We start from the raw sequence: 114675 nt of genomic DNA on the forward strand, positions 1-114675 counted from the left end.
ACTGACTGTTACTTTTGATTATGAACTTGCCTTTGTTCAGGGACACATTATTCCATTTCTGTTAGTCACAGGTCTGTGGAACTTGTTCAGTTTGTCTCAGTTGTCTCTTATGTTCATACACATATTTACACATTAAGTTTGCTGAAAACAAAACGCAGTTGACCGTGAGAGGACGTATATTTTTTTGCTGAGTTTAGTATGCTAATGTTAACTAGATGGCTGGCGCATCGTTGTCTATGAAAGTAAGTTACACTCGCAAGCAAACATTTTAGACAGGTAGTCTAGGACAATAAAAACGAAGTGTGTACTGTATGACAGTACACACTGCCTTGTTCAGGGGCAGAACGACAGATTTTTACCTTGTCAGCTCGTGGATTCGATCTTGCAACCTAGTCCAATAAGAACTAGGCTACCTGCCACACTGTTTTTATCTCTGTTGTTCTAAGTCAATAGCTGTTTAGTAGTCTGAAAATGTTGGGAAAACCGTGAGGACTAGAAAACAGCAACTATGGAAACTCAAAAATTGGGAAAAAACGTTGGTAAGACTTGACAGGACAAGACGAATTGGCAACAGACAAACAGAAAATGCAGGTCTACAGTAAATACACAGGAGATTTTAGGGACAAATGGGATACACCTGGTGAGAGGGGTGGAGACAGGTGAAGTGGATTACAAGATAGATTACAAGAGAATTGAACACTTTTAAGTTTTGACAGGCGTTCACAGTGACTCTGCATTCTACCGTACTTCACCACAGTATGACCTCCCATGACCCCCTGAGGGTTTAAATGTACCGTGATGAGTACACACGGGGGTTAGAAGGCAGGAGATCAAAAGCAAATTGACTCCATGAACCCTGAAGGTGATGAAGAATACAACCAAATCTGGGGTCAGTCTTACAGCACATACTGGTAATTCACAAAATGGATGGATGGATCAATTCAATCAAGTTAGTTACACAATATTGATATCTGTGCTAGAATGCATGTACAGTTAGTGGATGGAGTAGGAGATATGGGATGAGGGCTATCTGATGGACTGAGACTTGGGGGAGTCCGTGTTGTGTTGAGATTTTCCACATGAACTTCACTCTCCGTGTCAACTGACATTCCTTGGATTTTTTGATTTTTTGATTTTTTTGGGGGGAGTTTCATGACTTGGCATCGTCTATGGTGGATTCTGTCTCGGCCTGTTTGGGGTGTGGCTGTGGCAGACAGATTTAGGGGGGTGGTAGAAGTGGGTAATATTCTAGATAAGGGGGGAAAGGAAGCAGACCAGATGACCCAAAGATCTGATAAAACAGTGAGGGATTAAGAGCTCAGAGGAGAAGAACAGGCAGATACGGCTGTCTCTCTGGCTCTGTCTCTTTAGTGATAGCAATGTTTACCCTGCTAATAATACCTAGACCCCTACACAGAGCCATACTAGACACCATAACAGAGAGACAAGGGGTGGGCAGAGAAAATGATAGAGAGAGAGAGAAATGGAGAGAAAGACCGAAAGAAAGGGAAGTGGGGAAAAATGAACAATCCCAGTTGGAGATACTGTGAGTTGGAAGGAAAAAGTAAACATGAAGGGACAGGGGAGAGAAAGTAGTAGAGGTTACAGTATGTGGGTCGAGACTGGAGCAATGTGTCCTGGGCAGAGAGCCGATGGAGATATTAGCCTACTGGGGGAAAAGCAATAAACAGAGAAATACAAATCAAATCAAATTTTATTTGTCACATACACATGGTTAGCAGATGTTAATGCGAGTGTAGCGAAATGCTTGTGCTTCTAGTTCCGACAATGCAGTAATAACCAACGAGTAATCTAACTAACAATTCCAAAACTACTACCTTATACACACAAGTGTAAAGGGATAAAGAATATGTACATAAAGATATATGAATGAGTGATGGTACAGAGCGGCATAGGCAAGATGCAATAGATGGTATCGAGTACAGTATATACATATGAGATGAGTATGTAAACAAAGTGGCATAGTTTAAAGTGGCTAGTGATACATGTATTACATAAAGATGCAGTAGATGATATAGAGTACAGTATACATATGAGATAAATAATGTAGTGTATGTAAACATTATATTAAGTAGCATTGTTTAAAGTGGCTAGTGATATATTTTACATCAATTCCCATCAATTCCCATTATTAAAGTGGCTGGAGTTGAGTCAGTGTGTTGGCAGCAGCCACTCAATGTTAGTGGTGGCTGTTTAACAGTCTGATGGCCGTGAGATAGAAGCTGTATTTCAGTCTCTCGGTCCCAGCTTTGATGCACCTGTACTGACCTCGCCTTCTGGATGATAGAGGGGTGAACAGGCAGTGGCTCGGGTGGTTGTTGTCCTTGATGATCTTTATGGCCTTCCTGTGACATCGGGTGGTGTAGGTGTCCTGGAGGGCAGGTAGTTTGCCCCCGGTGATGCGTTGTGCAGACCTCACTACCCTTGGAGAGCCTTTACAGTTGTGGGCGGAGCAGTTGCCGTACCAGGCGGTGATACAGCCCGACAGGATGCTCTCGATTGTGCATCTGTAGAAGTTTGTGAGTGCTTTAGGTGACAAGCCGAATTTCTTCAGCCTCCTGAGGTTGAAGAGGCGCTGCTGCGCCTTCTTCACGGTGCTGTCTGTGTGGGTGGACCAATTCAGTTTGTCTGTGATGTGTACGCCGAGGAACTTAAAACTTACTACCCTCTCCACTACTGTTCCATCGATGTGGATAGGGGGGTGTTCCCTCTGCTGTTTCCTGAAGTCCACAATCATCTCCTTAGTTTTGTTGACGTTGAGTGTGAGGTTATTTTCCTGACGCCACACTCCGAGGGCCCTCACCTCCTCCCTGTAGGCCGTCTCGTCGTTGTTGGTAATCAAGCCTACCACTGTTGTGTCGTCCGCAAACTTGATGATTAAGTTGGAGGCGTTCACCCACGACTGCGTGGCCACGCACAAGGAGTACAGAAGAGGGCTCAGAACGCACCCTTGTGGGGCCCCAGTGTTGAGGATCAGCGGGGTGGAGATGTTGTTACCTACCCTCACCACCTGGGGGCGGCCCATCAGGAAGTCCAGTACCCAGTTATACAGGGCGGGGTCGAGACCCAGGGTCTCGAGCTTGATGACGAGTTTGGAGGGTACTATGGTGTTAAATGCTGAGCTGTAGTCGATGAACAGCATTCTCACATAGGTATTCCTCTTGTCCAGATGGGTTAGGGCAGTGTGCAGTGTGGTTGAGATTGCATCGTCTGTGGACCTATTTGGGTGGTAAGCAAATTGGAGTGGGTCTAGGGTGTCAGGTAGGGTGGAGGTGATATGGTCCTTGACTAGTCTCTCAAAGCACTTCATGATGACGGAAGTGAGTGCTACGGGGCGGTAGTCGTTTAGCTCAGTTACCTTAGCTTTCTTGGGAACAGGAACAATGGTGGCCCTCTTGAAGCATGTGGGAACAGCAGACTGGGATAGGGATTGATTGAATATGTCCGTAAACACACCAACCAGCTGGTCTGCGCATGCTCTGAGGACGCGGCTGGAGATGCCGTCTGGGCCTGCAGCCCTGCGAGGGCTAACACATTTAAATGTTTTACTCACCTCGGCTGCAGTGAAGGAGAGTCCGCATGTTTTGGTTGCGGGCCATGTCAGTGCACTGTATTGTCCTCAAAGCGGGCAAAAAAGTTAGTTAGTCTGCCTGGGAGCAAGACATCCTGATCCGTGACTGGGCTGGTTTTCTCTTTGTAATCCGTGATTGACTGTAGACCCTGCCACATACCTCTTGTGTCTGAGCCGTTTAATTGCGATTCTACTTTGTCTCTATACTGACGCTTAGCTTGTTTGATTGCCTTGCGGAGGGAATAGCTACACTGTTGGTATTCGGTCATGTTTCTGGTCACCTTGCCCTGATTAAAAGCAGTGGTTCGCGCTTTCAGTGTCACGCGAATGCTGCCATCAATCCACGGTTTCTGGTTTGGGAATGTTTTAATCGTTGCTATGGGAACGACATCTTCAACGCACGTTCTAATGAACTCGCTCACCGAATCAGCGTATTCGTCAATGTTGTTGTTTGACGCAATACGAAACATATCCCAGTCCACGTGATGGAAGCAGTCTTGGAGTGTGGAATCAGATTGGTCGGACCAGCGTTGAACAGACCTCAGCGCGGGAGCTTCTTGTTTTAGCTTCTGGCTGTAGGCAGGGAGCAACAAAATGGAGTCGTGGTCAGCTTTTCCGAAAGGAGAGCGGGGGAGGGCCTTATATGCGTCGCGGAAGTTAGAATATCAACGATCCAAGGTTTTGCCAGCCCTGGTTGCGCAATCGATATGCTGATACAATTTAGGGTTAGGGTTGTTTTCAGATTAGCCTTGTTAAAATCCCCAGATTACAATGAATGATGCCTCAGGATATGTGGATTCCAGTTTGCAAAGAGTCAAATAAAGTTTGTTCAGAGCCATCGATGTCTGCTTGGGGGGGAATATATACGGCTGTGATTATAATCGAAGAGAATTCCCTTGGTAGATAATGCGGTCAACATTTGATTGTGAGGAATTCTATATCAGGTGAACAGAAGGACTGGAGTTCCTGTATGTTGTTGTGACCACACCACGTCTCGTTAACCATAAAGCATACGCCCCCGCCCCTCTTCTTACCAGAAAGATGTTTGTTTCTGTCGGCGCGATGCGTGGAAAAACCAGCTGGCTGCACCGACTGACAGCGTCTCTCGAGTGAGCCATGTTTCAGTGAAGCAAAGAACGTTACAGTCTCTGATGTCCCTCTGGAATGCTACCCTTGCTCGGATTTCATCAACCTTGTTGTCAAGAGACTGGACATTGGCGAGAAGTATGCTAGGGAGTGGTGCACGATGTGCCTGTCTCCGGAGTCTGACCAGAAGACCGCTTCGTTTCCCTCTTTTACGAAGTCGTTTTTTTGGGTCGCCGGCTGGGATCCATTCCGTTGTCCTGGGTGGAAGGCAGAACACAGGATCCGCTTCGCGAAAGTCATATTCTTGGTCGTACTGATGGTGAGTTGACGCTGCTCTTATATTCAGTAGTTCTTCTCGACTGTATGTAATGAAACCTAAGATGACCTGAAATACCTTATATAGATAAGTATTCAAACCCATTTCTATGAGACTCGAAAAAATTGAGCTCAGGTGCATCCTGTTTCCATTGATCATCCTTGAGATGTTTCTACAACTTGATTGGAGTCCACCTGTAGTAAATTCCATTGATTGGACATTATTTGGAAAGGCATACACCTGTCCATATAACGTCCCACGGTTGCCAGTGCATGTCAGAAAAACCAAGCCGAGAGGTTGAAGGAATTGTCCGTAAAGCTCAGAGACAGGATTATGTCGGCATAGATCTGTGGAATGGTAGCAATAAGTTTCTGCAGCATTAAAGGTCCCAGTGGCCTCCATCAGTGGCTTCCATCATTCTTTAATGGAAGATGTTTAGAGCTGGCCACCTGGCCAAACTCAGCAATCAGGGGAGAAGGGCCTTGGGCAGGTGGGGTGACCAAGAACCTCTGACAGAGCTTCAGAGTTCCTTTGTGGAGATGGGAGAACCTTCCAAAAGGAGAACCATCTCTGCAGCACTCCACCAATCAGGCCTTTATGGTAGAGTGGCCAGACGGAAGCCATTCCTCAGTAAAAGGCACATGACATCCCGCTTGGAGTTTGCCAAAAGGTATCTAAAGGACTCTCAGACCATGAGAAACAAGATTTTCCAGTCTGATGAAGCCAAGATTGAACTCTTTGGCCTGAATGCCAAGCATCACGTCTGGAGGAAACCCAGCACCATCCCCATGGTGAAGCATGGTGGAGGCAGCATCATGCTGTGGGGATGTTTTTTAGAGGCAGGGACTGGGAGACTAGTCAGGATCGAGGGAAAGATGAACGGAGCAAAGTACTGAGAGATTCTTGATGAAACCTGCTCCAGAGCTCTCAGGACCTCAGTCTGCGGCGAAGGTTCACCTTCCAACATTAGAATGACTCTAAGCACACAGCCAAGACAATGCAGGAATGACTTCGGGACAAGTTTCTGAATGCATGTGTGCTAAGCTTGTAACATCATACCCAAGAAGACTTGAAGGATGTAATCGCTGCCAAAGGTGTTTCAACAAAGTACTGAGTAAAAGGTCTTAATACTTATGTAAATGTCATATTTCTGTTTTCATTTTTTTTTTTTTGCTTTTTCATTATGGGGTATTGTGTGTAGATTGATAAGGGGGTGGGAAACAATTTAATACATATCATTTTAAGGCTGTAACGTAACCAAATGTGGAAAAATCAAGAGGTCTGAATACATTCCAAATGCACTGTATAAACAAGAATTCTGTAGAGATGTCCAGCTCAGTCAGTTTACAAGTTTTACGTTTCCATCCTTATGGTAAGATGTTAGGCACTAATTGTATCACCCTGTTGCAGGGGAACCTTCAGGAAATGTAAAACTTGTAGTGTATTTGAAGTTTGACAAATCTTCTGAAGTTTGTAATTTCCACTTTGAAATTTCAGACTTGATTTTCAATACAAAAAAGATATACAAGCCCCCAGTTCAGCTGTTGCTGCCTGAACAAAGCCTGTAGGTGCAAAGGTCAGGAGTTAGCCTTGTTGTTTACAGCTGATAATCAGTCAGGCGTTGATTCATCTATCATCACCACTCCCCATTTAGTGTGTGTGTGTGTGTGTGTGTGTGTGTGTGTGTGTGTGTGTGTGTGTGTGTGTGTGTGTGTGTGTGTGTGTGTGTGTGTGTGGTCTTTGTGATGGTTGTATTAAACAGGTTAACACAGGAAAAAAAGTGAAAAGCACTTCAGATTTTATTATACAAAAATATAAACCCCACACATGAAAACAGATAGTGGAGAGTGGGATAAGTTGAGCCAAACGGGTTAGTTGTATCTAGGAAGCCAGACACAAAATTAATCATTTGACAAAATATTTAGGAAGAGGTCATAATTTCATGGAGTCTGTGAAAAATTGTTCTATACATCATTTTGGGTCTCTATAAGCTTCAATATGAGGTCCTAAACCTAGCATGAAAGTGCATCCTTGTAGCTGTGTGGGCTGATTTAGTCAAAATGTTTGCCTTGGGGTAAATTGAGCCAATGACAAGTGTTAAAAGATGCTTCAAATTATTACAAGACAAAAAAAGTGATTGTGGTGGTGTTGAATTGTGTTTGGGAAACAGTTAGTGGTAATATTTCATTCAGTACAGAAATTTGTAGACGGCTTAACTTTCCCGGCCCCCCCGGCTCAAATGAGTTGTGCCAAGAGACCCCTTGTTTTGGACAAACTATGCTTCCAAAATTACAATGTTTACATGAATTCGGTTTATTTCCAGGGATACACAACATCCTGAAATACATATAGACATCTTTGTTAGAAATAATACTATATTTCCCTTGACAGAGTGATGCTGAATGTAAGAAATGGCTCAACTTACCCCACTTTCCTCTACAACAGTAGAGACTCACATCATTCTGTATGATCTGTTTACTAACTCTACCAGATACATCAGATGTCAACATTAACACACAGCTAGGTGGGCCGATCAGCTCAAATGACACGTTGTTTTAAATATATACGATAAGTCTTGATCATACAAGTAGTCAGTCTATATCAATGACTTGAGTCCTGACCCGGGACCATCCAGACATGTCAGCACACACAAACCTCCCACTGGGCACACACTGGTTGAATCAACGTTGTTTCCACATCATTTCAATGAAATGACATTGAACCAACGTGGAATCGATGTTGAATTGACGTCTGTGCTCAGGTGGCTCCTTTGTCTGGGTTCCCAGTGTGGGATCATGTTGTACCGTTCTGTCCTCTCACCCAGGATTAGAGTGTGTCAAGGACTTCTGAAGGTCTGGAGGCTCACCAGCTCTCCATTCTTACAAAAGAAGAGGGATGGATGCCAAGGTATGTTGAGCCCACCCCTCCCTCCGTGCCCACTTTCTTGTTCCTCTCTACAGTTCCAATTCTCTTCTGCTCTCTCCCACTCTGTCCCTTTTGAAGCGTCTTTGATATCTTCATATTTCCCTTCCCTCACCTCCCTCATCTGTGCATCATTCCACATGAATATATCAAAAAATACATCCTCATAAGCCCATTGGTTGAGCATATTAAATGTCCTGCTGTCTCAATACTGTGAGGTGTCATTGCCATAATATGACAATGCTGTCAGAATGTACCACTGCACACAATGCGGTCAGAATGCCATACTATGCTGTGTGGCTTATCCACAGCTGGCTTTAGCCAGGCAGGGGGGCAGGGGCAGTTCATTCAGTGTGTAGACGTGACAAGGACAGTCTGGTCTTTTCCAGTCAACAGGGAGATTAGTTGATGGCACAGCTGAAACACACCTTTCTGTCAATCAAAAGATGCCATCAGATCTCTAAGCAAATAATACCTTGTATAACAAACAGTATGGCATTGGATATGTCCCTAGTATACATGTAATACTTAATGAAACAGGAAAGGTATACACTGTGTGACGGCACTTCTAGGGAATAGGGATGGAATAAATGTCACTAGGAATAAATCTATATACATCCCTCCATGCTGTTATCTGATGGGCTGAGCCCCAAAGTTAACCTTTCACTCTAACGTCCATTGTTCCTCTCCTCTTCCTTCACCCTCTCTGGGCCTCCTGTGACACGGAGCGGCCCAGTGCTTTGGGCGCCTTGGCGAACTCCATCCTGAGTGGCTTGGCGGGAGGCAGGTCCTGTGTGATCTCAACCATGGCCCTCTTGCCAGGGCAGACACCGTCGGAGATGGGGAAGGGACGGAGGTCCTCCTGGGTGTGTGGTGCTCCGCGACCCAGCCGGATGCCTAGCTGTGCAGGGGTGAAGATGGGCAGCGGCAGGGTGTTCCTCTTGGGCAGAAGCTGGTGCTCTCTCACACCCCTCTCCACGGTGCCCACTCTGTACACCCCCGAGGGACAGGCCTGGGCCAGAGAGCGAGCCTCCCACTGACGAGTGTAGGTCTCCCTACGAGAGTCATCGTTCATGTTCATTGTCTGCCTGTGGAGAGATGAGACCCTCACAGTTAGGAATGAACAGTTGGACATTGCTCAGTGATTTTCATACTCTAATCTCTTACAGTATCAAGCAGAGAGTCCTACCAGCGAAATGAAAATCATTACATTTTACAGTCAGCTGATAGATTAGCCTGACAGTTATTATAACTAAGATACATTATACAGTAGGCTAGTCTTGAGTATGATGACTCACAGGGTAATATAGGAGAACGTCTTGCTTTATTGTTATTGGATATTTTATATGAGAAGAAATTACTTAATGTTGTTCAATATGTTCTATCTACCAGAAGTAACTTGTTATGTTTGTCAAAAGGCTGTGTCTCACCTGTCCATGGCCCGGGTCTTCATGTTAACACTGTTCCAGTCGGCTTTGTAGCTCTCCCTCTGAGCCTGGTTCTCTTCATGTACGCTGCAGGCCAGCTCAGCCCCCACCACGGCCCCAGCACGCTTCTCAACAACGGTACACACCTGCATTATCACGGTTCTGTGTGGGTGAAGCTCTGTCCTTATATCGGTTTTTATCACCTCCGTTAGCTTCTAGGACTCCTCTATCTATCTGTCTGTCTTGGTATCTCTGTGTTCGGTGTTCTTCTCTCTGGATTATCTGTCTGTCTGTAGTTGCTAGCCAAGGTAATCTGTGATGGTTCAGGCAGCTCTCTCCTCTCTCTTGCCTCTGTGGTGATGGTGATGGTCTGGTGGTCTCTGCTGTCTGTGTCTAGGAACATGCCCGTCTATCTCCTTTATAGAAGCCCTGCTGCTATTTCTAAGCCATGTTGTCACTCCACAGCTAGTGTGTGCTGACACCTGACACCAAGAGCGGCCCGTCCCTGACTTTGTCCCGGGAGTTAGAACTGACTGACTCAGGGCAGCTGTTGAGAAAGAGAGAGGGAGGTGGCTGGGGGAGAGAGGAAGAGAGAGGGAGGTGGCTGGGGGAGAGGGGAAGAGAGAGGGAGGTGGCTGGGGGAGAGAGGAAGAGAGGAAGAGAGAGGGAGGTGGCTGGGGGAGAGAGGAAGAGAGGGAGGTGGCTGGGGTAGAGAGGAAGAGAGAGGGGGTGGCTTGGGGAGAGAGGAAGAGAGAGAGAGGGAGGTGGCTGGGGGAGAGAGAAAGAGAGTGCGGTAAAGAAATGGGAGTGGGTGTGTTACCGGTAATTGTACTCAGAATTCCCTGATACCCAAATTATACCCCCAATCCCCTCTATAATCACCCTGACCTAACATGCTAAATTGAGGGACATCCAGTTATCAAATGAAGTGGAAAGTTTCCCTCTTAAGAGCACTATCAGACCCAGTGTTCAGAGACACGTAAACACACACGAGCACACAGGGGGAGGCTTCTGAGAGCTGGCATCTGAATAGAGCTTAGGTCTTGATGTACATATAGCAACCGGTGGCAGAACACTAATGTGGAAAGAGATCAGCCCATGCTAATAATGCTGGGTGCTGAGGGGAAACTCTATTTCCTCAAAAGAGAATACATAGATTGAGCATAGAAAACATTAATAACTCTTTCCATGACATAGGTAAAGCCAGATGAAAGCTATGATCCCTTATTGTTATCACCTGTTAAATCACTTCGATCAGTGTAGATGAAGGGGAGGAGGCAGGTTAAAGAAGGATGTTTAAACCTTGATACAATTGAGACATGGATTGTGTATGTGCCATTCGAAAGGTGAATGGGCAAGACAAAAAATGAAATGTAAGTACCTTTGAACAGGGTATGGTAGCAGGTGCCAGGCGCACTAGTTTGTGTCAAGAACTGCAACACTGCTTAGTTTTTCAAACTCAACAGTTTACCGTGTGTATCAAGAATGGTCCACCACCCAAAGGACATCCAGCCAACTTGACACAACTGTGGGAAGCATTGGAGTCAACATGGACCAGCATCCCTGTGGAATGCTTTCGACACCTTGTAGAGTCATGCCCGGATGAATTGAGGCCGTTCTGAAGGCATAAGGCATGTTTGGTATACTCAGTGTACATGTACATATACTGTACATAAACATACAAACAGATTTTGAAACGGACAGTTATCTTGATAGCTAGCAGTGTGAAACTAACAGTTATCTTTGTAGTTAGCAGTGTGAAACTAACAGTGACCTTGGTAGCTAGCAGTGTGAAACTGACAGTTATTTTGGTAGCTAGCAGTGTGAAACTGACAGTTGTCTTGATAGCTAGCAGTGTGAAACTAACACTTATCTTGGTAGCTAGCAGTGTGAAACTAACAGTTACCTTGGTAGCTAGCAGTGTGAAACTGACAGTTATCTTGGTAGCTAGCAGTGTGAAACTGACAGTTATCTTGGTAGTTAGCTGTGTGAAACTGACAGTTATCTTGGAAGCTAGCAGTGTGAAACTGACAGTTATCTTGGTAGCTAGCAGTGTGAAACTGCAGGGCTTAGGGTTGTCTCTTCCTGTAACCCTGGAGAGCCCTGGCATGTACGGCCTGGCTATATTTGGGGTAAAAGTTCCTTTTAGAGACTCAAGATCAAAGGTGATGTTCTGTAGGCAGGTGGTCAGTCTGTTTTGGATAAAGCAAGGCTATACGTGCTACAGAACGGATACCAGGCTAAGGCATTGACCAAGGGACCAACTCTTGTTTTGTATAAACTACGGTAAGTAGAACACAAGTCATTTTTATTTGACTGGAGTACAGTACCTTGTGAATCTGTTATCTACCTTATTAGCTGTGTTGTAACAGTGTTTCTTCAGTCATGGACTGTGACTTGTATCTCTGATTTATTAGCCTGATGACAGAGACCCACTCCAGCCAAGAGTCTCTCAGGTTACAGCCTTAAAGCTTTCTCTCTCACGCACACACACAAAACGCACACAAACAAAACACGTACACACATACACACACACACACGCACACATGAAATGTTGCCTCGGTGTCACTACCAGCCACTCTTTCAATGACTAACTCTTCCGCATCAGGCACTGATGTCATCCCATATATAACACCTGCATAGCAAGAATACATGTATCTTTTGCTTTCAAATTAATATTGAAACTAGATATTAATATATTCTTCAATGTACAATATTTTACACAGCTGCACAGTTATCGGATAATACAAACAATTATTAAGTATTGGATTCGTTCCTCTCCCTCAACTTGATCTAATACATTAGTTATGAGTTATTTGTTTCAATTAATATATTCATGTACATCATTTAGTTTAAATGTCCTCAAATAAAACCTTGTAAAAATGTCCCATAAGTACAGCAATATATTCCTATTCTCATGTCTAAGACATGTACCGTAATGACACAATGTATGTAAGATATCACATTGCAGACGCACACACGCACTCACACACTATGTGTTATGCAGCCATGACAACCATAAAATGTCACTTCATTTCAGGATTCCAATTGCAGAAACCTAGTACGTCTCGAGGCATACTTATGCAATGAGATCATTCTCCTTTTCAAAAAACAGAACTAAACACATTTTGACATTTAATAAGATAATCACTCAGTATCTGTTTAGACATTTGATACGATAATCACTCAGTATCTGTTTAGACATTTGATAAGATAATCCCTCAGTATCTGTTTAGACATTTGATAAGATAATCACTCAGTTTCTGTTTAGACATTTGATAAGATAATCACTCAGTTTCTGTTTAGACATTTGATAAGATAATCATTATTTTTTTTACACTCATTCACCTAGCACATACAGTACATTAGTGACTGTCATATGAGTCAGTGTTACAGCTTTTTTTTTTATCACTATGGTGCTATATTCACTAATATATGGTGAATTTGAAAAACTGTTATTACAAAACACCAAACTGGTAACATTTGTAATGCAAGTAAAGAACAAGAAGGCCCGCACACTGTTAAAGCTCCCAATTCACCGCTTTTCTTGACAACGTTTCGATCCGAAACGGATCTTCGTCAGGACAAACAAACAAACCGAACGCTCACATCCCAAAATATACAAATTTCACCTCACATGACCACTAAGCACATGATGCACAGTGGGTGCAAAAACTATTTGTGTATCTCTAATAATTCATTTTTACGTTAGCTTTTTAATGTATTTTACCTCAGACGATCTGGTAATAAGGTTGCTAACTAGCACTCCTAGCAGCTTATGCTAACATTTACCGTGGTAAGTAGATTATTTTTTAAGTTGAAATTTTGAAAAAGTTGTAGATGAAGTTAGATCAATAATTGATTTTTAAATATAAAAGTAGGAAAGCCTTAAGATACATAATTAGTAATATGTTGGATGAGTGTGTTGGGGGCAACTCGCCACCCCTACTTGGGGGTAACTGGCCCCTGGGGGCTAGTTACCCCTTTATGGTTATGAATGTGTTTCTACCTGTCATTTAGACAATGACTGGCACAGTTAGCACTAGTTTATGGTAATTTGCTAGCTAGCAACTTCACTAGCAGTATATTGGACACTGTGCTATCTAACCTCCAAACGAGCTTCAATGCCATACAACACTCCTTCCGTGGCCTCCAACTGCTCTTAAACGCTAGTAAAACCAAATGCATGCTTTTCAACCGATCGCTGCCTGCACCCGCATGCCCGACTAGCATCACCACCCTGGATGGTTCCGACCTTGAATATGTGGACATCTATAAGTACCTAGGTGTCTGGCTAGACTGCAAACTCTCCTTCCAGACTCATGTCAAACATCTCCAATCGAAAATCAAATCAAGAGTCGGCTTTCTATTCCGCAACAAAGCCTCCTTCACTCACGCCGCCAAGCTTACCCTAGTAAAACGGACTATCCTACCGATCCTCGACTTCGGCGATGTCATCTACAAAATGGCTTCCAACACTCTACTCAGCAAACTGGATGCAGTCTATCACAGTGCCATCCGTTTTGTCACTAAAGCACCTTATACCACCCACCACTGCGACTTGTATGCTCTAGTCGGCTGGCCCTCGCTACATATTCGTCGCCAGACCTGGCTCCAGGTCATCTAGGTCACTGGCTCCAGGTCATCTATAAGTCCATGCTAGGTAAAGCTCCGCCTTATCTCAGTTCACTGGTCACGATGGCAACACCCATCCGTAGCACGCGCTCCAGCAGGTGTATCTCACTGATCATCCCTAAAGCCAACACCTCATTCGGCCGCCTTTCGTTCCAGTACTCTGCTGCCTGTGACTGGAACGAATTGCAAAAATCGCTGAAGTTGGAGACTTTTATCTCCCTCACCAACTTCAAACATCAGCTATCTGAGCAGCTAACCGATCGCTGCAGCTGTACATAGTCTATTGGTAAATAGCCCACCCATTTTCACCTACCCACACTGTTTTTATTTATTTACTCTTCTGCTCTTTTGCACACCAATATCTCTACCTGTACATGACCATCTGATCATTTATCACTCCAGTGTTAATCTGCAAAATTGTAATTATTCGCCTACCTCATGCCTTTTGCACACATTGTATATAGACTCCCCCCCCCTCCTTTTTTTTCTTCTCTACTGTGTTATTGACTTGTTAATTGTTTACTCCATGTGTAACTCTGTGTTGTCTGTTCACACTGCTATGCTTTATCTTGGCCAGGTCGCAGTTGCAAATGAGAACTTGTTCTCAACTAGCCTACCTGGTTAAATAAAGGTGAAATATATATATATATATTTTTTTTTAAATATGCTAGTAGCATAAGCTGCTTGGAGTGCTAGCTTGCAACCTTATTACCAGATGGCCTGAGGTAAAATACATTGAATAGATTAAGTAACTTAATTGCAGTTGTAAATGTTTCCACTAGTGACGGATAGCTTTACAGTTAATGTTACAATATAGCCTTTTAGCTATTTTACACCGCATTTTATGTCATATAGCTAGATAGCTACTTATGTTTTTAAGAGAGAGTTTTCCAATGGGCATCTCTCTCCCTGTTTTCAGTCACAGGTGGGGACTGGATTAGGTGTGAGCAATGCAGGATGTGGATCATGAGTTGTGCTCCAATTTGAATTGAGATCGTTTTTTTTGTGACCTACATTGAATTCGGAAAGTATTCAGACCCCTTGACTTTTTCCACATTTTGTTATGTTACAGGCTTATTCTAAAATTGACTAACTGCTTTTTCCCCTCAACAATCTACACACAATACTTTTATTTATTTATTTATTTAACCTTTATTTAACCAGGTAGGCCAGTTGAGAACAAGTTCTCATTTACAACTGCAACTTGGCCAAGATAAAGCCAAGCAGTGTGACAAAAACAACAACACAGAGTTACACATGGGATAAACAAACGTACAGCCACTTAACACAATAGAAAAAAAAGTATATGTACAGTGTGTGCAAATGCTATTTACAGATGGGCTGTGTACAGGTACAGTGATTGGTAAGCTGCTCTGACAGCTGATGCTTAAATACTTAAATACCCCATAATGAACAAAGAAAACAGGTTTTTAGATATTTGAGCAAATGTTTATCACATTTACATAAGTATTCAGACCCGTTACTTAGTACTTTGTTGAAGCACCTTTGGCAGGGATTACAGCCTCGAGTCTTCTTGGATATGACACTTCGTGCTTGGCGCACCTAGTTTCTCCCATTCTTCTCTGCAGATCCTTTCAAGCTCTGTCAGGTTGGATTGGGAGTGTTGCTTCACATCTATTTTCAGGTATCAACAAAGATGTTTATTTGGGTTCAAGTCCGGGCTCTGACTGGGCCACTCAAAGACATTCAGAGACTTGTCCCGAAGCCACTCCTGCTTGGTCTTGGCTGTGTGCTTAGGGTCGTTGTCCTGTTGGAAGGTGATTCTTCACCCTAGTATGAGGGCCTGAGCACTTTGGATTAGGTTTTTATCAAGGATCTCTCTGTACTTTGCTCCGTTCATCTTTCCCTCGATCCTGACTTGTCTCCCTGCCACTGAGAGACATCCCCACAGCATGATGCTGCCACCACCATGCATCACCGTAGGGATGGTGCCAGGTTTCTTCGTGACACTTGGCATTCAGGCCAAAGAGCTCAATCTTCGTTTCATCAGACCAGAGAATCTTGTTTCTCATGGTCTGAGAGTGCTTTAGGTCATTTTGGCAAACTCCAAGTGGGCTGTCATGTGCCTTTTTACCGAGGAATGGCTTCGGTCTGGCCACTCTACGATAAAGGCTTGATTGGTGGATTGCTGCAGAGATGATTGTCCTTCTGGAAGGTTCTCCCATCTCCACAGAGGAACTCTGGAGCTCTGTTAGAGTGACCATCGGGTTCTTGGTAGCCTCCCTTACCACCTCCCTTGGTCAACTTCCTTCTCCCCGGATTGCTCAGTTTGGCCGGGCGGCCAGCTCTAGGAAGAGTCTTGGTGGTTCCAAACTTGTTCCATTTAAGAATGATGGAGGCCATTGTGTTCTTGGGGACCTTCAATGCTACAGAAATGTTTTTCCCCAGATCTGTGCCTCGACACAATCCTGTCTCGGAGCTCTACGTACAATTCCTTCGACCTCATGGCTTGTTTTTTGCTTTGACATACACTGTGGAATGTTATGTAGACCAGTGTGTGCCTTTCCAAATCATGACCAATCAATAAAATTTACCACAGATGAACTCCAATCAAGTGTTAGAAACATCTCAAGGATGTCAATGGAAACAGTGTCACGGCCGTCGTTGAAGGAAGACCAAAGCGCAGTGTGGTGAGTGTGGTGAGCGTGGTGAGTGTACATTACATTATTTTATTTGGATAATGTCGCCAACAAAAACAATAAACAATACAAAATGACGAGAAGCTTAAGAGGGCTATAGTGCCCCTTACAAAGATAACTACCCACAACGAAAGGAGGAAAAAAGGGCTACCAAAGTATGGTTCCCAATCAGAGACAATGATAGACAGCTGTCCCTGATTGAGAACCATACCCAGCCAAAACATAGAAACACAAAATCATAGAAAACAAAACATAGAATGCCCACCCCAAATCACACCCTGACCAAACCAAATAGAGACATTAAAAGGCTCTCTATGGTCAGGGCGTGACAAACAGGATGCAACTGAGCTTAATTTTGTGTCTCATAGCAAAGGGTCTGAATATTTATGTTAAGGTATTTTGTTTTTTTATTTGTAATAAACTTAGAAATTAGACATTGTGGGGTACTGTGTGTAGGCTGAATTTGTTTTCTCCCAAACGTTGCTTTCTTGTGTCAGCAATTAGACATTGTTCTTAGGGGGTCAAGTACCCTAATGACGCCCTTATTCTTAATGGCCTTGCCCGTTATATGGTGATTGAACATTGTGCAGTTGTTCGTAAAGTTACACTGGGTACATCGGCCACATCTATAATTACCGTCCGGCACGTTGTCTAAGAATGTACTACGTGGCACTGGTGGAAGATCCGACCTCACCACCATTTGACTGATGTTGGGGGCGCGTCTGAAGACTGCCCGCGGGGGTTCTTTAAACGTCTTTTCCCGTTGTGGATCAATCATGTAGTCGAACTGTTTACCAAGTGAGGAGCACTGAAGGAGGCATTGAACAGGGTGGTTTGGGCATGAGGCTGTCATCTTGGGTCATATTTTTATAACGATCTTTGCGTCATGCAGCCAATCCTCTGGGTAACCCCGTTGTCTGATACGCTCATCCAGACAGTCGGCTTGTTTGTCATAGTCACCCTGTGTACTTCAAATCCTGCGTATGCAACTGTATTGGCTGAAGGGGTATGGGGGCTCTTTTTTAGGCATGTAGGGTGAAAGCTGTCTCCGCGTAACAGGGAATTCCTCTCCGTCATCTTCCTGTATAGGTCCGTGCTAAAGCCACCCCCCTCTTAACTAAAAGGATCCACCCTTTTTCCCCCAATTTTCGCCTAAAATGACATACCCAAATCGAACTGCCTGTAGCTCAGGACCTGAAGCTAGGATATGCATTTGAAGTTTTTGGAAATGTGAAATTAATGTAGGAGAATATAATACATTAGATCTGGTAAAAGATAACACCATCGTCTTTGAAATGCAAGAGAATGGCCATAATGTATTATTCCAGCCCAGGCACAATTTAGATTTTGGGCTCTAGATGACAGCAGTGTATGTGCAAAGTTTTAGACTGATCCAATGAACCATTGCAATACTGTTCAAAATGTTGTATCAAGACTGCCCAAATGTGCCTAATTGGTTCATTAATAACTTTTCAAGTTCATAACTGTGCACTCTCCTCAAACAATAGCATGGTATTATTTCACTGTAATAGCTACTGTATATTTGACAGTGCAGTTAGATTTATAAGAATTTAAGCTTTTTGACAATATCAGATATGTCTATGTCCTGGGAAATGTTCTTGTTACTTACAACCTAATGCTAATCGCATTAGCCTACGTTAGCTCAACCATCCTGTGGGGGGACCCACCGATCCTGTAGAGGTTAATCAGAATGTTAAGAAAACTTGTTTCATGTGCATCAAAGGTGAGGGCGAATTTCAAATGTTCACTGCTTGTATTGATGAAAGAGCGTAATCGATCCAGGAATGTAAGGAATACGTCATCAATGAAGCATTTCCAGAGCCTGATGTGGTGCAAGATTGAATTGTTAGGGCTGAAAAAATTACATTCGTCATACAGCCCCACATACAGATTGGCATAATTTGGTGTCATTTTTACTACCCATAGCTCTTCCCTTCTGTTGAATGAACATGTCATTTTCAAACATGAAAAGGTTCTTAGTCAGAACAATCTCAGCCAGTTCAACAATATAGTTAGTGTGAGGGAGTGTACCAGTGGGTTGTTGACTAAGAAAGTGTGCCAGTGGGTTGTTGACTAAGACAGTGTGCCAGTGGGTCGTTGGCTAAAACAGTGTGCCAGTGGGTCGTTGACTAAGACAGTGTGCCAGTGGGTCGTTGACTAAGACAGTGTGCCAGTGGGTCGTTGGCTGAGACAGTGTGCCAGTGGGTCGTTGGCTAAGACAGTGTGCCAGTGGGTCGTTGACTAAGACAGTGTGCCAGTGGGTTGTTGGCTAAGACAGTGTGCCAGTGGGTTGTTGACTAAGACAGTGTGCCAGTGGGTCGTTGACTAAGACAGTGTGCCAGTGGGTCGTTGGCTAAGACAGTGTGCCAGTGGGTTGTTGGCTAAGACAGTGTGCCAGTGGGTCGTTGACTAAGACAGTGTGCCAGTGGGTCGTTGGCTAAGACAGTGTGCCAGTGGGTCGTTGACTAAGACAGTGTGCCAGTGGGTCGTTGGCTAAGACAGTGTGCCAGTGGGCCAGTGGGTGCCAGTGGGTTGGCTAAGACAGTGTGCCAGTGGGTCGTTGGCTAAGACAGTGTGCCAGTGGGTCGTTGGCTAAGACAGTGTGCCAGTGGGTCGTTGACTAAGACAGTGTGCCAGTGGGTCGTTGACTAAGACAGTGTGCCAGTGGGTCGTTGACTAAGACAGTGTGCCAGTGTTGACTAAGACAGTGTGCCGTTGACTAAGACAGTGTGCCAGTGGGTCGTTGACTAAGACAGTGTGCCAGTGGGTCGTTGGCTAAGACAGTGTGCCAGTGGGTCGTTGACTAAGACAGTGTGCCAGTGGGTCGTTGACTAAGACAGTGTGCCAGTGGGTCGTTGGCTAAGACAGTGGATATCTTCTCAGTATAGTTATTTTAACTACCAGTGAATCCAATAGAAAAAAAATGTATGATACATGTTTCAAAATTGCCCTTTGAATGTAGTATGTCACAGCAGTGTACATTACAGTATATTGTTTTCACATGAGGCAATACAGTTGTACTACCCATAGAAATTGACTGAACATCACATTTTCTTAATTTCTATCCCATGTGTGATCAAAGGTGTGATCATTGAAGACATATTTCACAATGTAATCAAATGAAAGAAATGAAATAAACATCATGTTTAGCAGGCAGTAGTTGGCATCAAGCCTGCCTGGAACATTTGGGCATAGGTTTTCATCAAAATCGCAGTAAATATCCTCATTCTTTATGAACCTGAGGGAAACCATTTTGGCATGGTGAATCCAAGGCTGACATAAGGTCTAGATTGAAATAATTGTATGCCTCATCCATGCCCTGAAGGAGTGTGGTACGCTCGTGGGGATGGCAATCATACATCTTCCACCTGTATTGCAATTGTGTATTGTATTTTACAGTATTGTATTGAACTTATGTATTGTAGTGGTCCTGTATGTGGCTCAGTTCATAAGAGCATGGCGTTGCGTCGTGCATAAGAACAGCCCTTAGCTGTGGACTATTGGCCATATATCACACCCCCTCTGACCTTAATGCTTAAATATATCACACTTTTTATGTTTCTACTTTACAGCCATACGTTTTCATGATGTAGCTCTCAAAATCTGTAGACAGACCAATTGACATGTAAAATGTAAAGAATCATATCAAAAGTAGTGTGAGCATTGCATTGTGAAGGGCAATTACTATATACGAACATGTATTGCAATGGGAAACAATTCAGTTCGGTGAAAAAGTGACCGTGTGATTTTATGTGTTGTACTTAGTCAATTGAAAATTGAGTTTTGTACTAAGAATTGTGAAAATGTACAACATACTTGTGAAAATTCCACCAAAGCGAGAGAAACAAAACCCTACGACAGTAACATTGACCCCTGGCCTGTGAGCGCCTGACATCACCAGACGCTAAATTAGTTGATAGACCAAAAAGAAAGTTCCAAACCTGTATGCCAATAACAGCTAGTTTTCAGATTTCCTTTCCTCACTCCCATACAGTCTTGCTTGAGAAATTGCTCTTTGCTAAGAAGCTTCTTTTGTTTATTGTTTTACCATTTGAATTGAAAACAATCACAGCAAGTTACTTAATTGTATCCCAGAAATGCTTAGATATTGAAATAAAAATGGCTGCATTGGGCCTTTAAGCACACAACAACAACACAAGTCACATGTCTGGCGGGGACGCAGCTGCCTGACAGTAAGTGTGATAGGCACCCGCATGGGTACTCAAAGTTCCTCTGTTCACGGATTTATCGTCGCATCACTATTCTAATGAGGCCTTCGGTGTAGAAGTTTCCGAAGGGAGAGACGTGATAAGGTGATCCTGCCAGGATGATCATTCCTTCCCCTGGCAGCCGCCTACAGAGTGCCAAGGTGATATCTCTCTGTTACATAACTATACAGTCAGCCTCAGCTGCTGGAGGGAGGGAGGGAGGGAGGGAACAGCTTTTAAATATATCTATACCGCTTTACCGGTTCAATTGTCATTTAAATGAACGATGGACATTGATTCTTTAAGAACTTTTATGCCTTAGGAGTTAAGTACAACTGGCACACTGGTATATAGTGTCATAAGCCAAGAATTAAATACATTTTAGTCAATTGTGTATCTATGTATTGTCATTAGATTTTTTAAAGAACAATCTAAATGTCTGTCAATCTTTGCATGTATAGCTCTGTCTATCTATAGCTCTGTCTATGTATAGCTCTGTCTATGAATTTCCAACTTCATCAAATTGATAAGTGGCTACGGAGGTAGGATCTTAATTTGAACCAGTTTGCTACAGCAGGAATATATTCCTGAGCAACATGAAATGTAAATTATTATGTGGATTAGGGGTTGAATCGTTTTTCATTAGGGCAAGTCAAGTCTGAAATTTCAAAGTGGAAATTACGAACTTTAGAAGCCTTTCCTGCTGTGCAGGAAAATGATCAACATCGAAAGAGTAAATCAAATGAAGTATTACAGAGAAACAACAAAACGTTTTGGTTTTATTTATTCATCAAAAAAGAATCAATAGGCTACATAGCTTTATTAAATTCATTTGCAAACATACCTCCTGCCCATTACTGGCAGCTAAAATCCAGTGTCACTCTACGCTCTCTCTCCTCCACTGACAATACTGCAACTATTAGACTCTAGAATATCTAGCATCTTGTCTAGGCATCTCTTTGCTCTGTGCAACTTGGAAGGAACCACTTACTTGGGGGAATAGAGGGGGGTACTCTTTGCCTGGTCCAGTCAGTGTGTCCCCTCCACAATATGCTGATTTTGTACGTTTGCCCACTGACAAAGAAAGGATCAGTCTATAATGGTAGGTTTATTTGAACAGTGAGAGACAGAATAACAACAGCAAAAATCCAGAAAAACGCATGTCAAAAATGGATTTGCATTTTAATGAGGGAAATAAGTATTTGACCCCTCTGCAAACTATGACTTAGTACTTGGTGGCAAAACCCTACATTTCTTGTAGTTGGCCACCAGGTTTGCACACATCTCAGGAGGGATTTTGTCCCACTCCTCTTTGCAGATCTTCTCCAAGTCATTAAGATTTCGGGGCTGACGTTTGGCAACTCGAACCTTCAGCTCCCTCCACAGATTTTCTATGAGATTAAAGGTCTGGAGACTGGCTAGGCCACTCCAGGACCTTAATGTGCTTCTTCTTGAGCCACTCCTTTGTTGCCTTGGCCGTGTGTTTTGGGTCATTGTCATGCTGGAATACCCATCCACGACCCATTTTCAATGCCCTGGCTGAGGGAAGGAGGTTCTCACCCAAGATTTGACGGTACATGGCCCCGTCCATCGTCCCTTTGATGCGGTGAAGTTGTCCTGTCCCCTTAGCAGAAAAACACCCCCAAAGCATAATGTTTCCACCTCCATGTTTGACGGTGGGGATGGTGTTCTTGGGGTCATAGAGAGAATTCCTCCTCCTCCAAACACAGCGAGTTCAGTTGATGCCAAAGAGCTCCATTTTGGTCTCATCTGACCACAACACTTTCACCCAGTTGTCCTCTGAATCATTCAGATGTTCATTGGCAAACTTCAGACGGGAATGTATATGTTCTTTCTTGAGCAGGGGGACCTTGCGGGCGCTGCAGGATTTCAGTCCTTCACGGCGTAGTGTGTTACCAATTGTTGTCCCAGCTGCCTTGAGATCATTGACAAGATCCTCCTGTGTAGTTCTGAGCTGATTCCTCACCGTTCTCATGATCATTGCAACTCCACGAGGTGAGATCTTGCATGGAGCCCCAGGCCGAGGGAGTGTGACAGTTATTTTGTGTTTCTTCCATTTGCGTATAATCGCACCAACTGTTGTCACCTTCTCACCAAGCTGCTTGGCGATGGTCTTGTAGCCCATTCCAGCCTTGTGTAGGTCTACAATCTTGTCCCTGACATCTTTGGAGAGCTCTTTGGTCTTGGCCATGGTGGAGAGTTTGGAATCTGATTGATTGATTTCTTCTGTGGACAGGTGCTTTTATACAGGTAACAAACTGAGATTAGGAGCACTCCCTTTAAGAGCGTGCTCCTAATCTCAGCTCGTTACCTGTATAAAAGACACCTGGGAGCCAGATATCTTTCTGGTTGAGAGGGGGTCAAATACTTATTTCCCTCATTAAAATGCAAATAAATGTATAACATTTTTTACATGCGTTTTTCTGGATTTTATTGTTGTTATTCTGTCTCTCACTGTTCAAATAAATACTTTTAAAATGTGGGCTTAAAAATGAAGTTGAGTAATTCATTTAACATCTGAAATTTTTTAAAACAGGACAAATCTGAGGGAGTGTTCCTCTGTTTCCCCTATGGGAATGATGCCACTGTCTATTTTCTAAAAAACATTCTGCTGCCCTGTTGTGAGATGTACCCTCACCAGTGTCCTTCTCACGTAACATTATAGACAGCTGACCATCAAACCATCAACATCCTCATCCACACACCCCCTGTGGACCCAAAGGGACGAGCACGCCCAGGACAGGCCAGATTGGGCCAGGTCAGAGGCTATCTCTGTGGGGCGTGGCTCACAGCAGGCAGGGGTGAGCCACAGTGTTGGAGCTGTGACCACACCATGCCGACATGTGACAGGGAGTTTAAAGCTCCCCGTGGACACATTAACCCTGCCAAACACACACACACACACACATAACTTGGTCTGCAGTATCAGGTTGCCACTTTATTTTCCATATCAACTTTACAATAGAACATAAGACACATGCTGCATCCCCTTCAACTCACTAAAACATCCCAAACACTCTCACAATCTTGACATGTACTTAAAGTGACCATTAGATACCCACATACTGCAACCTCCACTGTTCACACAGACACACACACTCATTCAAAGTTGTCATTTTGTTACTAAACTCATCTCCGTAAACTTCATGAATAAAAAATACACTAGTACCTCTTGATAAGCATGGTCCGTTAAATAAATGGACAACTCCAAATTATTTAATTGGTTTAACACACATTTATTCCAAGGTAATCTTAACTACTGGTTTTAAAAGACTGTCTTGTGACTCGATAAAACAAGTGCTGATAATCATGAGACAAAGTGCTGATGTGGAACAGGACAGCTGTGCCCTACGGGTTTCAGTGCTGTGTTTAACTGTGTCCACTGTGTTCCCTGGCGGAGACCAATAATGAACAGACCCAGGGAGTTGGGTAACTAACACTGTCTGGATGGATTTTAAAAAATGGCAGGATGATAACCTCCAAAACTCTCCCTAATATACCTGAGACCCAGCTAAGTCTGCCTAAACAGAAAAACAGAATCATATTGGATCACGGTTCTGATGAGGTGAAAGGAAAGCTGTATATTTTTGTTCAAACCTCGGGCTCTATTCAGTTTGTATGCCGGAAGTTCAGCGTTACAGCGTGATTGAAATGTGAAGGCAATGTTCCCGTGTTAGCAGAGACTGCATACACGGTAAACACGGCATATGTCTGTTCAGTCGGAAATTACCTTAACATTTCTATCGCACAATCTGTAACACTTCAGCAACACAGATTGAATAGAGCCCCTAGTGTTAGTACAAATTGGGAGAGCATTTCCAATAGAGTATATTCCGAATCAGACATCCTAGTCCTTGTATACTCCCAACTCTGCAACATAAACAACTAACTATTGCCCCCTGTCTACTGTCTGAGGTCATTGCAGCTCCTGTTCCGTCTAGAAGTTGTCCTCTCTTCCGCTCCCATCTTCCTCATCCAGCCTCTTGTCCTCATCATCGCTCCCTTCTCTGTTCATGGTGCGGTTCACTCTGGCCAGTAGCAACGGCAGGTTGACTGCTAATGGGTTGTCCTCATCTTCATCATCAGTATCACGCTTGGGGTAGAAGCGTCTAGCCTTCGCCAAGAAGTCCTCAGCAGCATCCAGGTATATGAGACGATCCTATATGAAAAGGAGAGAGGAGGGGAAGACAGAGGAAGATGGAGAGAGGAGGGAAAGCGAGAGGAAGATGGAGAGGGTGAAAAACAAAGAGTGAAGGAAGAAGAGAAAAGACCCAAAGAGGGAAGGAAGAAAGAATAAACAGAGGAAGAGGGGAGGTATAAGAGTCATCATCATCATCAAACAGGAAGTGATTTGGAGAAGGAAGTGAAAGACATAACCATAATACAAAATGTCCCTCTGTTAGTTTCTGTTCTCACCAGGATGAAGAGGTATCTCTCAGGTGGGGCCTCCCGGGTGTTAAAGATGGATGTCTCAGAGTGGAGCGTGTGCAGTAGTGTGCGTGACGCCGAGGCGTTCTTCATACGGTCATACGACGCACTGGCAGACACCGTCAGCAGAGACTCCGCCTCCGCCATGAATCCTGAGCCAATGAGAGTTCATGGTTGCTGAGATTAGATTCTATCAATTTTGTCTTCCTCTCCTTTTCCCCTTTCATTTGTTCTCTATCACCCTCATTTTACCCTTCCATTTGTTTTCTATCACCCTCATGTTACCCTTCCATTTGTTTTCTATCACCCTCATGTTACCCTTCCATTTGTTTTCTATCACCCTCATTTTACCCTTCCATTTGTTTTCTATCACCCTCATTTTATCCTTCCATTTGTTCTCTCACCTAAATTCTCCAGGATCATCTTCCACTTGTCTCTGACCTCCCGACGCAGATCTCTCATACCCTCAATGTCCACACTCAGACGCCGGTGCGCCTACAGAGAGAAAGGGTGCAGGGTTACATACAGACAATATTAACCTAGTACACAACTATCACCACAAACACAAGTCAATCAACTAGAGTAATCCTACTGTGAGATAGCAGCACATTCCCCCAACAAACAGAAGACAACAACGTTGTTGTTGGAAAATTGCCCTCGCTAGAAGCATGTGTTTCAGACATAAGGAAGTGGATGGCTGTAAACTTTCTACTTTTAAACTCGGACAAAACAGAGATGCTTTTTCTAGGTCCCAAGAAACAAAGAGATCTTCTGTTGAATCTGACAATTAATCTTAATGGTTGTACAATCGTCTCAAATAAAACTGTGAAGGACCTCGGCGTTACTCTGGACCCTGATCTCTCTTTTGAAGAACATATCAATACTGTTTCAAGGACAGCTTTTTTCCATCTACGTAACATTGCAAAAATCAGAAACTTTCTGTCCAAAAATGATGCAGAAAAATTAATCCATGCTTTTGTCACTTCTAGGTTAGACTACCGCAATGCTATCCTTTCAGGCTACCCGGATAAAGCACTAAATAAACTTCAGTTAGTGCTAAATACGGCTGGTAGAATCCTGACTAGAACCCAAAAATGTGATCATATTACTCCAGTGCTAGCCTCCCTACACTGGCTTCCTGTCAAGGCAAGGGCTGATTTCAAGGTTTTACTGCTAAACTACAAAGCATTACATGGGCTTGCTCCTACCTATCTCTCTGATTTGGTCCTGCCGTACATACCTACACGTACGCTACGGTCACAAGACGCAGGCCTCCTAATTGTCCCTAGAATTTCTAAGCAAACAGCTGGAGGCAGGGCTTTCTCCTATAGAGCTCCATTTTTATGGAATGGTCTGCCTACCCATGTGAGACGCAAACTCAGTCTCAACCTTTAAGTCTTTACTGAAGACTCATCTCTTCAGTGGGTCATATGATTGAGTGTAGTCTGGCCCAGGAGTGTGAAGGTGAACGGAAAGGCTCTGGAGCAACGAGCCGCCCTTGCTGTCTCTGCCTGGCCGGTTCCCCTCTTTCCACTGGGATTCTCTGCCTCTAACCCTATTACAGGAGCTGAGTCACTGGCTTACTAGGGCTCTTTCATACCGTCCCTAGGAGGGGTGTGTCACTTGAGTGGGTTGAGTCACTGATGTGATCTTCCTGTCTGGGTTGGCACCCCCCCCTTGGGTTGTGCTGTGGCGGAGATCTTTGTGGGCTATACTCGGCCTTGTCTCAGGATGGTAAGTTGGTGGTTGAAGATATCCTTCTAGTGGTGTGGGGGCTGTGCTTTGGCAAAGTGGGTGGGGTTATATCCTTCCTGTTTGGCCCTGTCCGGGGGTGTCCTCTGATGGGGCCACAGTGTCTCCTGACCCCTCCTGTCTCAGCCTCCAGTATTTATGCTGCAGTCGTTTATGTGTCGGGGGGCTAGGGTCAGTTTGTTATATCTGGAGTACTTCTCCTGTCCTATTCGGTGTCCTGTGTGAATTTAAGTATGCTCTCTCTAATTCTCTCTAATTCTCTCTTTCTTTCTCTCTCTCTCTGAGGACCTGATCCCTAGGACCATGCCTCAGGACTACCTGACATGATGACTCCTTGCTGTCCCCAGTCCACCTGGCTGTGCTGCTGCTCCAGTTTCAACTGTTCTGCCTGTGATTATTATTATTTGACCATGCCGGTCATTTATGAACATTTGAACATCTTGGCCATGTTCTGTTATAATCTCCACCCGGCACAGCCAGAAGAGGGCTGGCCACCCCACATAGCCTGGTTCCTCTCTAGGTTTCTTCCTAGGTTTTGGCCTTTCTAGGGAGTTTTCCTAGCCACCGTGCTTCTACACCTGCATTGCTTGCTGTTTGGGGTTTTAGGCTGAGTTTCTGTACAGCACTTTGAGATATCAGCTGATGTACGAAGGGCTATATAAATACATTTGATTTGATTTGACAGGCATGGTACCTAGTTGGATAATGTAGGCCTACATTATATCAGAGCGCATAAAATCCATTGAAATTACGTGGAGACAACATTGATTCAACCATTGTGTGCCCAGTGCCCAGTGGGTCCCTCTTAGAAACCCAAACTCTCTGTTGTCATATAGTAAGTGTCCCCTGTTCAACCTTCCCCCCCCCCCCCCTTCTGGTACCAGCGAGCCCCTGCGTGTCTGGTTCCTGTTCTGGATGAGGTTGTACAGAATCCGGTCATCGTCTCTCTCGGAGTGGCTCGGGTCGCCTGGCTCACTCCATAGGTTCTGCTCCTGCTCCCTTCGCTTCTTCGCTTCGCGGTCAAAGTACTCCAAAGTGTCAGGACTGAAACAAATAGACCAAAATAACAAATAGACACTCTCTCACACACACACACACACACAAACGAACACAGGCGCGCGTGGTCTATCAGGGGAACATCGGGATGACTGTGAAGCTGTTATCAATTCAATAGATATAGAGAGGATCATTGTTGGTTGGTTCCACACCTGTGTATTACACTAGTGTGACTAAATCTGAGGGCTGTGGATGGAGAGCATGACATACAGTTGAAGTCAGACGTTTACATACACTTAGGTTGGAGTCATTAAAACTGGTTTTTCAACCACTCCACAAATTTCTTGTTAACAAACTATAGTTTTGGCAAGTCGGTTAGGACATCTACTGTGTGCATGACACAAGTATTTTTTTCAAATAATTGTTTACAGACAGATTATTTAACTTATAAATCAGAAGTTTACATACACTAAATTGACTGTGCCTTTTAAACAGCTTGGAAAATTCCAGAAAATGATGTCATGGCTTTAGAAGCTTCTGATAGGCTAATTGACATCATTTGAGTTTTTTGGAGGTGGACCTGTGGATGTATTTCAAGGCCTACCTTCAAACTCAGTGCAGGACATCATGGGAAAATCAAAAGAGGTCAGCCAAAATCTCTGACAAAAATGGAGGTGTAGACCTCCACAAGTCTGGTTCATCCTTGGGAGCAATTTCTACACGCCTGAAGGTACCACGTTCACCTGTACAAACAATAGTATGCAACTATAAACACCATGGGACCATGCAACCGTGATACCCGCTCAAGAAGCAGACGCGTTCTGTCTCCTAGAGATGAATGTACTTTGGTGCGAAAAGTGCAAATCAATCCCAGAACAACAGCAACGGACCCTGTGAAAATGCTGGATGAAACGGGTACAAAACGAGTAAAATGAGTCCTATATCGACATAACCTGAAAGGCTGCTCAGCAAGGAAGAAGCCACTGCTCCAAAACCGCCATAAAAAGTCCAGACTACAGTTTGCAACTGCACATGGGGACAAAGATGGTACTTTTTGGAGAAATGTCCCCTGGTCTGATGAAACAAAAATAGAACTGTTTGGCCATAATGACCATTGTTATGTTTGGAGGAAAAAGGGGGAGGCTTGCAAGCCGAAGAACACCATCCCAACCGTGAAGCACTGGGGTGGCAGCATCATGTTGTGGGGGTGCTTTGTTGCAGGAGGGTCTGGTGCACTTCACAAAATAGATGGCATCATGAGGGAGGAAAATTAAGTGGATATATTGAAGCAAAATCTCAAGACATCAGTCAGGAAGTTAAAGCTTAGTCGCAAATGGGTCTTCCAAATGGACAATGACCCCAAGCATACTTCCAAAGTTGTGGCAAAATGGCTTAAGGACAACAAAGTCTAATTATTGAAGTGGCCGTCACAAAGCCCTGACCTCAATCCTATCGACAATTTGTGGGCAGAACTGAAAAAAGCGTGTGCGAGCAAGGAGGCCTACAAACCTGACTCAGTTACACCAGCTCTGTCAGGAGGAATGGGCCAAAATTCACCCAAATTATTGTGGGAAGCTTGTGGAAGACTACCTGAAACGTTTGACCCAAGTTAAACCATTTAAAGGCAACTCTACCAAATACTTAGAGTGTATGTAAACTTCTGACCCACTGGGAATGTGATGAAATAAATAAAAATCTGAAATAAATCATTCTCTCTACTATTATTCTGACATTTCACATTCTTAAAATAAAGTGGTGATCCTAACTGACCTTAGACAGGGAATTTTTACTAGAATTAAATGTCAGGAATTGTGAAGAGCTGAGTTTAAATGTATTTGGCTAAGGTGTATGTAAACTTCCGACTTCAACTGTAACTCTTAATGCTATGGATTGGTGTGGAGAGACATGAGGGTGAGAAATCACATGAGGAATTGTGACATTGTTTGTTTATTAAGCATTATGTTGTGTGCCGTGATAAGTGTGTGCAAGTCACAGGAGGTTGGTGGCACCTTAATTGGGGAGGACAGGCTCGTGGTTACGGCTGGAATGGACTAAGTTCAATGGTATCAAATACATCAAACACATGGTTTGATGCCATTCCATTCGCTCCGTTCCAGCCTTTATTATGAGCCGTCCACCCCTCAGCAGCCTCCTGTGGTGTAAGTGTGTTTGGATGTCATGGGTTGTCATGGTGATAAGTGTGTATGTCAGGATGTCATGGGTTGTCAGGGTGATAAGTATGTATGTCAGTGTGTCATGGGTTGTCATGTTGATAAGTCTATATGTCAGTGTGTCATGTGTATGTCACTGTGTCATGGGTTGTCATGATAAGTGTGTATGTCGGTTTGTCATGGTGATAAGTGTGTATGTCAGGGTTTCATGGGTTGTCAGGATGATACTGTGTCATGGTTTGTCATGGTGATAAGTGTTCATGTCCGTATGTTGGGTTGTCATGGTGATAAGTCTGTATGTCAGTGTGTCGGGGTGTCATGGTGATAAGTGTGTATGTCAGTGTGTTGGGGTGTCATGGTTTGTCATGGTGATAAGTGTGTATGTCAGTTTGTCATGGTGATAAGTGTGTATGTCAGTGGGTCGGGGTGTCATGGTGATAAGTGTGTATGTCAGTGTGTCGTGGTGATAAGTGTGTATGTCAGTGGGTCGGGGTGTCATGGTGATAAGTGTGTATGTCAGTATGTCATGGTGATAAGTGTGTATGTCAGTGTGTCGGGGTGTCATGGGTCGTCATGTTGATAAGTCTATATGTCAGTGTATCGCGGTGTCACAGATTGCATACCTGATTAAAGGCTCCTTCTCCTCCTCACTTTCATCATCGCTAAAGCAGCAGCAGCAACAGAACCGAGCACAGAACCTCTTGAAGGCAGCCCCCATCTCTGATAGAGAGAGAGAGAGAGGGAAGTAGAGCGGTAGAAGAGAGCGTGAGAGCAGTTAGAGGTCCAGATAAGGTCTGGTGTCCAGATATGGTTCAACTCTTCAAACAAGAGAGGGTATACGGTACCGTTTCTCAAGTCCTATCCAGGTACAGGACAGGTAAGAAGGAAAAAATGTCCTCTCCAACCGGTGAAGTTGGTCCAATGCACTATATCCACCTCTTTCTGTCTACCAGTTCCCTGCTGAGGATAGGTGACCCAGTGGTGTAGGATGAGGGTTCGGACCTGGAACCCTGGTCACTCCCTCAGAGTTTGATTCCAAAACAATATCCACAGGAGTAAAGAGAAAAAGTTTGTCAAGCACTCACAGAGCTGGTGAACACCCACGATTCTCACTCTGTTGATACCCTGCCTCCACGCTGTCAAAAATGAGTTTCAAGAAAAAGATCCCGTTCAGACAGAAACCATTCTAAAGAGAGTTGAGTTCATTTCCAACAACTAGTTTCCAGATACAAAAGTTACAGATCTATGGGTTCCAATCTCCATCCGACATCCACACTGTATATATGGAATCCTCTTCTCATTCCAGGTCCCGATGACTGAGGTCCAGAAGAGGTAGCCAGCTAAGGTCTCCAAATCCTGGCCCAGAGACTTTCCTCCTGGATCAGAGAAAGCTGGAAGAGAGGATGACCCAGGGAATGTCTCGCCACAAAGAGAGCACTGAGTAGTCACTCCCCTCTCACTCATCACCACAGATCCAGATGCACACACAAGACCCAACTCAGTCACAGCCCAGTCATGTGAGCTGAACGATCCTCTGCCCCCCAGCAGCAATAGCAAGGCCCTAGCTACTGTACCCCCCACCTTGCGACCCACATACTTATCTCCTTCACCCATCCAAACCACACACTCTACAGACGGAAAAAGGCTACATATTGCATTTAAACAAAACAAGCTTCTTCAAAGTAAAATATTTTTTGCTAGATGTCATCGCCCCTAGGCCAATAACCTGGATGTATTCTACACGTAGTGGAAATGGTAAAATAGCAAATATATCAGAGAACCGTTTCATCAGTAAACAAGATAATCAGTGCTCCTATTATAAAAAGACTAGATTCTATCCACGCAGAATGGACCTATTTTTAAAAAAATCCTAGACTAAAGGTACGCTTGGTTCACGAAATTATCTCTACTACCCAAATTCTGTATCTTATATACCACACTCATCCAAAAGGCAAAAAAAGGACAACATAGTAGATTGTAGTGTAAATGTTAATGGAGAGCTCCCATGAGATGCCAACTTTAGTCAGTGTTATAATCATGATATAAACACAGCCTCAAGCACAGAGAGCCATGCAAATGGTAGACAGGGTGAGAAAGAGGGAGACCGAGAAATGGAGCGTGACCATGTTCATCAGGGAATGCAATAGGAAACGTTTTAAAACAATACGTGTTTCTTATTGGACAGCCTGGTCTCATAGACTAGGCGTAACATAGTAAACGTAAATCCGGGATACTCATATTAGTATGACGTGTTACGTTTGGTATGGTTACATAACACCCAAGGTTACTTAAGGCAACAAAAAAAAAAAAAAAGTAGTGTGGTTGTCCCGGCCGTATAACGTGAACAGCTAGCAACCCAAAGGTTGCTGTGGACAAGTCCAGGTAGTCCATGTTCCAGTCCATTTTGTTCAGTTTGGCACCTAATGGACAAAACCCTGTGTGTTGCCTGTATCTACTCAGTTAAACACTCAGTGGTTTGTGTCATGTTCCCTGTGAAATCTTCCTTATCAGAGGAGTCCCTCCTAATATCACAAGTGTACATTTTGTAAATCAGGCTTTTCTATGTAGGCCTACAGGATAACCTACTCAACCAGGCATCTTGGACAGTTTGTGTTACAGGGTTGAGGGGTTGGTTTTACTGGAAAGGCTGAGAAATGGGAGTCAGGATGTTTCATCAATAACTATTTTCAACATTTTATTAGAGATTCAAGGCGGGCTAATCTTCTGTTAAAAAAAAATACAATTCAGTATCCTGGTAAAATATTTGAAGACTATCGTAAATTGACACATTTTTTGTAAACGATCAGCAGTTTGTATGATTTCAAAACATTAGAACAAATCATAGAAATTAAAACTTACCAAACTGAAAATAAAGCAACCTTTGCAACACATACCTTTAGCAAACAAGTGATATTCTAGTAATAGATAAGTCCTAACAGTTAAAGTGTGGTCACAGTGACACTGTATGCCCATTTCTGTCACTGTGACAAAGGCACCAAACCAACCAACAGCTTTCTCAGCCCAATTATTAGTTAAGAGATTTACAGAACTGGTTTATGTGTGAAACTCCCACTCACACAGATGGCAAACTGTTCAAATTATCTTCAGACTTTTTTTTCCTTCATCATGGAAATCAAAGACCATATTTTCACTTTCAGACAGCCCATACATTAAAAAAACAAAAACATTTTGTTTCTTTGTTCAACATGTTTTGTTTCTGTTCCGATACAATAATGATGTAGCTAAGCCTGTTAATAACTAGGGCCCTAAAATAGAGTGGAGCCCAAAACAGAACAAGTCCGACTTGTATTTTTACAGGACTGCAAGGCATTAGAGGGGAACATGAGTTCTCACAAGCATAATGTTCAATGACCTGACACACCAGACATTCAGTACTGCATCGCCATGCACACAGCAGGCTGATAGCTGAAGGTTGTGATATGCAAAGCAGCGTGCTTTGCCATTGAGGAACTGTCATACGTTTATTAGATACAGAGAATCAGAACTCCGATTACAGCCAATTTCAATATTGCATCCACCACAATGATAAATGTTTAACATAAAGAATCACATAATTCTTCCTGCCACTTCTCCATCTACAGTATGAGTGCAGTAAAGGCTTATCTCAGAAGGCTGCGATACACTTACCAATACAGTTACAATTGAGATCAACCATCATTAAGGGCAGTTGGATTCCCTCTAGCTACAAAGGCCACTAAAGGCTTGGCACAGAAGAGTATCTGAAACTCTTTATGAACCCATGAGTGACTGATAAGTCATCACAACCACCCATCTTGAGCTCCATTAAGTAGGTTGCCTCCCGTTGTTAGTAGATCCGTGGTGTCGCCCCCTAGTGGCTGGAGGACTACAGCACTCCTACAGTCAGCTTCAATGGATCACAGTGGGTCAACGAGGACAAAAGGGACACCCTGTGGGTTCATTGTGTTCCAACAGTTACATTTTTGTTTATGATGTGGTCATGTGTAGCGGTTTCCCCGGTTACCAGAGAATGACAGTGAAGACAGTGGAAAAACAACAAGAAAAAAGCACAACAGCCAGTCAATGACTAACATAAATGTGCGGAAGAAGAGTTAGCGGTCTTCATCAAGTCTCATCAAGCGTAGTCCTAGTCTAACCTCCTTTACACATTCAATACTGTTAGACTTCTTGGCTGGAGGGAGATGCAGCCAGCACTGGCATCAGTGAGAGAAACAGCCGAAAAGTTACATAAAAACGTGTGTAACTATGTTTAAAAACAACATGGAGTCCATGGGAGAGGAGGAACATCTCCTCTTGACAGTCCCAGACCTCCTCACGTCTAAAAGACAGGTGAAAGTACAGACACACCAGTCTCCCATTCTCTATGCTGTTGACCTTCCTCTAGTCTAAGTAAGTTTGATATCCACCATAATCTCAAGTGCACTTCCAACTATAGGTGTTCCCATAAATCTGCAGTGACACCACCAAACCTGCGGTGGCGCTGTGGGTTGAAAGCATCTAGCTTCCCGACAGGAAGTAAGTGAGAGGGCATCTAGCGAGTGGACCGTAGGTCACGGATGCGCTGGCGTAGATGGGCCATAAACTCAAACATGGTGGCAGCCAGACTCTGGTGGATAAGGTAGCGGGGCAGTCGACCCTGAGACAAAACAAGATCAGACATGAAAGTTATACTGCTTCTCCAGCCCACTGACTATACATCAAAGCAACATGCACACACAAACCATCCTCAACAGGCTGTTCTTACCTTGAGGTCTGTGTTGAGCACCCAGATAAAGGAACAGACCGAGGGGTTACTGCTGGACTTCAGGACCACAAACCCTCCTGGACCATTCTCACCTCTAGGGAAGAGAAGAGAGAGAGGGATGGATGGTAGGGAGGAGAGGAGAAGAGAGAGTTAGAGGAGAGGGAGGGTAGTACCACACGTCGGCTAATTAACTAGCATGAATGGTCTGGTTGACATGATCTGCTTTCAGTGTTGTTCCCAGTGAAATGAGGCTGTCTAGAGGCAAAGCCAGACCTGACATAGCGACTGTGCGGAGGCTTGGCGTTGTGGTCGGTTGCCATGCCAGCGGAGACGTAGCAGTCTCGTTTGCGTTCCACCCGCCTCACATTCACAAAGTCCCTGAGGGATACAAGGACATTAATTACTTTTACATTCAAAACATGGACAAAACGAGGGCTGGCACCCTATATAAAATGGCACCCTATAGAATGTACTACTTTTGACCAGAGTCCTATGCGGTCCAAATTAGTGCACTACATAGGGAACAGGATGACTCCATATTCGAGGTAGTCCATGTTGTGTTGCGTTACCTGGCAGACACTACCCCCCCTGCTGCCCCGGAAGAGATATCGTACGACACCAGGGTGTTGTCATCCACCCTCTGGAGGATCTAAAGGAACAAATGGAGAGCAATGTCAGCCTTTGGCATCGTATGGGCCACAACAACTGACCTGAATCAAAACAAAACAGTTTACACAGTAGGTTCACTGTACTAGGTTAAGCCTGTTTGTCTGATGACTGGTCATGAGAAAAAGAGGAGAGGATAGTGCAGGTTACCTGGCAACCAGAAACGGTTTTGTTCCACTGGGCCATCTTCTCTGGCTGTAAGATCACCTCCTGGTACACCAGCTCTGCAGGACACTGCATGAACGCCTGGGACATACAGCACACAAACACATAGCTATAAATACAAAACCTATCAAATAGTCTAGGAAGACCTTGAATATACGATATACAGTGTTTTCAGAAAGTATTCAAACCCCCTGACTTGTTCCACATTGTTACAGCCTTGTTCTAAAGTTGATTAAATAGTTTTTTCCCCCTCATCAATCTACACACATTACCCCACAATGACAAAACAATGTATTGATTTTGACTGAAATATCACATTTACATAAGTATTCAGACCCTTTACTCAGTACTTTGTTAAAGCACCTTTAGTAGTGATTACAGCCTCAAGTCTTATTGGGTATGACGCTACAAGCTTGGAACATCTGTATTTGGGGAGTTTCTCCCATTCTTCTCTGGAGATCCTCTCAAGCTCTGTCGGGTTGGATGGGGGGCGTTGCTGCAAAGACATTTTCTGGTCTCTCCAGAGAGGTTTGATCAGGTTCCAGTCTGAGCTCTGGCTGGGCCACTTAAGGACATTCAGAGACTTGTCCCGAAGCTACTCCTGTTTGTCCTGGCTGTGTGCTTAGGGCCGATTTCCTGTTGGAAGGTGAACCTTCGCCCCAGTCTGAGGTCCTCAACATAATTTTGTCTCGGAGCTCTACGGTCAATTCCTTTGACCTCATGGCTTGGTTTTTGCTCTGACATACACTGTCAACTGTGGGACCTTATACAGACAGGCGTGTGCCTTTCCAAATCATGTCCAATCAATTGAATTGACCACAGGTGGACTCCAATCAAGTTGTAGAAACATCTCAAGGATGATCAATGGAAACAGGATGCACCGGAGCTCAGTTTCAAGTCTCATATTTCTTTATTTTTCCTTTTTTTCCCTTATACATTTGCAAAAATGTCTAACAACCTGTTTTCGCTTTGTCATTATGGGGTATTGTGTGTAGATTGCTGATATGTATTTAATCCATTTTAGAATAAGGCTGTAACGTAACAAAATGTGGAAAAGGTCAAGGGGTCTGAATACTTTCCAAAGGCATATAACCCAATATACTAAATACTTACACCAGACAAGCCACACGTTATGGAAGAAAAATACATACACAAAAATAAACAGTGATGACAGTGTACCTTGAGAATGAAGGCCTTTCCATGGAAGGGGATCTCCAGTGTGTACACAGAATCCCCCGCGTCCTGACAAAAGGAGAAACAACGACATATTAGCAACATCCAGTCAATCTGTCACTATCAAACCATCTTGTGTGTCCAACCCAGAAACTAACAGCGTACAACAACAGGTAGCTAACTAGAAGCAACTGGAACACAGGTGTCACTCATTCCATGGAGGGCCAAGTGTCTGCAGGTTTTTTGCTCCTCCCTTGTACTTGATTGACCAATGATGGTCACTGATTAGTTAGGAACTCCCCTCACCCAGTTGTCTAGGTCTTAACTGAATACAAATTGAAAGGAAAAAACAAACCTGCAGACACTCGGCCCTTCAGTGCAGCAGGTAGCCTAGTGGCATTGGGCCAGTAACCGAAAGGTTGCTGGATCGAACCGCCCCTGAACAAGACAGTTAACCCACCGTTCCTAGGCCGTCATTGTAAACAAGAATTTGTTGTCTAGTTAAATAAAGGTTCAAATAAATGTACAAAAATCATGGAATGAGTTTGACGCCCCTGAACTTGAGCCCCTCACATTGTTCTTCTCAAACTTCCAGTTCTCCTCCTGGGCCAGGATCTGTTCCACCACAGCCATGGCCTCTTTACCCTGCCTCACCAGCGCCTTCTCCTGGGGGGAGACTGCCCTGCGACCCAGCCCCTCCTCATCCAGGTCCTCCTCAGACCCTGGCCATCATAATACAACAACACACACAGACAGGTAGAATGGATATTACAGTTAGGTAAGAGACAGCGTAAAGGTGAAACAAAGAGAAAGAGAGATATGGCAGACAAGGAAGATTGAGAAAGACATTGAGAATTAGAAGGGAGATGTCGTGTGGTACCTGCGAGGGATTCAGGTGGAGAGTAGAACTGTCCTTCAGACACAGCGCGAGGGTAGATCATGGGAGCTCGCTCCGACGCTGCGTTCACTGCTGCTAGGTAGGCTGAGGGAGACAGAGACCATAAAGGGAGAAGTAAAAGACCACACATCTTCCTCTTCTCTTTGTTCATTCCATTATTGCAAATGTAACCATCTCATCATTCCATCCTACTTGTCTGTCCAATACAACCCACGTCCCGCTTCTGAGGGGATTTCCTGAGGGCCCAGACCTTATTTAGCATATTCATGTGCTATCTGGCAAAATGACAGAACAAACATGGTCAATGGAAGGTCCTGAACCATTCAAATGTATCCATGTCTCTGTGACTCACCTCTCTCATCACCAGCCTCTATGGAGAGCACCTTGAAGTCCAGGAACCACGTCTCCAGCCACGCCACCACAAAGGATGTGATGGGCAACACGTAGCCAAAGGCATTCTGGGATAGCAGCTGTGTGAGGAATGACATGTCAGTCTGAGACAAGTGGTGTATATATAGGCTACATCCCAAATGGCACCCTATTCCCTATTTAGTACACTACATTTGACCAGGGCCCATAAAGGGTCTGGTCAAAAGTAGTGCACTATGGAGGAAAGGGTAGCATTTGGTACTCTAACATACACGTGTAGAAAGCCATATTGCATTTGAATAAACACTACTGCTTCTGCCATTTTCGAGACGTGACGCTGAGCAGGTATCTTGACAAAAGCAACACTTTGTCTCGTTCCCCTTCGTTATGAATAAATAGTGAAGAGATGGTAGGGGGTGTGGCTTCAGGCTGTCGACACGTCGCGTCGACACAGAGGGCAGAAGAAAGGCTTAACTCTGATCATAACAGATTTGAATGTATAATCCCCACCATGCTGAGTACACAGTAAAGGTCAACTGCAGACAAACTGACAATATACTCATGTTCTTATTGAATAGAGAAGTGAAAATGTGAAGTGGCTCAGAACAGAGACAAGTGTGGAGCTCAGTCCAAACGGTTTCTGGTAAGAGGAGAGGGGGAGGCACTCACATTGGAGAGAATGACTTTGACTACAAGGAAGGAGCTGGTCACTAGAGTGGTGATCTAAAAGAATGAAACACTGTTAAAAACAACAGCTGGTATTGGGTGAGAGCAGTCAGCACACCACATATGACCATCAGTCCATCTTAGGTACCAGTCTGTCGGGTCTGTCTCAAGGAGCGCTCTTACCGCAATGACCCACCAGTGCCTCAGACGCAGAGCAGCATAGCCCAACTGGAGACACAGGAAACGAAACAAGGCAAGGAGCTGTGGTGGAGAAAAAAAAGACAAATTAAGATAAGAGTAAAACTTCCAAGTTTTGTGATCATGAGAGCTGGCCATGTTGACTTAGCTTTCAATAAAGGCAAGGGTCGGCATGCGAGTAACCTTGACAGTACGTTCAGTCAAACGTATGACTTTCGGACCGATTATTATAGCTTGATCGTTTACACTCACAAAGATGTCAAAGAAGGAGGACTGGAAGCTGTACTTGACAACCTCCAGCTCAAGGCTCTGCCAAATGGAGTTCCGGATCTGCAGCGGGACAAAGCAAGAGTAGAACCATTCGTAAAACATGTAGCCAGAGGCAAGCTCTTCCTATAACATACATACATCATCATTAGGGAACGCTGTCATAATGAGACAACATAACTGACACACACTGAGAGAAAATAACCGAAAGTAGACTGTTAACAGCTCTGCTGGGAATCTAACAATCTTGTTCACATTTTTAAGGAAGTGGTAAAGTGATAAGAGTAATACACTGGATGTACAAAACATTAACACCACCTGCTCTTTCCATGACCGACTGACCAGATGAATGCTACGATCCCTTATTGAGGTCACTTCAGATCAGTGTAGATGAATGGGAGGCGGCAGGTTAAAGAAGGATTTTTAAGCATTGAGACATATATATGTGTATATATGCCATTCAGATGGTGAATTGGCAAGACAAAAGATTTAAGTGCCTTTGAACTAGGGCTGGGCGATATGGACAAAATATCATATGGTATTTTTCACTTCTTTTTTTACAGTATTTTATGTTTTTGATGAACTAAAGTTCTAAATTTGCTTTATGGGTAGTACGTGACCCTAGGGTGGCAACACATATATTCTAAATGATTTCAAATTAGTCTTTCTACCTTCGGAATGTTTTATATTGTTCAATTCAACTTCAACCTAAAATAATTTCCTGCACTCATTTGAGAATTTCCACACTGCCACGATATGGGCAAAAATACTAGGCCGTATTTTTTAACCAAATGTTGCAATAGCGATTTAGATCAAAAAACACGGGTGAACTTTTGGAATCATGGAAATAGAATGTTTATTATAATTCTGTAGTTAGAATATAAGTAAGAGTGGGCACTTTGAATACAGTGTTGTTTGACATGACAACGAATGAAAATGCCATGGACGAGTTATTGTGACAGTGTAGGAACCAAAGTGATATTCAGTGTTTCCTAGGGGACCCTAATCATCTTTAGCTACATTAAATATTTTTTCATATAGCCAACATATTCATGCTTCGCCTATTTCTTTTGATTTAGAAGATACTGTTGCACAAACAACATGCTGATTTAAGCCTCCACCAGTACTGGTATCAGGCTGTATTAGCTAGCTACGTTTGCTCCGACTCAGTACTTTTATTAGCTAGTTAGCCAGCTAACAAGTTATTAGCATTAGTGGCTAACACGATTTAGCTTAACTTGCTAAGAAAATACAAACTAATTGTTTGCAGATGTAAGAAACACAAACTGATATTGTAATTATAGAACGCTTGTGGACTTATATTAAGATCAAAGTCGAAACAACATCGTTGTCCTCAACATTGTTGCATGTGCTGCATTGACCATGCAGACTGAACGAAAAAGGGTCTCATTGTCAAGCAACAACAAATGCGCTCCTTGAGTGACGGGGTGGGACTAGGGCTGTGTTGAAAGCCGCAATGAGAGAGAGAGAGCGGAGAAGGGTGACTCAAGTAGCAGAGTAAACTATAAAAATGGACGTTACACACGGCGTATCACACTTAACAAACCAAACATTCAAATAACTTTATAGAAGGTAAAGTAAAAACCCAAACGTCCGTGCATAAATACTGGTATATAGTAAAATACAGTATACTGCCCAGCCCTACTTTGAACAGGCGTACCTGTTTGTGTTAAGAACTACAACACTGCTGGGATTTTCACAATCAGTTTAACGCTTTCGCACCTGTAGAGGAATGGGTTCTTAATGTGTGGTATACTCAGTGGTACACACACAATATACACAATTGGCATAATGTAGAACAGTGAAAATAAGTATGGAGAGTGACACTGAGAAAAATGGTTAAAAACAAGGGGCAGAGACCAACAGGTGAAACACATAAGAGAAAGCAACAATACATGTGCCCCCGAGCGGTCTAAGATACTGCATCTCAGTGCTAGACGCGTCACTACAAACCCTGGTTCCATTCCAGGCTGTATCACAGCGGTCTAAGAGGGAGTAGGCTGTCATTGTAAATAAGAATTTGTTCTTAACTGATTTGCCTAGATAAATAAAAGTTATATATAATTAATTAAATGAGTAGAAATAGATTGACAATGAGTGAACTCACATTGAGCTCGATGATCCACAGCAGTGAGATGAAGAGGAGGTCAAAGGTGACAAAGAGGCAAAATGTGCGACGGACGTCCGAGATGACCTTCTTCTCCCCAGGGGGCACCATCAGGTAGTGGGGGGAGGGGAGGGATACAGTGGTGGAGTAGGACGCATTCAGAGAGGCGATGGCAGGAAGGCTCCCCCCAAACTGCCCATAGTCCACTCCGCCCGGCATTCCTACTAAGAGAGGGGCCGATCCACCTGCGACAGAGAGAGAGGGAGTAATGGTGAGGTGTGGCCAGTGAAAGTGCAAGGATAAGGGGGAACTCATGTTGGGCTGGTCTGCCAGAAGCGGTGGATTTTGCTATAATTTAAAAGCTTACAGAGTTGAACTATTTGAACATTTCTTGAAAAAATGTTAAATAAAAAGTTATTTTTTTAAACCTTTAACATACATTCTAAAACCACAAATGCCGATTTTTTTTCATATTCACACTACATGGTCAAGAGTATGTGGACAACTGCTCGTCGAACATCTCATTCCAAAATTATGGGCATTAATACAGAGTTGGTCCCCCCCATTGCTGCTATAACAGAATATCTGGGAAAGCTTTCCACCAGATGTTGAATCATTGCTGATGGGACTTGCTTCCATTAAGCCACAAGAGCGTTAGAGAGGCCTAATCGTTTGACCTGGCTCGCAGTCAGCTTTCCAATTCATCACAAAGGTGTTCGATAGGGTTGAGATCAGGGCTCTGTGCAGGCCAGTCAAGTTCTTCCACACCGATCTCAACAAACCATTTCTGTATGGACCTCGCTTTGTGTGCGGGGGGCATAACAGGAAAGGGCCTTCCCCAGACTGTTGCAAGCACAGAATCGTCTACAATATCATTGTATGCAGTAGCGTTAAGATTTACCTTCACTGGAACTAAGGGCCCTAGCCCGAACCATGAAAAACTTCCTCAGACCATTATTCCTCATCCACCAAACTTTACAGTTGGCACTATGCATTGGGGCAGGTAGTGTTAAACCCAGATTCTTCCGTCAGACGGTGAAGCACAATTCATCACTCAAGAGAACGCGTTTCCACTTCTCCAGAGTCCAATGGCGAGCATTACACCACTCCAGCTGAAGCTTGGCATTGCGCATGGTGTGTTGCAACCAAGGACAGACGATTTTACGCGCTTCAGCACTCGGCAGTCCCGTTCTGTGAGCTTGTGTGGCCTACCACTTTGCGGCTGAGCCGTTGTTGCTCCTAGACGTTTACACTTCACAATAACAGCACTTATAGTTGACTGGGGCAGCTCTAGCGGGGCAGAAATTTTACAAACTGACTTGTTGGAAAGGTGGCATCCTATGACGGTGTCATGTTGAAAGTCACCGAGCTCTTCAATAAGGCCATTCTATTGTCAATGTTTGTCTATTGAGATTGTGTGGCTTTGTGCTCAATTTTATACACCTGTCAGCAACGGGTATGGCTGAACTAGCTGAATCCACTCATTTTAAAGGGTGTCCGGTGGACTCCAAGTTGTAGAAACATCTCAAGGATGATCAATGTAAACAGGATGCACATGAGCTTAATCTCAAGTCTCATAGCAAATGGTTTGAATACTTATGTAAATAAGGTATTTCTGTTTTAATACATTTGCAAACATTTCTAAAAATCTTTTTGCTTTGTCATTGTGGGGTATTGTGTGTAGATTGATGAGGTACATTTTTTTATTTAATCCATTTTAGAGCAAGGCTGTAACGTAACAAAATGTGGAAATAGTCAAGGGGTCTGAATACTTTGCAAATGCACAGTACTGTATTCTAGTCAAGGCCATCCTATTAAACTATTGCTGTACATATACTATTGTATCCTATGTATTCTTCAGATATACTACATTTTCTATCCATATACTGCCTATACATCACACACATGCACAATATTTTACTCCGGACTCAGACATGGCTTGTTCTAATATGTCTATATTTCTTAATTCCATTATTTTACTTTTAGATTTGCTTGTTGTGTGTATTGTTAGACATTACAGCACTGTTGGAGCTAGGAACACAAGCATTGCGCTACACCCGCAATAACATAGCTTTCTTGGGAACAGGAACAATGGTGGCCCTCTTGAAGCATGTGGGAACATCAGACTGGGATAAGGATTGATTGAATATGTCCGTAAACACACCAGCCAGCTGGTCTGCGCATGCTCCTGTTCCCAAGAAAGCTAAGGTAACTGAGCTAAACGACTACCGCCCCGTAGCACTCACTTCCGTCATCATGAAGTGCTTTGAGAGACAAGTCAAGGACCATATCACCTCCACCCTACCTGACACCCTAGACCCACTCCAATTTGCTTACCGCCCAAATAGGTCCACAGATGATGCAATCGCAACCACACTGCATACTGCCCTAACCCATCTGGACAAGAGGAATACCTATGTGAGAATGCTGTTCATCGACTACAGCTCAGCATTTAACACCATAGTACCCTCCAAACTCGTCACCAAGCTCGAGACCCTGGGTCTCGACCCCGCCCTGTGCAACTGGGTACTGGACTTCCTGACGGGCCGACCCCAGGTGGTGAGGGTAGGTAACAACATCCCCACCCCGCTGATCCTCAACACAGGGGCCCGACAAGGGTGCGTTCTGAGCCCTCTCCTGTACTCCCTGTACACCCATGACTGCATGGCCATGCACGCCTCCAACTCAATCATCAAGTTTGTGGACGACACTACAGTGGTAGGCTTGATTACCAACAACGACGAGACGGCCTACAGGGAGGAGGTGAGGGCCCTCAGAGTGTGGTGTCAGGAAAATAACCTCACACTCAACGTCAACAAAACAAAGGAGATGATTGTGGACTTCAGGAAACAGCCGAGGGAGCACCCCCCTATCCACATCGACGGTCAGTAGTGGAGAGGGTAGTAAGTTAAGTTCCTCAGTGTACACATCACGGACAAACTGAATTGGTCCACCCACAGACAGCGCAGCAGCGCCTCTTCAACCTCAGGAGGCTGAAGAAATTTGGCTTGTCACCAAAAGCACTCACAAACTTCTACAGATGCACAATCGAGAGCATCCTGTCGGGCTGTATCACCGCCTGGTACGGCAACTGCTCCGCCCACAACCGTAAGACTCTCCAGAGGGTAGTGAGGTCTGCACAGCGCATCACCCGGGGCAAACTACCTGCCCTTCAGGACACCTACACCACCCGATGTCACAGGAAGGCCATAAAGATCATCAAGGACAACAACCACCCGAGCCACTGCCTGTTCACCCCGCTATCATCCAGAAGACGAGGTCAGTACAGGTGCATCAAAGCAGGGACCGATAGACTGAAAAACAGCGTCTATCTCAAGGCCATCAGATGGTTAAACAGCCACCACTAACATTGAGTGGCTGCTGCCAACCCAACTCCAGCCACTTAATAATAATAATGGAAATGTATGTAAAAATATATCACTAGCTACTTTAAAGAATGCTACTTAATATAATGTTTACATACTCTGCATTACTCATCTCATATGTATATACTGTACTCTATACCATCTACTCCATCTTGCCTATGCCGTTCTGTACCATCACTCATTCATATATCTTTATGTACATATTCTTTATCCCTTTACACTCACATTAACATCTGCTAACCATGTGTATGTGACAAATACATTTGATTTGTTTATTTCACCTGTATTTAACCAGGTAGGCCAGTTGAGAACAAGTTCTCATTTACAGCTGCGACCTGGCCAAGATAAAGCAAAGCAGTGCGACAAAAACAACAACACAGAGTTACACATAAACAAACGTACAGTCAATAACACAATAGAAAAATCTATGTACCGTGCGTGCAAATGTAGAAGATTAGGGAAGTAAGGCAATAAATAGGCCATAGAGGCGAAATAATTACAATATGCAAGTAGAGATACTGGGATGCAAAAGAGCAAGAAGATAAATAACAATATGGGGATGAGGTATGAGGTAAAATGATTGCCTGGTGATCTTCTGAATTTCCCAATACCCTGTTTGTAAGCTTTTAAATGATATCAATCTCAACTGTTTATCTTTTCCAGTGATGAAGATATGGATGTCTAATGGTATGGTGGGGTATGCAAAAATGGGTCAACTTTGAGCACCTTTGGATGTTGGATGTTTTGGCATTCAGGTCCAAAAAGGCATGTCCTGACCACTTCTACCATGGGCAAATATGTGTCGGTTTTGTTCAAATCAAAAGGGGTCCGGTCAAAAGTGATTGAATTAAAATGTAAATACCTCACAAGGAAAACTTAACACAACAGTGTTTTCAGTAAAATGGCATACATGTACGGAAAGGGCAAATATGATAGATGTCAATCAACAAGACTTGATCTTCACTGTGATGGCCGGCCCACCCTCTAATAAAGTAAACACAAGTTACTTTGAACATTGGACTGTTAGAGATAACAATAAATGCTGTTGATTTATCTGATTCTGAGAAGGCGTATTTAGAGTATTGATTAGCTTAGAATGCATCAATTAGCATTGGGGTTGAAGACTGAACACATTAGGCTAAATTACCCTCCTACAGACAAACAACTTAACCCTGAGATCTGGCCTGTGTACCGCAAGCCACATTACATAAGTGACCAACTTGACCAACCAGTCGACACAAATCACTGCCTTAGAAATGGTACGAAAACGGTACAATAACTAGGTAACTTATATAACTAACTAGCTATAATAGATAGCTAACCAGCTAGTTAGCTGACAGCTAAACTGAAACTGGCAAGCTACAACTGGTTTAGCAATACATGCATGTTCCGTTTACGTACACACATGTACAATTAGTATATAATACTGGGGGTGATATTTAATTGATTTAGGCTTGCATTACAAGTGGAGAAAACAACAGTGCTAGCGCTGGCTTTAGCATTACCATTAGCGAGCTAACAACATAGCCACAGTATACACCCCATTCTCATGAATATATTACAATGACACATAAATAAATAGGACACAAATGTCACATCTGAACAATGATCACGCGAAATTGGTTAGAATTTTATAAGGAAAACTGTAGTCCTGAGCCTTTAACTCACCTATTTAGTACTTCATCATCGAAGAAACGTATCTTCCGGGAATACCTTTTACATGAAAGGGGTCACTATCTCACTTCCGGTTTAGATTTGTGGGAATCTGGTTTTAATGTCTATGGTGGTACGATGTTAGCTATTTGTTTTTAATCCGACAACAGTAGCATTAGGCTACTTAATATACAAATGCAATATTAAAGGACCTACCATTATATTTCTCTGTTGTTGCAATAACTTATCAGTCCAAATAAATAAATTAGCATATTTTCTAGGAAGCCTATTTTTATTTTGTCAGCTGACTTTGCCAGTTTTGTTTTCCATGCGGGTGTTTTCTGACATACTCCACTTGACGGACACACTCCACTTCACGAACATACCATATGAGAAGCAACCAGACAGCATTCCAGGTATCAGAATTCCTTCTGGAATGTGGGTAATGTTCATTCATTCCTTCATAGGCTGTGAAATACGGACCACTTGTTTTAATCATTTTGTGCGGTGTAGTAGTACCTATAATTAAGGTCATATGTTATTTTAAAAAGCATATTTTAAAAGTTTTAGGATTAGTTTCAGACACCAGAACAAATCGAATTCCTTCATCCAAGCTGTGTCCGTCATCACAGACACACATACACACAAGGAATGCAGGCATGAACACACACACACACACACACACACAAAGTCATTTCAAATCAGGAAAATGTGTTTATTTAGATATTGTTATTGTGGCTCACATTGAAATGTCTACATCTTTAACAAGAACAGAAAAAAAAGAATGAAATAAAGAAGAATATTATCGATTCGAGTTCATTCTTGCCATGGCACTCGCCTATTGACCGTGGAGGATAGAGAGACTTGGAGAAGGAGAGGATGCTCACTCCAGCCAGACAGTGAGAGAATGGAGGGAGTAGGTGCCATATGTCACAACACTTTAAAGGGCTGCCCAGCCCACACACCCAGGCAAGAGAGAAGAGCATACAAATGTTCAATTGTCCAACAAAAAGAGAATCAAAACAATTACAATATATTAGCAGTTTGGTACAGATTGAGACATTCAGCTGTGCCACTATCAAAATATATTCCGCTGACTCAAGCAATCCTGCAGTTGGAGAACAGATGCGATGGAAATAAAGGAAACTGTTCATTAGACTGACATTATCAATGAGTATATGATGGTACTGACATTCTGAGGGTGAATATTTTAATATTCAAATGTGTCATTCCATTTCAGCGGGAAGAGAAAGAGAGTCACTATGTATTGTATTGTCGGCGTTGTTTTCCACGAGAATATGAAAAACACAGTTATCCAAGTCATGACTAAAAGGTTACTAAATGTTGTGACAATTGTTCAACAGAAAGAGACCATATACAGCTAAGTTGATTAATGCACCTTTACACAGGAAATTATTTAATCAAACAAACAAAACGAATCTGATTCTGCATACAAAATGAATACATTTTTTTTCCTCACAAAAAAAACTAAATTGGACTACTTTTACAAAAGCATGGCATCCTCACATACACCCAGAGTACATCATTGACACACATAGCTTTGATGGACACCAAAAATAACTTCAAAAGCATCACAAATAAATGTTTCAAATACATTGCAAATCTAGATCATTTCAATTATATAGATGCATATTATCTGAAGGCCTATGCAGTGCACAGTTTATTGTATGTAAATCCATGTCAATACACATGCTCTGGTTATTCTACATCTCCTATCTTGCCACAAGATGGCAGCAGCTGCTCACTTCTTCCAAGAACAAGATCTCAATATGATCATGCTGCAGATATCCAATCTAGGCCAGAGTGAAATTTGGTACACATTATACAGGTCTTTGTGATTTTGAAAGGGAGTCTGTATTATCATATCTGCACAGTAACGGAGCAGCTTTAGAATATAGTCTGAACTGACAGTGAGAAGATATCTCCTCTGTGTGTGTGTGTGTGTGTGTGTGTGTGTGTGTGTGTGTGTGTGTGTGTGTTCTATACTGAAGCTGTTCATCAAGCTGTTTGTCTGTTTGCAGTTATTTTGAGTGCCGTGTAATTATTTCTAGCCATTATTCCATTGCTTTGTAACATCAAAGAGCAAAGTAAGAAAGTGAGAAGTGAATGACTGGTTCCCCTGACATGGAAGAGAAGACTAGCTTTGCAGTGAGGGGGACCTATCCACTCGTCTCATTAGTTCTAAGGAGCCACTCCTCACCTCTTCACAAGGGCCATATCTATTATACATTCTCTCTCCTCCCTCTCGCTTTCCAGATTTTTTTGCTCACAGATTTGCCGACAGTACCTACATTCATTCATTCATTCATTCATTCGTTCATTTAATTTGAATACTTACCATTCAAACTTAGAAGCTCTCTTTCTCACTCACACGTTCACACATTAAAGTCACTCATTCATTCACTCAGTCGTTCACACATCTGCCACCATCTCTCTCTCCCTTCATTTGTTCCCTTCAAAGTAGTGTTAAAACTTGACACTTTTGCGCACTTTCTTTGCCTTCTCCTCTGTCTTTTCTTCTGTCGTTTCTTCCTCTTTCTCTTTCTCTTCCCCCTCTTCCTCTTCATCCGGCTTCTCTGATTGGTCTGTGGTGCTGGTCGCTTGGGGGTCTAATGGAGACAAAGAGGTGACGTCAAAGAACAGCAGCACACACTGGTCTCCTTCCAAGCAAACCACGTACCTTCTACACAAGTAAGCTTGAAGACCGCTTAGATTTGTGGATTTCGACGTTGCAGAAAATACATGCAGGGAAGGTAAACAAACAACAACAGGGAAAGAGGTTATTCTATTCACAGGACATCATAATAACTCTACTCCCAAACTAGTCTACGGTCATCTGGTTCTACTTGTCATTTCCTGGTCAGGCATGTGCCTCCTGTGAGTGTGTGTGTAGAAATACATGTGTGTGAAACATGGTATTTACAAGTCTGAATCATACCAGTACATATGAAAGTGACTGCTGCATGGCATAATTAGGCAATTGCTCTAGTGAGGATAATCACAGTCTACTTCAATGTATCTTTAAGAGTCCCTGTCTCGCGATGTGTGACACTACAGCCACCCTGCAGCCGTGTTGCGTTCAAACGACAGATTTATAGAAAAATGATGACAGTAGTAGCCAAGGAAACAGCGTTTAACGATGCCACAGGAGGGATTTCATTAGGAAGCTCTGCCATCTGGGCTGGCAGCCCAGCATCACTACTGATGCTACAGAGAGAGCAGACTGTTAGCCTGTTAGCTGTGGCTAGGCATCTCTGGCCCACTGACTGGCACAGGGCAGGATGGCAGCACAGGGAGGTCTGCTGTGCTCTCTGATAGATTTGTTGGAGTGATGCTAATATGTGCTAATATAATATCACAGCTACTTGTCTGCAGAGAGGAGTTTATCTGAGGCCCTGCTGTTTTGAACACGGCATAGTGCAACATTCAGCCCATCTGACTGAAAAGTGGGCACTGAATAACAATGGCTATACACACAGCTAAATATGTAAGCTGGTTACACCATTGGTCAAAGCATCAATGCGATTACATGAGTGAGTGTATATGTTACTGCTTGGCAGTGTATGGAATCCCTATCTCACCAGCAGCTTTGGTGGGGAATCTCTCCTCCCTCTCCTCATGACAGGGGTAGTCGTCGTACTCCTCCCCCTCAAAGGGGTCTTCCAAGGGGGGGTAGACACCCAGGTTCTGCATGTGTGCCTCAGCCATCTTCTGGACGGCTGGACGCACACATACACATACACAGGATACACAGGAACACACACAGGGACAAACACAGAGACAACGGGAGAGAGGGATAGGTTGTTTTGGGTTTACCAGGCTTCAACACTGTCAACGTTATCATGCTTCATACGGGCTTTCAGATGCATGCCAGACAGACAGATAAGCAGCCAGCCAACCAGACAGACAGACAGATGGACAAATTGAGGGGCAGAATAGCCAGCTCTTCCATGTCTTGTAGTTTGTAATGGAATGGGATTATACATTTGTGTCCTTTTCTCTTTCCTGCATTTGTTTTTATCCTTTCATTTCTCCTGTTTGGTCCCCTGTTCTTTTGCTCTCTAAACAATGCTGACTCGCCCCGTTCTCTCTCTCTCTCTCTCTCTCTCTCTCTCTCTCTCTCTCTCTCTCTCTCTCTCTCTCTCTCTCTCTCTCTCTCTCTCTCTCTCTCTCTCTCTCTCTCTCTCTCTCTGTCTCTCTCTCTCTCTCTCTCTGAGCCTGGCTGAACTAATGAAGGCTGGTATACAGGACCACAGAGTGGGTTATTTAAATAACACTCTACACACATACAGTAATCCCCTTTAATTAACATCTACTGACAAGACTCCAATGCTCTACGTTTATGGCTCTGCGTGCAACAACAAGTATAAAGCAACATTTAGAACTGTGTGTGTGTGTGTATCTGTGTGTATCTGCAGCTGTATACACTCCTTTAGTAATCCTGGATGATCCAGAGCTGCACAGACTCACACTCAGTGTCTCACAGCTGTCACACTCTCTAACCTATCACTCTCCCTTTCTCTCTCTCTGTCTCTCTCTCTCTCTCTCCCTACTTCTCTCTCTCCCTACTTCTCTCTCTCTCTCCCTACTGCTCTCTCTCTCTACTCTCTCTCTCTCTCTCTCTCTCTCTCTCTTCTCTCTCTCCCTACTGCTCTCTCTCTCTACTTCTCTCTCTCCCTACTCTCTCTCTCTCTCTCTCTCCATACTGCTCTCTCTCTCTCTCTCTCTCTCTCTCTCTCTACTTCTCTCTCTCCCTACTGCTCTCTCTCTCTACTTCTCTCTCCCTACTTCTCTCTCTCTCTCCATACTGCTCTCTCTCTCTCTCTACTGCTCCCTCTCTCTCTCTCCCTACTGCTCTCTCTCTCTCTCTCTCTCTCTACTGCTCCCTCTCTCTCTCTCTCTCTCTCTCTACTGCTCCCTCTCTCTCTCTCTCTACTGCTCTCTCTCTCCACTGCTCTCTCTCTCTCTCTCTCTCTCTCATTATGTGCATAGAAACAAAACATGTGAATATATTTCCATAGAGGAAATCCCTCTTGCACGTATATACAGTATAGTACCTACTCTTATGAAGATGCTCCAACTGATTGACATGTATCAATTGGTCACGTGCATCTTACCCCACTGCCCTCATTTGACAAAGAACATAATCAGGAGGCAACAGAACAGTAAAGCACGGTAGACACAGTATCAACACAGGGAGAATTCACCGTACAGAGGACATGTATACACTACTTACTCAGTCAGTTATACTCTTACCTTTCAGGGATGGTGGCTGATACACATTTGGGTTGACTCGCTTGGGCTTGAGTACCCCATTCTCTCCTACAATCCACTGTGGAAGGACGAACAAGTTGATTTTGAAATAACGCAACCATTCACGTGACAATAGGGTGACATGCAATTATCCTCTGAGGCACTAGGGGCGCTCTGTTACCTGGTGGCTGGACTGATCATCCTCAGGGGAACACTGGTCTGCCACTCTGAACAGTGTTGCAGGTGTGGGCCGCCGGCGCCGGATCTAGACACGCACGAGAGAGAAGTAGAGAATCATCAACATCGTTTATTTCTGTGTGAGGCTGTGCTGAAGAGTAAACAACAACAAAGTCCCAGCCAACATTGTCACCAATACCCTGAGTGACTTACGAAGCTCTTGATGAAGTGTGAAAACCTCACAAATCAAGTCTCTGTGTAGAACGTTTCTAACATGCAAATAGCAATTCGGTATTTTGGGTGCCAGCCATCTCATCAGGGCTTGTAATGTGTCCAGTTCTCCTAATTTGACTCCAGAGGAGGAGTCAAGTCTGAGTATTGTCGGGACAGGTCAGGGGTCAGAGGTTAGGGGTCAACAATTGGTCATCAGAACAGAGGACATCCAATTATGTCACGTAGATCCCTTTCCTGCAGTCGAATGACCAAAGCGCCCTCTAGTGGCCTTATGTGTGCAATGTTATTAGTATTTTTCATAATTTCATAATGAATACACTTTTTCCCCACAAAAAAATCCTGTGTTTCTATGTCAAATGGTTTTGTTATGTTTCAGTCTTCTGTGATGTATATAGTGTAATATTGTGACGCAAACTCAAAATTGAATACATTTCAACTATATATCTGACATGGTACAAATGTCTTCATTTTCTTAAGCCCATAACCATGTGTGTGAGGTGTATACTTTTGTTTGAAAGTAGATTTAGCCCACTTAACAGAACAACCCCCCGGGAGAAATCAGTATCACTCTGAACTCGACTTTAGTCATTACATACACTGTACTTAGTACATGGTTGATATATACATTATATGGTACAAACATAGTTTACCAATCAGTATGCATGTGCCTGTGGGTATTCACTGCAGAACAGTAGTTTGATGCAAAACTATGTCACCCAAGCAAACAAGTCTGTGAGTGTGCATTCATGTCTGCATATGTGTGAAACAAAAACATGTGGCTAATTGATTTTCCCAGTGAGGGCCCTGCATACCTACAGTATATGCACGTGTACTGTATTACATGTGTGCGTTGATGCAATCTCCAGTTAATGTGTGCATGGTATGGGGACTGTATACCTTTCCCCGTCACAGACTTGAGGGATATGGAGGGGGGAGATTGGCGGAATCTAACCCCAGCATCAGGTTAGTGTTACTGCCCTCCTCTCTCCTCCTCTTTCCCCTCCTCTCTCCCCTCCTCTCTCCAGCCTCTCTAGACCAGTGGCAGGCAGACTGGAGCTCACTCCCCTTGGGCTTCCTGTTTACTATATATACGTACTGTAGTACACGCGCTCTGTTCCAATGGGTAACCTGCTACCCACTCTAACTAGGTGCTCACAGTATGCGACAGACGGGTTCATTCATTTGACAATGGAAGGAATGCAGAGAGAGGGTCAAGGAGAATGGTTTATGGGGCCTTCTGTTCTGTAGTTTTAATTCCAGGTAGACCCCACTGTGAGGGTTTGGCAACAAGCACACAGTCTCCAACAGTGTAAATAGATCAAGCAATAAAACAGTTTGCAAACTAGGTTGTTTTGGATACATGCATTCAGGTGAGATGAATAGTGCAGTACAATATGGATGGAAGCCTGGAAAGTCAAACAAAAAGGTCATGGCAAGTCTCCTCACTGGGCACACAATTGGGTAATATTTAGTAAGTTGATCAACGAGAGTCCAACCTATTTTCCCCCATTCAAAAAAACAGCCAAAGCTTTGTTGAATTCCCAATGTGTTAACAATATTATTTTTAACCATCTAAACAGGGGTTGTCAAATTGGGGTCCACCTCCAGATCTACATTTTTGTTTTTAAATATACTTTTTTTAACAGACATTTTTGGGGGGGTAATATTACTCTCAACAGATTAAAAGACTTTTGGCCAAGTAGCCGTGGAATAAGTTAATAGTGTGTAAAAAAAAAACACTGTAAAATTATTAATTTACAATCAAATCAAATCCAATTTCAGATGCATCGTAAACAACAGGTGTAGACTAACTGTGAAATGCTTACAATGTATGTTCTTAATCCTGGGCAACACGAGCCTGGGAGGCTCACAGGGATATTGGTATCTACAGTACTCCACCAATTATACATTTTTCTATGTTTTTTTTATTTGACATAAATGCACTGTAATTTAAGCTTTAAAACGGCAAAGTTTTCTCTCGGTGTTGAATGGCAGGATATCAGCTTCAAAGCAGCAACAGTAAAAAAATATTTCTTTCCCCATGACAAAATGTGTAGAATTACAGGAAATTTGATTGAAAACTGCTAAATGTTCTCTATGATGCCAGGAGGCCTTTACATGTTCTCTCTGATGCCAGGAGGCCTTTACATGTTCTCTCTGATGCCAGGAGGCCTTTACATGTTCTCTATGATGCCAGGAGGCCTTTAAATGTTCTCTCTGATGCCAGGAGGCCTTTACATGTTCTCTCTGATGCCAGGAGGCCTTTAAATATTCTCTCTGATGCCAGGAGGCCTTTACATGTTCTCTCTGATGCCAGGAGGCCTTTAAATGTACTCTCTGATGCCAGGAGGCCTTTAAATGTTCTCTCTGATGCCAGGAGGCCTTTAAATGTTCTCTCTGATGCCAGGAGGCCTTTAAATGTTCTCTCTGATGCCAGGAGGCCTTTACATGTTCTCTCTGATGCCAGGAGGCCTTTAAATATTCTCTCTGATGCCAGGAGGCCTTTACATGTTCTCTCTGATGCCAGGAGGCCTTTACATGTTCTCTCTGATGCCAGGAGGCCTTTAAATGTACTCTCTGATGCCAGGAGGCCTTTAAATGTTCTCTCTGATGCCAGGAGGCCTTTAAATGTTCTCTCTGGTGCCAGGAGGCCTTTAAATGTTCTCTCTGATGCCAGGAGGCCTTTAAATGTTCTCTCTGATGCCAGGAGCCCTTTAAATGTTCTCTCCGATGCCAGGAGGCCTTTACATGTTCTCTCTGATGCCAGGAGGCCTTTAAATGTTCTCTCCGATGCCAGGAGGCCTTTAAATGTTCTCTCTGATGCCAGGAGGCCTTTAATATTCTCTCTGATGCCAGGAGGCCTTTAAATGTTCTCTCCGATGCCAGGAGGCCTTTAAATGTTCTCTCTGATGCCAGGAGGCCTTTAATATTCTCTCTGATGCCAGGAGGCCTTTAAATGTTCTTTCCCCGGGCCCGAGACTTCATCCAAGCCACGTACTGCAGATGTCATAGTAAGTAACTCCTTGTAGGCTATTGTTAAAGCACTCGAGTTGTGTTCTGATTATGAATGGGTCTCTGATGAATTTGCTAACACAAAAGGGGTCCCCGGCCCCAAAAGGTTTGAGAACCCCTGATCTAAAATTACAACCAAATTCCAATGAAAAGATCAATGCCTGATATTTGGTTTAGTTGTCATTTCAATGTGTTATCACTGGGCTTTCAACTATTTAAAAGCACATACAAGTTGAAATGGGAACACAATGTCAGATGTTTTGTTTATTTCTACTTAAAGTACTTCATACTTGATTTATACTTAACTTAATGTGGTATCACTGTGTTTGATCAAGCAACATGTTCAAATGAGCTGGATTGCAGTTAGTTGAGATTACATTAAAATACATGGTGCAAGGGATCAATGCTGTTTTAGATTCTATGCAGATTATTATAGCAATTGTGAACATTTCCACAGACCTGCTAACCTGAACATGCCCGCTTTCTATGATTACATACGACATGTATTGTTACAGTAACCTCAAAATGTGGCCTATGATAAAAATTGTACCTATGATAAAAATTTACAGACCTCTACACGGTTTGTAAGTAGGAAAACCTGCAAAATCGTCAGTGTATCAAATACTTGTTCTCCCCACTGTACAAGTGTTTAGCAGGTGTTATTGCGGGTGTAGTGAAACGCTTGTGTTTCCAGCTCCAACAGTGCAGCAATATCTTACAAGTAATATCTAACAATTTCACAACAATACACACCAATCTAAAGTAAAAATGGAATTAAGAATATATAAATATTTGGACGAGCAATGTCGGAGCAGCATAGACTGAGATAGAATAGAATACAGTATATACATATAAGATGAGTAATGCAAAATATGTAAACATTATTAAAGTGACTAGTGTTCCTTTGTTAAAGTGGCCAGTGATTTAAAGTCTATGTGCAGTATAAAGGGCCTCCAAGGTGCTCTCCAGTAGGAGGTGCTGCCCAGACTACTTTTCTTAGAGTGGATAATACACTGCTCAAAAAAAATAAAGGGAACACTTAAACAACACAATGTAACTCCAAGTCAATCACACTTCTGTGAAATCAAACTGTCCACTTAGGAAGCAACACTAATTGACAATAAATGTCACATGCTGTTGTGCAAATGGAATAGACAACAGGTGGAAATTATAGGCAATTAGCAAGACACCCCCAACAGACCACTTCTCAGTTCCTATGCTTCCTGGTTGATGTTTTGGTCACTTTTGAATGCTGGCGGTGCTTTCACTCTAGTGGTAGCATGAGTCGGAGTCTACAACCCACACAGGTGGCTCAGGTAGTGCAGCTCATCCAGGATGGCACATCAATGCGAGCTGTGGCAAGAAGGTTTGCTGTGTCTGTCAGCGTAGTGTCCAGAGCATGGAGGCGCTACCAGGAGACAGGCCAGTAAATCAGGAGACGTGGAGGAGGCCGTAGGAGGGCAACAACCAAGCAGCAGGACCGCTACCTCCGCCTTTGTGCAAGGAGGAGCAGGAGGAGCACTGCCAGAGCCCTGCAAAATGACCTCCAGCAGGCCACACGTGTGCATGTGTCTGCTCAAACGGTCAGAAACCGACTCCATGAGGGTAGTATGAGGGCCCGACGTCCACAGGTGGGGGTTGTGCATACAGCCCAACACCGTGCAGGACGTTTGGCATTTGCCAGAGAACACCAAGATTGGCAAATTCGCCACTGGCACCCTGTGCTCTTCACAGATGAAAGCAGGTTCACACTGAGCACATGACAGACGTGACAGAGTCTGGAGACGCCATGGAGAATATTCTGCTGCCTGCAACATCCTCCAGCATGACCGGTTTGGAGGTGGGTCAGTCATGGTGTGGGGTGGCATTTCTTTGGGGGGCCGCACAGCACTCCATGTGCTCGCCAGAGGTAGCCTGACTGCCATTAGGTACCGAGATGAGATCCTCAGACCCCTTGTGAGACCATATGCTGGTGCGGTTGGCCCTGGGTTCCTCCTAATGCAAGACAATGCTAGACCTCATGTGGCTGGAGTGTGTCAGCAGTTCCTGCAAGAGGAAGGCATTGATGCTATGGACTGGCCCGCCCGTTCCCCAGACCTGAATCCAATTGAGCACATCTGGGACATCATGTCTCGCTCCATCCACCAATGCCACATTGCACCACAGACTGTCCAGGAGTTGGCAGATGCTTTAGTCCAGGTCTGGGAGGAGATCCCTCAGGAGACCATCGGCCACCTCATCAGGAGCATGCCCAGGCGTTGTAGGGAGGTCATACAGGCACGTGGAGGCCACACACACTACTGAGCCTCATTTTGACTTGTTTTAAGGACATTACATCAAAGTTGGATCAGCCTGTAGTGTGGTTTTCCACTTTAATTTTGAGTGTGACTCCAAATCCAGACCTCCATGGGTTGATAAATTTGATTTCCATTGATAATATTTGTGTGATTTTGTTGTCCGCACATTCAACTATGTAAAGAAAAAAGTATTTAATAAGAATATTTCATTCATTCAGATCTACAATGTGTTATTTTAGTTTTCCCTTTATTTTTTGTAGCCGTGTACATCGAAAAGGACGTTATTTCAACGGTGAAAATTAAACATATTTCATACAAGGTTTGTCTGTGTTGAATATTGGTTACCATGATCACATAAGTCTGTGGTTGAAATTTGACCTTCAAAATAACAGTTTACATTGAAAAAATGTATAATTTATTTTCCACGTAGACAACAAGTCACACAATACGTTGACAAATGAAGTTGAAACCATGTTGATTTAACCCGTTTGTAACCAGCAGGTTCTCTCTAGATCTAGACCAGCCAACCTTGGCCATAGCCTGAACCTTTGCTCCTCTCTGTTTATGGTCTCACACAACATCAGTAGCACTTCTCTATTTTCCATGAAGTTTCTCTCTGGATGTGTTTGTGTTTGACCTAGTGGATCTCATTCCTCTAGTTAACCAGGGCAAACAGAGGCTGCATCCCAAATCGCAACCTATTCCCTACATACAGTAGAGCACTACGTTTGACCAGAGACCCATGTGTCCTGGTCAAAACTCTGGTCAAAAGTAGTGCACTATCGAGGGAATAGTGTTCCATTTGGAAAACCTCCTGGGTCTGGGAGCTGTGCGTCAGAGCAAGCAGGTCACTGTTGCCAAAGCACAGGCTTGGTGGGCCACACAACACATCCTAATCTCCTCATGAAAGTTCTGTATTTCTCCTCACTTCTCCTCTCTCACTCTCACTCTCTCCCTCTCATCCAATTCCACTTCATCCTCTCCTCCCTTTATCCTGTTCACCCCACATATCATTCTTCATTCCTTGACAGTGACATGACAATGTCCTCAATCCCCCTCTGTTTCTTTACAACCTTCTCTCTCTTTCTCTCTCGCCCATCACTCTTCCCTTCCCCCACATCCCCGGGCTGTGCCCGCCGGGTTCTCTAATCTCATCATGGCGCTCAGCTTGAATGCCGTCTCTCTTCTCCCTCAGTGGGAGACATCCCAGCAGGGCCCCCTCACTGTGTGACCCCCTACGTCTCCATCTCTCTCCACTGACCTGGCGAGGGGCCCTGGTTGTCGCTGTGGCTGCTGCTGCTGGTCAGCCTGTCTGACACCTGATACCTCTGCTGGATAAAACCAACCCCCTCGCCTGCCTGAGGTGGTGGTGGAAGAGTGGGTAAGACAGAGCACAGCAGACCAGATGCTAGCCAGGCCCATGTCCCAGCTACTATACTGGGATGCGTTTTGGTCTTATACGTACTACCAATCCAGATATGTCGAGGACGGATCTTCCTGGGGCTCTGGTTGTGAGCTCTGAGATGCCGTTGTTCTTTAGAGGAAGAGAGAGGAGAGCGAGAAGAACAGAGAGGCAGACGGAGCAAGATAAATTAAAATAACAAATGTCAAGGGAGCTCAAAAAGTTAGAGAGAGAGTGAGAGAGAGTGAGAGAGAGAGAGAGAGAGAGAGAGAGAGAGAAAGAGCAAAGCAAGCGTATGTGTTTTTGCCCTAGAGCTGAAAGGGTGTTGCTGGATAATTAAGGTCATTGTGGTATAACAAAATGATTTATACAGTACGTGTGTATGGACCCTCAGAGAGTGTGTGTGTGATGAGTGACTCAGCTCTTACTAACATCACAACTGGCCTCCCCATGTTAATGAAGAGACGATAATGTTTAACCCTAAACCTCTTTACCGCCACTACTACCTGTAGACTATTAGGGCTGCTAGAGTGATTCAGGACTTTGTGTAATGGACCAATGAATGGCGTCAAGTTGCTTCCAGGAAAAGGTCACCCTCGATTATAGAGAAGGTGAGTATATACAGCTATAAACGCATAGAGGGGTCAGGGTGAGTAACAGCTATTGTGACAGGCATCAATGCACAGTGATTATGCACACATGCCATTTCCAAAAATAATATGCGCCGTGTTTACGGGTCAACACACAGACACACAGCTGGCATTTCTCGTACACACACACACATCCGGCTGGGTGACGGTGGCAGCAGGGCGGATGACGGTGGGACAGGCCAGATGACATAACACACAGCCACTTGTAATTTTCCAGTCTTTCAATCGCCCCACTTCTGTCGTTACATAAGATCGTCTGTGACTTTCACATGGACGCTTTTATACAGGGGCACAGCATGTGAGAGATTACTCCTGCTATACTTTACCCCCCATTCCCCCCCCCCCCACTCCCACTCTCCTCAGTTGCAGCCATTGTTCAGTATCCTTAAGTATCAGTCCCGGTGTTTCTGCCCTCTCAGCAGCCCTGTAAGAGCAGGAATGCATCCCAAATGGCACCCTATTCCATATATAGCGCACCGGGGGCGGGCCTTGGTCAAAGGTAGTCCACTATATTAGAATAGGCTGCCATTTGGGCCACAGCCGTGGGCTGTTGATGAGCTGTCACAGGGCCACTCATGGGCTCCACAGGTGGGGCTGCAGCCGTTATGTGTCTCCCCACGGGACTCCCTGTCCCCCACTGAGCCTACAAGCACAGGGGAAATATTACAGCTCTCAAGCTTCAAGAGAGCCAGGCCGTCATTATCAATAAGAAGGTGCTTGACTCACCTGGTTACACTAAGGTTAAATCAAAAGGAGACCTTATTTTAACAGACGGTGGGTCACATATTGACTCCATTCCAGCCATTATTATAAGCCATCCTCCCCTCAGCTGCTGTGTGTGTGTGTGTGTGTGTGTGTGCGTGTGTAGAACTGTAGTGATGGTGAGCGGAAAAAGAGAGTTTTGAACCTACTTTGATTTATGGGACTTTCACACCTCCCCCTTGGATGTTTCTCTTTCTCCTTCTTTCGTTCTCCTATATATAAAACAGTTGGCACTAATGGGCTGTGTGAGTCGACTCAGCGATGGTATTTTAATCAGTAGCATAGGGGTATGGAAGACTAAACTGAGCTGGTAGAACCAAGTCAAACCTGCTCCGGACACAACAACACTTCTCTGCTCTTCACTCCTGCATTCAATAATTTGTGACAATGACTCAGGTGGGATTCATATGACATGGTTCAATGGTTGACATTGTGTGTGTTTCCTTGTGTGTGTGCATGTCCATGCATGTATAGTACCAGTCAAATGTTTGGACACACCTACTTATTCAAGGGTTTTTCTTTATTTGTACTATTTTCTACATATGAAATAACACATATGGAATCATGTAGTAACCAAAAAAGTGTTAAACAAATCAACATATATTTAATATGTGAGATTCTTCAAAGTACCCACCCTTTGCCTTGATGACAGCTTTGCACAATCTTGGCATTCTCTCAACCAACTTCATGAGATAGTCACCTGGAATGCATTTCAATTAGGTATGTCTTGTTAAACATTTAATTTGTGGCATTTATTTCCTTCTTAATGTGTTTGAGCCAATCAGTTGTGTTGTGACAAGGTAGGCTGGTATACAGAAGATAGCCCTATTTGGCAAAAGACCAAGTCCATATTATGGCAAGAACAGCTCAAATAAGCAAAGAGAAATGACAGTACATCATTACTTTAAGACACAAAGGTCAGTCATTGCGGGAAAAAAATGATTTGCAGTCGCAAAAACCATCAAGCGCTATGTTGAAACTGGCTCTCATTAGGACCGCCAAAGGAAAGGAAGACCCAGAGTTACCTCTGCTGCAAAGGATAAGTTCATTAGAGTTACCAGCCTCAGAAATTGCAGCCCAAATAAATGCTTCATAGAGCTCAAGTAACAGAAACATCTCAACATTAACTGTTCAGAGGAGACCACTACTAAAGGACACCAATAAGAAGAGACACGAGCAATCGACATTAGATCAGTGGAAATTTGAGATTTTTGGTTCCAACCGCTGTGTCTTTGTGATTCAGAGAGTAAGTGAACGGATGATCTCCGCATGTGTTGTTCCGACCGTGAAGCATGTAGGAGGAGGTGTGATGGTGTGGGGGTGCTTTGCTGGTGACACTGTCTGTGATTTATTTAGAATTCAAGGCACACTTAACCAGCATGGCTACCACTGCATTCTGCAGCAATACGCCATCCCATCTGGTTTGCGCTTAGTGAGACTGTCATTTGTTTTTCAACAGGACAATAACCCACACACACCTCCAGGCTGTGTAAGGGCTATTTTACCAAGAAGGAGAGTGATGGAGTGCTGCATCAAATGACTTGGCCTCCACAATCACCTGACCTCAACCCAATTTAGATGATTAGGGAAGAGTTGGACCACAGAGTGAAGGAAAAGCATCCAACAAGTGCTCAGCATAAGTGGGACCTCCTTCAAGACTGTTGGAAAAGCATTTCAGGTGAACTGGTTGAGAGAATGCCAAGAGTGTGCAAAGCTGTCATCAAGGCAAAGGATGTCTACTTTGAAGAATCTAAAATATATTTTGATTTGTTTAACACTTTTTTGGTTACAACATGATTCCATATGTGTTGTTTCATAGTTTTGATGTCTTCACTATTATTCTACAATGTAGAAAAGAGTACAAATAAAGAAAAACCCTTGAATGAGTTGGTGTGTCCAAACTTTTCACTGGTTGTGTGTGTGTGTGTGTGTGTGCGTGTGCGTGCGTGTGTGTGTGCGTGTGTGCATGCATGTGTGTGTATAGAACAAGAGAGAGTGTGAGGGTTAGCGCCCCTTGCATTGCTGAGTGGGGTGCAGGTCTGGCTGATGTGGGTCTGCTCTCCAGAGGTGGTCCTCGTAGATAGGCCAGCTAACGGGCCAGCCTATTAAAAGACAGCAGTAGAACAGTGTAAACTAGATCTGAGGACCCCCCAGGGGACCCTGCGTAGCAGAGAGAGAGGCTCTCTCTAGCTAATGCTGCTGCAGAGCTCTACTACGTCATACCAGCCATCTCTAAAGGGAGACGCTATATCCACCCGGCACCTGCAATGTCAACACAACACAATGACAGACACTCCCAAATGTTAGAATCCCCTGTCAACCCTACGGGGTGTCCTGTCCTGCCCCCCAGGTATAGGTACATCTTCATTACATTAGCCCATCTCATTAGCCCAGCGTGTGGCAGATCCCAGAGATAGAGGTGGAGGCAGCACCTAGGTCCCATAAAGGGGTCCGTCCTTGTCTCTCTCACTGTCGTCATTGGGCCATAATTTAACTCAGACGCACATAGATTTACAAGTGATTGATATACAGTACAATTAGGATGCCCGGCCTCACACAGACACTCATGAGATACACCGACCGGGAATAGTGTTTGCGTATGTGCATGGCAACTTTTATGGAATTAAAAGTACACTTACGTGTGCAACCAGGCACGCACTCACGACTGAGGAGTGACTAACCACCCATCCAACATAACACTGTCAAACACAACTCATTAAAATCTCTCTCTCTCTCACACAAGCAGATCAATATCCCATCTGCTACTAGTCTCTCTCTCTCTAATCCACACTTCCATCCCTGTCCCCCCTCTCTCTATTTAACCCCTTCATCTCTGCTCTGTCCATCTCTGATTAAGAGCACATAGCTGCAAAGCCTCATTCGCCCTCTGCTATCACAGCCCTGTGTCTGCCTGAACTCTTAAGGCAGCAGGACACTCTATTCAATTCTCCCGTGGTATCACCCTTCCTCTCCGTGTCAGGCCCTGGGAGAGCCCAGACAAATTAAATGGTTGGACCTTTAGGTCGCGCTAAGTGCTAAAGGCAACGGCACAATAAAGAGAAATGTAATCCTTCCCTTTGTGCACTGTGATTCTGTTTCTATTGAGAGGCATTAGCAACCCTGCAACACTTCTGTCAAGAACAAAAACATCAAAGGTTTAAATCAAAAGCCTGGTGGTGCTGACGTGGTTTGGAAACTCAGCACAGACCGAAAAGTAATAATTCTTTTGGTGACAGAAAACAAAATATAATCGAGAAATAAAGAACATCTCTCTCCCTACTTGAACAGAATGCTGCTGGTATTATGAGCTTATGAACTAAAAAACAAGTGAAACACAAAAAGACGATGATGATCATCGTGTTGGAAGGAAGAGGCGTACAGCACATGCGGGGCTGCATGTGGATCGAAGATAGCAGGTTGTAGCTTTGGGTAAACAAACCGAAATAGGGGGTCAGAGCATCCCTACAGCCAGAGCGGTGTTGGAAATTCCAAATTGTTTGCATAGTCAACTTACACCCTGCACTGACACACACACTTTGTAAGGATTGACGCAGGAGACGAGAAGCAGGTACAGGGAGTGAAGGTTTAATAGCTGACGGACATGAAACGGAACAGGAACAGGAACAGCGTCTGGACAGGAACACAACAATTCATGCGGACACAGGGAGCACCACCGAGGAACAGACAGATATACAGGGGGTAATCAACCACGTGAAGGAGTCCAGGTGAGTCCAATGCCAGAGAGGGGGAGCGGGAGCAGGTGTGACACACTTACCCCACCAGACATGCCACCAGGGGTCTTTTCACAGTCCCCAGGTCCAGAACTAATTCAAGGAAACGTACAGTGTTATTCAGAGCCACAAGTGCATGGAACTCCCTTCCATCTTAAATAGTGCAAGTGAACAGCAAACCTGGTTTCAAAAAACAAATAAAACAACACCTCACAGCACAACACCTCTCCCCCATGTGACCTACTTGTTGTGTGTATGTACTGACATGTCTGTCAGTGGTGGCTGCTGAGGGGAGGATGGCTCATAATAATGGCTGGAATGGAGTCAATGGAATGGTATCAACTACATGGAAACCACATCTTGGATGTGTTTGATGCCAGTAATGTTTCAGGTTTTTAAATGTACATACATTGTAAAGTATTTTGTCTGTAATGTATTTTTCGTTATGTGTCGGACCCAAGTAAGACTCGCTGTCGCCATTGGCGCCGTGTAATGGGGATAATAATAAATCAAACAAACACCAGCATCCCCATACTGTCTCCATGTACAGGACCTCTTCTTGCACCTTAACAAGCCTACCTATAGGAACCTCAGCCCCTTTCTTTCTAGGTTCTCTAACATCTAAGAGTCATACACAGTACAGTAGCTACACAGCTCTATTTAAAAAAAAAATTTTTTTTAACTAGGCCAGTCAGTTAGGAACAAATTCTTATTTACAATGACGGCCTACACCGGCCCAACCTGGACGACGCTGGGCCAATTGTGCGCCGCCCTATGGGAATCCCAATCACAGCCGGATGTGATACAGCCTGGATTCAAACCAGGGACTGTTGTGACGCCTCTTGCACTGAGATGCAGTGCCTTAAACAGCTGCGCCACTCGGGAGCTCTATCATGTCACACCTCTGTCAGATCCACTCATCCCAGTGTCACAGTAGAATATATGATGATATCAGACACCATTCACTGGGATTCGGCAAATGATGAGTAACCGGCAAACATCAGAAGAGACCTTTGACCCCACCAATGGTTAACTGAGTCAACAGATTGGTACTATGAGGAAGTAGCTTCTCCACTGACCACACATACAGGAAGTAATTATAGCTACTGGCAGTATGATGTCACACCTACCCCAGTACCCATCCTCGCCCACCTGCCCACTACACTACCCCACTGCTCAGTTAATTAGCCATCGGTCAAGAGTCAGTCGAATACAAACAGAGGACTGTTCCACTTTCGTCCTTTCTTATACATACACTAAGGGGTCGATTCCATCCGCATTGTGGAAGATCCGCAGTGTGGTTGAAATGGAAGGCGATTGAGCTGACATATGCAGCGGGAACATTGCCTTTAAATTCCATTCGCGCGGATCAATCAATCAATCAATCAATCAAATGTATTTATAAGGCCTTTTTACATCAGCCGATGTCACAAAGTGCTTTACAGAAACCCAGTCTAAAACCCCAAACAGCAAGCAATGCAGGTGTAGAAGAACGGTGGCCTGGAAAAACTCCCTAGAAAGGCAGGAACCTAGGAAGAAACCTAGAGAAGAACCAGGCTCTGAGGGGTGGCCAGTCCTCTTCTGGCTGTGCCGGGTGGAGATTATAACAGTACATGGCCAAGATGTTCAAACTTTCATAGATGACCAGCAGGGTCAAAAAAATGATTATAATAAGCACAGTGGTTGTAGAGGGTGCAACAGGTCAGCACCTCAGGAGTAAATGTCAGTTGTCTTTCATAGCCGAGCATTCAGAGTTAGAGACAGCAGGTGCGGTAGAGAGAGAGAGAGAGTCGAAAACAGCAGGTCCGGGACAAGGTCACGCCTTGAACAAAAGAAATCTCAGAAGACCTAAGATTAAGAATTGCATAAAGCTGGAAAGGGTTACAAAAGTATCTCTAAAAGTCTTGATGTTCATCAGTCCACGGTAAAACAAATTGTCTATAAATGGAGAAAGTTCAGCACTGTCGCTACTCTTCATAGGAGTGGCCGTCCTGCAAAGATGACTGCAAAAGCAAAGTATAGAATGCTCAATAAGGTTAAGACGAATCATAGAGTGTCAGCTAAAGACTTACAGAAATCTCTGGAACATGCTAACATCTCTGTTGACGAGTCTACGATAAGTAAAACACTAAACAAGAATGGTGTTCATGGCAGGACACAGCGGAAGAAGCCACTGCTGTCCAAAATAAACAGTGCTGCACTTCTGAAGTTTGCAAAAGTGCACCTGGATGTTCCACAGCACCACTGGCAAAGTATTCTGTGGATGAAACTACAGATGAAACTACAGTTGAGTTGTTTGGAAGGAACACATGACACTATATGTTGAGAAAAAAAGGCACAGCACACCAACATCAAAACCTCATCCCAACTGTAAAGTATGGTGGAGGGAGCATCATGGTTTGGAGCTGCTTTGCTGCCTCAGGGCCTGGGCAGCTTGCTATCATCGATGGAAAAATGTATTCCCAAGTTTATCAAGACATTTTGCAGGAGAATGTAAGGCGATCTGTCCGGCAATCGAAGCTCAATAGAAGTTGAGTGATGCAACAGGACAACGACCCAAAACACAGAAGTAAATCACCACAGAATGGCTTTAACAGAAGAAAATACACCTTCTGGAGTGGCCCAGTCAGAGTCCTGACCTCAATCCGATTGAGATGCTGTGACATGACCTCAAGATAGTAGGTCACACCAGACATCCCAAGAATATTGCTGAACTGAAATAGTTTTGTAAAGAAGAATGGTCCAAAATTCCTCCTGACCGTTGTGCAGGTCTGATCCGCAACTACAGAACGCATTTGGTTGAGGTTATTGCTGCCAAAGGAGGGTCAACCAGTTATTAAATCCAAGGGTTCACATACTTTTTCCATCCTGCACTGTGAATGTTTACACGGTGTGTTCAATAAAGACATGAAAACGTATAGTTGTTTGTGTTATTAGTTTCAGCAGACTGTGTTTGTTTACTGTTGTTTGTTTACCTGTTGTGATCAAATTGTATGACCAATTTATGCAGAAATCCAGGTATTTCCAAAGGGTTCACATACTTTGTCTTGCCACTGTAAACCCAGACCCATGTGGGCAGTTCTTGGTCCTGGTACTGACCCAACCCTCTGGTCCACTCCTGATAGGATCAGCTAGCATGACAGATCCAGAACCCCAACTACTGTTGTTTGCAACAGAGCTGTAAAATCGTAATCCTTCCTCTTTCTCCCCTCATCGGAAATGGTACTGCTGTTATTGTCACAGCAGCAGGGTGCACTGCTGAGAGCCTGTAGCTCACAGGCTGACTGACTGGTTGGCTGGCTGGTTGGCTGGCTGGCTGGCTGGCTGGCTGGCTGGCTGGCTGGCTGGCTGGCTGACTGGCTGGCTGGCTGGCTGACTGGCTGACTGGCTGGCTGGCTGGCTGACTGGCTGACTGACTGGTTGGCTGGCTGACTGGCCGACTGGCTGGCTGGGAGTACAAGAGTGCACATGTGCAAGACTACCTACTATGTGGATGTGCATGTTTAGAATAGGGTCTGAGATTATGTAAATGAATGCATTTTACTGAAATTATATTCATAGCATGGGGTAATCATTTCACAAGATATAATGTTAATTCCTATGGAGTTGACATTTAGGTAGGCCATGCTAGGTGTGATTTATGGAGAGCGCTGTTGCAGTGCTGTATATGTGTGTACCCAAAGCCAACAGGCAACAGGGAACTCGTTTATCATAACACCGGGGTTGGGTGGTAGCATTTTAGCAGCGCACACACACACACACACACACACACACACACACACACACACCATAATAAGCCCCCATGCTCTTGAAGTGCTCTCTGGTTGATCTTATGATGACTGCCTACAGAGTCATCACACCACAAATCACTCTGCCTACTTTCAATATTTGTGCTTTACCTGTTTATACAACACCTGCAGACTCACAGAGGACAGGCACGCACATGTATGATCACATACAGTCACACAAAAGGAATAGGTCTTCTACACTACACAAGAGAGAAACATTCATATTGACTACAGTTAAATAATGAGAGAGAGAAGCCACATGGAAAACATTGATCATAGGAAGCATGTAAAGCCTGGGTTTATTCATTGTCTATCAATATGATTCAATTCAAAAGAGGAGCAGTATGAGTATGGGATTCACTTTCCTAATATAATAAGATTTTATCTAGATATGCAAATGTCCACCCTCACCTTACAACCAGGGTTGGGGAATAACTGATAACATGTAGTCAGTTACATGTAATCTGATTACAAAAATATATATGTTTTCAGTTACGTTGCCAGCAAAAAAGATTGTAATCAGATTACAGATACTTTTTGAAAATATAGATTACTTGGATTACTTTTAAATTCTGAAAGGATGTTGGCGAAAAATTACATTTTGACACCTTTCTGTTTTCTCAATGACAATTAATTCAGCATTGAAAAATTGCACAAGTTTAAGTTTGTTCCACCTGAGCGAGCGTGACCACAAGTCACTATAATGACACATCAAAATAATGTGTTTGATGGATCCTTTTTGTCTTCTTCTAATGCCTCTTAAAGGGAAAGTAATCTAAAAGTCATCTTAAAGTAATCAGATTACATTACTGAGTTTGTGTAATCCAAAAGTAACCATTTTGGACAGGTAACTAGTAACTGTAATGGATTAAATTTGAAAAGTAACCTAGCCAGCCCTGATCACAGCAGTGTGCACGCAAAACCCCATACACGCTTGCACAAACACCTGCGCACACATACTGCAAAGTAAACACACACATGCTGAGGAAAACTTGAAAGTTGTAACAACAGACACACAACCACAATAAAACCAAATTACGTGGTCACTGTGGAGGGGAGTCGCAAAGCCACTTCCTCCTGATCTATATAAAGGATGACCGCACTTCGTGATTAGGCCTCACTTTATATTTGGTTAATAAGGAAATGCTAGGTGCCATGACTGAATTGTCCTGTGTGTGTGTCGCAGATTGGAAGAGTTAGACAAATAATTTAGCCAATTAGCTTCAGCCGGCTGGTGTGCAATCGTAGCAAAGTTGGTTTGACTTTGGATAGCCTATATCCAGGACTAGTTAGGGACCGTCGATAAATTACACAATGTAAATTAGACAATATTTTCCTTGAAGTTTTCTCATGAAATGCTTTCAATATTTGTATATGAATTTATTTATTTATAGTTGGTTTGAGTCATTGAAATTTGGAGCTATTGGAATTTAATATACCACAAAACTCCATTTTGGACCAGACTGACAAAATGATCCTATTTAGAATAACTGTTTCTGACTCATATCGACGCCACATAGGCTAATATCTAAATGAGAAGTTGTTTTCTAAGGGGCAGTTGTTCTTTAACCAGTTATGCATTAGGGGGCGCTATTAAAATTTTGGGATGAAACAAGATATTTTATCACGAAAAGATGCTCGACTATGCATATAATTGACAGCTTTGGAAAGAAACCACTCTGACGTTTCCAAAACGGCAAAGATATTATCTGTGAGTGCCACAGAACTGATGCTACAGGCGAAACCAAGATGAAATTTCAAACAGGAAATGCCCCAGATTTTGGAGGCGCTGTGTTCCAATGTCTCCTTATATGGCTGTGAATGCGCAAGGAATGAGCCTACACTTTCTGTCGTTTCCCCAAGGTGTCTGCAGCATTGTGACGTATTTGTAGGCATATCATTGGAAGATTGACCATAAGAGACTACATTTACCAGGTGTCCGCTTGGTGTCCTCCGTCAAAATTATTGCGTAATCTCCAGCTGCATGCATTTTTCCATGTGGTTCAGAGGAGAAACCAAACTTCCACGAATGATTTATCATCGAATAGATATGTGAAAAACACCTTGAGGCTTGATTCTAAACAACGTTTGCCATGTTTCTGTCGATATTATGGAGTTAATTTGGAAAAAAGTTTGGCGTTGTAATGACTGAATTTTCGTTTTTTATTCTTAGCCAGACGTGATGAACAAAACGGAGCGATTTCTCCTACACAAATAATCTTTTTGGAAAAACTGAACATTTGCTATCTAACTGAGAGTCTCCTCATTGAAAACATCCAAAGTTCTTCAAAGGTAAATGATTTTATTTGAATGCTTTTCTTGTTTTTGTGAAAATGTTGCCTGCTGAATGCTAGGCTTAATGCTATGCTAGCTATCAATACTCTTACACAAATGCTTGTGTAGCTATGGTTGAAAAGCATATTTTGAAAATCTGAGATGACAGTGTTGTTAACAAAAGGCTAAGCTTGTGAGCCAATATATTTATTTAATTTCATTTGCGATTTTCATGAATAGTTAACGTTGCGTTATGGTAATGAGCTTGAGGCTATAATTACGATCCCGGATACGGGATTGCTCGTCGCAAGAGGTTTTAAGGTAGCCACACAGACAAACGCTTCTCTCAAATGAACACAACAAAACAAAATGGTGCAAGTTTTAAAAAATAAGTCCTTATTGTTATGTGCATGATTAACAGCTGTTACTTTGTAAGATATCACACAATTGGCCATCCATAGTGCTTTGATTACACCAGCCCAATCAATTCCACTGATGCTGTTATTGATAACAAGACACTCATCAACAAAGAGCTCTGGTGATGACCTTAGAGGGGGGGGGGGGGGGCACTGTCTTTTGTTGTGAGTGAGCTATAACTAATGGAACACCTAAATAAGCATAAAATATTTCACTATTTTAATTTCCTGGAATACACATCGTTAGAATCATCCCATTGGCAGATAAACTGCATCAACGAATCACCTCTGGATTAGAACCCTCTCCGGTGACATGGCACACACATGCAGCCTAAATGATCCTGATGTCTTACCAACCCAGCATGCCCTCCGCTGAGAAGCTCTGGCTAGGAGTGCATATTGACTGTCCGTCAGATCCACAGTGTTACCACACAAACACTCGCTGAACCAAAGGTTGCTGTGTGACGCCCAGCCAGTGGAAAGGGCACGTAACCTAGGAGAGTGAGGTAGGGTGAGGGTGTTCACCCCTTTTCACCCCAACAGAAGCTCTCTATTCCATTTACTAGATTCATTTAGATTGGACCTAAAATAGGTGACTGGGTGGTTGTTGCCCTTTGGTGTACTTTGATACCCTTGGTCCCCTGAGTTTCCCTATCAATCCATAGGATCAGAGGTGGATTTACATTGGGATTAGTATGGAGAGGGCTCGTGTTGTGTGTTTACTCCATAGACGGATGGGGCGGGCCGACTCACTGTGAGTGAATCAACTGGAGCCTCTCGGTCTGAACGATGACCCTAATCTGTGTCCATTATGAACATTACCCCACACCAGTCCCTCCCAGAGCATGACATGGGGGAATACGGAGGTTAAACACACGCTGCCATGTGCTGTTGATCCAGTACTGTAGGCCACCACAATGACTTTTGTGACACAAGAGTTGCATTTCATTTTTCCCTATTAAAATCGTACATTTCCTTTGGGAAAATCTTAGAGCATGGAGGAATACATCGAATGTTGAAACGGCTGTCAAGAAACACAAATCTTATCTGCATGAAGTTTTCCTGAAACAGATGTTGAGTGGGATAGCCTACACGTGTACCAAGCCAGTGGACGTGCTGGGGTCTTGTCTAGTTGGTCGAAGTGTTAAGTGTGAATGAGGCCATGGGGTAGGGCGATCAGATGTCCCTGATTTCTGGGGACAGTCCCCCGATTTTGGTGAGCTGTCCCCGGCTAGAGCTGTCCCCAGATATGTCCCCAGATATGTCCCCGATTAGCCCTCAGAAAGAGAAAAGCAACTTTGGAGGTAAATTGAGTCTGATATTTCAATAATCCAACGCTGTATCCAACCAGATTTGCATGTAAAAATGTTATCTGTCCCTGTACCAAACTTGTTTCCTCCCAGGGCTTCGCCGCAGCCCTTTTATGAGAATGTTCAGGCAAACATTTGATCAGTGAAACATTTTAACCACCGCACCAAAATTTAAAATGACTAGATAGTCTAGCATGGGTAATCCATTTATGTGTTATAATTACATCAACTATTTGAAAGGACTATAGCGAAAATTTATTAAATATAGTTCCATGACATTGTTTTTATAATTTTTGGGTGCCGCTAGCCACAACAAAAATGTACCCGATTTTCATATCCAAAATCTGGTCACCTTACCGTGGGGCATGTTTCCGTGCTCTCGCTCTCTCTCTCTCTCTCTTTCTCTGTCTGAGTCAGGTCCAGGACACACTAGGTGTCAGCTATGGGAGCCGCGCTCACATTAAAACCCCCCAGGGCAGAAATCAGGATCCTGAACGCACTCATACATTTACACATGTGCAAGCTAGTGCCTATGCAAACGACCCAGACACAAAGAGACATTTCTCCATTAAAACAGTGACCTTTCAGAGGTGATCTGTGACGGAGGCTGTGGAACGTTTGCTGTGCGGTCGGTCGTCATGGAAACAACCCTGTGGTATTATACTGGTCATTGTGACGGTGCTGTTTATTAAATCATGTTAGCTGTGCTTCCGGGTAAATGACTCCTATGGGCCTTTGCTAGATTAGTATACTAACTGTACTGCAGTCTACGTAGTGGGAGTTGAAAGCTGTCATTAAAACTGTGGCGCTAACATAATTGAAGTGATTTGTGTAGTAAACACTGGCCTTGAGTGTGTTTGTATACATGTGTGGGTATGTTTAATGCTGTGGGATAATGAGGGTCTCCTAAAAATGAGTCGTAGTCATTAACTATGCCCACCCCAGTGTCCCTGGGGACCCAAAATAACCACTGCTAGATTATATCTCCTGTAATACACACACATGCCCACACACACACACACACACGCACACAACCACACACACACATACACACACACAGCTGTAAAACATCCTCCACTCTCCCCATACTCCCTTTTGTCGTTCCTGTGACGGTATGCTTGTGTGGTATGGCAACTACACACACCTCAATACTTGCCCACAAACACACAAGTTAGCTCGTACACATGGGTACTTACATTAAATCACACACACACACACACGCACGCACGCACGCACATGCACACACACACACAAACAAACAACACAACTCACAGACAGCAGTCCCTTCATGGAGCCTCTCCCAGAGGAGAGTACAGTCAGCACCATTTAACCTGCACCTCTCTGTAGATGTGAACGTTACTGTGGACTTTACTGTAAACTATCTGAACTGCTTTCAAATCAACCAGATGACCCCAGCCTCTGCTATCCGGATGGGGGCGCCAGCCAGACACGATGCCCCATGGAGGGTGGGAGGGGGCTGCCTGCAGCTGCTCACAACATCTGATGTAAGGGGAGATTGAGCAACAGTTCCACAGAGAAAAAGGAAGAAAGAGAGCCATGAACAGAACAGAAACACGTTGACTAAGAGACCAGAGGGTTTTAACACTTCTTTAAGAGAGAGAGAGAGAGAGAGAGAGAGAGAGAGAGAAGAGAGAGAGAGAGAGAGAGAGAGAGAGAGAGAGAGAGAGAGAGAGAGAGAGAGAGAGAGAGAGAGGGGGTTTCAGGGCTGAAGCAGAGAAGGCCGTTGGACAGGGAGAGGAGAGGGTCATGGGTTCACGTCCCAAGATGTTTGAGTGCTGCAATCGTGTCCTTGAGTCAGAGACTGCACACGGTGAGTGATTCAATCAGGCTAAAGCATGGAGACAGTGCCATGCCAAACTATTAGCTGATGTGAGATAGAGCTCTCTAACAGGGACAGCAGCTCAGGGATCTGACACGAGACAGGTGAAAGAGAGAGAAAACAGGTTGTGCCTTTTTCTCTGCACTCCTCCATCGTATAGCGTTCTTGTCTTCCTCGCTCTCTATTTCTCTCTCTCTCTATCTCTCTCTCTCTCTCTGCATCTTTTGGGGCTGAGCCACTGGCCTGGATCTCACACAGCAGCCAACCAACTCCTACTTTGACCCACTTTCTCCTGGACTAAAATAAAACACACTGTCGACAGGCTGCAGGGCCAAGGAGAAGAACCAGCATTGTCCCGTTCCATTTTTATATGACTACAGGCAAACAGTAGAAAAGAACCAGGCAAGACAGGGAAACAGACTCTACAAACTGAGTAGTGAATAGAAGAAGTGAAGTGAGAAGGGCTAGCAGTCCAAAAGAAAATCTGTCAGACCAAGACAAATATTAGTCACTCGTATAATCATTCACTATAGTTCTGTGACTACAACGATATCACAAACCATGGTTGACTTTTATACGGTTTAACTGGCCAGAGTGACAACATTCAGCGACAACGGGACACGTAGTTAAATAGGCCAAAGAATAAAGTATCAGAAACAGCAGAGAAAGAGATAGGACAACACTGTATTCTCAACCATGTATCAGAAAAAGACAGAGAGGATCAGGCCACAGATCAAGATACAACAACAAAAAAGAGAAGTCGCACTACAGCTGAGACTGACGGTCCAATATGGCGAGGTTTGTCCCATTCTGGTAAACCACAAGTTCCAACCCTGACAGTGACCATGGTCAACTATAAGTTATATCCCGCAACTTGGCTGTAAGGTCAAACATCTGTAGCACATGTGCGTAACACGAGAAACTGAGATGCACACAGGAAAACACACTAGACACACAGGTCAGACGCAACACACACAGAACACGATGAACTTGCACGCTCGCACACAGAGGTAACTGAGGACAAGCTAAACACATACGGACTGTACGAGCACAGACACTGTTATACCAGTTCTCTCACTTACCATCTCTACTTGCCGGGGGTCCAGTTGGGTGGGTGCCGAGGACTGCACAGCAAAGTGGATCTTCCTGCTCTCCTTGCACTCGTCTCCAACCTCATCCAACGCAGAGGGATCCATGGTTGTGTCTGTGTCCCAGGGGGGTCACTCTCTCACCAGGCACCAAGCTCTGCTCCACTAGGCTCCCTGGAGGAAGGTCCCAACACAACACACTGTACAGTAGTCCTGCTTCTGCTGGGTCTACCTCTCTCTATATATACCCTCTCTGCCACTGTCTCCCTTCAAAAACAAAACAGATGAACTTCTCTTTGTTTATCTGTGTCCCTCTCCTCTTTCACTCACGGTCAGCTATTTCTCCTATCCTTTATCTCCCCTGTTCCCTCCCTTCTTCCTCTCTGCCTGTTTCTGTCTGACACTTACTCGTGTTTGACGTTCTAGGTGGAGTGTGTTTATCTCTCTATCTCTCCTCCCTCTCTTACCCTCGCTCACAACCTGTGCAACAAGAGTAATTGAGACACGTCCTTGAAGCTGGCAGAGAGAGAGAGAGAGAGAGAGAGAGAGAGAGAAGGGGGCGGGACAGAGGCAGGGAGGGGGCGGGGGAAGCTAGAGTGAGGGAGGGGAGAGAGAGAGGGAGCGATGGACCGGAGGGAGAGGAGTTGTGTTTTTGTATATATTAAAGCTGAGGTTGATTTGTAATCAGAAAAAAAAGATAATCTCATCCCATCAGCTGAGCCTGTTTTGGCCTCTGTTTGTGAATGAGAGATTTGTGCTCTCAGAGGGAGTGAGGGGGAGGAGAAAGAGAGAGAGCAGGGGGGGGCAAACAGGGAGAAATAGAGAGACAACGGGATATAGAGAGTGGAAAGGAAGAAAGAAAAGACGGAAAAACAGAGGGGTGACCGGACATAAATAATGATAGATGCAGTAGAATCAGCATCAGGCATGGAGGCAGAGAGGCATGTGCTATGATCGGCTGGCTAATTTAGTAAACAGCTCCTGCACTGTATATCTGATGGTGACTCAGTACATGCTGGGTGCGCATCTAACGATGAAGAACAACATCTTAGGGTGCAGGGAAAATGTCAACAGTCTCCTTCCTGTTCTGTTCCACAGAGAGCTGAGAATCAGGCGCAGAGATGGTTCCATGGCGAAGGTGCATAAAGATGGGAGGAATTCCGATATTACGCCATTGTTTTTAGCACTTGGTCCACAGAGTTCTTCAACTACAGCGTGCAACATGGTTCAATGTGCCGGTAAATGGTTCGTTCAGATTGCCAATGTCTTGGAGCTAGATTTGGGATGATGTATACTGCGCAAAAGCCGACACATAAAAAAAGAGTACCGGAGAGCAATGTACAACAACCCGGACACATCAGCATACAGCACGGGGAGAACACTCTAATTAGGAACATGACAAATAGTGTAAATATGAACCACAGAACGACATGCCTTTACTGTATATATGGTATTGCACATACTCCATTCGACACCATAAAGTTCTGACAGTTACAGGCAAGTCCAGAGTGGTGAGTGGTGAGTGGGCTGGAACTTAAAGTGCATTAGAGGACTTAGTATCAGGGGAAGCAGCAACAACAAGACGAGGCTGACGCTTGGTAAAAGGTCGCAATCACAGCATGTAAACAAAAACAGCTGTTCCAGTGCCCAAGAGGAGAAAGGGAAATAGACAGAGTGGGGGAGAGGAGGGAAACTTGAAGCCAAAGGGACACATAGGACAGGAACAGAGAGAGAGAGAGAGAGAGAGACAGACAGACAGACAGACAGACAGACAGACAGACAGACAGACAGACGGAGGGAGGGAGGGAGGGAGGGAGGGAGGGAGGGAGGGAGGGAGGGAGGGAGGGAGGGAGAGAGAAAGAGAGAGAGAGAGAGAGAGAGAGGGAGAGAGAGACAGAGCGAGAGAGAGAGAGAGAGAGAGAGAGAGAGAGAGAGAGAGAGGAGAGGGAGAGGGAGAGAAGGGGTGGATAGAGAAGTAGAGGAAAACAAAATTAAAGGAGGGGAGAGGGGGCAGTCCCAGTCTGGCCCAGGGTTATTTGTAGGGCCATTCTGCAATTTCACTCGCAAGGCAGGAGGGGCTTTGGAAAGTGGAGAGTCGAGTTGGATGGATTTGGCCCCTGGTCAGGGAAGGGCTTTGGCTGTATTGGGCTGGGAGTGTGGCTGTGATGAGGGAGACAGCACAGCGGTTGGTGGAGGAGGAGTGCAACTAGGTGACAGGGGGAGGGGCAAACTTTAAACAGCAGGGAGAATGTTTATCCCGCAGGCAGGCTGGTCAGAGGAGGGGGAAGGCTGCCAGCCGTGTTATTCACTCGCTTACATGTGGGAGGACAGATCGGGAGTTCATCAGTGGGCTTTAGAGCAGCGATTCTCAACTGGTGGGTCACGGGAGGTTTTTTTTTTTTTTAATTAAATTTTTTATTTTTTCACCTTTAATATACAAGGTAGGCTAGTTGAAAACAAGTTCTCATTTGCAACTGCGACCTGGCCAAGATAAAGCACAGCAGAATAGGTCACGGGTGTCTAGGTAAAATAGAAATATATATACTGTACAAATACTGACCAAAAATATAAAACGATATTACTGCGTTACACTTCATATAAGGAAATCAGTCAATTGCAATAAATAAATTAGGCCCTAATCTATGGATTTCATATGACTGGAAATACAGATATGCATCTGTTGGTCACAGATACCTTGAAAGAAAGGTGGCGGCGTGGAACAGAAAACCAGACAGCATGTGGTGTGACCACCATTTGCCTCATGCATCTCCTTTCCATAGAGTTGATCAGGCTGTTGATTGTGGCCTTTGGAATGTTGTCCCACTTCTCTTCAATGGCTGGAGTTTAGTTGTTGCTGCTTCACAGGCCTTGGCCCAGGGGCTTCAGCCCCGGTGAGCCCCTGCATTACTCTTGCCCTGAGTTGATCAACATTCTTCATCAAGAATATCAGCAAACTTGTATTATTGGCGAATGAAAAAGGTGGGAACGTTATTCCCATGTCATATAATTGCTACATTACTATCAATATAGCATTACAAATCATTTTCCAGGTTGTATTTTGATGATTATTTTTCGTGAAGCGAATATTGGGTCCAACTGAGAACCTGATTCAATTTGGGTCCCGAGGCGAAACAAGTTGAGAAGCATGGCTTTAGAGGGTTTGGCTTCATCGCCTTCTCTGCACACATCTACCTCCTGTGTCAATGTAAGAGTGAAAGAGCCTGGGGATCTTGGAAGAATTAGAGCCAGACATCCTGGAAAGAGAATACATCAACAGAAACACGCCATAAAACTCCTGGAATTGACTCTGGCAGCTGCAGGGCACACACATAAACACACAGAGAGAGAGAAGACTGCATCTCCTATGACAGACTGGAGTATGTAACTCTAACCTCTCTAAATGGGGCATCTCTGTCCATGTGACAGCCAAAAGGGCAGGGGTTGACAGGGCTTCTCCCCAAAGTTATTACAGCCCCCCAGAGGCAAGTTCAGCCCGGGCTCAGCTCTGCTCTGGCTCAATGAGCTCAGACTAAGCAGAGTGGAGGTTTGAAAGCTGGTCCCATAGAATGACATACAGTGGCGTGCGAAAGTATTCACTCTCCTTGACATTTTTCCTATTTTGTTGCCTTACAACCTGGAATTAAAATTGATTTTTTTTTGGGGGGTTGTATCATTTGATTTACACAACATGCCTACGACTTTGAAGATGCTAAATATTTTTTTATTCTGAAACAAACAAGAAATAAGACAAAAAAACTGAAAACTTGAGCGTGCATTACTATTCAACCCCCCAAAAGTCAATACTTTGTAGAGCCACCTTTTGCAGCAATTACAGCTGCATGTCTCTTGGGATATATGTCTCTATAAGCTTGGCACATCATTTTTGTCCATTCTTCAAGACAAAACTGCTCCAGCTCCTTCAAGTTGGATGGATTCGGCTGGTGTACATCAATCTTTAAGTCATACCACAGATGCTCAATTTGGATTGAGGTCTGGGCTTTGACTAGGCCATTCCAAGACATTTAAATGTTTCCCCTTAAACCACTCGAGTGTTGCTTTAGCAGTATGCTTAGGGTCATTGTCCTGCTGGAAGGTGAACCGCCATCCCAGTCTCAAATCTCTGGAAGACTGAAACAGGTTTCACTCAAGCATTTCCCTCTATTTAGCGCCATCCATCATTCCTTCAATTCTGACCAGCTTCCCAGTCCCTGCCGATACAAAACATCCCCACAGCATGATGCTTCCACCACCATGCTTCACTGTGGGGATGGTGCTCTCAGGGTGATGAGAGGTGTTGGGTTTGCACCAGACATAGCGTTTTCCTTGATGGCCAAAAAGCTCACTTTTAGTCTCATCTGACCAGTGTACCTTCTTCCATATGTTTGGGAAGTCTCCCACATGACTTTTAGTGAACACCAAACGTGTTTGCTTATTTACTTTCTTTAAGCACTCTTCCGTAAATCCCAGCTCTGTAGAGTGTATGGCTTAAATCAAATCAAATCAAATTTTATTTGTCACATACACATGGTTAGCAGATGTTAATGCGAGTGTAGCGAAATGCTTGTGCTTCTAGTTCCGACAATGCAGTGATAACCAACAAGTAATCTAACTAACAATTCCAAAACTACTGTCTTATACACAGTGTAAGGGGATAAAGAATATGTACATAAGGATATATGAATGAGTGATGGTACAGAGCAGCATACAGTAGATGGTATCGAGTACAGTATATACATATGAGATGAGTATGTAGACAAAGTAAACAAAGTGGCATAGTTAAAGTGGCTAGTGATACATGTATTACATAAGGATGCAGTCGATGATGTAGAGTACAGTATATACGTATGCATATGAGATGAATAATGTAGGGTAAGTAACATTATATAAGGTAGCATTGTTTAAAGTGGCTAGTGATATATTTACATCATTTCCCATCAATTCCCATTATTAAAGTGGCTGGAGTTGGGTCAGTGTCAATGACAGTGTGTTGGCAGCAGCCACTCAATGTTAGTGGTGGCTGTTTAACAGTCTGATGGCCTTGAGATAGAAGCTGTTTTTCAGTCTCTCGGTCCCAGCTTTGATGCACCTGTACTGACCTCGCCTTCTGGATGATAGTGGGGTGAACAGGCAGTGAGGTTGAAGAGGCGCTGCTGCGCCTTCTTCACGACGCTGTCAGTGTGAGTGGACCAATTCAGTTTGTCTGTGATGTGTATGCCGAGGAACTTAAAACTTGCTACCCTCTCCACTACTGTTCCATCGATGTGGATAGGGGGGTGTTCCCTCTGCTGAAAGTAGTCCTATGGACAGATACTCCCATCTATGCAGCTCCTTCAGGGTTATCTTTGGTCTCTTTGTTGCCTCTCTGATTAATGCCCTCCTTGCCTGGTCTGTGAGTTTTGGTGGGCAGCCCTCTCTTGGCAGGTCTGCTGTGGTGCTATATTTGTTCCATTTTTTAATAATGGATTTAATGGTGCTCCGTGGAATGTTCAAAGTTTTGAAAATAAATGTATAACCCAAACCTGATCTGTACTTCTCCACGACTTTGTCCTTGACCTGTTTTAGAGCTCATTGGTCTTCATGGTGCCGCTTGCTTGGTGGTGCCCCTTGCTTATTGTTGCAGACTCTGGGGCCTTTCAGAACAGGTGTATACATACTGAAATCATATGACACATCATGTGACACTTAGATTGCACACAGGTGGACTTGATTTAACTAATTATGTGACTTCTGAAGGTAATTGGTTGCAACAGATCTTAGTAGGGGTTTCATAGCAAAGAGGGTGAATACATAAACTCAGCAAAAAAAGAAACGTCCCTTTTTCAGGACCCTGTCTTTCAAAGATAATCCATAAAAATCCAAATAACTTCACAGAGCTTAATTTGTAAAGGGTTTTAACACTGCTTCCCATGCTTGTTCAATGACCCATAAACAATGAATGAACATACACCTGTGAAACGGTCCTTAAGGTCACAGTCACACTAACAGCTTACAGACGGTAGGCAATTAAGGTCACAGTTATGAAAACTTAGGACACTAAAGAGGCATTTCTACTGACTCTAAAAACACACACAAAAGAAGTTGCCCAGAGTCCCTGCTCATCTGCGTGAATGTGCCTTAGGCATGCTGCAAGGAGGCATGAGGACTGCAGATGTGGCCAGGGCAATAAATTGCAATGTCCGTACTGTGAGACTCATAAGACAGCGATACAGGGAGACAGAACAGCTGATCATCCTCGCAGTGGCAGACATGTGTAACAACACCTGCACAGGATCGGTACATCCGAAAATCACACCTGCGGGACAGGTACAAGATGGCAAAAACAACTGACCGACCAAGTTACACCAGGAACACACAATCCCTCCATCAGCGCTCAGACTGTCCGCAATAGGCTGAGAAAGGCTGGACTGAGGGCTTGTAGGCATGTTGTAAGGCAGGTCCTCACCAGACATCACCGGCAACAACTTCGCCTATGGGCACAAACCCACTGTCGCTGGACCAGACAGGACTGGCAAAAAGTGCTCCTCTCTGACAAATCGGGGTTTTGTCTCACCAGGGGTGATGGTCAGATTCGCATTTATCGTCGAAGGAATGAGCGTTATACAGAGGACTGTACTCTGGAGCGGGATCGATTTGGAGGTGGAGGGTCCGACATGGTCTGGGACGGTGTGTCACATCATCATTGGACTGAGCTTGTTGTCATTGCAGGCAATTTCAACGCTGTGCGTTACAGGGAATACATCCTCCTCCCTCATGTGGTACCCTTCCTGCAGGCTCATCCCGACATGACCCTCTAGCATGACAATGCCACCAGCCATACTGCTCGTTCTGTGCGTGATTTCCTGAAAGACAGGAATGTCAGTGTTCTGCCATGGCCAGCGAAGAGCCCAGATCTCAATCCCATTGAGCATGTCTGGGACCTGTTGGATCGGAGGGTGAGGGCTAGGGCCATTCCCCCCAGAAATGTCCGTGCAGGTGCCTTGGTGGAAGAGTGGGGTAACATCTCACAGCAAGAACTGGCAAATCTGGTGCAGTCCATGAGGAGGAGATGCACTGCAGTACTTAATGCAGCTGGTGGCCACACCAGATGCTGACTGTTACTTTTGATTTTGACCCCCCCCCCCCCCCCCCCTTTGTTCAGGGACACAGTATTCCATTTCTGTTAGTCACATGTCTGTGGAACTTGTTCAGTTTATGTCTCAGTTGTTGAATCTTGTTATGTTCATAAAAATATTTACATATGTTAAGTTTGCTGAAAATAAACGCAGTTGACAGTGAGATGACTTTTTTTATTGTTGAGTTTAAGCACGCACCACTTTTCCATATTTAAAAAATATAGATAGATTTTCTGAAACAAGTTTTTTTTTTCATTTCACTTCACCAATTTGGACTATTTTGTAAACTCCAAATAAAAATCCATTTAAATTACAGGTTGTAAATGCAACAAAATAGGAAAAACACCAAGGGGTGAATACTTTGCAAGACACTGTAATAGTCAACTATAGAACCTCTGTGGCTGGTCCTATTTACAGAGAAGATCATACTATGTAAAGAAACGTAGGTGCCTACGTACATGGAGATGGCAAGGCTTTGGAAAGGTAATGGACCATTGAAACTATAATCCACACCCCCACTCAGTCGGGTCCAATCCTGCCCCACCCTAATTCCTCATGAGCGCCAGCCAAGTGTTCTGTTGGTAATAAGCTGAAGCATCTGGGGTTTGGACGTCAAAAGCAACGTAAAATGTGAAATCATTCATTTATAAGGATCACAGAGAGGCTTTGTCCCAGGACAGCAGGTGTTCTCGTAATTCATAGCAGGTCACACAGAAAGAGAGTGTTTATCAGTCCTCACTTCACTCATCCCTCTGCTCTCCACCTGTGTTACCTCGCTGACACATCACAGCTGGCAAATACTAACTATGTGTTCACATCATACAATGATTCTGGTCATGTAGTGGTTATAGGGTATGGGATGGCACTGTGGGAACCAGATGAATATGCATACGGTCATGCGTGCAAGTAGAAACACACGCACAGAAAGAGAGGTTGAGAGAGAGAGAAAGAGCGTGAGAGAGAGAGAGAGAGAGAGAGAGAGAGACAAGCGAGAGAGAGAGAGAGCGAGAGAAAGAGGGAGAGAGACAGAGGGAGAGAGAGAGAAAGACAGAGCGAGAAAGAGAGAGACAGAGAGAGAGAGAGTGAGAAACAGAGCGAGAGACAGAGGGAGAGAAATAGGGAGAGAGAGAGACAGAGTGAGAGAGCGAGAGAGACAGAGCGAGAGAAAGAGGGAGAGAGAGAGAGAGAGAGCGAGAAAGAGAGAGACAGAGAGAGAGAGAGAGTGAGAAACAGAGCGAGAGACAGAGGGAGAGAAATAGGGAGAGAGAGAGACAGAGTGAGAGAGCGAGAGAGACAGAGCGAGAGAAAAGAGGAGAGAGAGAGAGAGAGAGAGAGAGAGAGAGAGAGAGAGAGAGAGAGAGATTATTGTACCATAAGGACTATGATGATGACAATGCCAGACACTGAGCATACTGAGAAAGTGAGTACTCTGGCTCTGGCCTGGACCTACATCCATCTGGAATGTGTTAGGACAACAGGCACACTCACCAAATGATGGGATAATCCCTGGGAGACGGAGAAAAAGGGAGAGAGAGAGGAACAGAGTAGGGAAAAAGAGAGAATCACAAAGCACATGTTGACACGGACCAGGTCCACTGTGAGAGGTGGATTACAGAAGAGGCAGCGGGAAGAAGTGATGAAAAGATCCACGGTAGGAACTCTTTGTGTCCAAAGTCCACCATCTACTGGTAGAAAAGGAGATGCAGCAAGGAAGCAAACAGAAAGCATGCCGGGATGCAGTGTCACTTAATATCCTATAGATGTCGATCTTGCCTCATATTTTATCATGTGAATAAACCCCTGACACTGACATCTAAACATGGTACTGTCACAGATGAAGGACATTATGACATGAGAGGAGGTAGCTATGACTAGGGCAGTGATTTATTTAGGCCTCTCTCTCTCTCTCTTTCTCTCTACCCTTCTCTCTCTCTCTCTCTCTTTCTCTCTACCTCTCTCACTCCCTCTTTATCACCCTCTTTCTGTCCTTCTCTCTTTCCACTTCTCTCTTTTCTCTCTCTCCTCTTTTTCTCTCTCTCTCTTTCTCTCTACCTACCTCTCTCTCCCTCTCTATCTCTCCCTCTGTCTCTCCCCCTTCTCTCATTCTCTCTCTTCTTCTCTTTTTCTCTCTTTCCTTCTCTCTCTTGAAATATCCCCTCTCTCTCCCTCCCTCCCTCTACACCCCCAAGCCCCTCACTCATATCATCAATAATATATGGGCCCTTGTTTCCACTGCCACAATTAATCCTCTATCGTTACTATAATTAAAAGGCAGAAATCCCACAAGATGGTTCAGCTTGGCCGGGCATGGTCTGGCACGGGAACTGATGAAGAATCCCTGAGCCACGCACACCCTGTAGACACACACACACACACACACACACAGAGACACACACACACACACACAGACACCCAGTTAGTCAGGCAGTCTAACTAGACAGACAAACAGACAGACAGATAAACAGACAGATTGGGAGACACGTAAGCAAAGCACAAAGTAGTGTGAGTACCTTTCTCCACCTCCATACAGACACACACACACATGGACCCACACACAGACCAATGTGGCTGGTATCCACGGCAGCCAGAGCCAGGCAGCACAGAGACAGAGAGGTGGAGCTGTCTGATGCTGCAATTAAGGACCACACTGTCTTGGTGAGCGGAGAGCGCACAGGGATGAATATTTCAGACCGGAGATCTCTATGGGCACCTATGATGTGTCCTGGCAAACCTACAAACACACAAACACAGACAGAGCTGCCAGGGCTGCTGTTTGCCTCTCAACTAGGCTACATTACCATTAGCGTCAAACCTGATACATGAGCTGAACCACAAACTGACTGTATTCATGAACTCGCTCTTTTCTCTTCACTTCTTCAATCTTGTAATGATTTTTAGGAAGCTCCAGTGCACACACACTCTTATGGCCACATAGAAACACACACACATACACACACAGATGAGCAGTAGCAGCACTCCCCCTGGTGTGTGTTCATTGTGGATGCTGGCTGCACACAGACCTCCTCCTGCCCCTTCATCCTCGGCCCCATCTCCACTTGATTTATCGCTCTCTAATACCACTGCACTAATTAGTCAAGTAATTAATTAATAGGCATTTGCATTTGTGCATATGCAATTAGGAGGCTGGAGAGAGGAGAGTGCAGATGGGGTCTAGGAGTCTGGTGGGTGCGTGTGTGTGTGTGTGTGTGTGTGTGTGTGTGTGTGTGTGTGTGTGTGTGTGTGTGTGTGTGTGTGTGTGTGTGTGTGTGTGTGTGTGTGTGTGTGTGTGTGTGTGTGTGTGTGTGTGTGTGTGTAAATATGTGTAATCTGGTCAGAATCGTGGTAGTGTGGGACACTGGGAGGTGACAGGTACAGGGGTGAGGCAAAAAGACTTTGACACCCCTGTGGTAGACAATCTGACCAACCAATCCACTGCAGCCAATGAGAGTCACAGTGTTGATGTACATGTGAGTGTTGCACCTAAAGAACTACGCCTTTATAGAGGAAACACCCATTGAAGGGTCTCTAAATTATAGTTTATATTGGGTGGTTGTCAACAGACAAGGATAACACCCAGGTGGTTCATACGTGCGAACCACCGCACTTAACCATGGAAAGGTGACTGGGAATATGGCCGAATACAAACAGTGTAGTTATTCCCCTCCGCAAGGCAATCAAACAAGTGAAATGTCAGTATAGAGACAAAGTGGAGTCGCAAGTCAACGGCTCAGAAACTAGGTGTATGTGGCATTGTCTCCAGACAATCATGGACTACAACAGGAAAACCAGCCACGCCACCGACACCAACTTCTTGCTAAACACCTTCTTCGCCCGCTTTGAGGCCCGGTACCAAGGTCTTCTCCGTGGCTGACGTGAGTAAGACATTTAAACGCGTTAACCCTCGCAAGGCTGCCGGCCCAGACAGCATCCCTAGCCGGGTCCTCACAGCTTGCGCAGATTAGCTGGCTGGTGTGTTTACGCACATATTCAATCTCTTCCTATCCCAGTCTGCTGTCCCCCGGTTCAAGATGGCCACCATTGTTCCTGTACCCAAGAAGGCAAAGGTAACTGAACTAAAGGACTATTGCACCATGGCAATTCACTTCTGTCATCATGAAGTGCTTTTTAGTCACAAGTCAAGGATCGTATCACCTCCACCTTACCTGTCACCCCAGACCCACTTCAATTTTCTTACCGCCCCAATAGGTCCACAGACGATGCAATCACCATCACACAGAACACTGCCCTATCCCATCTAGACAAGAGGAATACCTATGTAAGAATGCTGTTCATTGACTACAGCTCAGCATTCAACACCATAGTACCTTCCAAACTCATCATTAAGCTTGAGGCCCTGGGTCTGAACCCCGCCCTGTGCAATTGGGTCCTGGACTTCCTGACGGGCCGCCCCCAGGTGGTGAAGGTAGGAAACAACATCTCCACTTTGCTGATCCTCAACACTGGGGCCCCACAAGGGTGCGTTCTCAGCCCCCTCCCGTACACCCTGTTCACCCACGACTGCGTGGCCATGCATGCCTCCAACTCAATCATCAAGTTTGCAGATGACACAACAGTAATAGACTTGATTACCAACAACAACGAGACAGCCTATAGGGAGGAGGTGAGGGCACTCGGAGTGTGGTGTCAGGAAAACAACTTCTCACTCAACGTCAACAAAACAAAGGAGATAGATGGACTTCAGGAAACAGCAGAGGGAGCACCCGCCCTATCCACATCGACGGGACAGCAGTGGAGAAGGTGTTCCTCGGCGTACACATCACGTACAAACTGAAATGGTCCACCCACACCAACAGCGCCTCTTCAACCTCAGGAGGCTGAAGAAATTTGGCTTGTCACCTAAAACTTTTACAGATGCACAATTGAGAGCATCCTCTCGGGCTGTATCGCCGCCTGGTACAGCAAATGCACCGCCCACAACCGCAAGGCTCTCCAGAGGGTGGTGCGGTCTACACAACGCATCACCGGGGGCAAACTACCTGCCCTCCAGGACACCTACAGCACCCATTGTCACAGGAAGGCCAAAAAGATCATCAAGGACAACAACCACCCAAGCCACTGCCTGTTCACTCTGCTACCATCCAGAAGGCTAGGTCAGTACAGGTGCATCAAAGCTGGGACCGAGAGACTGAAAAACAGCTTCTATCTCAAGGCCATCGACTGTTAAACAGCCATTACTAACACAGAGAGGCTGCTGCCTACATACAGACTTGAAATCATTGGCCACTTTAATAAATAGATCACTAGTCACTTTAATAATGCCACTTTAATAATGTTTACATATCTTGCATTACTCATCTCACATGTACAGTTTGGCAAAGAAGTATTTAGTCAGCCACCAATTGTGCAAGTTCTCCCACTTAAAAAGATGAGAGAGGCCGGTAATTTTGAGATCTGGAGACTGGCTAGGCCACTCCAGGACCTTGAAATGCTTCTTACGAAGCCACTCCTTCGTTGCCCCGGCGGTGTGTTTGGGATCATTGTCATGCTGAAAGACCCAGCCACGTTTTATCTTCAATGCCCTTGTTGATGGAAGGAGGTTTTCACTCCATTCATTCGCCCCATTCATTCTTTCCTTTACACGGATCAGTCGTCTTGGTCCCTTTGCAGAAAAACAGCCCCCAAAGCATGATGTTTCCACCCCCATGCTTCACAGTAGGTATGGTGTTCTTTGGATGCAACTCAGCATTCTTTGTCCTCCAAACACGACGAGTTGAGTTTTTACCAAAAAGTTATATTTTGGTTTCATCTGACCATATGACATTCTCCCAATCTTCTTCTGGATCATCCAAATGCTCTCTAGCAAACTTCAGACGGGCCTGGACATGTACTGGCTTAAGCAGGGGGACACGTCTGGCACTGCAGGATTTGAGTCCCTGGCGGCGTAGTGTGTTACTGATGGTAGGCTTTGTTACTTTGGTCCCAGCTTTCTGCAGGTCATTCACTAGGTCCCCCCATGTGGTTCTGGGATTTTTGCTCACCGTTCTTGTGATCATTTTGACCCCACAGGGTGAGAACTTGCGTGGAGCCCCAGATCGAGGGAGATTATCAGTGGTCTTGTATGTCTTCCATTTCCTAATAATTGCTCCCACAGTTGATTTCTTCAAACCAAGCTGCTTACCTATTGCAGATTCAGTCTTCCCGGCCTGGTGCAGGTCTACAATTTTGTTTCTGGTGTCCTTTGACAGCTCTTTGGTCTTGGCCATAGTGGAGTTTGGAGTGTGACTGTTTGAGGTTGTGGACATGTGTCTTTTATACTGATAACACGTTCAAACAGGTGCCATTAATACAGGTAACGAGTGGAGGACAGAGGAGCCTCTTAAAGAAAGAACTTACAGGTCTGTGAGAGCCAGAAATCTTGCTTGTTTGTAGGTGACCAAATACTTATTTTCCACGATAATTTGCAAATAAATTCATTAAAAATCCTACAATGTGATTTTCTGGATTGTTTTCCTCATTTTGTCTGTCATAGTTTAAGTGTACCTATGATGAAAATTACAGGCCTCTCTCATCTTTTTAAGTGGGAAAACTTGCACAATTGGTGGCTGACTAAATACTTTTTTGCCCCACTGTATATACTCACTGGTCACCATAGCGACACCCACCCATAACCCATAGCACGTGCTCCAGCAAGTATATTTCACTGGTCACCCCCAAAGCCAACACTCCCTTTGGCCGCCTTTCCTTCCAGTTCTCTGCTGCCAATGACTGGAACGAATTGCAAAAATCGCTGAAGCTGGAGTCTTATATCTCCCTCACTGTTCCTAGGCTGTCACTGAAAATAAGAATTTGTTCTTAACTGACTTGCCTAGTTAAATAAAGGTTAAAAAAATGTAGATGTATATATTCTTACTCCATTTCTTTACTTAGAGTTGTGTGTGGAATTGTTAGATTACATGTTAGATGTTGTTGCACTGTCGGAACTAGAAGCACAAGCATTTCGCTACACTCGCAATAACATCTGCTAACTGTATGTGATTTGATCTGGAACAAATCCATACTCACACACACAAGTGCATTATTTTGCATAAACTATTCTCAGTATTCTAATTCCAGTTTACAGCCGCCATGTTTGTTGTCTCCTTTAGCCTGTCATTGGCTAAAACGATGCTGTTGACATTTGCCATTTATTTTGGCAAGGTGATTTGAAGGATGATTGGGACTTGTTGAAAATCACGGGTAAGGCAACCCGTGCCCAGCGTCCTCCATTCCCACCTCCCCAGTGCCCAGTACTGCTGAGGTAGGGCACCGATTTGGCTGGCAGCAGGGCCTGACGTGATGCCTTCCATCCCCCACATTTGGAGGGGTGCCAGGATGCCATCCTCTCTCTCAGCCCGTCGGGGACTGGATGGGACACATTACTGAATGTGCAGAATCATGACCCCCATAGCCACAGCTGTTGCCACACTACTGCTGACCCCGCAGGTGACCCTCCCCTGGTGACTGTCTGACTGGGATCTCTGGGGAGTTGGAGGAGAACCTGGCCCAAGGACATGAACCCACGGTGCTATTTCCCTGCTTCAAAATGTCCCTTTGCCTGCCTCTCAATTGTCTGTCATTGCTGTGCCAAAGGACAGACACATGCATGCCAACGTGGACCTGGTGGTCACAGAGCTCGTTTTCCAGATTAACTTCACTAATGCCTGCCTAATGGTGAGATATTGGAGTTGGAACTTGGAATAGAGATAACTCAGGGATACCGATGACACAGGAAGTGGGGAAGAGGAAAGCGGGAATTCGCAGGCTTGCAGCTCTCTTCTTTATAACGCCATTGATTTGATTAGTGTGCCAACGCTCCTCCCACTCTGGGCAACCGCACAGATGCCAGCTCCAACCACCCCCGAACCCCTCCCTCACGGACCCCCGCCCTTATCCCGTCCCTGGTGGGGTTGCACACCTGGGCCCTATCGTTGTTGCTGTGCAGGAGGACTGGCGCTTGCTCGCCCCGCAGGCACCCCTCAGCGTCTCACTCTGAAAACACCAGCGCTCAAGCAATCTCGTCATCCCTCCTACCTGTGCCCACGTCTAATCTCATCTCAGGAGCACCTGTAAACAACAAACAATCAATAGGGTCTCAATAGCAGAAATGTATCTGTCTATCCGTGTTTATTGAGAGTGAGTGTCATTGATCGTTCTGCCCGTAGAGTCTGCACGCAATGCTATTTGTTTTGATTGTTTTCCCCCTGAATAGATCACTATAATGCTATTCAATTAGGTACATAAATAGATAAACAATATCGCCTTCTGTTCCCAGGTCTGCAAATGCACCCCAACCCCCTCTCCTTGATCACCGTTGTTTTATGCATGCTATCGTTTAACTTAACCCTTAGGTTAAATGTAAAAAAATAAATAAAGGCAAATACACCAATAATATCCGTTGTCTACAACAAACATTTTTGTTCGCCCATTTCTCTGTTCCCTCTCTTTCACTCGTATTGCCTCGTCTCAGTTTCTCTCTTTTTCTGGCTGTGTGAGCGCGAGCGCAGTGACAGATGGCGGGGCCCTCTTCCCTCGGGAAGACAATCTCTCCGAATGCGGGCGCATGTCAATCACCGGCTCTCATGTGATGGCTCTTGCCAGTGACGTGCCAACCATATGGCCTGGCATCATAGCTGGTATGTAACCCTGCCTAGTAGCGATGCCCACACTGTCTCAGAGCGCGCGCGCGGATAGCACACTGAGCACCCTGCCGCACCTATAGGAGCGTTTGCTCGCGGTCCCAGAAGATGGTCTGAACTCACGCGCTTTCCACCCCTTCAAGAGCTCTCGCGGAGGTAAGTTGGAGTGTAAACAAATCGACGAGTGACCTTCCCAATATGGAAAGTAATTAATTTAATAAATGGAGATTAATAATGCAAGGATAATTCGTGACCGGTTTTTGGTGGATGTTTGTGCCTCCTTGTAAACGTCTGTTTTGAGTTCACTCAGCTAAATGCCATTTTTGAACATTTGGATTATGGTGTAGCTATGGTTCTTCGTTTGGCACGATGTTATGCTCCATTTGTCCTTCAACTTTTAACAGCGCGGACCTCCATTCTGTGTGTTAATTATAGGCTAGGAGTGCAATATAATATTTCTTGCTTATTTTGTTCAGAAAACAGCTATCCACAAAGACAAGCTCTAGTCTACAGCCTATCTCTGTGGACAATCGAAAAAAAAAATAGACAACCTTCCTCCGGAATTTAATTAATTTCAATAGTCAGACAGTATAAGGCATTCATTTGATTAGTGAAAAATACATGGAAACATGAGAAACAGATAGATTAATAGAAAGAGAGATACAGAGGGAGAGAGAGGGAGGCAGAATTCTTCTTCACTGTCAGCTAATTATTTCTGCGTCTCATGGCTTAGATAGAAGATTTATCGATGATTTTATCTGAGTGTTCATCTTGGAGAAAAGGAAAGGGTGGGTGGGGCGTTATTGAAAGCGAATGTACAGTAGGCTAATGCGGACATTATTTATTTGTGTTTGTGTAGTTTTATCATCCACAATTATTCTTTCAACATGTTTACATTCCAAATACATCGATGCCTTCCCTAAATCACGCAAGCACCGGCCATGCAAGAGGAGCTTATTGTTACAATTAAAAAAACATTTTAAAATCTGTTTTCTGAAATGCATTTTTTATATATATTTTACGGACTGCTAAACGGATACAAAGCAATTTCCGTCTGTAAATGCAAACCTCTCCAACTAAAAGGGGTTAGGAATCGCTCAGTCGTGCATACTGAATTATGTGTGAAATATTTTTCTTGTAAGGTAGTCTACATGGTCTGTTAATTAAACGTTTTTTTTTTTTTTTTTTTTAATTGAGCAAATCTCCTGAGCCTGAAATTTCCAAACGAGATTTTGCCTCTGGCACACCCTCGAGATAATTAGCACCGTATTCCTCCTGGTTGAGGGTCCACACACATCACGTAGCCCAACCACAGTTCTCCAGCCTACCAGAGATACAAGAGATTTACAGTGATTTAGGGTGACAATATGTTACTGATTTGAGATGGTTTAAACTGTCCATCTATCATATCTTTGCACTGGCTATTTACATTCAAATACCATCTCGTTTCTCCTTTTCGGATAATTGATGCTATTTTCAAAAAGGCCTGGCTCAATCAACTTCGTATTTTAGGATTATAATATTTGGATGATATTCTAATTGGTGTTTTGGGTAAGATATTTACAAATTAAATCTTTGTTGAGTGCCATAATAACAATGTACATTCTTTTTTATTACTATCATTATTATTATTATTATTATTTATTGGCTATCAAAATGGATCTTTGTGGATAATATTAATTTTATTATTATTATGTCCATGTGATCCTATAGTACCTGATAGGCTATAAGGCTGAGCGTGATAAGACAACAGTGGCTCTGCAGGTGTGGTAGAAGTCAGCTCAATGTCAAATGTGACCAAAAATAGGATAGCCTATTAATTCAAATAACTTCCGATATCCACACACAATATTTTGTGATCACCTTCTGACACGATGAGCAACACCAAGGTAGAGTATAAATGTGCATGTCCTCTTGCGGTGCTTTTTGTGGAGGTGGGTGGTGAGGTGGAATAGTGCTGGAATGTAGCCAGAAGTATGTGAGCGTCGGGGGGAGTGAAAGTAGGGGCACGTTGCTTCACAGTGCGCCCCACGGGATCTGTAATGTGGCCTGTGCTGTTGAGACCCGCTGCGCGAGGGCAGGAGGGGGGGCACATGGACAACAGCAGGGAATTAAATAGGGGACCGGTTGGGCGATAGACCCGGGTGTTCACTGAAATGTTTCTGATGGCATGCTGTTTTAGTTCCTCCCAAACACGTCTAATTTCAGTCTTATTAGGCTATTCATGTCCTCTGCCTTTATCATGAAGACATATTAATCCAAACTTGATTGAGAATTATCCCATTGTTGTTGAATGCATTTCATTACGTTCTTGTTTTTTCCTTCAGCCCTTTTCTGATTTGAAATGTCCTCACTCCTCAGACAACTTTCTTTATCTCTTTCAGTGCCGCAATGTTGACTAGGCTGTTCAGTGACCCGTCGCTGCTTCCCGACATGCATAAGTATTCGGCCTGGGCAGAGGACAGCGAGAGCGAGGACTCGAAGACCAAGGATGATGAGGATCACTGCCGCGTGGGCGATGACGACATGGATGTCCCGGACCTGAGAAGCAGCCGGGCACATTCTGAGATCGGCGGTGAAGACGAGGACGACGACGAGGCGGATGAGGACGAAGGAGAGGACGGTGCAGAGGGGGACGGGCCCAAAAAACGGGGCCCTAAGAAGCGTAAAATGACACCTGCGCGTATCGAGCGATCCAAGTTGCGTCGTCAAAAGGCAAACTCACGGGAGAGGACGCGCATGCACGACCTGAACTCTGCGCTCGACAATCTGCGTAAAGTCGTGCCCTGTTACTCAAAAACGCAGAAGCTCTCCAAAATTGAGACTCTCCGTTTGGCCAAGAACTATATCTGGGCCCTCTCTGAGATCCTGCGCTCCGGGAAGAAGCCTGATCTTGTGTCCTACGTGCAGACGCTGTGTAAAGGACTGTCCCAACCCACGACCAACCTGGTTGCGGGTTGTCTGCAACTCAACTCCCGAAACTTCCTAACGGAGCAGTGTCCGGAAGGGGGACGCTATCCCGGCTCCAACTCCTTCTCCATGCATCCTTACCCCTACCAGTGCTCCCGCCTCTCCAGCCCTCAGTACCAGTCTGGTTCCAACTCGCATCCCTTACGGACACACGGGTACTGCTCAGCCTACGATTCGCTGTACGGTGGCAGTGGATCTCCAGAATACAACAGCCCAGAGTATGAGGGGCCCATCTCCCCTCCCGTGTGCATCAATGGCAACTTTTCTCTGAAGCACCAGGGCACTACGTCCCCCGAGGTAGCCGAGAAAGGCTATCATTACTCTATGCATTACTCCGGCCTGGCCGGCTCTCGTCCCACTGCTGGCCACATATACGGTTCTTCAGGGGTGCGGAGCAGCATCCACTCCGAAAACGTATCGCCTTACCACGACATGCACCTGCACCACGAAAGGGCCCCCGTCCCCGTGTACGATGAACTCAATGCGTTTTTCCACAACTGAAACAGCAGTAATATTGCCATGCGTGGGAGTCTTCTTGCAATCAACAATCAATTAGTTGCCCACCTTTGGCAAGGCGCGTGCACGGTCACACCCCCTCCCCTAAACCTTAGTCCCAAAGGACTATGACACCAGACACGGATCATTGTGGGAAAAAAACGTTTTATTTATTGTTTTTCTATGTCCTTTTATATAATTGTATTTATTTTGTATCTATTCTGTGACGATGGGATGCTGTGAAAATGTTGCATTTGAAATGTGTACAGATTTGACGGTGATGGCGTATGGATTATTATTGAAATAGCTAGTTAAACAGAGTTCAAATGCAACCGCATAGTCACGTTTATAACATTGTAACAACCGATGATGCTGTAACTCATTTTGAAATAGAGGATTAAATTAAGAAGCAAGCAGTGCACTTAAAAGCAAGCATGTCGAAGAGATAGGAAGATGTTTATTTTCAAATGTCGACAAATGGCAACAGCTATGTCGGAAAATTAAACATATTTTACCTCTATGCAAGAAATAGCCTACGCCAAACAAGTATACAAGGACCAATTACAGGCTATATCTAAAATAGTGTACATTAAATTAAATTACATTAAATTAATTGAACACTTCTCAACAATATCATTTCATTGCTTCTCGGCCCCTATTCTGATTTACCATAACACACACGGAAGGAATTGCTTGACGTCTATTTTTTTAAATTTATTGAGGTACATAGATTCAAGTGGAAACGTTATGTCCTCACCATAATGACACAGAGAATACCATTTTCGATCCCTAGAATATCACCAATGGATAAGGAAAATCAAAGAATATTTGGCAGATTAGGCCTATAAGGCTAAAGCCAACATTTAAAATGAGTGATTCTAAAGACGCAGATATGGGCTACCAGCTCCGGCTGGTCAAGTCATTTTAATGTAAACGATTCGATAGTGTTTACGTTCATTAGATTAGGCTACCTTTCATGGATTTGCAAGTTTGCACTATGTTTTAGATGTCATTAAAATGCAATTGAAAAGGGTTTCATGTAAGCCAATAGCCGTGGCTTTTGTACATCTACAATCCTGTCAGTGACGGAACGAAGAATCGGATAGGCCGACAATAAAATGAACACAATATTTCATGTCATGCCACAGGAATAAATACGGCAAGTCAAGTAACTTTCTAATCAATCGAACACATTGACTTGTTGAATAGGCCTATTTCTAAAAGTGCAAGGGCCAGGATTTAGCACTCAATTTCGAAATAGTCGATGTTATACAGAAGGTCGATATATATTGCACTGAAATGACAGGATGATTATTGTTATTATTATTTACAAACAGTATTATTCCATGCATAATCTTGTCTATACTAACTAAATCAATGCAAATATTTCCACTAAGGGTCCCCCGAGTCGTCAACATGTGTTGCATTTTTCATTGAAAGCGAAAGTGAAAACTTTGTATTTAAACAATGTGTGTGTGTGTGTGTGTGTGGTACAATAAAAGGATAATACATTCAATTGTGCTACATCATTTCATTTTAAACCTATATCCAAGTTGTTACTCGGTAAACGTCCTTTCTCGTTGAAATCCAGAACCATTACTTAATGTATTTTTTTTTTTTTTTAAGTATCGGCTGGCTCGCTGGTTAAGTTATCAGTATACTCATCAACTATGTAAGGGCTATATTATATTCTTCCTATGATGATTCTTATCATTGGAAATGCTCTATGACATGATGATTGAGTGTGGCCTGGAAAGGGATGGGTTTAACGTCAAACATCCCCATATCGCTCTGCTTTCGGGAAGTGCGTTAAGGCTATAGAAGTAGCATCACTTGACACGTGACTCTAACAGGTTTAATATAGCAGATTTATAAGCTATGTCAACATGTTGCAGTAAATCACATTCTTCAATTGAGCCCGCAAAAAAAGTGTTGTAGAATGAGTTCGAAAGCCATATTCGAAAGACTTCCACTTGTGGGAGATGATAAAACATTTCTAATGATTCGGCATAGAGGCACAAACGGGAAATCTAGGATCTAATCAACAGGCCAACACCATCTTTCCGGAACACAACGAACATATTACAAAGACAAACGTGTCAACAAAGAAGCCCTGCAATGGACTCTAATGAGTTGAACAGCAGGATCTGGACAGATTGGGAAAAGGCCCCCGGTTCTGCAGGCGAGCCAAAATCCCTAACAGTTACCAAAGGGCCTGTCTGAAGCTTTCGGGGATTTCTAGGATGTTCAAATGATATGGGAGCCGTTATAAGCCTAACGAATTCCTTTGAAGAGAGGGCCTGCTATGACAACTAACTTCTAGATCAGGGGTGTGCAACTTTGATGTGGGTGGGGCCACAAAACATCGGAACTCGTCATGAGGGTCTGCAGTGGCTCGCGGGTCTGCGTACCCACATCCATAACCAGATGCAGTCAGAGCCGGTCAAATTCTTTTGGGGACCCTCCCACCTTTGCGAGCAATACATTTTAGCCCCCCCCCCCCCCCTCTCTACACTTGACGTTTTAGAGTTCATTTCCTGCAATTTTACACATTTTGCCAGGCGGGTAGAAATAATGTTGCTGTTTTAAAGCAAGTTAGCTGCAATTCTACATATTCTTCCATGGAGTGATGACAAATGTTTGCAGTTTTGCGGTCTGATGATCAATGGTTGCTCATCACGGATCTAGATCATGAGTTTGTGTTTTTTTTCGGGCTACTTTTTCGATTGTACATACAAGCAACCGTGCTTCTGCTCCCTTTGAGCGCATGCCAGAATATTCTTGGCATCAAAGGTAAACTTGACTGAATGGACACAAGGATCAAAATGCACGAGATAGAGACAAACGAGAGGTGTATATGAGAACGCGGAAGAAACGCGGAAGAAATACAGACTATAGCCCTATTCTATGACATTAAATCGTCGATAATTGTAGCCCAAAAAAGCACGAAACATAAGGGATCCCTAACTAGCAAAGATATAATTTGTAATCAAAACACGGCATTGGAAAGAGGCTAAAATGTTGCGGGCCGCAGAGGACCTTAATCCAGTCCATGTAGTCCATATTGGAATGGCAACCTTGACTTCAGGCTCATTGGCTCAATGGACATTGACAGTGACGGTCATGTATTTTCCACAGCGCATTTCTTCAACCCCACCTGTATTTCTCCGCTGTTAGCCTACCCTGATGGACTAAGCAGGACATCATAACTTATCATAACTCGTCATAACATGCATAACTCTCACACACACGCACACATCGAGAGAGAGAGAGAGAGAGAGAGAGAGAGAGAGAGAGAGAGAGAGAGAGAGAGAGAGAGAAATACACTTTTGTGAGTGCGATGTTTACTGTTAATTTTATATTGTTTATTTCACTTTTGTTTATTATCTATTTCACTTGCTTTGACAGTGTTAACATATGTTTCACATGCCACTAAAGCCCGTTGAATTGAATTGAATTCAGAGCGAGAGAGAGAATTCCGCAAAAATATCCTCGGTGTACAACGTAAAACACCACATAATGCATGCAGAGCAGAATTAGGCCGATACCCGCTAATGATCAAAATCCAGAAAATAGACATTCAATTCTACAATTTGCTTGCCTTGCATATGCAATTCAATGTGTTTTCTCGTCAGCTATTAGGATAAAGATGTATGAGATTCCCAAACCTTCCATAACAAAGCCATCACATGCAGAGCGATGAACCTGGAGAAGATTCCCCCCTAAGCAAGCTGGTCCTGGGGCTCTGTTCACAAATACAAACATACCCCACAGAGCCGTAGGACAGCAACACAATTAGACCCAATCATGAGAAAACACAAATATAATTATTTGACACATTGGAAAGAATTAACAAAAAAACTGAGCAAACTAGAATGACATTTGAGCCTAAACAGAGAGTACACAGTGGCAGAATACCTGACCACTGTGACTGACCCAAACTTAAGGAACGCTTTGACTATGTACAGACTCAGTGCGCATAGCCTTGCTATTGAAAAAGGCCGCTGTAGGCAGACCTGGCTCTCAAGAGAAGACAGGCTATGTGCATACTGCCCACAAAATAAGGTGGAAACTGAGCGGCACATCCTAACCTCCTGCCAAATGTATGACCATATTAGAGACACTTATTTCCCTCAATACAGAGATACACAAAGAATTCGAAAACAAACCCAATAATGATAAACTCACATATCTATTGGGTCACCGCAGCAAGATTTGTGACCTGTTGCCACAAGAAAAGGGCAACCAGTGAAGAACAAACACCTTTGTAAATACAACCCATATTTATGTTTATATATTTTCCCTTTTGTACTTGAACTATTTGCAGATAATGTGACATTTGAAATGTCTTTATTCTTTTTGAACTTTTGTGAGTGTAATGTTTACTGTTAATTTGTATTGTTTATTACACTTTTGTTTATTCTCTAGTTCACTTGCTTTGTCAATGTTAACACATGTTTGCCATGCCAATAAATCCCTTCAATTGAATTGAGAGAGAGATTTCCATTGTGCTTGAATTGTATCATTTATTTTGCCAGGCGTAGCTAATTCTCTAGGTCACAGTTACAGGTTTTTTACTTTAATCAAAAGTGTATTGTGTGATTGTAATTCCCTTGATGCAAAACTTTTTGTTTGTCTGAAAATACAGTAGGATTATTGTTTCAACTGAAATGATTTGTTTTTAACGAATCTCTACACTAACCTTATTTGATTTTACACTTTAAAAATATGTATAGGGTGCATTCTTATGAGCAAAATTGGGGGATTTGTAGTAAAAATGCACTGAATGAACGTGTCTATGAATGTGCAAACATGCTTTTCAAAATGTACTATCAACTAGTTGAATGGCCTCCCGCACTGTCTAATGCTTTTGATATTGATGACTGCACTCAAATATTTATACATTTTAGTTTATAGCATAAGCACATTAACAACAGTAAAACATTCATATTCCTAAACAGATATATTTCTAAATTCACATGTCTCCATCACTAGATAATATCTCTAGGGATTTCATGGATAATATCTCTCAAGATTTCATGGAGCATATAAGACATCGACTAAATTCACCGAGGGCATTACTTCCTGACTATCAACTATAATTAAAAACACACTGACATGTGCTGCAATGTAAATATCGGAATGAGAAAATAAAATGTCATTTAAGAGACAAACAGGCCTTTAGTCCCAATATGATCGTGTCAGGCAGCTCGTGCGGTCTAAATATTTTCGTCGCAACTCTTGAACTCTTCATGAAGCTTATTCAAATGCCATGATAAACGTGAAGAAGAAAGAAAATAATTACATTAATTTGTATTATTCTTGAACACACACGTATGATTTTGGGGCAAGTCTTCTAGGCGCACAATGCAAGGGGCAGCAGTTGCCCTCCATTGTACATGAGACGATGCCACCCCGGCTTGGTTTGGAGCGCTGCCCCGGGACCCATATGTTCCTCAAAATGTCCAGGGTGCGATTAGCTGAGGACACTCCGGCTCACAGAAGAAAGGGAGCTGGGCTTGGACCGTGGAGTGATGATGACCGGCAGCAATGTAGGCCAGCATAGCCGAAAGTATAAATTGAGAACAGCCTTGTTAAAAATATAATAAATAAAACAACATATATATGGACAAAATTCATTTTGTAGCCCCAGTTTATTGTTTGCCATTTGCATTAGATGTAAAACTAATACTGGTGTGACATTTGGACAGCAATCTAAATTGAAAGTTTGACAAAAAAAATGAACATTTAGCTAAAGCTTTTACATCAATTTGAAGCTTTTACATCAATAGACTAAATACAAATATAAAAACGAACATTACTACTTATCGGACATCAGCCTATAAAAATAAACACAATTTTACTTAATCCCAAAAGCAGGCTACTTTGCACGCAAGAGATTTTCAGGTGGATGAAATAGGAATTAGTCTAGGCTCAATCCATGCATTTATCTCAGTAATACTTGAGTTTGCTTATACAGTATATGTAACTAAAAACATCTAGGCTATTTTTTTAGGCTAGTCTATTCCTTTCTCTCGTTTCAAACTGAACACTGAGCACCATTCACTCGAGCGTTTCATTATGCGAGAGGATGTGAAATAAACTCAAGTCTAGGCTACGTGGTCATTGATGCATTCCCTTCCACGTGATTGTGATGTGACTAAATTGTGCCTTCACTCACTTTGGGATAATACAACTACCGGAACGATTTAGGCTATCTTGACACATTGAATAAAAAGTTATGTGCAGAAAGTTTAGTTCTGCATGATGTATTGCACAAAACAAGGTTAAATAGCGTATGATAATGCTATAGGCGTAGTCTATTCTTTAAAATGCATTTTTAGGCAAATCAGCAAAAGCCCAAGTTTACTGGTGTGTTTCTAGAGTCAGTGCAGGCGGAGGAGCAGGCTCGAGCCAGTGGGAGAGGGCATCTATCAAAATATTCCCTCGTCCGGCGAGAGGTGCGCGCTATCCAGAGGCGGAAGTTGGCAGCGGTGCAGAGCTGTGCGTGCCAAGTTCCTTAATGTTCCCCGGCACCAGCACGAGCTCTGGAGAGGACACCCGCGCGCCTCGCCGCTGCCTCGTGCCAGTTTGCCCGGCCAAAGTGGCGCTGCTGGGAGGAGTCTGTATTTCTTTCCTAATTTCACGGCATCTGTTCATTATCCAGCACGTTTAAAACGAAAGTTCTTAGTCCGACTTCAAAAACACACACACACACACACACACACACACACACACTGAGTAAGTGCTGATCAAATCCTCTGGGATTTGTTCGACTGGTGAAAACTTATTCATGCTGTGTTTTAATCAATTGACATAGCAGGAATTTATATGTTGGGATTGTTAACGAATGTGGTATCTGGCTAAAACTTTGAATTACAATATTTTTTAAATTATGTATGGAAATATTAAGGCCAACGTCAACTGTGGATTTACAGTAACTCCTCTCTGCCCAGGATGGTGTTTATTATTGACCACCAGCAGCACAATCCTCAGCTCTGAGAGATGGAGGGAGTCACTGCAACAGAAATGGAATAGAGATCGTATTGAAGGCTACGAACTTCACATACCAAAGGCACAGTACTCCCGTGCCCTCTGCAAAGTGAGAGAATAAATCTCGCTGTTTAAATTATCGTGTGTGCCCACTCTTTTCTCGCTAAACTTGGTGGAAGATATCAAAGAAAAGTGTTTGTCCGACATAACAGTCAATGTAGTGCGATTATCAAAATGTCACAAGTATCTTTAACTGGTGTGAATTCCAATTAACATGTCTAAATATTAGAAATGCAAATTAAACAGGAAACATTTAAGAACATGTAGGCCTACTTATAATACAGTGTGTATCAATAAAATACAAATGTACATAAAAATAATTGTTTATGTCATTATCATAAAAGCTACAGGAGAGGGCTTTTTTTTTAGAAGAGACCATGATGCTGAAGGTAAGTAAAGTAAATCAACATCAGGTCATATCTAGTGCACACACACACACACACACACACACACACACACACACACACACACACACACACACACACACACACACACACACACACAAAGAGAGGGAGAGAGAGTAAGCTTACTTGAAATATCTTGCCTCTCACATAGTGAATACAAGCAAGCAAGCACACAATCCGACACAGCCAGCCCCATGCATGCACTGCTCAGCCCCAGTGCCAGACTGTACGCCAGACAAGGAGGTAAGGCTGTCACTGGCAGGCGATTCCATGGAAATTCCACAACATCTGTTAGTTATCGCACAATGGGGCACGGCGATGGGGCACATGCGACGGGGGCAGGCGAGGCAGAAGCTAAACGGAGAATCTGCTACTGTTGGATTGAATGCCAGGGGAGGAACGAGGGGGACACAGGAAGGGTGACAGACAGGGGTGGAGATTAGGAGGGGTGCCAGGTAGGTTTGGAACCTTGGGGGGGTTGCCACTTGCCACATAGGTTTAGAGGTTTTGGGGTTGCCATGTATTGGTGTTTTGCGCTTTTGGGGACAATGCAGGCAGGGGTGGAGATTGGGAAGACACCAGGGAGGGTGAGGCCTATAGGGGACAATGGCTTGGTAACTATAGTTTATTGTTTACTCTCTGCAGATGGATGCTTCCATCTGACAAATGTCAGTCATCTCTGTCGAGGGCAGTGTAGCTATGTTCTGGCTGGTCACCAGTGAGACCCTCCCTGGGATGGGCGTGGTTGAACCATGTTTAGGAGGTTAAGTAGGAGTGTGCATGGGGACACTGCTGGATCAGAGGGGTAGCTGTGGGTTGTTGCTGGTCTGCACAGATGGCATGTGTTATAGGAGTGTGCTCTTGCTTGCTTGTGTGTTTGTGTGTGTGTGTGTGTGTGATAGGGTTGGATGATGCCTCGGTCACATGGGCAGCAGTAATTGGCCTCCATATTGACCAGTTTGCAGTGCTGGGGGGCGGGCAGTCTCCCAGCTGGACCTGTCAGACAGCATCCCATCCACCTCACTGATCACCCCCCTGACGACCTCTCCACTATCTTCCTCTTCTCTCGTCTCCATCCCCCCTGTCCTCCAGCACCTCTCCTTTCATCTCCTGTCTTCTCCTCCTCTCGTCTCCTCCCTTTCCTATCCTCTCCTAGCCTTCACCACCTGTCCGTTCCACTCCTCTCCTCGGCTCTACCATCTCAACTCTCCTCCTAGTCCTCTACCACCTCTCCACTCCTTAGTGTTCAGTTACATGTAGGTCACTAACAATAATTTCAACAACGTGTAATTAATGTTCCATGTATTACTGGACCAATACCGACGTCTCAGCTCTCTGAATACATGCAGGTCGTAAAGGTTTGCTATGAGCAGTCTCACGGCTCATCCCCAGCTAGAGGAAGCCATGCCCAGGCTTGGCAGCCGGGAGTCTACAGGTACGTAGCAAGTCTCTCCATCGTCTCTCCTTCACTCTTATCAGCCAGGAAACATGGAGAGTTGGCACACACTCCCTGGGAAAAGGGTGGGAACAACAGGGGGTTGGGAAACACACACGCAACCCTTCCCCTCAGCACAGACATGGGAGCCGATGCTTTCGCTAGGGATTCTGGGTTGGCTGGCTGGCTCTGGGAGAGAGATGGGAGGACCACAGGAAAACAGTGCAGATGCAATAACTTAACAACAGGCCCACATGCTGTGTTACCTTCTGAGAGAGAGAGAGAGAGAGAGAGATAGAGAGAGAGAGGAGGGGAGACATAGCTGGCAGAATCGTACCAAGTCTTGTGCCAAGCAAAGTGCACATGGGAGTAGGTGTGTGTGTGTGCTCTACATTTGCCTGTCAATGTATGTGTGTGCGTACATGTGTGTGTGTGTGTGTTTCAGAGAGTGTTCATGTGAATATGGCTACCGAGTTGCGCTATGTGCGTAAGAGTGAGTGTGTGTGTGTGTGTGATTGCACCAGTGTATCTGTATGTATGCTGTGTGTACATGTGCATGTGCAGGAAGTGGGGAGGAAGAGGGAGAGGATGGGGTGAGTGCACGTTTAAATTCTGTGACATCTGTTCATTACAAGTAGAGTGTGTTTATTTTTATACAGCGAGCCACAAGCAGAGAGCTCAATTGGCACCTCTGGTTAATGTAGCAGCCTGCCTCTACTGCACAGCAAATTAAATATTTAGAGGCAGACAGAAAGAATGAAGAAAAAGGCGAGGACGAAGGGAAAGAACGAGAGACATGATAAGATAATATGTGACAAAAATGCACACACACAAACGCGGATAAGCATTGCCATGCACACTCAAAGTCCCTGTTCTAACTGAATTAAGCAAGGAACAGAGTCTGACAAATCCAGAAGTCACCCTAACACACTCCCATATGAGCAGTATGATGTGATGAGTCAGGACATACACTACGGTTTGTGGTGAAAACAGGCCAGCGTGAACTGAAACAGAACAAAGGATGGAAAATACTCAAATACAGTCTGTGTTCTTGATTTGCTTTCACATGATCATTCATATTCACACTAATTTACATGTGACTGATGCTCAACAGAGAGACACTACAATGAACTGGGCCTCTACTACCTGCTTCTTCCAGCTACAGGCCTTTCCTATAGGTGGATAGGAGCTTTTTCAATTGATGTTCCCTCTGCAGACTGGGGGACTGGAGAGAGGCCTGCTTGGCATGACTGAGGCTGATGCAAGCACCAACCACACCAGACAAACACTGTGGGAGTTGGGACATCTCTCCCTAGCTTGGTCCAGAACACACTCACTGACGGTGTGTGTGTATGTGCGCGCTTGCCTATGTGTGTGTGTGTGTGCGCGTGCCTATGTATGTGTACGTGCACGTACTCATGTGTGTGTGTGTGTGTCTGTAATGATGGGGTACATCAATGGGGTTCTCTCCCTCCACTCAGGCCCCATCTACTCTAAGGAGCCTCTGCCCCCCTGTCCAGTCCCACTCTCCTCCTCCCATGGGATGGCCTGCTCTGGAATGCCGCTCAAGGGGAAGAATCTCGCTGCAGGCACTCAATATGTCACATGTGTCTCAGAGAAGGAGGAACGGAGAGAGTGAGAGAAAGAGAGCCAACATGAGAGAGATGAAGAAGAAGAATATGATGAAGAAGATGATGAAGAAGAAGAGGGGTTATGATACAGGTAGTACACTTAAAGGACAATAATTAGGGCCGGGACAATACCAGTATCGCGATACTCGTTAGTACTGTGGCAAGGAAACAAAACAGGAAGCAGATTGAACTTCTTTAGGAAAACAGTCATAATGTTGGAAATAAACATCATTATGTTGTCATCCTACATGGTAGTAAACTGTAGCAGCCGCATATGTGATGAGTCAAAAGGGTTAATGCAAAAAGGATCGATGCAGATAGTCCAGGTAACTATTTAGTATTCTTATGGCTTGGAGACAGAAGCTGTTCAGGGTCCTGTTGGTTCCAGACTTGGTGCATCCGTACCTCTTGCCGTGCGGCAGAAGAGAGAACAATCTGACTTGACCAATGTTTCTTTCTTTTTTTACCCCCTTTTTCTCCCCAATTTCGTGGTATCCAATTGTTAGTAGTTACTATCTTGTCTCATCGCTACAACTCCCGTACAGGCTCAGGAGAGACGAAGGTTCGAAAGCCATGCGTCCTCTGAAACACAACCCAACCAAGCCTGCTTCTTTTTTATTTTTTTATTTTTCTTTTCTGTTTCTAATACTTTTATTGAACTCACACAAGAATGGTGTATACAAGACAGGTATACAATTCTTATCTAAACATAAACGAGCATACAGGAACAACAAGACCCAGAGTTCTGGGTACAAAACAAATAATACAAATCCCCCCCCTCCCCAACTGCTCGGGTGGCAGGGCCAACACATGCTGCCCAAAGGTAGATTAAAATATTACAATTGAGAGTGCGTTAATAAGTACACATTCACAGCACCGACTCGTCCGAGTAAGAGAGGAAAGGCTTCCAGATTTGTTCAAATGTTGATAATTTATTGTTCAGAATATATCTAATTCTTTCTAAGTGTACAGTGTTTGCCAATTCACTGAGCCATAATTTGGTAGAGGGCGCTTCCCTCCTTTTCCAACATTGGTACAATGTCACCCAATCTCAGGGAGAAGGTGAGTGGACTGTGGTCCGAGATTATAATATCATGATACCTCACATTACAGGTATAGGGGAGTAGTCTAGCATCCACCAAAAAGTAGTCAATTCGAGTGTAAACATTGTGAACATGAGAGTAAAAGGAGTATTCCCTACCCGTAGGGTTAGCGATCCTCCATATATCAAATAAGTTAGAATTTTTTTATGTAGGTATTCAAGAATTCGCTTGAATAGAAGGTAGGGGTTCGCCGGGTAGAGGATCTATCCAAATATTGGTCTAGCACACAGTTAAGGTCCCCTCCAATGACCAGGTTAGTATGGGAGATATCTGGAATCAGGGCAAGGACTCTTTTGAAAAAAGAAGGGTTATCAATGTTTGGCCCATAGATATTTAGTAGAGTTACTGAAGTAGAGTGGATTTCTCCTATTACGATCACATACCGACCCTCTTTATCCGCAATAGTGGTTTTATGTAGAAAGGGAATTCCTTTCCGTACCAGAATCGCTGTGCCTCTCGCTTTGGCAGAGAAGTTAGAGTGATACACTTGCCCCACCCACCTACAATTAAGTCTGCTATGAGAGTTATTTTTCAGATGGGTTTCTTGCAAAAATATAATATCAGACGAGAGTGCTTTCAATTGGGCTAGGACCTTGCCTCTCTTAATTGGTTCGTTTAAACCCTTGACATTCCAGGAAAGGAATGTAAGCCCCGCCCTCCTCTCGTTTGTAGTTCCTATGGTGGCCTGCATAACATGTAACTTGATAAATAGGTAAGAAAGCGCACCAAGCCATCACGATCAGCATATGTAGCACCTACACCCGAGCAGTATCCAACCCCCCCCTCCCCCCCTGCAAGCACCTTTACTTCCCACCCTGTTCCCCTAATGTCCCCAACACTTATCACCCCCTGACGACCCCCCCCATCAACCCACATTTAACAGGCATGCACAAACAGGAGAGAGAAAAAAATAAAAAATACAAATAATAAACACATTGTGTGGCCGATGCCAAAGAAGCACGGCGCGACCTCGAACATGAGGTAAATAATATATATATATATATATACATATATATACACATACATGTATACACTGCTCAAAAAAATAAAGGGAACAAGAGCGTCTGCTAAATGACTTAAATGTAAATGTAAATGGAACACTTAAACAACACAATGTAACTCCAAGTCAATCACACTTCTGTGAAATCAAACTGTTCGCTTAGGAAGCAACACTGATTGATAATAAATTTCACATGCTGTTGTGCAAAGAGAATAGACAACAGGTGGAAATTATAGGCAATTAGCAAGACTCCCCCAATAAAGGAGTGGTTCTGCAGGTGGTGACCACAGACCACTTCTCAGTTCCTATGCTTCCTGGCTGATGTTTTGGTCACTTTTGAATGCTGGCGGTGCTTTCACTAGTGGTAGCATGAGACGGAGTCTACAACCCACACAAGTGGCTCAGGTAGTGCAGCTCATCCAGGATGGAAAATCAATGTGAGCTGTGGCAAGAAGGTTTTCTGTGTCTGTCAGCGTAATGTCCAGAGCATGGAGGCGCTACCAGGAGACAGGCCAGTACATCAGGAGAGGAAGAGGCCGTAGGAGGGCAACAACCCAGCAGCAGGACCGCTACCTCCGCCTTTGCGCAAGGATGAGCAGGAGGAGCACTGCCAGAGCCCTGCAAAAGGACCTCCAGCAGGCCACAAATGTGCATGTGTCTGCTCAAACGGTCAGAAACAGACTCCATGAGGGTGGTATGAGGGCCCGACGTCCACATGTGGGGGTTGTGCTTATAGCCCAACACCGTGCAGGACGTTTGGCATTTGCCAGAGAACACCAAGATTGGCAAATTCGCCACTGGCGCCCTGTGCTCTTCACAGATGAAAGCAGGTTCACACTGAGCACATGTGACAGACGTGACAGAGTCTGGAGACGCCGTGGAGAACGTTCTGCTGCCTGCAACATCCTCCAGCATGACCGGTTTGGCGGTGGGTCAGTCATGGTGTGGGGTGGCATTTCTTTGGGGGGCTGCACAGCCATGTGCTCGCCAGAGGTAGCCTGACTGCCATTAGATATCGAGATGAGATCCTCAGACCACTTGTGAGATCATATGCTGGTGCGGTTGGCCCTGCATTCCTCCTAATGCAAGACAATGCTAGACCTCGTTGTGGCTGGAGTGTGTCAGCAGTTCCTGCAAGAGGAAGGCATTGATGCTATGGACTGGCCCGCCCGTTCCCTAGACCTGAATCCAATTGAGCACATCTGGGACATCATGTCTCGCTCCATCCACCAACGCCACATTACACCACAGACTGTCCAGGAGTTGGCGGATGCTTTAGTCCAGGTCTGGGAGGAGATCCCTCAGGAGACCATCCGCCACCTCATCAGGAGCATGCCCAGGCGTTGTAGGGAGGTCATACAGGCACGTGGAGGCCACACACACTACTGAGCCTCATTTTGACTTGTTTTAAGGACATTACATCAAAGTTGGATCAGCTTGTAGTGTGGTTTTCCACTTTAATTTGGAGTGTGACTCCAAATCCAGACCTCCATGGGTTGATAAATTTGATTTCCATTTTAAATTTTTGTGTGATTTTGTTGTCGGCACATTCAACTATGTAAAGAAAAAAGTATTTAATAAGAATATTTCATTCATTCAGATCTAGGATGTGTTATTTTAGTGTTCCCTTTATTTTTTTGAGCAGTGTTTATATATATACACATTATATAGATACATATACACACATACATACATATCCACACACACCCACACACACACACACATACATACACACACATACATAGACACCCACACAAAAAATGCATATATAAAAATGTATATTTAAAATATATGTATATACCTCCATATGCCCATATACATATACACACATACAAACATTCACACCCCAGAATAACAATCTACACTGATTTAAAATATACACATACATAATACTAAAATGCTAAGAGAAAATAGTAATAAAGTACAAATAGTAATTATATGTACGCACACCTACACAGACACAAGCACTACAGGGGGCTAGTGGAAATCTAGTCGGGAGAGCGGCCCACGGCTAGACAAAGGCAGAATGGCACAAAACATCAATTTGCTAACCCCCAATCCCCTGCAAGCAATACATAAATGGTATGGTAATAAGAATAATGTAAGGATTGTAAAATAAATATCGAAACAAAACAAAAATGGGGGAATATAAGTATATCCATTCGAAGGTATCAGTGATCAAACCTGGAAGTAAAAATATGCATCGCTCTGAGCACAGCCGGGATGAAAGTGAATTTAACGTTAAATGAGAGCTCTGACCTCTCTCCATTGGTCTGCTCAGCGTCTTACATGTTCGGTAGCCCTCGTTGAGGCCGTTTAATACGGTTTCACCCATTATGGTATAGTATGGATTCGAGTCCATGAGCAGACCCTAACACACAATGACAAGGCACTCTAACCTGTACGGGGGATTGGCGTATATTCCCGGATAAACTTCTCTGTGTCCAAAACCGAGGAGAGACAAATCTTCTCACCGGAAGGCGGGGTAATTCTTAGTCTTGCAGGGAAGAGCAAGGCTGGGCGAAGATGGAGTTTGATCATGACATCTCTGTAGCCGGCGCGATGCTTTGCCACATCGGGCGCATAATCCTCATAGACACGGAATGGGTGCCCTTTATGTGACAGGTTGCCCCTCATTCGAGCTTCACGCAGGAGAAGATCCTTGGTCTTGAAACTGTGACAACAGATGATTACTGGGCGAGGACGTTGGCCCGGTCCAGGCACTGGGACAAGGGAGCGATGTGCACGGTCCAGCTGGGGATTCGAAACAAAACATCCGTTTCCATTGCATCCTTCAATAGCTTGGCGAAGAAGTCGGTGGGGCGAGAGCCCGCCTCCACCCCTTCTGCCAGACCAACAACGCGAAGGTTATTACGTCTGGATCGGCCCTCCAGATCCACCACTTTCACAGAAAGCCTCTGCACACTGTCCTGCAATGACGTCTATAGCTTCTCTAACTCGTCGATCCTACCAGCGTTGAATTCAGGTAGAAACGTTCTCCCTGTCCCAAACACCATACTTCACCGTAGGGATGGTGCCAGGTTTCCTCCAGACGTGACGCTCGGCATTCAGGCCAAAGAGTTCAATCTTGGTTTCATCAGCCCAGAGAATCTTGTTTCTCATGGTCTGAGAGTCCTGTAGGTGCCTTTTGAAAAAGGCACCTCTGAGACTATCACAGTGCAGGTGCATTTATACGGAGACTTGATTACACACAGGTGGATTGTATTTATCATCATTAGTCATTTAGGTCAACATTGGATCATTCAGATATCCTCACTGAACTTCTGGAAAGAGTTTGCTGCACTGAAAGTAAAGGGGCTGAATAATTTTGCACGCCCAATTTTTCAGTTTTTGATTTGTTAAAAAAGTTTGAAATATCACTTCATGATTGTGTCCCACTTGTTGTTGATTCTTCACAAAAAAATAAAGTTTTATATCTTTATGTTTGAAGCCTGAAATGTGGCAAAAGGTCGCAAAGTTCAAGGGGGCCGAATACTTTCGCAAGGCACTGTATATATATTTAATTTATATTTTTAATTTTTAATACATTTGCAAATTATTATAAAATCTGTTTTTACTATGTCATTATGGGGTATTGTGTGTAGAATGATGAGGAATTTTAATATATTTAATACATTTTAGAATAAGGCTGTAACGTAACAAAATGTGGAAAAGGGGAAGAGGTCTGAATACTTTCCACATTTATTTTTTATTTTTTTTAACTAGGCAAGTCAGTTAAGAATAAATTCTTATTTTCAATGACAGCCTGGGAACAGTGGGTTAACTTCCTTGTTCAGGAGCAGACCAACAGATTTCTACCTTGTCAGCTCGGGGATTCGATCTTGCAACCTTTCAGTTACTTGTCCAATACTCTAACCACTAGGCTACCTGCCACCTCAAATGCAGTGTAAATGTTCCTCTTGTCCAGTTGGGAGAGGGCATTGTGGAGTGCAATAGAGATTGCATCATCTTTGGATCTGTTGGGGCGGTATACGAATTGGAGTGGGTGTAGGCATTTCATGGCCACATTTAGACAGGTTACCTTGACATTGTTGGGCACAGAGACTGTGGTGGTTTGCTGGAAACATGTTGGTATTACAGAATGGGCCATGGAGGTTGAAAATGCCAGTGAAGACACTTGCCAGCTGGTCAGTGCATGCTCTGAGTACACATCCTGGTAATCCGTCTGGCCCTGCGGCCTTGTGAATGTTAACCTGTTTAAAGGTCTTACTCACATCGGCTATAAAAAGTGAGATCACACAGTCATCCGGAACAGCTGGTGTTCTCATGCATGGTTCAGTGTTGCTTACCTTGAAGCGAGTATAGAAGGCATTTAGCTTGTCTGGTAGGCTCGCATCACTGGGCAGCTCGCGGCTGAGTTTCCCTTCATAATCCGTGATAGTAGGCAAGCGCTGCCACAGTGTCGGAGGTCATTCGTAGTGGGATAACTTCTAAGCGTCTGGATTAGTGTCCTGCTCCTTGAAAGAGGTAGCTCTAGCCTCCAGCAGGTTTTTAAAGGACCAAAGGGTTTGGTCTGCTTGGTGTTTTTATTTTTGCCATGGAAAAAATCTTGCAATACTCTAGTATCTTCACAGCCCTAAATATAATAGGCGTATATAGTCCTTACCTGATCACATTTCTAGATTAAAGGATTAAATGGATTAGATTAAAAGGGTTAAGACTTCACAGTGGCAAACTTCAAGAATCCAAGGACCATCGTAACATGTTAATACACCTAATGTGTGTTGGGGTAATATTAAAGAAGACAAGCAAGGCACCAATGAATACTTGCTCCCTCTTGCTCTCTTCTCACCCCACCCACACACTCACACACCTCCCACTCTCTCTCTGTAAATAAAAACAGGGCACAACCTGGAACTTCCCTCCCCACTCTCTCTGTAAACTTTCCTCCCTCCATTGTGTCTCTACTGCCAGCCAGGACAGGGAAGAGAAATGGGTTGAGAGAATGATGTGGAGACGAGGATTGACACCCCATCTCCCTGCAGCCCTTCTCTTCTTCAGAAGGCCAGATTAAGAGATTAGAGAGCAAGGCGAAGTGGTAAAGCTGGCTAATTCTCACCCAGACACAGAGAGCTAAACTAGCTAAACTACCCCGAGCCCCATGGACCCTCTCTGCACAGCGACATCTGTGATGGGATAGAGCATGTCCCCTTTACTCTCCAGGGTAGCAGGGAACCAACAGCCTTCATACTCAATGCATTACTATCATGGGAACTTTGGTGCTTTATTGTCAGTTTCGCTCCATTGCGTTCTCTTGCTCTTTCAGACTGGTCCTGGTTTCTTTGACCCAAGCCAGCACCATGGGCTGAAGAATTGTATTGTCCTACAGAACATTAATGTCGGTGGGATATTTGCACATACATTCAGGTTATGTGAGTGAGTGCATTTCAAGTTGTGATTCAATGTGATTTGGCCCTATGTCAGTTGAGTAGGCATATACACCGATGATGACCGAACAACCAAAACGTTTCTATTTTTGCTCTCGTTACCTCAATGAACAAACCAGCATAAATAACTTTGAAAATGTCCTCTTTTTGTCTGTCCTAATGAATCAGTTGAGTATGTCAGCTCACAATAAAGTAAATATTGGTGTAATGTTGGTATAGTATTGAATTGTCCTAATAGAGACATACATATCAATTATGTGAGGAAGTGCAGAGATTCATTTTGACCGTTTGGGAAAGTAAAAAACGAAAGAAACAATGAGCTACTGGCATCATCGTCATGGGAACAAGATTCCCCAACAGCACATAGTAACGCACGCATATATATCTGAACTTTTTGCACTTCAGAGACCAAAAGCAAGCCACAGCCATCCATCTCAGTAAGGGAAAGGGAAACGAGAGAGAGATCGAGAGAGAAGACGAAAGAGAGAGAGAGAGAGAGGGAGGAAAATAACAGTGGAATAGAGAAGGCCTGATTTGGGTGCCTGCTCTCCAGTCGGCAGAGGACAATGAAAAGCTGGAAGAGTGGGAGCATGGTGCCAGGGGGGAATGGAGTGCCACATGGTGCCCCCATGAGCAGGGCCAGTCTGGAGAGGGGTGAGTGTGTGTGTGTGCGTGCGTGCTTGTGTTTATGAGAGACGGACCGTGTGCATCTGCGTGCTTTCTGTGTTATGTATGATAATGTTGTGCATGTATGTATGTGTGAGACGTGGGGTGGGGAGAGATGGTGGAGAGGGAGGGAGAGTCCCAGTTGCCGTTTGCATATTAAATTCCTCAACATCTGTTCTGCTGAGCTCGGTAGTAGGAGCTGGTCATTTGTGTGTGTGTGTGGGTGTGCATTTGTGTGTGTGTGTTCTGCGTTCTGATACCGGATCTTTAATGAGAGGTAGACAGAGACTCATTTTCAACAATAACACCAGGTAATCTGTAGTGCTTCTCAGACACACCAAGAGAACACAAACAGTACCATTCAACACCACGACACTGGGATCACCTCTGTAACAGAGTCCACAACCCCATTGACAGACATCAGACCAGAACCTGTAGTTATTTTCGATGTCTTGACTGATTATTTCATTTCTGAGCCTAAATCAACTGTTCAACACATAAGTGCGGTAGTGTGTAAGTCTATTTGTGTGTGTGTGTGTGAGCTAGAGTGGGTGAGAGACGCAATGATAGATGTGTGCCTACGTGAGTTCACATCTGTATGTGAAATTACAGGCAAAGTTTTAACCATGAAATATTCAGCTGCTGTGTGTGCTGTCTCCTGAGTGACAAGTGACAGGGAGAGTTCACACACACACACACACACACACACACACACACACACACACACACACACACATACACACACACACACACACAGACAGACACTAACCCTGTGCCAACTCTGGGCAAATCTCATGCCACCTCAACACCAGACCTCTGCCAAACAAACCCAGTGTCAAATCCATACCCTCCACCTGCCATCCCTATGCCACACACACGCCAACCTCGTGCCCCCTTAATGGCAGTCCTATATCAATCCTATGCCAGAGCACCCACCACCACCCCTCCTCTCTCCCAATCTGGTATGTGTGTATGTAAAGCACTTGTTCTGTGGGGGTTTAAGACACCTGACTATCTGTACGGAGCTGAGAAGGTCAAAAGTCACTGGTGAGTTTGGATTCCAGGCAGATCAGATCTGTCGTTCTGTTCTCCTTCAGTGGAGGCAATTAGCCCTGAAATCCTCCACTGAAGCTCTAGTAAATCCCTCATTTCAGGGTTCAGCTTCCTGCTGCTGTTACCCGCTTCCCGCTCAATCTCTGTCTGTCTGTCTGTCTCTTTGTCACTCTATCTCCCACCAATCCTCTCGCCTCTCTCTCTCTCTCTCTCTCTCTCTCAGCCTCTCTCTCTCCTGATGCCTGCTGGCACTTTGGAAGCAGTGCCCCTCCAATCCCTGTGCCCCCCTCCCCCTCCTCTGGATGCCAGCCGACGGCCCTCACATTGTGGCATGCCATCTGCTGCAACCCCCCCCCCCCATCCCCCGCAGACAGCTACCCACAATCCCCCTCTGCCTTAGCCCCACGCTGCAGCAGAACAGGAGGCTTTCGCACAGATCACTTCACCCCTGATGCCCCCGCCAGAAATGAGGGGTGCTGGGGGGGGGGCACACACGTACAAAATTCTCAAGCTTTCACTCTCTCTTTCTTACACACAGTCTCTCACGCAAACACACACACGCACGCACACAGAACACACTAAAACAGTGAAACAGACAGCATACATGACTCCATTTTGCAAAGCTGCACGAAGCATGCACACAAATGCTGCACTTGGGTTGTCCACGAGAAGGATTTGAGTGTGATTTGTGATTGAGGTTTTGATTTTGATCTGGATCTTCTTTCTGTTATTTAGATTCGGTAGGGCCGAGGTGGAGAGAGAGAGAGAGAGAGAGAGAGAGAGAGAGAGAGAGAGAGAGAGAGAGACAGAGGCAGAGAGAGAGAGGGAGGCTGGTCTTCCATCCATCTTGTGTGGGTAAGGAGCCTCGCGGCTGGCACTCTATCCATCAGTGATCGCAACATTAAC

The 114675-nt window shown here is 44.2% G+C and overlaps 4 protein-coding genes and 1 pseudogene across 4 annotated transcripts; 1 reads left to right on the top strand and 4 right to left on the bottom strand.

Moving 5' to 3' along the window:
* Positions 1–7595: 7595 nt before the first annotated feature.
* On the bottom strand, positions 7596–9874 carry LOC115104109 (telethonin-like). The gene is made up of 2 exons (XM_029625332.2): positions 9347–9874; positions 7596–9004 (listed from the first exon to the last, which is right to left on the bottom strand). Exons 1-2 carry the CDS (start codon positions 9493–9495, stop codon positions 8614–8616), a joined length of 540 nt encoding a protein of 179 aa, XP_029481192.1. The 5' UTR covers positions 9496–9874; the 3' UTR covers positions 7596–8613.
* Positions 9875–23791: 13917 nt separating this feature from the next.
* Positions 23792–31808, bottom strand: LOC115104112 (melanoregulin-like). The gene is made up of 6 exons (XM_029625334.2): positions 31081–31808; positions 30859–30955; positions 27950–28112; positions 25721–25811; positions 25305–25468; positions 23792–25047 (listed from the first exon to the last, which is right to left on the bottom strand). The coding sequence occupies exons 2-6, from the start codon at positions 30951–30953 to the stop codon at positions 24826–24828; spliced, it is 735 nt and encodes a 244-aa protein (XP_029481194.1). The 5' UTR covers positions 30954–30955; positions 31081–31808; the 3' UTR covers positions 23792–24825.
* A 1109-nt stretch (positions 31809–32917) lies between these two features.
* Positions 32918–46657, bottom strand: LOC115104110 (stAR-related lipid transfer protein 3). Its single transcript, XM_029625333.2, has 14 exons — positions 46564–46657; positions 41510–41754; positions 39367–39444; positions 39100–39177; positions 38920–38973; positions 38234–38351; positions 37864–37965; positions 37557–37705; positions 36990–37052; positions 35796–35891; positions 35549–35628; positions 35253–35357; positions 34980–35073; positions 32918–34871 (listed from the first exon to the last, which is right to left on the bottom strand). Exons 2-14 carry the CDS (start codon positions 41726–41728, stop codon positions 34767–34769), a joined length of 1341 nt encoding a protein of 446 aa, XP_029481193.1. The 5' UTR covers positions 41729–41754; positions 46564–46657; the 3' UTR covers positions 32918–34766.
* Positions 46658–47249: 592 nt separating this feature from the next.
* On the bottom strand, positions 47250–75301 carry LOC115104113 (protein phosphatase 1 regulatory subunit 1B-like). The gene is made up of 5 exons (XM_029625335.2): positions 74798–75301; positions 52004–52087; positions 51826–51901; positions 50151–50288; positions 47250–49178 (listed from the first exon to the last, which is right to left on the bottom strand). Exons 1-5 carry the CDS (start codon positions 74909–74911, stop codon positions 49036–49038), a joined length of 555 nt encoding a protein of 184 aa, XP_029481195.1. The 5' UTR covers positions 74912–75301; the 3' UTR covers positions 47250–49035.
* Positions 75302–90528: 15227 nt separating this feature from the next.
* LOC115104114 (neurogenic differentiation factor 2-like) lies at positions 90529–95526 on the top strand (annotated as a pseudogene).
* Positions 95527–114675: the final 19149 nt, after the last annotated feature.

Source organism: Oncorhynchus nerka, linkage group LG21 (genome assembly GCF_034236695.1).
Source record: "Oncorhynchus nerka isolate Pitt River linkage group LG21, Oner_Uvic_2.0, whole genome shotgun sequence".
Classification (NCBI taxonomy): domain Eukaryota; kingdom Metazoa; phylum Chordata; class Actinopteri; order Salmoniformes; family Salmonidae; genus Oncorhynchus; species Oncorhynchus nerka.

What these genes read in the sequence shown, in the direction of transcription:
- LOC115104109 (XM_029625332.2), bottom strand. Translation starts at nt 9,495, where the DNA reads ATGCAGGTGTGTACCGTTGTTGAGAAGCGTGCTGGGGCCGTGGTGGGG. An exon ending in AAGACCCGGGCCATGGACAG is followed by an intron (nt 9,005 to 9,346) that starts GTGAGACACAGC and finishes ATCTCTCCACAG; the next exon opens with GCAGACAATGAACATGAACG.
- LOC115104110 (XM_029625333.2), bottom strand. Translation starts at nt 41,728, where the DNA reads ATGCCGGGCGGAGTGGACTATGGGCAGTTTGGGGGGAGCCTTCCTGCC. An exon ending in TCAAAGTCATTCTCTCCAAT is followed by an intron (nt 38,352 to 38,919) that starts GTGAGTGCCTCC and finishes TTCCTCACACAG; the next exon opens with CTGCTATCCCAGAATGCCTT. An exon ending in AAACCGTTTCTGGTTGCCAG is followed by an intron (nt 35,629 to 35,795) that starts GTAACCTGCACT and finishes TTGTTCCTTTAG; the next exon opens with ATCCTCCAGAGGGTGGATGA.
- LOC115104113 (XM_029625335.2), bottom strand. Translation starts at nt 74,911, where the DNA reads ATGGATCCCTCTGCGTTGGATGAGGTTGGAGACGAGTGCAAGGAGAGC. An exon ending in ATGATCAGTCCAGCCACCAG is followed by an intron (nt 51,902 to 52,003) that starts GTAACAGAGCGC and finishes GTCCTTCCACAG; the next exon opens with TGGATTGTAGGAGAGAATGG. An exon ending in ATTCCCCACCAAAGCTGCTG is followed by an intron (nt 49,179 to 50,150) that starts GTGAGATAGGGA and finishes TGTCTCCATTAG; the next exon opens with ACCCCCAAGCGACCAGCACC.
- LOC115104112 (XM_029625334.2), bottom strand. Translation starts at nt 30,953, where the DNA reads ATGGGGGCTGCCTTCAAGAGGTTCTGTGCTCGGTTCTGTTGCTGCTGC. An exon ending in GAGAAGGAGCCTTTAATCAG is followed by an intron (nt 28,113 to 30,858) that starts GTATGCAATCTG and finishes TATTTGTTTCAG; the next exon opens with TCCTGACACTTTGGAGTACT. An exon ending in AGACACGCAGGGGCTCGCTG is followed by an intron (nt 25,812 to 27,949) that starts GTACCAGAAGGG and finishes TTCTCTCTGTAG; the next exon opens with GCGCACCGGCGTCTGAGTGT.